The 141,175-nt window shown below is 44.6% G+C and overlaps 5 protein-coding genes and 3 long non-coding RNA genes across 19 annotated transcripts in view; 5 read left to right on the forward strand and 3 right to left on the reverse strand.

Annotated features, from left to right (window-relative positions):
* Window positions 1-10,414, forward strand: part of LOC115188858 (E3 ubiquitin-protein ligase SMURF1-like) — a 47,625-nt gene extending 37,211 nt beyond the window's left edge. For 2 of the 3 annotated variants that reach the window (XM_029747686.1, XM_029747687.1), the window contains 3 exons: window positions 8,082-8,283; window positions 8,770-8,854; window positions 9,934-10,414. In XM_029747686.1, coding sequence (XP_029603546.1) covers window positions 8,082-8,283; window positions 8,770-8,854; window positions 9,934-10,033 — 387 coding nt within the window. In that variant the 3' untranslated portion in view covers window positions 10,034-10,414. The remainder of the gene's footprint in view (window positions 1-8,081; window positions 8,284-8,769; window positions 8,855-9,933) is intronic. The other variant, XM_029747689.1, reaches the window with a different exon arrangement.
* A 3,127-nt stretch (window positions 10,415-13,541) lies between these two features.
* LOC115188937 (coiled-coil domain-containing protein 97) lies at window positions 13,542-24,957 on the forward strand. Of its 3 annotated transcripts, none has more exons than XM_029747768.1 (7): window positions 13,542-13,641; window positions 15,636-15,898; window positions 17,391-17,555; window positions 18,632-18,791; window positions 21,577-21,852; window positions 22,206-22,329; window positions 24,689-24,957. In XM_029747768.1, exons 1-7 carry the CDS (start codon window positions 13,632-13,634, stop codon window positions 24,825-24,827), a joined length of 1,137 nt encoding a protein of 378 aa, XP_029603628.1. In that variant the 5' UTR covers window positions 13,542-13,631; the 3' UTR covers window positions 24,828-24,957. The 3 variants fall into 3 exon arrangements, with proteins under 3 accessions (XP_029603628.1, XP_029603629.1, XP_029603630.1); XM_029747769.1 differs by having other exon boundaries at window positions 13,569-13,641; window positions 15,664-15,898; XM_029747770.1 differs by lacking the exon at window positions 13,542-13,641 and adding an exon at window positions 15,240-15,369 and having other exon boundaries at window positions 15,437-15,898.
* Window positions 24,958-27,671: 2,714 nt separating this feature from the next.
* Window positions 27,672-64,832, forward strand: LOC115188868 (E3 ubiquitin-protein ligase ZNF598). Its single transcript, XM_029747694.1, has 11 exons — window positions 27,672-28,321; window positions 32,723-32,835; window positions 33,908-34,037; window positions 39,042-39,253; window positions 43,503-43,720; window positions 43,816-43,924; window positions 45,097-45,540; window positions 49,205-50,076; window positions 57,914-58,082; window positions 60,298-60,442; window positions 64,115-64,832. The coding sequence occupies exons 1-11, from the start codon at window positions 28,151-28,153 to the stop codon at window positions 64,481-64,483; spliced, it is 2,952 nt and encodes a 983-aa protein (XP_029603554.1). The 5' UTR covers window positions 27,672-28,150; the 3' UTR covers window positions 64,484-64,832.
* A 7,238-nt stretch (window positions 64,833-72,070) lies between these two features.
* On the reverse strand, window positions 72,071-75,481 carry LOC115188944 (uncharacterized). The gene is made up of 2 exons (XR_003876643.1): window positions 73,055-75,481; window positions 72,071-72,958 (listed from the first exon to the last, which is right to left on the reverse strand). It is a non-coding gene; the product is annotated as an uncharacterized LOC115188944 (long non-coding RNA).
* Window positions 75,482-75,540: 59 nt separating this feature from the next.
* On the reverse strand, window positions 75,541-81,941 carry LOC115188938 (synaptogyrin-3). The gene is made up of 4 exons (XM_029747771.1): window positions 81,775-81,941; window positions 79,952-80,186; window positions 79,278-79,423; window positions 75,541-75,800 (listed from the first exon to the last, which is right to left on the reverse strand). Exons 1-4 carry the CDS (start codon window positions 81,874-81,876, stop codon window positions 75,603-75,605), a joined length of 681 nt encoding a protein of 226 aa, XP_029603631.1. The 5' UTR covers window positions 81,877-81,941; the 3' UTR covers window positions 75,541-75,602.
* Window positions 81,942-91,400: 9,459 nt separating this feature from the next.
* On the forward strand, window positions 91,401-93,263 carry LOC115188945 (uncharacterized). Of its 7 annotated transcripts, none has more exons than XR_003876645.1 (5): window positions 91,401-91,590; window positions 91,733-91,869; window positions 91,973-92,114; window positions 92,223-92,785; window positions 92,819-93,263. It is a non-coding gene; the product is annotated as an uncharacterized LOC115188945 (long non-coding RNA). The 7 variants fall into 7 exon arrangements; XR_003876646.1 differs by having other exon boundaries at window positions 92,223-92,657; window positions 92,691-93,263; XR_003876647.1 differs by having other exon boundaries at window positions 92,223-92,534; window positions 92,568-93,263.
* Window positions 93,264-97,121: 3,858 nt separating this feature from the next.
* On the reverse strand, window positions 97,122-101,427 carry LOC115188939 (FAD-linked sulfhydryl oxidase ALR). 2 transcript variants are annotated; one of them, XM_029747773.1, is made up of 4 exons: window positions 101,054-101,427; window positions 99,059-99,273; window positions 97,519-97,725; window positions 97,122-97,450 (listed from the first exon to the last, which is right to left on the reverse strand). In XM_029747773.1, exons 1-3 carry the CDS (start codon window positions 101,234-101,236, stop codon window positions 97,563-97,565), a joined length of 561 nt encoding a protein of 186 aa, XP_029603633.1. In that variant the 5' UTR covers window positions 101,237-101,427; the 3' UTR covers window positions 97,122-97,450; window positions 97,519-97,562. The 2 variants fall into 2 exon arrangements, with proteins under 2 accessions (XP_029603633.1, XP_029603632.1); XM_029747772.1 differs by having other exon boundaries at window positions 97,122-97,725.
* A 67-nt stretch (window positions 101,428-101,494) lies between these two features.
* LOC115188942 (uncharacterized) lies at window positions 101,495-113,524 on the forward strand. Its single transcript, XR_003876639.1, has 3 exons — window positions 101,495-101,616; window positions 102,915-103,019; window positions 113,472-113,524. It is a non-coding gene; the product is annotated as an uncharacterized LOC115188942 (long non-coding RNA).
* Window positions 113,525-141,175: the final 27,651 nt, after the last annotated feature.

Raw genomic sequence — 141,175 nt, forward strand, 5'->3', positions numbered from 1 at the left:
ACTACAGAAACCCTGACTCCTCTAAACCCTGTGAGTACACACAACAGATCAACCCTGTGAGTACACACACTACAGATCAACCCTGAGTCCTCTATCAACCCTGTGAGTACACACACTACAGATCAACCCTGTGAGTACACACACTACAGATCAACCCTGACTCCTCTATCAACCCTGTGAGTACACACACTACAGATCAACCCTGACTCCTCTATCAAGCCTGTGAGTACACACACTACAGATCAACCCTGACTCCTCTATCAAGCCTGTGAGTACACACACATTACAGATCAACCCTGACTCCTCTATCAACCCTGTGAGTACACACACTACAGATCAACCCTGACTCCTCTATCAACCCTGTGAGTACACACATTACAGATCAACCCTGTGAGTACACACACTACAGATCAACCCTGACTCCTCTATCAACCCTGTGAGTACACACACTAAGATCAACCCTGTGAGTACACACACACACTACAGATCAACCCGACTCCTCTATCAACCCTGTGAGTACACACATTACAGATCAACCCTGTGAGTACACACACTACAGATCAACCCTGACTCCTCTATCAACCCTTGATACACACACTACAGATCAACCCTGTGAGTACACACACTAAGCTAAAACCTGTGAGTACACACATTACAGATCAATCCTGTGAGTACACACATTACAGATCAACCTGTGAGTACACACACACATTACAGATCAACCCTGTGAGTACACACACACATTACAGATCAACCCTGTGAGTACACACACACATTACAGATCAACCCTGTGAGTACACACACACTTACAGATCAACCCTGTGAGTACACACACACTACAGATCAACCCTGTAGTACACACACACATATTACAGATCAACCCTTGAGTACACACACACATTACAGATCAACCCCTGTGAGTACACACACACTACAGATCAACCCTGTGAGTACACACACACTACAGATCAACCCTGTGCGTACACACACACTACAGATCAACCTGTGAGTACACACACACTACAGATCAACCCTGTGAGTACACACATATTACAGATCAACCCTGTGAGTACACACACATTACAGATCAACCCTGTGAGTACACACATTACAGATCAACCCTGTGAGTACACACACACACACATTACAGATCAACCCCTTGTGAGTACACACACACTACAGATCAAACCCTGTGAGTAACACCACACATTACAGATCAACCCTGTGAGTACACACTTACAGATCAACCCTGTGAGTACACACACTACAGATCAACCCTGTGAGTACTGATGATTGATGGTGGTGTGTGTATAGGACCACTGTCGTATTTCCACTTTGTGGGGTCGTGTGATGGGCCTGGCGTGTTCCATAGCCACTACATCAATGGAGGCTTCACCCTGCCCTCTACAAGCAGCTGCTGGGGAAACCTATAATGCTGCAAGACCTGGAGACCACTGATCCTGAACTACACAAGAGTCTGGTCTGGATACTGTGAGTACCACACCGCTAGCTTTACTGACCCTGGACTAGACAAGAGTCTGGTCTGGATACTGTGAGTACCACACACTAGCTTTACTGACCCTGGACTACACAAGAGTCTGGTCTGGATACTGTGGTACCACACACTAGTAATTACACTAGCTTACTGCCCTGGACTAGACAAGAGTCTGGTCTGGATACTGTGAGTACCACACACTAGTAATTACACTAGCTTTACTGACCCTGGCCTAGACAAGAGTCTGGTCTGGATACTGTGAGTACCACACACTAGTAATACACTAGCTTTACTGACCCTGGACTAGACAAGAGTCTGGTCTGGATACTGTGAGTACCCACACTAGTATTACACTAGCTTTACTGATCCTGGACTAGACAAGAGTCTGGATACTGTGAGTACCACACACTAGTAATTACACTAGCTTTACTGACCCTGGACTAGACAAGAGTCTGGATACTGTGAGTACCACACACTAGTAATTACACTAGATTTACTGATCCTGGACTAGACAAGAGTCTGGATACTGTGAGTACCACACACTAGTAATTACACTAGATTTACTGGTCCTGGTCTGAATACTGTGAGTACCACACACTAGCTTTACTGACCCTGGACTAGACAAGAGTCTGGTCTGGATACTGTGAGTACCACACACTAGTAATTACACTAGCTTTACTGATCCTGGACTAGGCAAGAGTCTGGATACTGTGAGTACCACACACTAGTAATTACACTAGCTTTACTGACCCTGGACTAGACAAGAGTCTGGATACTGTGAGTACCACACACTAGTAATTACACTAGCTTTACTGACCCTGGATTAGACAAGAGTCTGATCTGCATACTGTGAGTACCACACACTAGTAATTACATCGGTGTCTCTTTGTTTCTGGGTATTACTATGTTATCTCTGTGTGTGTGTGTGCCGTGCGTGCGTGTGTGTGTGCGTGCGTGCGCAGGGAGAACGACATCTCGTCGGTCTAGATCATACGTTCTGCGTGGAACACAGTGCCTTCGGGAAGTTCTTCAACACGAGCTGAAACCCACGGTCAAAACGTTCCGGTAACCGAGGACAACAAGAAGGAGTACGTCAAGCTCTACGTGACCTGGAGGTTCATGAGAGGCATCGAGGCTCAGTTCTTAGCTCTGCAGAAAGGATTCAGCCAACTGATTCCTCAACACCTCCTCAAACCGTTTGACCACAAGGAGCTGGAGGTACCTGTCTGCCTGCCTGTCTGTCTGCCTGCCTGTCTGTCTGTCTGTCTGTCTGTCTGTCTGTCTGTCTGTCTGTCTGTCTGTTATACCTGTTTACCTGGCTGTCTGTCTGTCTCTCGCCCTCCCTTCCCTCTCTCTCTCTCTCTCTCTCCTCTCTCTCTCTCTCTCTCTCTCTCTCTCCTCTCTCTCTCTCTCTCTCTCGCCTTCTCTCTCTCTCTCTCTCTCTCTCTCCTTCCTCCTCCTTCTCGACTTCCTGTCTCTCTTCGCTCCTATACTCTCTATAATCTCTCAATCTCTCTCTCTCTCTCTCTCTCTATCTCTCCTCTCTCTTGCCTTCCCTAACCTACCTCTCTCTCGCCTACCCCCTCCCTTCCTCTCTCTCTCTTCTCCCTTCCTCCTATCTCTCTCACTACTCTCTCTCTCTCTCTCTCTCTCTCTCTCTCTCTCTCTCTCTCTCTCTCTCTCTCTCTCTGTTATACCTGTCTGTCTGTCTGTCTGTCTGTCTGTCTGTCTGTCTGTCTGTCTGTCTGTCTGTCTGTTATACCTGTCTGCCTGTTTACCTGGCTGTCTGTCTGTTACAGTTGAAGTCAGAAGTGTAAATACACTGTCACAAGCGTCGTAGTGAGCAGACCAAGGCTCAGCGTGTAGAGTGCTCATTCTTAATTTATTATAGGAGAACACTATAATAAACACTTAAACAGCAAAATAACAACCGTTCCGTCAGGTAAAACAACTAAACGGAAAACAACCGTCCACAAAACCCAAAGGAAAAACAGGCTGCCGAAGTATGGCTCCCAATCAGAGACAACGAAAGACACCTGCCTCTGATTGGAAACCATACTCGGCCAAAACATAGAAAAACGAAACATAGAAATAGAAAACTAGAACACATTCCCCTAGAAACAAAAAACCCCAAAACACACAAAACAACCCCTTTTCACTGGTCAGGACGTGACATACACCGTCGCCAAATACATTTAAACTCAGTTTTTCACAATTCCTGACATTTAATCCTAGTAAAAATTCCCTGTTTTAGGTCAGTTAGGATCACCACTTTATTTTAAGAATGTGAAATGTCAGAATAATAGTAGAGAGAATGATTTATTTCAGCTTTTATTTCTTTCATCACATTCCCAGTGGGTCAGAAGTTTACATACACTCAATTAGTGTTTGGTAGCATTGCCTTTAAATTGTTTAACTTGGGTCAAACGTTTCGGGTAGCCTTCCACAAGCTTCCCACAATAAGTTGGGTGAATTTTGGCCCATTCCTCCTGACAGAGCTGGTGTAACTGAGTCAGGTTTGTAGGCCTCCTTGCTCGCACACACTTTTTCAGTTTGCCCACAAATTTTCTATAGGAGTGAGGTCAGGGCTTTGTGATGGCCACTCCAATACCTTGACTTTGTTGTCCTTAAGCCATTTTGCCACAATTTTGGAAGTATGCTTGGGGTCATTGTCCATTTGGACAATACTTGCGTACTATTGTTTGTACAGATGAACGTGGTACCTTCAGGCGTTTGGAAATTGCTTCCAAGGATTAACCAGACTTGTGGAGGTCTACAATTTTTTTTTCTGAGGTCTTGGCTGATTTCTTATGATTTTCCCATGATGTCAAGCAAAGAGGCACTGAGTTTGAAGGTTGGCCTTGAAAAATATCCACAGGTACACCTCCAATTGACTCAAATGATGTCAATTAGCCTATTAGAAGCTTCTAAAGCCATGATGTCATTTTCTGGAATGTTCCAAGCTGCTTAAAGGCACAGTCAACTTAGTGTATGTAAACTTCTTACCCACTGGAATTGTGATACAGTGAATTATAAGTGAAATAATCTGTCTGTAAACAATTGTTGGAAAAATTATTTGTGTCATGCACAAAGTAGAGGTCCTAACCGACTTGCCAAAATTATAATTTGTTAACAAGAAATTTGTGGAGTGGTTGAAAAACGAGTTTTAATGAATCCAACCTAAGAGTATGTAAACTTCTGACTTCAACTGTATATCTGTCTGTAATACCTGTCTGTCTGTCTGCCTTTCTGTCTGGCTGTTATACCTGTCTCTCCTCTCTAATTGATAATCTGAGGCCTGTCTAACTCTCTCCCCCTGTCTCTCTCTCTCTAGTGTATAATTGGAGGCCTGACCCTCTCTAGTGTATAATTGGAGGCCTGTCTTCCTGTCTCTCTCTAGTGTATAATTGGAGGCCTGTCTTCCTGTCTCTCTCTAGTGTATAATTGGAGGCCTGTCTCTCTGTCTCTCTCTAGTGTATAATTGGAGGCCTGTCTTCCTGTCTCTCTCTAGTGTATAATTGGAGGCCTGTCTCTCTGTCTCTCTCTAGTGTATAATTGGAGGCCTGTCTTCCTGTCTCTCTCTAGTGTATAATTGGAGGCCTGTCTCTCTCTAGTGTATAATTGGAGGCCTGTCTTCCTGTCTCTCTCTAGTGTATAATTGGAGGCCTGTCTTCCTGTCTCTCTCTAGTGTATAATTGGAGGCCTGTCTCTCTCTAGTGTATAATTGGAGGCCTATCTCTCTCTAGTGTATAATTGGAGGCCTGTCTTCCTGTCTCTCTCTAGTGTATAATTGGAGGCCTGTCTTCCTGTCTCTCTCTAGTGTATAATTGGAGGCCTGTCTTCCTGTCTCTCTCTAGTGTATAATTGGAGGCCTGTCTTCCTGTCTCTCTCTAGTGTATAATTGGGGGCCTGTCTCTCTCTAGTGTATAATTGGAGGCCTGTCTTCCTGTCTCTCTCTAGTGTATTATTGGAGGCCTGTCTTCCTGTCTCTCTCTAGTGTATAATCGGAGGCCTGTCTCTCTCTAGTGTATAATTGGAGGCCTGTCTTCCTGTCTCTCTCTAGTGTATAATTGGAGGCCTGTCTTCCTGTCTCTCTAGTGTATAATTGGAGACCTGTCTTCCTGTCTCTCTCTAGTGTATAATTGGAGGCCTGTCTTCCTGTCTCTCTCTAGTGTATAATTGGAGGCCTGTCTTCCTGTCTCTCTCTAGTGTATAATTGGAGGCCTGTCTTCCTGTCTCTCTCTAGTGTATAATTGGAGGCCTGTCTCTCTCTAGTGTATAATTGGAGGCCTGTCTTCCTGTCTCTCTCTACTGTATAATTGGAGGCCTGTCTCTCTGTCTCTCTCTAGTGTATAATTGGAGGCCTGTCTTCCTGTCTCTCTAGTGTATAATTGGAGACCTGTCTTCCTGTCTCTCTCTAGTGTATAATTGGAGGCCTGTCTCTCTCTAGTGTATAATTGGAGACCTGTCTTCCTGTCTCTCTAGTGTATAATTGGAGGCCTGTCTTCCTGTCTCTCTAGTGTATAATTGGAGGCCTGTCTTCCTGTCTCTCTCTAGTGTATAATTGGAGGCCTGTCTTCCTGTCTCTCTCTAGTGTATAATTGGAGGCCTGTCTTCCTGTCTCTCTCTAGTGTATAATTGGAGGCCTGTCTCTCTCTAGTGTATAATTGGAGGCCTGTCTTCCTGTCTCTCTCTAGTGTATAATTGGAGACCTGTCTTCCTGTCTCTCTCTAGTGTATAATCGGAGGCCTGTCTTCCTGTCTCTCTCTAGTGTATAATTGGAGGCCTGTCTTCCTGTCTCTCTGTGTATAATCGGAGGCCTGTCTTCCTGTCTCTCTCTAGTGTATAATCGGAGGCCTGTCTTCCTGTCTCTCTCTAGTGTATAATTGGAGGCCTGTCTTCCTGTCTCTCTAGTGTATAATTGGAGGCCTGTCTTCCTGTCTCTCTCTAGTGTATAATCGGAGACCTGTCTTCCTGTCTCTCTAGTGTATAATCGGAGGCCTGTCTTCCTGTCTCTCTCTAGTTGATAATCGGAGGCCTGTCTTCCTGTCTCTCTAGTGTATAATTGGAGGCCTGTCTTCCTGTCTCTCTCTAGTGTATAATTGGAGGCCTGTCTCTCTCTAGTGTATAATTGGAGGCCTGTCTCTCTCTAGTGTATAATTGGAGGCCTGTCTTCCTGTCTCTCTCTAGTGTATAATTGGAGGCCTGTCTTCCTGTCTCTCTCTAGTGTATAATTGGAGGCCTGTCTCTCTGTCTCTCTCTAGTGTATAATCGGAGGCCTGTCTTCCTGTCTCTCTCTAGTGTATAATTGGAGGCCTGTCTCTCTGTCTCTCTCTAGTGTATAATTGGAGGCCTGTCTCTCTCTAGTGTATAATTGGAGGCCTGTCTTCCTGTCTCTCTCTAGTGTATAATCGGAGGCCTGTCTCTCTCTAGTGTATAATTGGAGGCCTGTCTTCCTGTCTCTCTCTAGTGTATAATCGGAGGCCTGTCTCTCTCTAGTGTATAATTGGAGGCCTGTCTTCCTGTCTCTCTAGTGTATAATTGGAGGCCTGTCTTCCTGTCTCTCTCTAGTGTATAATTGGAGGCCTGTCTTCCTGTCTCTCTCTAGTTGATAATCGGAGGCCTGTCTTCCTGTCTCTCTAGTGTATAATCGGAGGCCTGTCTTCCTGTCTCTCTCTAGTTGATAATCGGAGGCCTGTCTTCCTGTCTCTCTCTGTGTATAATCGGAGGCCTGTCTTCCTGTCTCTCTAGTTGATAATCGGAGGCCTGTCTTCCTGTCTCTCTCTAGTTGATAATTGGAGGCCTGTCTTCCTGTCTCTCTCTAGTGTATAATTGGAGGCCTGTCTCTCTCTAGTGTATAATTGGAGGCCTGTCTCTCTCTAGTGTATAATTGGAGGCCTGTCTTCCTGTCTCTCTCTAGTGTATAATTGGAGGCCTGTCTTCCTGTCTCTCTCTAGTGTATAATTGGAGGCCTGTCTCTCTGTCTCTCTCTAGTGTATAATCGGAGGCCTGTCTTCCTGTCTCTCTCTAGTGTATAATTGGAGGCCTGTCTCTCTGTCTCTCTAGTGTATAATTGGAGGCCTGTCTCTCTCTAGTGTATAATTGGAGGCCTGTCTTCCTGTCTCTCTCTAGTGTATAATCGGAGGCCTGTCTCTCTCTAGTGTATAATTGGAGGCCTGTCTTCCTGTCTCTCTCTAGTGTATAATCGGAGGCCTGTCTCTCTCTAGTGTATAATTGGAGGCCTGTCTTCCTGTCTCTCTAGTGTATAATTGGAGGCCTGTCTTCCTGTCTCTCTCTAGTGTATAATTGGAGGCCTGTCTTCCTGTCTCTCTCTAGTGTATAATCGGAGGCCTGTCTTCCTGTCTCTCTAGTGTATAATCGGAGGCCTGTCTTCCTGTCTCTCTCTAGTTGATAATCGGAGGCCTGTCTTCCTGTCTCTCTCTGTGTATAATCGGAGGCCTGTCTTCCTGTCTCTCTAGTTGATAATCGGAGGCCTGTCTTCCTGTCTCTCTCTAGTTGATAATCGGAGGCCTGTCTTCCTGTCTCTCTAGTTGATAATCGGAGGCCTGTCTTCCTGTCTCTCTAGTTGATAATCGGAGGCCTGGGGAAGATAGACCTATCAGATTGGAAGTCTAACACCCGTTTGAAGCACTGTGCTGTGGACAGTAATGTGGTTTGCTGGTTCTGGGAGGCTGTGGAGAGCTTCAGTGAGGAGAGGAGAGGACGACTACTGCAGTTTGTTACTGGTTCTACCAGAGTTCCACTACAGGGATTCAAGGCACTACAGGGTGGGTCGCACGCACACCCCGCATCCTGCACTATGAACAAAGAACAGAGATAACTAGAATGTTCTAGAACAGCTATAACTACAATGTGTTGGTGTTCTAGAACAGTGTTAACTAGAATGTGTTCTAGAACAGTGATAACTAGAATGTGTGTGTGTTCTAGAACAGTGATAACTAGAATGTGTGTGTGTTCTAGAACAGTGATAACTAGAATGTGTGTGTGTTCTAGAACAGTGATAACTAGAATGTGTGTGTGTTCTGGAACAGTGATAACTAGAATGTGTGTGTGTTCTAGAACAGTGATAACTAGAATGTGTGTGTGTTCTAGAACAGTGATAACTAGAATGCGTGTGTGTTCTAGAACAGTGATAACTAGAATGTGTGTGTGTTCTAGAACAGTGATAACTAGAATGTGTGTGTTCTAGAACAGTGATAACTAGAATGTGTGTGTGTTCTAGAACAGTGATAACTAGAATGTGTGTGTGTAAGGTTCTACAGGTTCAGCAGGCCCAAGGCTGTTCACCATCCATCTGATAGAGGCCAACACAGACAACCTACCCAAGGCACACACATGGTAAGAACACACACACACACACCCACACACACACACACACACACACTCCCACGGATTCTCCTCTTCCTCTTTGCTGAAACCATCTCACCAGAGGAAGAAACCCATCCATCAGAGAGTATGACATGCAGTACCTTTTCTGTCCACACAGCATCAGATACCTGGTCTACACATACTGAGACAGAGAGATGCTGTTTCACTGTCCAGACAGCATCAGATACATGGTCTACACATACTGAGACAGAGAGATGCTGTTTCACTGTCCAGACAGCATCAGATACATGGTCTACACATACTGAGACAGAGAGATGCTGTTTCACTGTCTATTAAACTATGTAACTGTTTTAAAGTCACCATTGGCTTCATGGTGAAATCCCTGAGCAGTTTCCTTCCTCTCCGTTAACTGAGTTAGGAAGGACCCCTGTATCTTATTAGTGACTGGCTGTATTGATACACCATCCAAAGTGTAATTTAATAACTTCACTATGCTCAAAGGTTTGATTCTGTGTTTGAAATTCACTGTTCGACTGAGGGACCTTCCAGATAATTGTATGTGTGGGGTACAGAGATGAGGGAGTCATTCAACAACGATGTAAAACACTATATATACAGTATTATTGCACAGAGTGAGTCCATGTAACTTATTGTGTGACTTGTTCAGCACATTTCTACTCCTGAACTGATTTAGAACATAACAAAGGGGTATAATAGTTATCGACTCAAGACATTTCAGCTTTTAATTTTCAATTGTTTTGTAAAAACATAATTTCACTTTGACATTATGGGGTATTAGTGTGTCACTGGCCTTCACACAATCAGCATTTCATCCATTTTAAATTCAGGCTGCGACAGAACAAGGAGTGTGAATACTTTCTGGAGGTTCTGAATATCACTGGATATTAATCTCTCTCTCTCTCGCCCTCTCCCTCCCCTCCCTCTCGCCCTCCCTCCCTCCCTCCCTCCCCCCTCTCTCCCTCCCTCCCTCCCTCCCCCCCTCTCTCCCTCTCCCTCTCTTCCCTCTCCCTCTCCCTCTCCCTCTCCCTCTCTCTCTCTCTCCTCCTCTCTCTCTCTCTCTCCTTTAGTTTTAACAGAATAGATATCCCTCCCTACGAGTCGTACGAGAAACTTTATGAGAAACTGCTGACGGCCGTGGAGGAAACTTGCGGCTTCGCTGTGGAGTGATACACACACACACACACACACACACACGTCACCCTGCAATAACCCCGCCCCTACAGAACTACTATTGACCAATCACAGGACAATACCACCTAGCCCCTCCCATCCCGACCAGCCTGATCTCCAGGGGAACCGTCGTCGTGGGTCGCGGCCGGGTTTGTTACCATGGTTACCATGATCCGGGGACGTCGTGGCTTCCTGTATTTTAGAGGTTTTTCAGATTTTGAAGAAACGTTTTTTATCCTTCAGTTTTATCGAGCTATGATGTCACTCTTCAGAAACAACCAATGACTTTGATTCTGTCTCCAATCACACGCAGTCTCTGTACAGGATGAGCCAATAAGAGACGATCTGAGCTGAAAGCTGATTGATCGATTGATTAATGTTCATGCTTCATGTTTAACCACTGGTGTCTGTGTGTGTGTGTGTGTGTCTGTGTGTGTGTGTGTGTGTCTGTGTGTGTGTCTGCGTGCGTGTGTGCGTGCGGTGTGTGTATAGCGTGTGTGTATAGTGTGCGTGTGTCTGTGTTGTGTGTGTGTGTGTGTGTGGTGTGTGGTGTGTGTGGTGTGTGTGTGTGTGTGTGTGTGTGTGTGTGTGATGGTATTGAGTCTGTCTCTCTGATGATTATTTTATTTATTTACTGTGATGATGATGATACTGACCTGCTGCTACTCTACAGAGACGGACCCCCTCACCCCTCCTCTCATCCCTCCTTCTCTCCTCTCTCTTCTCAGACCCCTTATTAGCCCTTGGTTAACCCTCTCCTCCCCTCCCTCCCCCTCTCCCTCCCCCCTCTCCCTCTCTCCCCTCCCTCCCCCTCTCCCCTCCCTCCCCTCCCCCTCTCCCTCCCCCTCTCCCCCTCCCCCTCTCCCTCCCTCCCCCTCTCCCTCCCCCTCCCTCTCCCCTCCCTCCCCCCTCCTCCCTCTCTCCCTCCCCTCCCTCCCTCCCTCTCCCTCCCCCTCCCTCCCCTCTCCCTCCCTCCCTCCCCCTCTCCCTCCCTCCCTCCCCCTCTCCCTCTCTCCCTCCCTCCCTCTCCCTCCCCTCCCTCCCCTCCCTCCCCCTCTCCCTCCCCCTCCCTCCCTCCCCCTCTCCCTCCCTCTCTCCCTCCCTCTCTCCCCCTCCCTCCCTCCCTCTCTCCCCCTCTCTCCCTCTCTCCCTCTCTCTCTCCCTCTCTCCCTCTCCTGAACAGACATGAGGTTGTGGAATGGTTACTATGGTTGTGTTTCTGTTTCTCCCTGAATGAGTGAATCCCAACTGTCGTTAAACCTCCATAGAAACAAATGAAATCAAACTAAATGTTGAAGGTCAAAAAAGAAGATGAAGACTGGACGTTGGTGGACCGTAACAGAGGACTGCACTCGCATGATGAGTGACCTCTGACCTGAGACCTGATGCCTTGAGGCCTTTAGCTCAGTGGGCTACAGGACCACGACTCCCAGTACTGCAGTATGAGTGACCTCTGACCTGAGGCCTTTAGCTCAGTGGGCTACAGGACCAGGACTCCCAGTACTGCAGAATGAGTGACCTCTGACCTGAGGCCTTTAGCTCAGTGGGCTACAGGACCAGGACTCCCAGTACTGCAGTATGAGTGACCTCTGACCTGAGGCCTTTAGCTCAGTGGGCTACAGGACCGCGACTCCCAGTACTGCAGTATGAGTGTGTTGGTAACAGTGGAGAGGTTGTTCGTTGTGTAAAGATGGAAGCAGAGTATTGTAACTTCCTGGCTACTAAACATTAATGACAAAATACTGTGTAAATAAGATTCTATTAAAGAAACTAAATTGAAAATAAAGTCAAAAGTGTTCTGCCATGTCTTTATTCTGGAGAACAACTGGTGCAAATCAAAATGGAGGATTCATGAGAAAAGCCTTAACATTCACTACACACTGACATAGACCCATTATAAGGAGGGGTTATTAATACACACTGACATAGACCCATTATAAGGAGGGGTTATTAATACACACTGACATAGACCCATTATAAGGAGGGGTTATTAATACACATAGACCCATTATAAGGAGGGGTTATTAATACACACTGACATAGACCCATTATAAGGAGGGGTTATTAATACACACTGACATAGACCCATTATAAGGAGGGGTTATTAATACACATAGACCCATTATAAGGAGGGGTTATTAATACACACTGACATAGACCCATTATAAGGAGGGGTTATTAATACACATAGACCCATTATAAGGAGGGGTTATTAATACACATAGACCCATTATAAGGAGGGGTTATTAATACACATAGACCCATTATAAGGAGGGGTTATTACTACACATAGACCCATTATAAGGAGGGGTTATTAATACACATAGACCCATTATAAGGAGGGGTTATTAATACACATAGACCCATTATAAGGAGGGGTTATTAATACACACTGACATAGACCCATTATAAGGAGGGGTTATTAATACACATAGACCCATTATAAGGAGGGGTTATTAATACACACTGACATAGACCCATTATAAGGAGGGGTTATTAATACACACTGACATAGACCCATTATAAGGAGGGGTTATTAATACACATAGACCCATTATAAGGAGGGGTTATTAATACACACTGACATAGACCCATTATAAGGAGGGGTTATTAATACACACTGACATAGACCCATTATAAGGAGGGGTTATTAATACACATAGACCCATTATAAGGAGGGGTTATTAATACACACTGACATAGACCCATTATAAGGAGGGGTTATTAATACACATAGACCCATTATAAGGAGGGGTTATTAATACACATAGACCCATTATAAGGAGGGGTTATTAATACACATAGACCCATTATAAGGAGGGGTTATTACTACACATAGACCCATTATAAGGAGGGGTTATTAATACACATAGACCCATTATAAGGAGGGGTTATTAATACACATAGACCCATTATAAGGAGGGGTTATTAATACACACTGACATAGACCCATTATAAGGAGGGGTTATTAATACACATAGACCCATTATAAGGAGGGGTTATTAATACACACTGACATAGACCCATTATAAGGAGGGGTTATTACTACACATAGACCCATTATAAGGAGGGGTCATTAATACACATAGACCCATAATAAGGAGGGGTTATTAATACACATAGACCCATTATAAGGAGGGGTTATTAATACACATAGACCCATTATAAGGAGGGGTCATTAATACACATAGACATGTTGTTAAAAACAAACATTCCCTGAATCTCATTGCTGATATTACATCTATAACTGAATGTATAGTATACAGTATAATATGTATAACTGAATGTATAGTATACAGTATAATATGTATAACTGAATGTATAGTATACAGTATAATATCTGACGTTTGTTAAAATACATATTCTTAAACCTGTAATGTTTGGTTATGTTCTTTGTTAAATATGCATTTTAAATGTATCATTCAACTTCCGTATATGTTTTTGTATAATTGGAAAAGTTAAAAGAAAAAAAAAAATACAAAAACATAATGAACCGCAACGTTTTGTGGTAGGAACCTTGATCTATGTACCTTGGTAATCAGGGGACTGATAACAACGACGGACCAGGAAGCGACATTTTCGAAATAACGAAGAAATGCGAAAAGGTTTATAAACTTTTTTAAATGCAGTGAGAATTCTAATATTGTTTTCAACCAGTATTTATCAGATTAGTGTCGTTTCACAAGAAAGAGGGGACCTTCCGTCTGTAACTAGTGTTAGGGTTGAACTGGCTATTATGGTGATATTATCTATATGCATGCATCGGCAAACACATTAAAACCACTGGATGCTATTTACCATTGTGCACTCAGGTTTATCACGGGTGATAGTTACAAAACTCATCACTGTATCCTTTATCAACATGTGGGTTGGGCCTCTCTATCTGTGAGGCGAGAGCAACATGCTCTCTTGTTTATTTATAAAGCGCTTCTTTTAAAACTACCTCCATATATATCATCATTAATTTCCACTAGATATACAAATTTTAAAACCAGATCACATATGTGGATTACATTAGAGACTCCTGCGGTCTCCACAGAGTTGGGTAGGACTGCCTTTAGTTCCTTTGCGCCTTATTTATGGAACAAACTGCAGATCCAACTTAAGTTAGACACTCTGGTGTCCCTTGCCCATTTTAAAAATGTTATGGAGGATCAATATGATGTTATCTGTGATTGTTTCTGTTGAATTGTGTCTTTGTTTTGTATGTTTGAAATGTTCTTGTCTGTATGCCTAAAAGTGTATATGTCAACATGTTTACACAGGGCCCAGCGGTAGAAGAGATCCAGGTCTCAGTCTGTTTTCCCTGTTAAAATAATACTGGGGAAGCTACGCTAAGTCCATAAAATACTGGGGAAGCTACGCTAAGTACATAAAATACTGGGGAAGCTACGCTAAGTACATAAAATACTGGGGAAGCTACGCTAAGTCCATAAAATACTGGGGAAGCTACGCTAAGTCCATAAAATACTGGGGAAGCTACGCTAAGTACATAAAATACTGGGGAAGCTACGCTAAGTACATAAAATACTGGGGAAGCTACGCTAAGTCCATAAAATACTGGGGAAGCTACGCTAAGTACATCAAATACTGGGGAAGCTACGCTAAGTCCATAAAATACTGGGGAAGCTACGCTAAGTCCATAAAATACTGGGGAAGCTACGCTAAGTACATAAAATACTGGGGAAGCTACGCTAAGTACATAAAATACTGGGGAAGCTACGCTAAGTACATAAAATACTGGGGAAGCTACGCTAAGTACATAAAATACTGGGGAAGCTACGCTAAGTACATAAAATACTGGGGAAGCTACGCTAAGTACATAAAATACTGGGGAAGCTACGCTAAGTCCATAAAATACTGGGGAAGCTACGCTAAGTACATAATATACTGGGGAAGCTACGCTAAGTACATAAAATACTGGGGAAGCTACGCTAAGTCCATAAAATACGAGTAAGTCAACTGAAGAGAAGAAGAACTACAACCGGCAACAGGAAGTGGGATCAGCCTGCACGCCGACGACAGGAGGAGCACGTTTAAACCACGCTCCTCCTCCCTCGGACAGGCCGATCAGCCTGCACGCCGACGACAGGAGGAGCACGTTTAAACCACGCTCCTCCTCCCTCGGACAGGCCGATCAGCCTGCACGCCGACGACAGGAGGAGCAAGTTTAAACCACGCTCCTCCTCCCTCGGACAGGCCGATCAGCCTGCACGCCGACGACAGGAGGAGCAAGTTTAAACCACGCTCCTCCTCCCTCGGACAGGCCGATCAGCCTGCACGCCGACGACAGGAGGAGCAAGTTTAAACCACGCTCCTCCTCCCTCGGACAGGCCGATCAGCCTGCACGCCGACGACAGGAGGAGCAAGTTTAAACCACGCTCCTCCTCCCTCGGACAGGCCAGCATTGAGCAGGAAATATCTCTCAGTATAAAAGAGAGAACAATAGAATGTGACGCCTTCTTCTTCTGTTTTGCCCTGCGAGGTGTCACAGAGAGACCGTATACGAACGAAACATTTACCGTACACGTGTTTGCATTAATTAAAGTACAGCTAAATCAGAAGTTACTATGTGCTGACTATTTTGTTCTGTTACCAGAAACGAACTGTCGCAACTTTAACACTAGGAAGTTGGACCATAGAGGTGTCGTCGCTGTGCTGTCCGCCATGTGGGGGGAGATCGATGAACCAGTGAACTGCAGACAGACCGACCCCCGGGGACCACGGCCCGACCCCCGGCGACCACGGCCCGACCCCCGGAGACCACAGACCGACCCACAGCCCGGTCCCAGGGGAACCGAACCAGCTTCTAGCTGCTCTGCAACCGCCAACACCGAGGAGGACGAGCCGCAGGACAACCAGGTGAGAAGCAGCAACAAGGAGAGAGATGGTGACGTAAAAACCCAGATGTTACCAAAGATATTGATGACTGCCCTCCATTCATCTGTCATGTTAATGTGTGAACTAGTTAGCTACCAACCCGTGAAGGACAGAGAATTTTTACATTTTACATTTGAGTCATTTAGCAGACGCTCTTATCCAGAGCGACTTACAGTAGTGAATGCATACATTTCATACATTAAAAAAAAATAAAAAATAGTACAGGTCCCCCGTGGGAATCGAACCCACAACCCTGGCGTTGCAAACACCATGCTCTACCAACTGAGCCACGGAATTGGCGAAGACAAATGTGTGTGTGTTTCTTCACAGGCAGATCTCAGCGGTGTGTGTGTGTGTTTCTTCCCAGGCGGATCTCAGCGGTGTGTGTGTGTGTTTCTTCCCAGGCAGATCCCAGCGGTGTGTGTGTGTGTTTCTTCCCAGGCGGATCTCAGCGGTGTGTGTGTGTGTTTCTTCCCAGGCAGATCTCAGCGGTGTGTGTGTGTGTTTCCCCAGGTGGATCCCAGCGGTGTGTGTGTGTGTTTCCCCAGGCGGATCTCAGCGGTGTGTGTGTGTGTTTCCCCAGGCGGATCTCAGCGGTGTGTGTGTGTTTCCCCAGGCGGATCTCAGCGGTGTGTGTGTGTGTTTCCCCAGGCGGATCCCAGCGGTGTGTGTGTGTGTGTGTTTCCCCAGGCGGATCTCAGCGGTGTGTGTGTGTGTGTGTGTTTCCCCAGGCGGATCTCAGCTGTGTGTGTGTGTGTCCAGGCGGTTCTCAGCGGTGTGTGTGTGTGTGTGTTTCCCCAGGCGGATCTCAGCGGTGTGTGTGTGTTTCTTCCCAGGCGGATCTCAGCGGTGTGTGTGTGTGTGTTTCCCCAGGCGGATCTCAGCGGTGTGTGTGTGTGTGTTTCCCCAGGTGGATCCCAGCGGTGTGTGTGTGTGTGTGTTTCCCCAGGCGGATCTCAGTGGTGTGTGTGTGTTTCTTCCCAGGCGGATCTCAGCGGTGTGTGTGTGTTTCTTCCCAGGCGGATCTCAGTGGTGTGTGTGTGTTTCTTCCCAGGTGGATCTCAGCGGTGTGTGTGTGTTTCTTCCCAGGCGGATCTCAGCGGTGTGTGTGTGTGTGTCTCTTCCCAGGCGGATCTCAGTGGTGTGTGTGTGTGTTTCTTCCCAGGCAGATCCCAGCTGTGTGTGTGTGTGTGTTTCTTCGAAGGCGGATCTCAGTGGTGTGTGTGTGTGTTTCCCCAGGCGGATCCCAGCGGTGTGTGTGTGTCTCCTCCCAGGCGGATCTCAGCGGTGTGTGTGTCTCTTCCCAGGCAGATCTCAGCGGTGTGTGTGTGTTTCCCCAGGCGGATCCCAGCGGTGTGTGTGTGTGTTTCCCCAGGCGGATCCCAGCGGTGTGTGTGTGTCTCCTCCCAGGCGGATCTCAGCGGTGTGTGTGTCTCTTCCCAGGCAGATCTCAGCGGTGTGTGTGTTTCCCCAGGCGAATCTCAGCGGTGTGTGTGCCATGGTGGAGGTGGTGGCTGTGAGTGGTAGCCAGGTGAAGAGCCAGCAGGTAGGTGAGGCAGAGCTGACCTTAACCCAGCGGACAGACGAGCTGCTCGGACAGTACCGGACCAAGCCCCTGGTGTTTCTGGAGCGATACCAGGTACCTCTTTGGGCTCAGTTGGTCTCCCCCTGATTAAATAAAACCTTAGAAAGTTAAGTATGTTTGAAATAAAATTTTCTAGACACATTTTTTACACTTATTGGCCTCTAACCTCTAACCCTCTCCCCCAGGGCTTCTAACCCTCTCCCCCAGGGCCTCTAACCCTCTCCCCCAGGGCCTCTAACCCCTAACCCTCTCCCCCAGGGCCTCTAACCCCTAACCCTCTCCCCCAGGGCCTCTAACCCTCTCCCCCAGGGTCTCTAATCTCTAACCCTCTCCCCCAGGGCCTCTAACCCTCTCCCCCAGGGACCCTGATCTCTAACCCTCTCCCCTCTAACCCCTAACCCTCTCCCCCAGGGCCTCTAACCCTCTCCCCCAGGGTCTCTAACCCTCTCCCCCAGGGCCCCTGATCTCTAACCCTCTCCCCCAGGGCCTCTAACCTCTAACCCTCTCCCCCAGGGCCTCTAACTTCTAACCCTCTCCCTCAGGGCCTCTAACCCTCTCCCCCAGGGCCTCCAAACTCTAACCCTCTCCCCCAGGGCCTCTGACCCTCTCCCCCAGGGCCTCTAAACTCTAACCCTCTCCCCCAGGGCCTCTAACCCCTAACCCTCTCCCCCAGGGCCTCTAACCCTCTCCCCCAGGGTCTCTAATCTCTAACCCTCTCCCCCAGGGCCTCTAACCCTCTCCCCCAGGGACCCTGATCTCTAACCCTCTCCCCTCTAACCTCTAACCCTCTCCCCCAGGGCCTCTAACCCTCTCCCCCAGGGTCTCTAACCCTCTCCCCCAGGGCCCCTGATCTCTAACCCTCTCCCCCAGGGCCTCTAACCTCTAACCCTCTCCCCCAGGGCCTCTAACCTCTAACCCTCTCCCCCAGGGCCTCCAAACTCTAACCCTCTCCCCAGGGCCTCTGACCCTCTCCCCCAGGGCCTCTAACCCTCTCCCCCAGGGCATCTGGCCTCTAACCCTCTCCCCCAGGGCCTCTAACCTCTAACCCTCTCCCCCAGGGCCTCTAACCCTCTATCCCAGGGCCTCTAACCCTCTCCCCAGGGCCTCTAACCTCTACCCTTCTCCCCCAGGCCCACCTGAAGCCTCAGCATCTGTCAGCGTTCTGCCATCTGATTTCTGACCCCCGGGCGCAGTACTACTGCCGTGAGGTGAGACGGAGAGCAGCGGGACGCTCTAACAGGACCCGGGTTCGCAACCAACGCTACGCCGCCCTCAGGGAGCTGCAGAGGGGTGAGCCGAGCAACCAATCACAGACCCTGGTACTCAGCCTAGCAACCAATCACAGACCCTGGGACTCAGCCTAGCAACCAATCACAGACCCCCTGGTACTCAGCCTAGCAACCAATCACAGACACCCTGGTACTCAGCCTAGCAACCAATCACAGACACCCTGGTACTCAGTCTTCAGCACCAATCACAGACCCTGGTACTCAGTCTTCAGCAACCAATCACAGACCCTGGTACTCAGCCTAGCAACCAATCACAGACCCTGGTACTCAGTCTTCAGCACCAATCAGAGACCCTGGTACTCAGTCTTCAGCACCAATCAGAGACCCTGGTACTCAGTCTTCAGCACCAATCAGAGACCCTGGTACTCAGTCTTCAGCACCAATCAGAGACCCTGGTACTCAGTCTTCAGCACCAATCAGAGACCCTGGTACTCAGTCTTCAGCAACCAATCAGAGACCCTGGTACTCAATCTTCAGCACCAATCACAGACCCTGGTACTCAGTCTTCAGCACCAATCAGAGACGCTGGTACTCAGTCTTCAGCACCAATCACAGACCCTGGTACTCAGTCTTCAGTACCAATCACAGACCCTGGTACTCAGCCTAGCAACCAATCACAGACACCCTGATACTCAGTCTAGCAACCAATCACAGACCCTGATACTCAGTCTAGCAACCAATCACAGACCCTGATACTCAGCCTAGCAACCAATCAGAGACCCTGGTAATAAGGCAGTAGTGTCATACTTGAGTAAAAGTGAAGATACCTTAATAGAAAATGACTCAAGTGAAAGTCACCCAGTAAAAATACTACTTGAGTAAAAGTCTAAAAGTGTTTGGTTTTAAATAGACTAAAATATATTTTAACAATTGCGTTTACTTTTGATACTTGAGTATAAAAAAGTAAAAGTATAAATAATTTCAAATTCTTTATATTAAGCAAATCAGATGGCGCCAGGGGCACACGCCAACACTCAGATGACATTTACAAACAAAACGTGTGTTTAGTGAGTCCTCCAGATCAGAGGCAGTAGGGAGGACCAGGGATGTTCTCTGTTTAGTGAGTCCTCCAGATCAGAGGCAGTAGGGATGACCAGGGATGTTCTCTGTTTAGTGAGTCCTCCAGATCAGAGGCAGTAGGGATGACCAGGGATGTTCTCTGTTTAGTGAGTCCTCCAGATCAGAGGCAGTAGGGATGACCAGGGATGTTCTCTGTTTAGTGAGTCCTCCAGATCAGAGGCAGTAAGGATGACCAGGGATGTTCTCTGTTTAGTGAGTCCTCCAGATCAGAGGCAGTAGATGACCAGGGATGTTCTCTGTTTAGTGAGTCCTCCAGATCAGAGGCAGTAGGGATGACCAGGGATGTTCTCTGTTTAGTGAGTCCTCCAGATCAGAGGCAGTAGGGATGACCAGGGATGTTCTCTGTTTAGTGAGTCCTCCAGATCAGAGGCAGTAGAGATGACCAGGGATGTTCTCTGTTTAGTGAGTCCTCCAGATCAGAGGCAGTAGGGACGACCAGGGATGTTCTCTGTTTAGTGAGTCCTCCAGATCAGAGGCAGTAGGGATGACCAGGGATGTTCTCTGTTTAGTGAGTCCTCCAGATCAGAGGCAGTAGGGATGACCAGGGATGTTCTCTGTTTAGTGAGTCCTCCAGATCAGAGGCAGTAGGGATGACCAGGGATGTTCTCTGTTTAGTGAGTCCTCCAGATCAGAGGCAGTAGGGACGTTCTCTGTTTAGTGAGTCCTCCAGATCAGAGGCAGTAGGGAGGACCAGGGATGTTCTCTGTTTAGTGAGTCCTCCAGATCAGAGGCAGTAGGGAGGACCAGGGATGTTCTCTGTTTAGTGAGTCCTCCAGATCAGAGGCAGTAGGGAGGACCAGGGATGTTCTCTGTTTAGTGAGTCCTCCAGATCAGAGGCAGTAGGGATGACCAGGGATGTTCTCTGTTTAGTGAGTCCTCCAGATCAGAGGCAGTAGGGATGACCAGGGATGTTCTCTGTTTAGTGAGTCCTCCAGATCAGAGGCAGTAGGGATGTTCTCTGTTTAGTGAGTCCTCCAGATCAGAGGCAGTAGGGATCAAATCAAATTTCAAATAAAATGTATTTATATAGCCCTTCTTACATCAGTTGATATCTCAAAGTGCTGTACAGAAACCCAGGCTAAAACCCCAAACAGCAAGCAATGCAGGTGTAGAAGCACGGTGGCTAGGAAAAACTCCATAGAAAGGCCAAAACCTAGGAAGAAACCTAGAGAGGAACCAGGCTCTGAGGGGTGGCCAGTCCTCTTCTGGCTGTGCCGGGTGGAGATTATAACAGCACATGGCCTAGATGTTCAAATGTTCATAAATGACCAGCATGGTCAAATAATAATTATCATAGTAGTTGTCGAGGGTGCAACAAGTCAGTAACACAAGAGTAAGTGTCAGTTGCCTTTTTCATAGCCGATCTTTGAGAGTATCTCTACCGCTCCTGCTGTCTCTAGAGAGTTGAAAACAGCAGGTCTGGGACAGGTAGCACGTCCGGTGAACAGGTCAGGTTTCCAGCAGGTCTGGGACAGGTAGCACGTCCGGTGAACAGGTCAGGGTTCCATAGCCGCAGGCAGAACAGTTGGAACTGAAGCAGCAGCACGGCCAGGTGAACTGGGGACAGCAAGGAGTCATCAAGCCAGGTAGTCCTGAGGCATGGTCCTAGGGCTCAGGTCCTCCGAGAGAGAGAGAGAAAGAAAGAAAGAGAAAGAGAGAATTAGAGAGAGCATATTTAAATTCACACATGTCTCTAACCCCCCCAGAGGGCCAGTACTTCAGCGAGGACCAGATGAGAAGCCGGGAGCCCTTACTGTATGAGCAGTACATCGGCCAATACCTGACTGAGGAGCAGCTGTTACATCGCTCCCTCGAGGCCATGCAGGGAGGAGCAGGGGAGGAGCGGGGCCCGGGGGGAGCAGAGGGGGGACTGGCCCACCTCCTCCTCAACTCCTACCAGGAGAGACTGATCCAGAGCCGGATGCAGGAGGAGCAGGACATGGAGGAGAACGCACTGGAGGAGGAGGAGGGAGAGGAAGAGGGTAAGACACACAGCATCACCAGACGTGCTTTCAGCAAGGAAGTAATTTGACGACATTCACTACGGTTGGCTAACAGTTTGAGAAGGTAGTCTGCAGTGAAGGTAAGGGATTCACTACGGTTGGCTAACAGTTTGAGAAGGTAGTCTGCAGCGAAGGTAAGGGATTCACTACGGTTGGCTAACAGTTTGAGAAGGTAAGGGATTCACTACGGTTGGCTAACAGTTTGAGAAGGTAGTCTGCAGCGAAGGTAAGGGATTCTGATCACGTCTCTGTGTGTCTCACGGTACTGTGTGTGTGTGTGTGTGTGTGTGTGTGTGTGTGTGTGTGTGTGTGTGTGTGTGTGGTCCCTCCAGCTGGAGGGTTGGGAGCAGAGGGCTATGAACCAACACCCCAGGAGAAAGCACTGCTCAGGGACGAGTTCATCACTCTGATGTACCAACGCTTCCTGGACGGACACGACAAAGACTTTAACTACAGGTTAGTAGCTGGCTAACTAAATTACTAACTGGGTAGACTAACTAAATTACTAACTGGGTAGACTAACTAAATTACTAACTGGGTAGACTAACTAAATTACTAACTGGGTAGACTAACTGGGTAGACTAACTAAATTACTAACTGGGTAGACTAACTGGGTAGACTGACTAAATTACTAACTAAATTACTAACTGGGTAGACTAACTAAATTACTAACTGGGTAGACTAACTGGGTAGACTAACTAAATTACTAACTGGGTAGACTAACTGGGTAGACTGACTAAATTACTAACTAAATTACTAACTGGGTAGACTAACTAAATTACTAACTGGGTAGACTAACTAAATTACTAACTGGGTAGACTAACTGAATTACTAACTGGGTAGACTAACTGGGTAGACTGACTAAATTACTAACTGGGTAGACTAACTGGGTAGACTAACTGAATTACTAACTGGGTAGACTAACTGGGTAGACTAACTAAATTACTAACTGGGTAGACTAACTAAATTACTAACTGGGTAGACTAACTGGGTAGACTGACTAAATTACTAACTAAATTACTAACTGGGTAGACTGACTAAATTACTAACTGGGTAGACTAACTAAATTACTAACTGGGTAGACTGACTAAATTACTAACTGGGTAGACTAACTGGGTAGACTAACTAAATTACTAACTGGGTAGACTAACTGGGTAGACTGACTAAATTACTAACTAAATTACTAACTGGGTAGACTAACTAAATTACTAACTGGGTAGACTAACTGGGTAGACTAACTAAATTACTAACTGGGTAGACTAACTGGGTAGACTGACTAAATTACTAACTGGGTAGACTAACTGGGTAGACTGACTAAATTACTAACTAAATTACTAACTGGGTAGACTAACTAAATTACTAACTGGGTAGACTAACTGGGTAGACTAACTAAATTACTAACTGGGTAGACTAACTGGGTAGACTGACTAAATTACTAACTAAATTACTAACTGGGTAGACTAACTAAATTACTAACTGGGTAGACTAACTAAATTACTAACTGGGTAGACTAACTGAATTACTAACTGGGTAGACTAACTGGGTAGACTGACTAAATTACTAACTGGGTAGACTAACTGGGTAGACTAACTGAATTACTAACTGGGTAGACTAACTGGGTAGACTAACTAAATTACTAACTGGGTAGACTAACTAAATTACTAACTGGGTAGACTAACTGGGTAGACTGACTAAATTACTAACTAAATTACTAACTGGGTAGACTGACTAAATTACTAACTGGGTAGACTAACTAAATTACTAACTGGGTAGACTGACTAAATTACTAACTGGGTAGACTAACTGGGTAGACTAACTAAATTACTAACTGGGTAGACTGACTAAATTACTAACTGGGTAGACTGACTAAATTACTAACAGGGTTGACTAACTGAATGAATGACTGACGAAACAACTACTTTACCAGCTGTGTTGCAGTGGACAGACTGAACTACTTTACCAGCTGTGTTGCAGTGGACAGACTGAACTACTTTACCAGCTGTGTTGTGTTGCAGTGGACAGACTGAACTACTTTACCAGCTGTGTTGTGTTGCAGTGGACAGACTGAACTACTTTACCAGCTGTGTTGTGTTGCAGTGGACAGACTGAACTACTTTACCAGCTGTGTTGTGTTGCAGTGGAGAGACTGAACTACTTTACCAGCTGTGTTGTGTTGCAGTGGACAGACTGAACTACTTTACCAGCTGTGTTGTGTTGCAGTGGACAGACTGAACTACTTTACCAGCTGTGTTGTGTTGCAGTGGACAGACTGAACTACTTTACCAGCTGTGTTGTGTTGCAGTGGACAGCCTGAACTACTTTACCAGCTGTGTTGTGTTGCAGTGGACAGACTGAACTACTTTACCAGCTGTGTTGTGTTGCAGTGGACAGACTGAACTACTTTACCAGCTGTGTTGCAGTGGACAGACTGAACTATTTTACCAGCTGTGTTGTGTTGCAGTGGACAGACTGAACTACTTTACCAGCTGTGTTGTGTTGCAGTGGACAGACTGAACTATTTTACCAGCTGTGTTGTGTTGCAGTGGAGAGACTGAACTACTTTACCAGCTGTGCTGTGTTGCAGTGGACAGACTGAACTACTTTACCAGCTGTGTTGTGTTGCAGTGGACAGACTGAACTACTTTACCAGCTGTGTTGTGTTGCAGTAGACAGACTGAACTACTTTACCAGCTGTGTTGCAGTGGACAGACTGAACTACTTTACCAGCTGTGTTGCAGTGGACAGACTGAACTACTTTACCAGCTGTGTTGCAGTGGACAGACTGAACTACTTTACCAGCTGTGTTGTGTTGCAGTGAAGTGGATGGGAACCCCGACTACGACAACCTGGACATCGTCAACAGAGATGCAGAGGAGAAGTACTTCGATGATGATGAAGAGGAGGAGGAGGAAGAGGAGGAGGAGGAGGAGATGACTGTAGTTATGATGTCATGACAGCAGCTGTCATTTGGACTGTAAATGCGATAGCTTCTGTAATAACTAAACTATGTTCCTACTCTGTTCTCATCACATTCATGTAATATTCAGTTTGTATGGATGGCAATAAATCATGTATGTTTACCTACGTTGTTAGTCAGTTTAACTAGTTCCTAGTTCTTGTTTGGACCCTGCTGACAACACTGGCCACTGAAGTATTTCTGAATGAGGCAGAGAGCTGATAGTAACTGAGTCAGCGACTCAATGAAGAGTTAGTATTTCTGATTGAGGCAGAGAGCTGATTGTAACTGAGTCAGCGACTCAATGAAGAGTTAGTATTTCTGAATGAGTCAGAGAGCTGATTGTAACTGAGTCAGAGAGCTGATTGTAACTGAGTCAGCGACTCAATGAAGAGTTAGTATTTCTGAATGAGGCAGAGAGCTGATTTGTAACTGAGTCAGCGACTCAATGAAGAGTTAGTATCTCTGAATGAGGCAGAGAGCTGATTTGTAGTATTTCAAAGGGCTGAAAACAGGTGGAAATTGTGTTCCAGGAGTGAAATTGGTTCCATTTTTATTTAGGAGGGATTTTTTCCGTTTCCATTAATGGCGGAAAACACGTTCAGGGATTGAAATTCAACTCGCAAATGAATCCTATAAATGAACAGTGCTCATGATTTCCCCGCCGCGTAATACCGCTCATTATGGTTCGCCAGACCAGTCTTCTATTCAACCAATAAGGCACGAGGGGGTGTGATATATGGCCAAAATACCACGGCTAAGGGTTGTTCTTAGGCACGACGCAACTGCGGAGTGCCTGGACACATCCCTTAGCCGTGGTATATTGGCCATATATCACAAACCCTCCGAGGTGCCTTGTTGCTTTTATTAACTGGTTATCAATGTAAATTAGAACAGTACAAATAAATGTGTTGTCATACCTGTGGTATACCACGGCTTTCAGCCAATCAGCATCCAGGAGCCAAACTAGCCGGTTTATAATGGGCATATTCGATGCTGCTGAGGTAAAGGCCCATCACGCCATCAGGTGAAAGCAGGGAGGGAGAAGCACCCTTCTCAAATCAAACCGTAATCTGTGCTGCTCTGTCATTTTGTCAACGATGCAGCATTGTCCAGAAACATCTCTTTCCCATTAAATTAATGTTTGAATCAAAAAATGACTGGAATGAATTTTAAAAAATCACTGAAGCTGGAGTTTGGGCTTAGTGGGACTATAATGTCTTTAACAACAGGACAATGACCCAACACACTTCCAGGCTGTTTAAGGGCTATTTGACCAAGAAGGAGAGTGATGGAGTGCTGCATCAGATGACCTGGTCTCCACAATCCCCCGATCTCAACCAATTCAGATGGTTTGGGATGACCACAGAGTGAAGGAAAAGCAGCCAACAAGTGCTCAGCATATGTGGGAACAGCTTTATTTAACTAGGTGGCCAGTTGAGAACAAGTTCTCATTTACAACTGCGACCTGGCCAAGATAAAGCAACATTACTCGTCCTAACCTTTATTTATTTAATATATATATATTCTAAATTCCATTCTGTTACTTCTGGATTTGTGTGTATTGTTGTGTATTGTTAGATATTACTGCACTGTTGGAGCTAGAAACACAAGCATTTTGCAACACCAGCAATAACATCTGTTAAACACGTGTATGTGACAAATAAAAATGTATTTTATTTAAAAAATGAGAATAAAGCGGCAATAGTACAGTTTGTCCATTTTGAGAGGCTGTAGCCAAAATAATCAAGATAGCTCAATAAATCTGTTGTTCATTTTGACATTTTTGTCTTAGAGATCTTAGTTGTGCAATTTTACATCTAACTAAGATATTTGGTAAAGTATTTTTAAATAAAACATTTGCATGGAAACAAGTCGTCTCTCAGTTGAATTACAGACTTTATTGAAGAATCCCCACTGTTGACCAATCACCGATGAAGGGGCTTCGGCTCCGAACTCTGGCTTGCATCTGGAGTAATGTGTACCCTCTGGCTTGCCTCTAGAGTAATGTGTACCCTCTGGCTTGCCTCTAGAGTAATGTGTACCCTCTGGCTTGCCTCTAGAGTAATGTGTACCCTTTGGCTTGCCTCTAGAGTAATGTGTACCCTTTGGCTTGCCTCTCGAGTAATGTGTACCCTTTGGCTGTCATCTAGAGTAATGTGTACCCTCTGGCTAGCCTCTAGAGTAATGTGTACCCTTTGGCTGTCATCTAGAGTAATGTGTACCCTTTGGCTTGCCTCTAGAGTAATGTGTACCCTTTGGCTTGCCTCTAGAGTAATGTGTACCCTTTGGCTGTCATCTAGAGTAATGTGTACCCTTTGGCTGTCATCTAGAGTAATGTGTACCCTTTGGCTGTCATCTAGAGTAATGTGTGCCCTTCGGCTTGCCTCTAGAGTAATGTGTACCCTTTGGCTTGCCTCTAGAGTAATGTGTACCCTCTGGCTTGCCTCTAGAGTAATGTGTACCCTCTGGCTGTCATCTAGAGTAATGTGTACCCTCTGGCTTGCCTCTAGAGTAATGTGTGCCCTCTGGCTTGCCTCTAGAGTAATGTATTCCCTCTGGCTTGCCTCTAGAGTAATGTGTACCCTCTGGCTTGCCTCTAGAGTAATGTGTACCCTCTGGCTTGCCTCTAGAGTAATGTGTACCCTTTGGCTGTCATCTAGAGTAATGTGGGCCCGAACAGCTGGAAAACTCACACCAAAATCCAAAACGAAACAAAATGTCTTCATAATATATGCACGAACTCTACAGGCTGGGTAGCATGTGGACTCCTTAACCCTTTTAGCAAAATTAAAATAATTAAAATAATGAATCTCTAATCTAGCTAACGTTAGCCACAACAAATTGTAATTCGTAACATATGAAATGGATGATGGACACCCCACAAATCAATACATACCATCCTAAATGTAATGCGTCTCGGATTTGACATAAAGAATAATAGGAAAAATGTTCCGAGTCCCTGAGAGGCATGTGGAGATGTGAAGAGGACCAGCCTGTGTCTCGGTAGAGGGATAGGCGAAGCACACTGTCATGTGGAGATGTGAAGAGGACCAGCCTGTGCCTCGGTAGAGGGATAGGCGAAGCACACTGTCATTGAAATACAGACAAGCCGTGAAACAGTCTATCCTTATAGCTTATACACCAGTAAACCTCAGCATTGACGAGTGACTTTAGGACTTCCGTCTCATTACACAAACAAGACCTGCTTCTTTTAAAACTTAACAGCCGCTGTTAAGCCACCCAGCTACTTCCTAACGTCTACGATTTCAGCCGGAAAAAAACACAAAATATAAATCCCGTTTTTATTTAAAACTTACCATGGAGTCAACATCTAACAACTACGAGAGGAACTGTGTTCTGTGTTGTCAGGAGCTGGATATTTTTGCTCTGGGAAAATGCGACCACCCGGTGTGCTACCGCTGCTCCACCAAAATGAGGGTGTTGTGCGACCAGAAGTACTGCGCCGTCTGCCGGGAGGAGCTCGACAAGGTACGGCCTGCCGGACTACTCTACACCGGGGATGCGCTGTGACAGTACAGGCCGTGTTAGCATGGGCAGCTTGTTAGACAGCTACTTGTTTATATATTATCTCTCACTGACTCGCTAACTAGCTAAGTTAGTCATCGTTTTTTTGTACAAATTTAGTTAGATAGATAGTTATTCGTGAAAGTTAAGACATATTTTGTAGTTTTTGTAAGTGGTAATAGGCCGGCACTAGCTAAATTAGCTAGCTAGCTAACGTAATGACTAACGTTAGCTTTGAGTGTGTTTATCACCAATACATCCAATGAGGTTAGTTATAAAACAAATCTTTGGTGTTATTGTCACCAGGTAACTAGTTTTTCTATTTATGTAGGTAACTAATAAGTATGTAACAGTTTGCTATAAGGCCATGTAAGGTTATATATGAGAGAGAGAGAGCTGTCAGGTTTCATGATGGGTGGTGGTTATGTAATGGTTTTTAATTTACTACCCTCCTCCTCCTCCATGGACCGGGCCCACAGATGATCCATTATATTGACCCGGTTTCCCGATGGCATTTTGGTTTGAGTGTTTTTTAATAACTATCCTATCCATCTTTCCTATTCCTGATGTTAACATGTGTTTCCCAAAACACCGCAGAGAGAGAGACAGACAGACAGACAGACAGACAGACAGAGACAGACAGAGACAGACAGACAGACAGACAGAGACAGACAGACAGACAGACAGACAGACAGACAGAGAGACAGACAGACAGACAGAGAGACAGACAGACAGACAGACAGAGAGAGAGACAGACAGAGAGAGACAGACAGACACAGACAGACACAGACAGACAGACACAGACAGACAGACACAGACAGACACAGACAGACACAGACAGACACAGACAGACACAGACAGACACAGACAGACAGACAGACAGACAGACACAGACAGACAGACAGACAGACAGACACAGACAGACAGACAGACAGACAGACAGAGAGAGAGACAGACAGACAGACAGACAGACAGACAGACAGACAGACAGACAGACAGACAGAGAGCGAGATCTGATTAGATCGGAAGAAAAAGGGATCACTGCTTTTGGATCAGTTTTCTCCATTGAAATATGACCTTTAAAATTATAATTATTTCACAATGCTGACGACGGATCAGCTCCTAGAGAGAGACATTAGGTCTTACCACCTGCCTACGGCTGCAAATATCGATGTGGTTTATTCTAATGATTATTCAATTATTAAAATGCACTAAATCACAGATCTGGCACTTCATTGCTCGGGTGTTAGGCTACACATTGATATATTTTTAACAAATTACAGACAGTTGTGAAAAGTACAAGTAGAAAAATAGAAGTTGGTTGATTGAACATGAAATGTATTTCAATAAGCTTGAAATGGGCCTATAGCCTAATGTTTTACATTTTAACGCATTCATCTCATTTGTTTTCATTTGAAATAGATTCACATCAAAGACATTGAAAACTTTGTATTCGTTGTCAACTTTGTTCTGAAGTTATCGGTGTTCACAGAGAGACTGATAAAGCCTTGTGATTCTACGTTTATCTCTGTTAGCAAGTCGGTCATTTCCTAGTTTCTGAAGTTATCGGTGTTCACAGAGAGACTGATAAAGCCTTGTGATTCTACGTTTATCTCTGTTAGCAAGTCGGTCATTTCCTAGTTTCTGAAGTTATCGGTTCACAGAGAGACTGATAAAGCCTTGTGATTCTACGTTTATCTCTGTTAGCAAGTCATTTCCTAGTTTCTGAAGTTATCGGTTCACAGAGAGACTGATAAAGCCTTGTGATTCTACGTTTATCTCTGTTAGCAAGTCATTTCCTAGTTTCTGAAGTTATCGGTTCACAGAGAGACTGATAAAGCCTTGTGATTCTACGTTTATCTCTGTTAGCAAGTCATTTCCTAGTTTCTGAAGTTATCGGTTCACAGAGAGACTGATAAAGCCTTGTGATTCTACGTTTGTCTCTGTTAGCAAGTCATTTCCTAGTTTCTGAAGTTATCGGTGTTCACAGAGAGACTGATAAAGCCTTGTGATTCTACGTTTATCTCTAGCAAGTCATTTCCTAGTTTCTGAAGTTATCGGTTCACAGAGAGACTAATAAAGCCTTGTGATTCTACGTTTATCTCTGTTAGCAAGTCGGTCATTTCCTAGTTTCTGAAGTTATCGGCGTTCACAGAGAGACTGATAAAGCCTTGTGATTCTACGTTTATCTCTGTTAGCAAGTCGGCATTTCCTAGTTTCTGAAGTTATCGGTGTTCACAGAGAGACTGATAAAGCCTTGTGATTCTACGTTTATCTCTGTTAGCAAGTCATTTCCTAGTTTCCTAGTTCTGACTAGCACGTGAACGCGGCATGAGGCAGGTGGTCATGCCCCGTTTACATCGTGATGTACACTACATGATCCAAAAGTTTCCACTTCACAATAACAGCGCTTACAGTTGACCGGGGAAGCTCTGGCAGGGTATGACGGTGCCACGTTGAAAGTCACTGAGCGCTTCAGTAAGGCCGATGTTTGTCTATGGAGATCGCATGGCTGTGTGCTCGATTTTTATACACCTGTCAGCATCACGTGTGACTGAAATAGCCGAATCCACTAATTTGAAAGGGTGTCCACATACTGCTGTGTAAATACAGTGTATCTCTATTTAACTACGCTGCACATCTTCATGCAAAGCTCCTTCCGCTACGGGACGGCGAGGTTACCGTGGTTCCCTTACTGGACGGCGGGGGTTGCCGTGGTTCCCTTACTGGACGGCGGGGTTGCCGTGGTTCCCTTACTGGACGGCGGGGTTGCCGTGGTTACCTTACTGGACGGCGGGGTTGCCGTGGTTACCTTACTGGACGGCGGGGTTGCCGTGGTTACCTTACTGGACGGCGGGGTTGCCGTGGTTACCTTACTAGACGGCGGGGTTGTCGTGGTTACCTTACTGGACGGCGGGGGTTGCCATGTGCGCGGTTATCCTGAAATTTAGCTACTTTTGAAATCAATGTGAAAATGTATTGATGTTTCCAACGGGAACAAAGTAGTCATAGTGGGCAGAAGAAGCAAGGAGGAAGGAGGCAGAGCAAAGCACGAGCTGGCAAGATCCTATTCGCTCATTTTAGCGTGTATTTGCATATTTCCATTAGGGAACGCCTACTCTGAAGTGCGGGTGTGAAAAACTAAATTCGCCTTTCCACTTTTTGGAAACATTGGAAAATGGTAAAGTCAACTAAACTTAGTCTGTTCAAAACTGATTTTAGTTTTGGGAACAGAAAACTGTATTGAGATCAAATGTTTAAATCGACGAGAACATTTGCAGAATGTTGGGCCAAAATCCATCTCGTTCCATCTTCTCCCGCTGGACTTCCTCTCGTCACCATATTTGGTAGTGAGTGGACACGCCCACCGGATGCTTCACGTTTATACATCTGGTGAAATATCTGGCTCATTGTTCTATCTGTGGTCAGGCAGTGAGGCCAGCTGTTGCTGAGTGAGAGGTGGGGAAGGGGAGGGCCGTAGGTGGGTGTCAGAGTTTCAAAACCTGTCTGGGTGACTTCCTGTCCATCTTCGTACTGTCTTTGGGTGACTTCCTGCCCATCTTCATACTGTCTTTGGGTGACTTCCTGCCCGTCTTCATACTGTCTTTGGGTGACTTCCTGCCCATCTTCGTACTGTCTTTGGGTGACTTCCTGCCCATCTTCATACTGTCTTTGGGTGACTTCCTGCCCGTCTTCATACTGTCTTTGGGTGACTTCCTGCCCATCTTCGTACTGTCTTTGGGTGACTTCCTGCCCATCTTCATACTGTCTTTGGGTGACTTCCTGCCCATCTTCATACTGTCTTTGGGTGACTTCCTGTCCATCTTCATACTGTCTTTGGGTGACTTCCTGTCCGTCTTCATACTGTCTTTGGGTGACTTCCTGTCCATCTTCGTGCTGTCTTTGGGTGAGTGGCCCTCTCTTCCTCCTGGCCCTCTCTCCTCTCTTCCTCCTGGCCCTCTCTCCTCTCTTCCTCCTGGCCCTCTCTCCTCTTCTCTCTTCCTCCTGGCCCTCTCTCCTCTCCTCTCTTCCTCCTGGCCCTCTCTCCTCTCTTCCTCCTGGCCCTCTCTCCTCTCCTCTCTTCCTCCTGGCCCTCTCTCCTCTCCTCTCTTCCTCCTGGCCCTCTCTCCTCTCTTCCTCCTGGCCCTCTCTCCTCTCTTCCTCCTGGCCCTCTCTCCTCTCTTCCTCCTGGCCCTCTCTCCTCTCTTCCTCCTGGCCCTCTCTCCTCTCTTCCTCCTGGCCCTCTCTCCTCTCCTGGCCCTCTCACCTCTCCTCTCTTCCTCCTGGCCCTCTCTCCTCTCTTCCTCCTGGCCCTCTCTCCTCTCTTCCTCCTGGCCCTCCCGTTAACAGTGTGTTTGTGTCTAGGTGCTGTTTGTGCAGAAGTTGGTGGCCTTCTCCTCTCTGCCCCTCCAGACGCTGCAGGTGGAAAGGAAACATGACATCTACTTTACTGACTCCAAGATATACGCTCAGTTCAGGTACGCTGCTCTCCTCTCTCCTATCCTTCTCTCCTATCCCTCTCTCCTACTCCTATCCCTCTCTCCTACTCCTATCCCTCTCTCCTCTCTTCCTCCTCCTATCCCTCTCTCCTGGCCCTCCTCTTCTCTCCTATCCCTCTCTCCTGGCCCTCCTCTCCTACTCCTATCCCTCTCTCCTGGCCCTCTCTCCTACTTCTATCCCTCTCTCCTGGCCCTCTCTCCTACTCCTATCCCTCTCTCCTGGCCCTCTCTTCTCTCCTATCCCTCTCTCCTATCCCTCTCTCCTGGCCCTCCTCCTCTCTCCTATCCCTCTCTCATGGCCCTCCTCCTCTCTCCTATCCCTCTCTCCTGGCCCTCTCTCCTATCCCTCTCTCCTGGCCCTCCTCCTCTCTCCTATCCCTCTCTCCTGGCCCTCTCTTCTCTTCTCTCCTATCCCTCTCTCCTATCCCTCTCTCCTGGCCCTCTCTTCTCTTCTCTCCTATCCCTCTCTCCTATCCCTCTCTCCTGGCCCTCTCTTCTATCCCTCTCTCCTGGCCCTCCTCCTCTCTCCTATCCCTCTCTCCTGGCCCTCCTCCTCTCTCCTATCCCTCTCTCCTGGCCCTCTCTCCTATCCCTCTCTCCTGGCCCTCTCTTCTCTTCTCTCCTATCCCTCTCTCCTATCCCTCTCTCCTGGCCCTCTCTTCTCTTCTCTCCTGTCCTCCTCCTGGCCCTCCTCTTCTCTCCTATCCCTCTCTCCTGGCCCTCCTCTTCTCTCCTATCCCTCTCTCCTATCCCTCTCTCCTGGCCCTCTCTTCTCTCCTATCCCTCTCTCCTGGCCCTCTCTTCTCTTCTCTCCTGGCCCTCTCTTCTCTCCTATCCCTCTCTTCTCTTCTCTTCTCTCCTGTCCTCCTCCTGGCCCTCCTCTTCTCTCCTATCCCTCTCTCCTATCCCTCTCTTCTCTTCTCTTCTCTCCTGGCCCGCTCTTCTCTCCTCTCCTCTTCCTCCTGGACCTCTCCTCTTCCTCCTCTTGGCCCTCTCTATCTCCTATCAGTCTGTCTCTCTTCCTCATGTTTCTCTATGTCTCTGCCTGTAGGACACTGCTGCTGTCTAAGTGTCCTGTCTGTCCAGAGTCTAAAGTCTTCTCAAAGTTTGAGGAGTTGGAGCAGCACATGAGGAAACAACATGAACTCTTCTGTTGTAAACTCTGTACCAAACACCTGCAGGTAGGTTACCTGTCTTTACTGGTATACCTGGCTGTTATACCTGTCTGGCTGGCTGTTATACCTGTCTGCCTGTCTTTACTGTTATACCTGTCTGTCTGCCTGTTATACCTGGCTGCCTGTTATACCTGGCTGCCTGTTATACCTGGCTGCCTGTTATACCTGGCTGCCTGTTATACCTGGCTGGCTGTTATACCTGGCTGCCTGTTATACCTGTCTTTACTGGTATACCTGTCTGTCTGTCTGTTATACCTGGCTGCCTGTTATACCTGGCTGCCTGTTATACCTGTCTTTACTGTTATACCTGTCTGTCTGCCTGTTATACCTGGCTGCCTGTTATACCTGGCTGCCTGTTATACCTGGCTGCCTGTTATACCTGGCTGCCTGTTATACCTGGCTGGCTGTTATACCTGACTGTCTGTTATACCTGTCTTTACTGTATATCGATATAGAGCGGGGGAGAGATTCTATATGTCGATATAGAGCGGGGGAGAGATTCTATATGTCGATATAGAGCGGGGGAAAGATTATATATGTCGATATAGAGCGGGGGAGAGATTCTATATGTCGATATAGAGCGGGGGAGAGATTCTATATGTCGATATAGAGCGGGGGAGAGATTCTATATGTCGATATAGAGCGGGGGAGAGATTCTATGTCGATATAGAGCGGGGGAGAGATTCTATGTCGATATAGAGCGGGGGAGAGATTCTATGTCGATATAGAGCGGGGGAGAGATTCTATATGTCGATATAGAGCGGGGGAGAGATTCTATATGTCGATATAGAGCGGGAGAGAGATTCTATATGTCGATATAGAGCGGGGGAGAGATTCTATATGTCGATATAGAGCGGGGGAGAGATTCTATATGTCGATATAGAGCGGGGGAGAGATTCTATGTCGATATAGAGCGGGGGAGAGATTCTATGTCGATATAGAGCGGGGGAGAGATTCTATATGTCGATATAGAGCGGGGGAGAGATTCTATATGTCGATATAGAGCGGGAGAGAGATTCTATATGTCGATATAGAGCGGGAGAGAGATTATATATGTCGATATAGAGCGGGAGAGAGATTCTATATGTCGATATAGAGCGGGGGAGAGATTCTATATGTCGATATAGAGCGGGGGAGAGATTCTATATGTCGATATAGAGCGGGGGAGAGATTCTATATGTCGATATAGAGCGGGGGAAAGATTCTATATGTCGATATAGAGCGGGGGAGAGATTCTATATGTCGATATAGAGCGGGGGAGAGATTCTATATGTCGATATAGAGCGGGGGAAAGATTATATATGTCGATATAGAGCGGGGGAGAGATTCTATATGTCGATATAGAGCGGGGGAGAGATTCTATATGTCGATATAGAGCGGGGGAGAGATTCTATATGTCGATATAGAGCGGGGGAGAGATTCTATGTCGATAGAGCGGGGGAGAGATTCTATGTCGATATAGAGCGGGGGAGAGATTCTATGTCGATATAGAGCGGGGGAGAGATTCTATGTCGATATAGAGCGGGGGAGAGATTCTATGTCGATATAGAGCGGGGGAGAGATTCTATATGTCGATATAGAGCGGGGGAGAGATTCTATATGTCGATATAGAGCGGGAGAGAGATTCTATATGTCGATATAGAGCGGGAGAGAGATTCTATATGTCGATATAGAGCGGGGGAGAGATTCTATATGTCGATATAGAGCGGGGGAGAGATTCTATATGTCGATATAGAGCGGGGGAGAGATTCTATATGTCGATATAGAGCGGGGGAGAGATTCTATGTGTCGATTTAGAGCGGGGGAGAGATTCTATGTGTCGATTTAGAGCGGGGGAGAGATTCTATGTGTCGATTTAGAGCGGGGGAGAGATTCTATGTGTCGATTTAGAGCGGGGGAGAGATTCTATATGTCGATATAGAGCGGGTGAGAGATTCTATGTGTCGATATAGAGCGGGGCAGAGATTCTATGTGTCGATATAGAGCGGGGGAGAGATTCTATGTGTCGATATAGAGCGGGGGAGAGATTCTATATCGATATAGAGCGGGGGAGAGATTCTATATATCGATATAGAGCGGGGGAGAGATTCTATGTGTCGATATAGAGCGGGGGAGAGATTCTATGTGTCGATATAGAGCGGGGGAGAGATTCTATGTGTCGATATAGAGCGGGGGAGAGATTCTATATCGATATAGAGCGGGGGAGAGATTCTATATGTCGATATAGAGCGGGGGAGAGATTCTATGTCGATATAGAGCGGGGGAGAGATTCTATATCGATATAGAGCGGGAGAGAGATTCTATATGTCGATATAGAGCGGGGGAGAGATTCTATATATCGATATAGAGCGGGGGAGAGATTCTATGTCGATATAGAGCGGGGGAGAGATTCTATATGTCGATATAGAGCGGGGGAGAGATTCTATATGTCGATATAGAGCGGGGGAGAGATTCTATATATCGATATAGAGCGGGGGAGAGATTCTATATATCGATATAGAGCGGGGGAGAGATTCTATATGTCGATATAGAGCGGGGGGGAGATTCTATATATCGATATAGAGCGGGGGAGAGATTCTATATATCGATATAGAGCGGGGGAGAGATTCTATATATCGATATAGAGCGGGGGAGAGATTCTATATATCGATATAGAGCGGGGGAGAGATTCTATATCGATATAGAGCGGGGGAGAGATTCTATATATCGATATAGAGCGGGGGAGAGATTCTATATCGATATAGAGCGGGGGAGAGATTCTATATATCGATATAGAGCGGGAGAGAGATTCTATATCGATATAGAGCGGGGGAGAGATTCTATATATCGATATAGAGCGGGGGAGAGATTCTATATGTCGATATAGAGCGGGGGAGAGATTCTATATATCGATATAGAGCGGGGGAGAGATTCTATATATCGATATAGAGCGGGGGAGAGATTCTATATATCGATATAGAGCGGGGGAGAGATTCTATATGTCGATATAGAGCGGGGGAGAGATTCTATATGTCGATATAGAGCGGGAGAGAGATTCTATATGTCGATATAGAGCGGGGGGGAAACAGCCGTGCATTTGGATCATTATTAGACACTGCAGTAAATAAAACCCACCGGAAAAACAACTCCTGTCGAGGACTGGAGTCTAGGCTGGCCCCGTTACGCCGTAGCCAATCAGAGCTCCAGTTACACCCGTCCGTCTAAACCAACTATCCTGTCGAGGACTGGAGTCTACGCTGGCCCCGTTACGCCGTAGCCAATCAGAGCTCCAGTTACACCCGTCCGTCTAAAACAACTATCCTGTCGAGGACTGGAGTCTACGCTGGCCCCGTTACGCCGTAGCCAATCAGAGCTCCAGTTACACCCGTCCGTCTAAACCAACTATCCTGTCGAGGACTGGAGTCTACGCTGGCCCCGTTACGCCGTAGCCAATCAGAGCTCCAGTTACACCCGTCCGTCTAAACCAACTATCCTGTCGAGGACTGGAGTCTACGCTGGCCCCGTTACGCCGTAGCCAATCAGAGCTCCAGTTACACCCGTCCGTCTAAACCAACTATCCTGTCGAGGACTGGAGTCTAGGCTGCCCCGTTACGCCGTAGCCAATCAGAGCTCCAGTTACACCCGTCCGTCTAAACCAACTATCCTGTCGAGGACTGGAGTCTACGCTGGCCCCGTTACGCCGTAGCCAATCAGAGCTCCAGTTACACCCGTCCGTCTAAAACAACTATCCTGTCGAGGACTGGAGTCTACGCTGGCCCCGTTACGCCGTAGCCAATCAGAGCTCCAGTTACACCCGTCCGTCTAAAACAACTCCTGTCGAGGACTGGAGTCTACGCTGGCCCCGTTACGCCGTAGCCAATCAGAGCTCCAGTTACACCCGTCCGTCTAAAACAACTCCTGTCGAGGACTGGAGTCTACGCTGGCCCCGTTACGCCGTAGCCAATCAGAGCTCCAGTTACACCCGTCCGTCTAAAACAACTATCCTGTCGAGGACTGGAGTCTACGCTGGCCCCGTTACGCCGTAGCCAATCAGAGCTCCAGTTACACCCGTCCGTCTAAAACAACTATCCTGTCGAGGACTGGAGTCTAGGCTGGCCCCGTTACGCCGTAGCCAATCAGAGCTCCAGTTACACCCGTCCGTCTAAACCAACTATCCTGTCGAGGACTGGAGTCTACGCTGGCCCCGTTACGCCGTAGCCAATCAGAGCTCCAGTTACACCCGTCCGTCTAAAACAACTCCTGTCGAGGACTGGAGTCTACGCTGGCCCCGTTACGCCGTAGCCAATCAGAGCTCCAGTTACACCCGTCCGTCTAAAACAACTCCTGTCGAGGACTGGAGTCTACGCTGGCCCCGTTACGCCGTAGCCAATCAGAGCTCCAGTTACACCCGTCCGTCTAAAACAACTATCCTGTCGAGGACTGGAGTCTACGCTGGCCCCGTTACGCCGTAGCCAATCAGAGCTCCAGTTACACCCGTCCGTCTAAAACAACTATCCTGTCGAGGACTGGAGTCTACGCTGGCCCCGTTACGCCGTAGCCAATCAGAGCTCCAGTTACACCCGTCCGTCTAAACCAACTATCCTGTCGAGGACTGGAGTCTACGCTGGCCCCGTTACGCCGTAGCCAATCAGAGCTCCAGTTACACCCGTCCGTCTAAAACAACTATCCTGTCGAGGACTGGAGTCTAGGCTGGCCCCGTTACGCCGTAGCCAATCAGAGCTCCAGTTACACCCGTCCGTCTAAACCAACTATCCTGTCGAGGACTGGAGTCTACGCTGGCCCGTTACGCTGTAGCCAATCAGAGCTCCAGTTACACCCGTCCGTCGAAACCAACTATCCTGTCGAGGACTGGAGTCTAGGCTGGCCCGTTACGCTGTAGCCAATCAGAGCTCCAGTTACACCCGTCCGTCGAAACCAACTATCCTGTCGAGGACTGGAGTCTACGCTGGCCCCGTTACGCCGTAGCCAATCAGAGTCCATCTAACGTGTATGTAACCCGTTTCCCACCAGATCTTCTCCCATGAGAGGAAGTGGTATAACAGGAAGGACCTGGCGCGTCACCGTTCCCACGGCGACCCGGAGGACACGTCTCACCGCGGACACCCGCTCTGCAAGTTCTGTGACGACCGTTACCTCGACAACGACGAGCTGCTGAAACACCTCCGAAGGGACCATTACTTCTGTCACTTCTGCGACGCCGACGGAGCCCAGGAGTACTACAGGTACACACACACACACACACACACACAACCAGTCACACACAACCAGTCACACACACACCCACACAACCAGTCACACACACACACACACACACACACACACACAACCAGTCACACACAACCAGTCACACACACACCCACACAACCAGTCACACACACACACACACACACACCACACACAACCAGTCACACACACACACACACACACCACACACACACACCACACACAACCAGTCACACACACACACACACACACCACACACACACACACCACACACACAACCAGTCACACACACACACACACACACACCACACACACAACCAGTCACACACACACACACACACACCACACACAACCAGTCACACACACACACACACACACACACACACACACACACACACACACACAACCAGTCACACACACACACACACACACCACACACAACCAGTCACACACACACACACACACATACACAACCAGTCACACACACACACAGAGACACACACACAACCAGTCACACACACATACACAACCAGTCACACACACACACACAACCAGTCACACACATACACAACCAGTCACACACACATACACAACCAGTCACACACACACACACACACACACACACACACACACACACACACACACACAACCAGTCACACACACACACACACACACACACACACACAACCAGTCACACACACCCACAACCAGTCACTAGTTTGGTCACACCTACTCATTCCAGGGTTTTTCTTTATTTGTACTATGTGGTATACAGAAGATAGCCCTATCTGGTAAAAGACCAAGTCAATATTATGGCAAGAACAGCTCAAATAAGCAAAGAGAAACAACAGTCCATCATTACTTTAAGACATGAAGGTCAGTCAATCCGGAAAATGTCAAGAATTTTCAATGCAGTCGCAAAAACCATCATGAAGAAACTGGCTCTCATGAGGACCGCCACAGGAAAGGAAGACCCAGAGTTCCCTCTGCTGCAGAGGATAAGTTCATTAGAGTTACCAGCCTCATGAGGACCGCCACAGGAAAGGAAGACCCAGAGTTCCCTCTGCTGCAGAGGATAAGTTCATTAGAGTTACCAGCCTCATGAGGACCGCCACAGGAAAGACCCAGAGTTACCAGCCTCATGAGGACCGCCACAGGAAAGACCCAGAGTTACCAGCCTCATGAGGACCGCCACAGGAAAGACCCAGAGTTACCAGCCTCATGAGGACCGCCACAGGAAAGACCCAGAGTTACCAGCCTCATGAGGACCGCCACAGGAAAGACCCAGAGTTACCAGCCTCATGAGGACCGCCACAGGAAAGACCCAGTGTTACCAGCCTCATGAGGACCGCCACAGGACAGGAAGACCCAGAGTTACCAGCCTCATGAGGACCGTCACAGGAAAGACCCAGAGTTACCAGCCTCATGAGGACCGCCACAGGAAAGACCCAGAGTTACCAGCCTCATGAGGACCGCCACAGGACAGGAAGACCCAGAGTTACCTCTGCTGCAGAGGATAAGTTTATTAGTTAAATGCACCTGTTCAGAGGAGACTGTGTGAATCAGGCCTTCATGGCTGAATCGCTGCCAGGAAACCACTACTAAAGGACACCAGTAAGAAGAGACTTGCTTGGGCCAAGAAACACGAACAATGGACATTAGACCGGTGGAAATCTGTCCTTTGGTCTGATGAGTCCAAATGTGCGATTTTTGGTTCCAACCGCCGTGTCTTTGTGGTTCCCACCGTGAAGCATGGAGGAGGAGGTGTGATGGTGTGGGGATGCTTTGCTGGTGACGCTGTCTGTGATTTATTTTGAATTCAAGGCACACTTAACCAGCATTCTGCAGCGATATCCCATCTGTTTTGGGCTTAGTGGGACTATGACCCAACACACTTCCAGGCTGTGTAAGGGCTATTTGACCAAGAAGGAGAGTGATGGAGCGCTGCATCAGATGACCTGGCCTCCACAATCACCCGACATCAACCCAATTGAGATGGTTTGGGATGATTTGGACCGCAGAGTGAAGGAAAAGCAGCCAATAAGTGCTCAGCATATGTGGGAACTGTTGGAAAAGCATTCCAGGTGAAGCTGGTTGAGAGAATGCCAAGAGTGTGCAAAGGGTGTCAGCTTTGAAGCATATAAACTCTGTAAAAACAGAAACGTCCTCTCACTGTCAACTGCGTTTTATTTTCAGCAAACTTTGTGTAAATATTTGTATGAACATAAGATTCAACAACTGAGACATAAACTGAACAAGTTCCACAGACATGTGACTAACAGAAATGGAATAATGTGTCCCTAAACAAATGGGGGTCAAAATCAAAAGTAACAGTCAGTATCTGATGTGGCCACCAGCTGCATTAAGTACTGCAGTGCATCTCCTCCTCATGGACTGCACCAGATTTGACAGTTCTTGCTGTGAGATGTTACCCCACTCTTCCACCAAGACATTTCTGGGGAGAATGGCCCTCACCCTCTGAATGGCCCTCACCCTCTGAATGGCCCTCACCCTCTGAATGGCCCTCACCCTCTGAACGGCCCTCACCCTCTGAATGGCCCTCACCCTCTGAATGGCCCTCACCCTCTGAATGGCCCTCACCCTCTGAATGGCCCTCACCCTCTGAATGGCCCTCACCCTCTGAATGGCCCTCACCCTCTGAATGGCCCTAGCCCTCTGAATGGCCCTCACCCTCTGAATGGCCCTCACCCTCTGAATGTCACCCTCTGAATGGCCCTCACCCTCTGAATGGCCTCACCCTCTGAATGGCCTCACCCTCTGAATGGCCCTCACCCTCTGAATGGCCCTCACCCTCTGAATGGCCCTCACCCTCTGAATGGCCCTCACCCTCTGAATGGCCCTCACCCTCTGAATGGCCCTCACCCTCTGAATGGCCCTCACCCTCTGATCCAACAGGTCCCAGACGTGCTCAATGGGATTGAGATCCGGGCTCTTCGCTGGCCATGGCGGAACACTGACATTCCTGTCTTGCAGGAAATCACGCACAGAGCGAGCAGTATGGCTGGTGGGTATTGTCATGCTGGAGGGTCATGTCAGGATGAGCCTGCAGGAAGGGTACCACATGAGGGAGGAGGATGTCTTCCCTGTAACGCACAGCGTTGAGATTGCCTGCAATGACAACAAGCTCAGTCCGATGATGCTGTGACACACCGCCCCAGACCATGACGGACCCTCCACCTCCAAATCGATCCCGCTCCAGAGTACAGGCCTCGGTGTAACGCTCATTCCTTCAACGATAAACGCGAATCCGACCATCACCCCTGGTGAGACAAAACCGAGACTTGTCAGTGAAGAGCACTTTTTGCCAGTCCTGTCTGGTCCAGCAACGGTGGGTTTGTGCCCATAGGCGACGTTGTTGCCGGTGATGTCTGGTGACGACCTGCCTTACAACAGGCCTACAAGCCCTCAGTCCAGCCTCTCTCAGCCTATTGCAGACAGTCTGAGCACTGATGGAGGGATTGTGCGTTCCTGGTGTAACTCGGGCAGTTGTTGTTGCCATCCTGTACCTGCCCCGCAGGTGTGATGTTCGGATGTACCGATCCTGTGTAGGTGTTGTTACACGTGGTCTGCCACTGAGAGGACGATCAGCTGTCTGTCCTGTCTCCCTGTAGCGCTGTCTTAGGCATCTCACAGTACGGACAATGCAATTTATTGCCCTGGCCACATCTGCAGTCCTCATGCCTCCTTGCAGCATGCCTAAGGCACGTTCACGCAGATGATCAGGGATCCTGGGCATCTTTATTTTGGTGTTTTTCAGAGTCAGTAGAAAGGCCTCTTTAGTGTCCTAAGTTTTCATAACTGTGACCTTAATTGCCCACCGTCTGTAAGCTGTTAGTGTCTTAACAACCGTTCCACAGGTGCATGTTCATTAATTTTTTATGGTTCATTGAACAAGCATGGGGAAACAGTGTTTAAACCCTTTACAATGAAGATCTGTGAAGATATTTGGATTTTTACGAATTATCTTTGAAAGACAGGGTCCTGAAAAAGGAACGTTTCTTTTGTTGCTGAGTTTATTTTGATTTAATACTTTTTTTGGTTACTACATGATTCCATATGTGTTATTTCATAGTTTTGATGTCTTCACTATTATTCTACCAAGTAGAAAATAGTAAAAATAAAGAAACTTTTGAATGACTAGGTGTGTACACACACACACACAGTCTCTCACTCACAACCCTGTATCTACCCTAAGCATGTTGTAATCCCCCCACCTTCTCTCCACAGTGACTACCAGTACCTGAGCGAGCACTTCCGGGAGGCCCACTACCTGTGCGAGGAAGGCCGCTGTGCTACAGAGCAATTCACCCACGCCTTCAGGAGCCAGATCGACTACAAGGCCCACAAGGCCTCGGCGCACAGCAAGAACCGGGCCGAAGCACGACAGAACCGACACATAGACCTGCAGTTCAGCTATGCACCGCGGCAGACCCGACGCAACGATGGTGAGACTGGATACTGTGCGCTGTTTCTGTTTCGAAAAACAAACAAAAACTGGATTTCAGGCCTGCTTGGTAACAAACATGTGTGTTCCTTCAAGGAGGCATGGTGTCTGGAGAGGACTATGAGGAAGTGAGGTCGGGTCGAGGAGGAAGAGAAAGGAACCAAGGGAACCAACAGAACACCAGAGGTAGCTGGAGGTACAACCGGTCAGTATGACGTCATCACTATGAGACCAATTGTGACACATTTCACGCTAATCAACTTTTTAAGTAACGTCAAACCAGTTGATTTCAGTTCCATTTGTCCAAAACATTTGCTTGGGGGCTGCTCCCCCCCATTTACTCTCATTGATTTCTAGCTAGCGGTGGCTAAAGTTAACTGATCACTCTCAAGACATGCTAACCTCTCACCATTACAATAACAGGGGAGGTTAACATTTTATATCATAACCCCAAGACATGCTAACCTCTCACCATTACAATAACAGGGGAGGTTAGCATACCTCCAAGACATGCTCACCATTATAATAACAGGGGAGGTTAGCATTTTATATCATACCTCCAAGACATGCTAACCTCTCACCATTACAATAACAGGGGAGGTTAGCATTTTATATCATACCTCCAAGACATGCTAACCTCTCACCATTACAATAACAGGGGCGGTTAGCATTTTATATCACATCCCCAAGTACTTGAAGTAGGCTACCCACCTCTCACCCACAGACGCAAACAAACACTATCATGAACACGTATGCTAACTTCACCATCTAAGTTAGCTAGCTAGTTCACTAGCAAGCTAGACTGTTGGTTTATAAAAACCTAAACAAGTTATGAATGTATCATGCATTTAAATGGCTAGACAAATAGACTGCTGATGTAGCCAGCTAGCCAGGCTAATGTTGCTAACTAGCTAACCATGAGCTAGCTAGCTAGCTAGGTAACAGGCGTTTTTCAATTAAAAACTTGCTCAAGACAGTTCACAGACTTTTTTTTAAACAACTTTTAGCCAATTTTAATAATTACTACGTTTAGCTAACATGAGTTAATCCAGAGATTCTTACCTTTGCCTGAATTCAGCAGTCTGGTCCAGGTCATCGCGGCCCTGGTGAGTGACGTGAAACTTGAGACGTGGTATTTGTAGTTCTGTATGATAGCAGCTAATTAGCATTTTCATTTTTTGGGGGGTTGTAAATACAGGCGACTATATTTGATAAAAGTCACCTTGTCTTAGAGAGATTTACACGGTTATCAAAACGTCACGCCGGGGTAAACCTACATCGAAACCTTTAATTTGAACCGTTTGCGTGTTTCACCAGTGGTTTCTGGGTATTATATGACTCTGTGATAGACTTTTAACAATGCTGTGTTGTTGGTAGTGAGGAGGAGGACAGGGAGTTGGCAGTAGCAGTCAGAGCCTCCATGATGCAACAGAGGAGACAGGAGGACAGAGGACGAGACACCCAGGACAGGAGTGGAGCGCCCAAACACCGCAAAGAGGAGATGCCGGAGAGGACGGGGAGGCCGGAGAGGACGGGGAGGCCTGAGAGGCCTGAGAGGCCGGAGAGGCCGGAGAGGACGGAGAGGCCGGAGAGGCCGGAGAGGCCGGAGAGGACGGAGAGGCCTGAGAGGACGGAGAGGACGGAGAGGATGGAGAGGATGGAGACTGAGGAGAGGATGGAGAGGATGGAGCCTGAGGAGAGACACAGGAGTGTTCCTATCAAACCTCCGGCAGAAACTCCCCCAGTGAGGACCATGAAGAGCAACCCTCTGACAGGAGACGACTTCCCAGCTCTCCTGGGGGCTGCAGCGCCCACACTGAGGTACACACACACACACACACACTGAGGTGTACACACACACACACACTGAGGTACACACACACACACACACACTGAGGTACACACACACACACACACTGAGGTACACACACACACACACACACACTGAGGTACACACACACACACACACTGAGGTACACACACACACACACACACACACACACTGAGGTACACACACACCCACACTGAGGTACACACACACCCACACTGAGGTACACACACACACCCACACTGAGGTACACACACACACACACACACACACACTGAGGTACACACACACACACTGAGGTACACACACACACACACACCCACACTGAGGTACACACACACACACACACACACACACTGAGGTACACACACACACCCACACTGAGGTACACACACACACACACACACACACACACACACACACACTGAGGTACACACCCTGAGGTGAATGTGTATACCAGCTGTGTTATCATTCATGTGTATATTACACTGTAAAGCCTCTCTCTCACCGGCCATCCTGTCCCTGACCCAGGTCTCTTTGTAGTGATGTACAGGACCAGTCAACAGTTTGGACAAACCTGCTCATTACAGGGTTTTTCTTTATTTGTACTATTTTCTACGTTGTAGAATAATAGTGAAGACGTCAAAAAACTATGAAATTACACAATACGGAATCATGTAGTAACCAAAAAAGGGTTAAACAAATCAAAATATATTTGAGATTCTTCAATGTAGCCTTAATGACAGCAGCTTTGCACACTCTTGGCATTCTCTCAACCATCTTCATGAGGTAGTCACCTGGAATGCATTTCAATTAACAGGTGTGCCTTGTTAATTTGTGGAATTTCTTTCCTTCTTAATGCGTTTGAGCCAATCAGTTGTGTTGTGGCAAGGTAGGGGTGGTATACAGAAGATAGCCCTATTTGGTAAAAGACCAAGTCCATATTATGGCAAGAACAGCTCAAATAAGCAAAGAGAAACAGTCCATCATTACTTTAAGACATGAAGGTCAGTCAATCTGGAAAATGTCAAGAATTTTCAATGCAGTCGCAAAAACCATCATGAAGAAACTGGCTCTCATGAGGACCGCCACAGGAAAGGAAGACCCAGAGTTCCCTCTGCTGCAGAGGATCAGTTCATTACAGTTAACTGCACTTCAGATTGGAGCCCAAATAAATGCTTCACAGAGTTCATTTAACAGACACATCTCAACATCAACTGTTCAGAGGAGACTGTGTGAATCAGGTCTTCATGGCTGAATTGCTGCATAGAAACCACTACTAAAGGACACCAATAATAAGAAGAGACTTGCTTGGGCCAAGAAACACGAGCAATGGACATTAGACCAGTGGAAATCTGTTCTTTGAGATTTTTGGTTCCAACCGCCGTGTCTTTGTGAGACGCAGAGTAGGTGAAAGGATGATCTCCGAATGTGTGGTTCCCACCGTGAAGCATGGAGGAGGAGGTGTGATGGTGTGGGGATGCTTTGCTGGTGACACTGTCTGTGATTTATTTAGAATTCAAGGCACACTTCACCAGCATGGCTACCGCAGCATTCTGCAGTGATACGCCATCCCATCTGGTTTGTGCTTAGTGGGACTATCATTTGTTTTTCAACAGGACAATGACCCAAAACACCTCCAGGCTGTCCCACCTGCGGGACACACTCCCAACAGCCAGTGAAATAGCAGGGCGGCAAATTCAAAACGACCAAAATCTCATAATTCAAATTTCTCAAACATACGACTATTTTACACCATTTTAAAGATACACTTCTCCTTAATGTAACCACATTGTCCGATTTCAAAAAGGCTTTACGGCGAAAGCAAAACATTAGATTATGTTAGGACACCACCTAAACAAGAAAAGCCACACAGCCATTTTCCAAGCATGGAGAGGCGTCACAAAAACCAGAAATACAGCTAAAATTAATCACTAACCTTTGATGATCTTCATCAGATGACACTCATAGGACTTCATGTTACACAATACATGTATGTTTTGTTCGATCAAGTTCATATTTATATCCAAAAACAGCATTTTACATTGGCGTGGGATGTTCAGAAAATGTTTGCCTCCCAAAACTTCCGGTGAATGTGCACATTAATTTACAGAAATACTCATCATAAACGTTGACAAAATATATAACAATTATTTAAAGAATTATAGATATACTACTTCTTAATGCAACCGCTGTGTCAGATTTTAAAATAGCTTTATGGAGAAAGCACATTGTTCAATATTCTGAGTTCAGAGTTCAGCCATCAATGCTAAGCTATACAGTTACCCGCCAAGTTCTGGCATCAACAAAACTCTAAATTAGTGTTATAAATCTTTCCTTACCTTTGCTGATCCTCGGCGGAATGCATTCGCAGGACTCCCACTTCCACAAGAAATTTTAATTTGTTCGATAAAGTCCATCATTTATGTCCAAATACCTCCGTTTTGTTGGTGCGTCCAGAACACTATTCCAATGATGCGGGAGCACAAATCAATAGACGAAAAGCTCAGAAGTTCCATTACCGTTTGTAGAAACATGTCAAACGATGTTTACAATCAATCCTTAGGGTGTTTTTAACATAAATAATCGATCATATTCCAACCGGACGATAGCGGATTCATTACAGAAGAAAAATAAATAAATGCTATCCATGCGTGAACGCGCATGAAGTAACAACATGACCTCAGACAGTCCACTGCTTGAACCGGCTGTTATTCCCTCAATATTCACCATAACCTCAAACAACTTTCTAAAGACTGTTGACATCTAGTGGAAGCCTTAGGAAGTGCAAAATTACCCCTAAGTCACTGTAGTTTGGAAAGGGAATTAATTTTTTTTAAACTACAGCCTCTGATTTTCAACTTCCTGGTTGGATTTTTCTCAGGGTTTTTGCCTGCCATATGAGTTCTATTATACTCAGACATCATTCAAACAGTTTTAGAAACTTCAGTGTTTTCTATCCAAATCTACTAATAATATGCAAATTCTAGTTTCTGGGCCCGAGTAGTAGGCAGTTTAATTTGGGTACGGTTTTCATCCGGCCGTGAAAATACTGCCCCCTACCCAAGAGAGGTTAAGGGATATTTGACCAAGAAGGAGAGTGATGGAGTGCTGCATCAGATGACCTGGTCTCCACAATCCCCAAATCTCAACCCAATTGAGATGGTTTGGGATGAGTTGGACCGCAGAGTGAAGGAAAAGCAGCCAAATAAGTGCTCAGCATATGTGGGAACTGTTGGAAAAGCATTCCTCATGAAGCTGGTTGAGAGAATGCCAAGAGTGTGCAAAGCTGTCATCAAGGCAAAGGGTGGCTACTGTTGAAGAATTTAAACATACAATATATTTTGATTAAACAATATATTTTTGTTTTTGTTGGTTACTACATGATTCCATATGTGTTATTTCATAGTTTTGATGTCTTCACTATTATTAAATAGTAAAAAATAAAGAAAAACTCTTGAATGAGTAGGTGTGTCCAAACTTTTTACTGGTATTGTATGTTATAGATATAGATATATTAATGTGTGTGTTAGTCTAAAGCTTCCCCAGGTCTCTGATGTATTTTATAGATATATATATTAATGTGTGTGTTACAGTGTTAAGGCCCCCCAGGTCTCTGATGTATTTTATAGATATATATTAATGTGTGTGTTACAGTGTTAAGGCCCCCCCAGCCCTGAAGACTCCGGCCCAGGTCCCTCTGAAGGAGGATGACTTCCCCAGTCTATCTGCTGCCACGGTTACGACCCCCATGAACCCCGCCTACTCCGCCCAACCCAGGAAGCACTCCTCCTTCCAAGAGGAAGATTTCCCCGCCCTGGTCTCTAAGATCCGCCCTCCCAGACCAGCGGGCGGAGCGACCTCAGCCTGGAGCCAAGCCAGCAGCAGCAGCTCCAAGACGGTCATCCTTCCCTCCTCTTCCTCTAGACCTTCCTCTAACAACCCTCCTCTTCCTCTCCCCGCCGGCCCCCAGCTCCTCTCTTCCTCTTCCTCTCGGAGGAAAAAGCTCTCCGCCCGTCGCCCATCCCCGCCCTCTGATGATGACAATTGCGTTGCCAAGACGATGCAGGAGCACCGAGCAATTCCGACCATGTTGGATATCTCCTCTCTTCTCATCGTCAAAGGACCCTCTAAGCCCCTCCCACCGACCTCTAAGCCCCTCCCGCCGACCTCTAAGCCCTCCCCCGTAACGTCTAACCCCGCCCCGAGCCCCACATCCAAGTCGGCCAAGAAGAAGAAACAGGTCACGCCCCCTCCACCATTTGGGAATCAAGTTCATGTCCCCACGGAAACGGTCTCCAGGGTACAGAAGGAGAACGTTCCGGAGAGCCGCGCCTCCAAACCGCTGGTTGCTGTGATGACGGCGGCGCTTAAAACCGCTGTAAAAGCAACGGTTAAAACAAGTGGATTGGCTAACGGCCACCTGGATAAACCAGTCACGGTGGCCCCCCTCCCCAAAGCCCAGCCTGACCCCCCCCTGGAGGTGGAGGAGGAGTTCCCTGCCCTCATCTCCAAGAAACCCCCCCCAGGTACAGAACTATCCCTATTGGCTCTACACATTACAACACACCAGACAGTAACGTCCCAGCAGTAACACCACACCAGACAGTAACGTCCCAGCAGTAACACCACACCAGACAGTAACGTCCCAGCAGTAACACCACACCAGACAGTAACGTCCCAGCAGTGAGTAACACCACACCAGACAGTAACGTCCCAGCAGTGAGTAACACCACACCAGACAGTAACGTCCCAGCAGTGAGTAACACCACACCAGACAGTAACGTCCCAGCAGTGAGTAACACCACACCAGACAGTAACGTCCCAGCAGTGAGTAACACCACACCAGACAGTAACGTCCCAGCAGTGAGTAACACCACACCAGACAGTAACGTCCCAGCAGTGAGTAACACCACACCAGACAGTAACGTCCCAGCAGTAACACCACACCAGACAGTAACGTCCCAGCAGTAACACCCAACCAGACAGTAACGTCCCAGCAGTGAGTAACACCACACCATACAGTAACGTCCCAGCAGTACCACCACACCAGACAGTAACGTCCCAGCAGTGAGTAACACCACACCAGACAGTAACGTCCCAGCAGTAACACCACACCAGACAGTAACGTCCCAGCAGTGAGTAACACCACACCAGACAGTAACGTCCCAGCAGTGAGTAACAACACACCAGACAGTAACGTCCCAGCAGTAACACCACACCAGACAGTAACGTCCCAGCAGTGAGTAACACCACACCAGACAGTAACGTCCCAGCAGTGAGTAACACCACACCAGACAGTAACGTCCCAGCAGTGACACCACACCAGACAGTAACGTCCCAGCAGTAACACCACCCAGACAGTAACGTCCAGCAGTAGTACACCACACCAGACAGTAACGTCCCAGCAGTGAGTAACACCACACCAGACAGTAACGTCCCAGCAGTGAGAACACCACACCAGACAGTAACGTCCCAGCAGTAACACCACACCAGACAGTAACGTCCCAGCAGTGAGTAACACCACACCAGACAGTAACGTCCCAGCAGTGAGTAACACCACACCAGACAGTAACGTCCCAGCAGTGAGTAACACCACACCAGACAGTAACGTCCCAGCAGTGAGTAACACCACACCAGACAGTAACGTCCCAGCAGTGAGTAACACCACACCAGACAGTAACGTCCCAGCAGTGAGTAACACCACACCAGACAGTAACGTCCCAGCAGTGAGTAACACCACACCAGACAGTAACGTCCCAGCAGTGAGTAACACCACACCAGACAGTAACGTCCCAGCAGTGAGTAACACCACACCAGACAGTAACGTCCCAGCAGTGAGTAACACCACACCAGACAGTAACGTCCCAGCAGTGAGTAACACCACACCAGACAGTAACGTCCCAGCAGTGAGTAACACCACACCAGACAGTAACGTCCCAGCAGTGAGTAACACCACACCAGACAGTAACGTCCCAGCAGTGAGTAACACCACACCAGACAGTAACGTCCCAGCAGTGAGTAACACCACACCAGACAGTAACGTCCCAGCAGTGAGTAACACCACACCAGACAGTAACGTCCCAGCAGTGAGTAACACCACACCAGACAGTAACGTCCCAGCAGTGAGTAACACCACACCAGACAGTAACGTCCCAGCAGTGAGTAACACCACACCAGACAGTAACGTCCCAGCAGTAACACCACACCAGACAGTAACGTCCCAGCAGTGAGTAACACCACACCAGACAGTAACGTCCCAGCAGTGAGTAACACCACACCAGACAGTAACGTCCCAGCAGTGAGTAACACCACACCAGACAGTAACGTCCCAGCAGTGAGTAACACCACACCAGACAGTAACGTCCCAGCAGTGAGTAACACCACACCAGACAGTAACGTCCCAGCAGTAACACCACACCAGACAGTAACGTCCCAGCAGTGAGTAACACCACACCAGACAGTAACGTCCCAGCAGTGAGTAACACCACACCAGACAGTAACGTCCCAGCAGTGAGTAACACCACACCAGACAGTAACGTCCCAGCAGTGAGTAACACCACACCAGACAGTAACGTCCCAGCAGTGAGTAACACCACACCAGACAGTAACGTCCCAGCAGTGACACCACACCAGACAGTAACGTCCCAGCAGTAACACCACACCAGACAGTAACGTCCCAGCAGTGAGTAACACCACACCAGACAGTAACGTCCCAGCAGTAACACCACACCAGACAGTAAGGTCCCAGCAGTGAGTAACACCACACCAGACAGTAACGTCCCAGCAGTGAGTAACAACACACCAGACAGTAACGTCCCAGCAGTGAGTAACACCACACCAGACAGTAACGTCCCAGCAGTGAGTAACACCACACCAGACAGTAACGTCCCAGCAGTGAGTAACACCACACCAGACAGTAACGTCCCAGCAGTGAGTAACACCACACCAGACAGTAACGTCCCAGCAGTGAGTAACACCACACCAGACAGTAACGTCCCAGCAGTGAGTAACACCACACCAGACAGTAACGTCCCAGCAGTGAGTAACACCACACCAGACAGTAACGTCCCAGCAGTGAGTAACACCACACCAGACAGTAACGTCCCAGCAGTGAGTAACACCACACCAGACAGTAACGTCCCAGCAGTGGTAACACCACACCAGACAGTAACGTCCCAGCAGTGAGTAACACCACACCAGACAGTAACGTCCCAGCAGTGAGTAACACCACACCAGACAGTAACGTCCCAGCAGTGAGTAACACCACACCAGACAGTAACGTCCCAGCAGTGAGTAACACCACACCAGACAGTAACGTCCCAGCAGTGAGTAACACCACACCAGACAGTAACGTCCCAGCAGTGAGTAACACCACACCAGACAGTAACGTCCCAGCAGTGAGTAACACCACACCAGACAGTAACGTCCCAGCAGTGAGTAACACCACACCAGACAGTAACGTCCCAGCAGTGAGTAACACCACACCAGACAGTAACGTCCCAGCAGTGAGTAACACCACACCAGACAGTAACGTCCCAGCAGTGAGTAACACCACACCAGACAGTAACGTCCCAGCAGTGAGTAACACCACACCAGACAGTAACGTCCCAGCAGTGAGTAACACCACACCAGACAGTAACGTCCCAGCAGTGAGTAACACCACACCAGACAGTAACGTCCCAGCAGTGAGTAACACCACACCAGACAGTAACGTCCCAGCAGTGAGTAACACCACACCAGACAGTAACGTCCCAGCAGTGAGTAACACCACACCAGACAGTAACGTCCCAGCAGTGAGTAACACCACACCAGACAGTAACGTCCCAGCAGTGAGTAACACCACACCAGACAGTAACGTCCCAGCAGTAACACCACACCAGACAGTAACGTCCCAGCAGTGAGTAACACCACACCAGACAGTAACGTCCCAGCAGTAACAACACACCAGACAGTAACGTCCCAGCAGTGAGTAACACCACACCAGACAGTAACGTCCCAGCAGTGAGTAACACCACACCAGACAGTAACGTCCCAGCAGTGAGTAACACCACACCAGACAGTAACGTCCCAGCAGTGAGTAACACCACACCAGACAGTAACGTCCCAGCAGTGAGTAACACCACACCAGACAGTAACGTCCCAGCAGTAACACCACACCAGACAGTAACGTCCCAGCAGTGAGTAACACCACACCAGACAGTAACGTCCCAGCAGTGAGTAACACCACACCAGACAGTAACGTCCCAGCAGTGAGTAACAACACACCAGACAGTAACGTCCCAGCAGTAACAACACACCAGACAGTATTGTCCCAGCAGTGAGTAACAACACACCAGACAGTAACGTCCCAGCAGTGAGTAACACCACACCAGACAGTAACGTCCCAGCAGTGAGTAACACCACACCAGACAGTAACGTCCCAGCAGTGAGTAACACCACACCAGACAGTAACGTCCCAGCAGTAACACCACACCAGACAGTAACGTCCCAGCAGTGAGTAACACCACACCAGACAGTAACGTCCCAGCAGTAACACCACACCAGACAGTAACGTCCCAGCAGTAACAACACACCAGACAGTAACGTCCCAGCAGTGAGTAACACCACACCAGACAGTAACGTCCCAGCAGTAACACCACACCAGACAGTAACGTCCCAGCAGTGAGTAACACCACACCAGACAGTAACGTCCCAGCAGTAACACCACACCAGACAGTAACGTCCCAGCAGTAACAACACACCAGACAGTAACGTCCCAGCAGTGAGTAACACCACACCAGACAGTAACGTCCCAGCAGTGAGTAACACCACACCAGACAGTAACGTCCCAGCAGTGAGTAACACCACACCAGACAGTAACGTCCCAGCAGTAGTACACCACACCAGACAGTAACGTCCCAGCAGTGAGTAACACCACACCAGACAGTAACGTCCCAGCAGTAACACCACACCAGACAGTAACGTCCCAGCAGTAACACCACACCAGACAGTAACGTCCCAGCAGTGAGTAACACCACACCAGACAGTAACGTCCCAGCAGTGAGTAACACCACACCAGACAGTAACGTCCCAGCAGTGAGTAACACCACACCAGACAGTAACGTCCCAGCAGTAACACCACACCAGACAGTAACGTCCCAGCAGTGAGTAACACCACACCAGACAGTAACGTCCCAGCAGTGAGTAACACCACACCAGACAGTAACGTCCCAGCAGTGAGTAACACCACACCAGACAGTAACGTCCCAGCAGTGAGTAACACCACACCAGACAGTAACGTCCCAGCAGTGAGTAACACCACACCAGACAGTAACGTCCCAGCAGTGAGTAACACCACACCAGACAGTAACTGTCCCAGCAGTGAGTAACACCACACCAGACAGTAACGTCCAGCAGTAACACCACACCAGACAGTAACGTCCCTAGCAGTGAGTAACACCACACACCAGACAGTAACGTCCCAGCAGTGAGTAACACCACCACCAGACAGTAACGTCCCAGCAGTGAGTAACACCACACCAGACAGTAACGTCCCAGCAGTGAGTAACACCACACCAGACAGTAACGTCCCAGCAGTGAGTAACACCACACCAGACAGTAACGTCCCAGCAGTGAGTAACACCACACCAGACAGTAACTGTCCCAGCAGTGAGTAACACCACACCAGACAGTAACGTCCCAGCAGGAGTAAACACCACACCAGACAGTAACGTCCCAGCAGTGAGTAACACCACACCAGACAGTAACGTCCCAGCAGGAGTAACACCCACACCAGACAGTAACGTCCCAGCAGTGCGTAACACCACACCAGACAGTAACGTCCCAGCAGTGAGTAACACCACACCAGACAGTAACGTCCCAGCAGTGAGTAACACCACACCAGACAGTAACGTCCCCAGCAGTGAGTAACACCACACAGACAGTAACGTCCCAGCAGTGAGTAACACCACACCCAGACAGTAACGTCCCAGCAGTGAGTAACACCACACCAGACAGTAACGTCCCAGCAGTGAGTAACACCACACCAGACAGTAACGTCCCCAGCAGTGAGTAACACCACACCAGACAGTAACGTCCCAGCAGTGAGTAACACCACACCAGACAGTAACGTCCCAGCAGTGAGTAACACCACACCAGACAGTAACGTCCCAGCAGTGAGTAACACCACACCAGACAGTAACGTCCCAGCAGTGAGTAACACACACCAGACAGTAACGTCCCAGCAGTGAGTAACACCACACCAGACAGTAACGTCCCAGCAGTGAGTAACACCACACCAGACAGTAACGTCCCAGCAGTGAGTAACACCACACCAGACAGTAACGTCCCAGCAGTGAGTAACACCACACCAGACAGTAACGTCCCAGCAGTGAGTAACACCACACCAGACAGTAACGTCCCAGCAGTGAGTAACACCACACCAGACAGTAACGTCCCAGCAGGAGTAACACCACACCAGACAGTCAGTAGGTAACACCACACCAGACAGTAACGTCCCAGCAGTGAGTAACACCACACCAGACAGTAACGTCCCAGCAGTGAGTAACACCACACCAGACAGTAACGTCCCAGCAGTGAGTAACACCACACCAGACAGTAACGTCCCAGCAGTGAGTAACACCACACCAGACAGTAACGTCCCAGCAGTGAGTAACACCACACCAGACAGTAACGTCCCAGCAGTAACACCACACCAGACAGTAAGTCCCAGCAGTAACACCACACCAGACAGTAACGTCCCAGCAGTAACAGCACACCAGACAGTAACGTCCCAGCAGTAGTAACACCACACCAGACAGTAACGTCCCAGCAGTGAGTAACACCACACCAGACAGTAACGTCCCAGCAGTGAGTAACACCACACCAGACAGTAACGTCCCAGCAGTGAGTAACACCACACCAGACAGTAACGTCCCAGCAGTGAGTAACACCACACCAGACAGTAACGTCCCAGCAGTGAGTAACACCACACCAGACAGTAACGTCCCAGCAGTGAGTAACACCACACCAGACAGTAACGTCCCAGCAGTGAGTAACAACACACCAGACAGTAACGTCCCAGCAGTAACAACACACCAGACAGTAACGTCCCAGCAGTGAGTAACACCACACCAGACAGTAACGTCCCAGCAGTGAGTAACACCACACCAGACAGTAACGTCCCAGCAGTGAGTAACAACACACCAGACAGTAACGTCCCAGCAGTGAGTAACACCACACCAGACAGTAACGTCCCAGCAGTGAGTAACACCACACCAGACAGTAACGTCCCAGCAGTGAGTAACACCACACCAGACAGTAACGTCCCAGCAGTGAGTAACACCACACCAGACAGTAACGTCCCAGCAGTGAGTAACACCACACCAGACAGTAACGTCCCAGCAGTAACACCACACCAGACAGTAACGTCCCAGCAGTAACAACACACCAGACAGTAACGTCCCAGCAGTGAGTAACACCACACCAGACAGTAACGTCCCAGCAGTAACACCACACCAGACAGTAATGTCCCAGCAGTGAGTAACACCACACCAGACAGTAACGTCCCAGCAGTAACAACACACCAGACAGTAACGTCCCAGCAGTGAGTAACACCACACCAGACAGTAACGTCCCAGCAGTGAGTAACACCACACCAGACAGTAACGTCCCAGCAGTAACACCACACCAGACAGTAACGTCCCAGCAGTAACAACACACCAGACAGTAACGTCCCAGCAGTGAGTAACACCACACCAGACAGTAACGTCCCAGCAGTGAGTAACACCACACCAGACAGTAACGTCCCAGCAGTGAGTAACACCACACCAGACAGTAACGTCCCAGCAGTAACACCACACCAGACAGTAACGTCCCAGCAGTGAGTAACACCACACCAGACAGTAACGTCCCAGCAGTAACACCACACCAGACAGTAACGTCCACTGGTTTTTCCATCATTGAATAAGAAGCATCATTTTTTCAATAGATTTTTTTTTTTCTTCTCCTGAACAATTTGGACGGCAGCAATTTTATTTATTGACATTTTTAAGTATTCATTTTTTAGCCCATTGCATAGAGAATCATTGTACTATCGAATCCGCTGTGAAATATATATTCAATAACCCAAAATATTGTATTTTCATTTGTTTTGATGCTGGTGTAGACAACCAAAAGTTAGACACAAGAACTAAACATAAGAACAGGGAGCATAGAAATACCTTACATAGAAAGAGATCTACCGCTTCTTAGACTTGCTGTCTATGAGAGTGACAGCTCTATAACACACATTTCTATGTGAATTTAGTTGCAGCTTTAAGTTGTTATGGATGGAAGTAACATCGATAATGTTGTGATGTTGACCGTGTTGTTTTTCTCCTCCAGGCTTTAAAAGTTCCTTCGTCCTGAAGAGTTCTGCCCCCCCCAACGTCCTGTCCCCGTCTCCCCCCGGCCTGGGCGGCGCCCCCCCGCCCAGTAAGCCCCCCCCGGGGTTTACCGGCATCCCCCTCAACAGCAACGTGGTGGAGCCGGCCCCCCCTGCATCCAGCCCCCGGTGAGACAGACAGACCATCACATCACCTTTACAGACCATCACATCACCTTTACAGACCATCACATCACCTTTACAGACCATCACATCACCTTTACAGACCATCACATCACCTTTACAGACCATCACATCACCTTTACAGACAGACCATCACATCACCTTTACAGACAGACCATCACATCACCTTTACAGACCGACCATCACATCACCTTTAGACCGACCATCACATCACCTTTACAGACCATCACATCACCTTTACAGACCGACCATCACATCACCTTTACAGACCATCACATCACCTTTACAGACCGACCATCACATCGCCTTAACAGACCGACCATCACATCACCTTTACAGTCCAGACATCACATCACCTTTACAGACCAACCATCACATCACCTTTACAGACCGACCATCACATCACCTTTAGACCGACCATCACATCACCTTTACAGAACATCACATCACCTTTACAGACTGACCATCACATCACCTTTACAGACCGACCGTCACATCACCTTTACAGACTGACCGTCACATCACCTTTACAGACTAGACATCACATCACCTTTACAGACTAGACCATCACATCACCTTTACAGACCGACCATCACATCACCTTTACAGACTGACCATCACATCACCTTTACAGACTGACCATCACATCACCTTTACAGACTGACCATCACATCACCTTTACAGACCGACCATCACATCACCTTTACAGACCGACCATCACATCAGCTTTTCAGACCAACCATCACATCACCTTTACAGACCAGACCATCACCTTTACAGACTGACCATCACATCACCTTTACAGACTAGACATCACATCATCTTTACAGACTAGACATCACCTTTACAGACCGACCATCACATCACCTTTACAGACCGACCATCACATCACCTTTACAGACCGACCATCACATTACCTTTACAGACCATCACATCACCTTTACAGACCGACCATCACATCACCTTTACAGACCAACCATCACCTTTACAGACCAACCATCACATCACCTTTACAGACCGACCATCACATCACCTTTACAGACCGACCATCCCATCACCTTTACAGACCGACCATCCCATCACCTTTACTGACCAACCATCACATCACCTTTACAGACCAGACCATCACCTTTACAGACCAGACCATCACCTTTACAGACCAGACCATCACATCACCTTTACAGACCGACCATCACATCACCTTTACAGACCGACCATCACATCACCTTTACAGACCGACCATCACATCACCTTTACAGACCGACCATCACATCACCTTTACAGACCGACCATCACATCACCTTTACAGACCGACCATCACATCACCTTTACAGACCGACCATCACATCACCTTTACAGACCGACCATCACATCACCTTTACAGACCGACCATCACATCACCTTTACAGACCAGACATCACATCACCTTTACAGACCAACCATCACATCACCTTTACAGACCAGACCATCACCTTTACAGACCAGACCATCACATCACCTTTACAGACCGACCATCACATCACCTTTACAGACTAGACATCACATCACCTTTACAGACTAGACATCACATCACCTTTACAGACTCCAGACAGACCAGACACCAGACAGACCACCACCTTTACAGACACCAGACAGACCACCACCTTTACAGACACCAGACAGACCACCACCTTTACAGACACCAGACAGACCAGACACCAGACAGACCACCACCTTTACAGACACCAGACAGACCAGACACCAGACAGACCACCACCTTTACAGACACCAGACAGACCAGACACCAGACAGACCACCACCTTTACAGACTCCAGACAGACCACCACCTTTACAGACTCCAGACAGACCACCACCTTTACAGACTCCAGACAGACCACCACCTTTACAGACACCAGACAGACCACCACCTTTACAGACTCCAGACAGACCGCCACCGTTACAGACTCCAGACAGACCGCCACCGTTACAGACTCCAGACAGACCGCCACCGTTACAGACTCCAGACAGACCACCACCTTTACAGACACCAGACAGACCACCACCTTTACAGACACCAGACAGACCAGACACCAGACAGACCACCACTTTTACAGACACCAGACAGACCAGACACCAGACAGACCACCTCCTTTACACAACAACACATATTTGATTGAAACTCAGTGTGTCATCTAAATGACTCCATATGGGGGGTGTTCAGCTCTCCCCAGTCTCCGGGGGTGTACCTGGCTCCAGAGAACTTCCAGCAACGGAACATGGAACTGATCCAGTCCATTAAGAACCTCCTGCAGAACGACCAGTCACGATTCAACCAGTTCAAGGACTACTCTGGACGGTTCAGACAGGTAAGCCCTGACTCCTAACCTTAACCCCCCTAACCCTAACCTTAACCCCCCCTAACCATAACCTTAACCCCCCCTAACCCTGACCTTAACCCCCCTAACCCTGACCTTAACCCCCCTAATCCTGACCTTAACCCCCTAACCCTAAACTTAACCCCCCCTAACCCTGACCTTAACCCCCCTAACCCCCCTAACCCTGACCTTAACCCCCCTAACCCTAACCTTAACCCCCCTAACCCTAACCTTAACCCCCCTAACCTTAACCCCCCTAACCCTAACCTTAACCCTAATCTTAACCCTCCTAACCCTGACCCTAAGAACGACTCTGGACGGTTCAGACAGGTAAGCCCAGACTCCTAACCCTAACCTTAACCCCCCCTAACCTTAACCCCCCTAACCCTGACCCTAAGAACGACTCTGGACGGTTCAGACAGGTAAGCCCAGACTCCTAACCCTAACCTTAACCCCCCCTAACCTTAACCCCCCTAACCCTGACCCTAAGAACGACTCTGGACGGTTCAGACAGGTATGCCCTGACTCCTATCCCTAAGACGACTCTGGACAGTTCAGACAGGTAAGCCCAGACTCCTAACCCTAACCATAACCCCCCCTAACCCTAATCTTAACCCTCCTAACCCTAACCCCCCTAACCCTAACCTTAACCCCCCCTAACCTTGACCCTAAGAACTACTCTGGACGGTTCAGGCAGGATTTTATGTGGATGGTGCTGCACCATCAGAGCTATAAGACTGTTGGGGCTGAACTATCCTCTATGTCTCTAACCTGTAGTTACATACAGTCGTGGCCAAAGGTTTTAGAGAATGACACAAATATACATTTTTATAAAGTTTATAAAGTGTCAAAGGCTTTTATTGACAATTACATGAAGTTGATGCAAAGAGTCAGTATTTGCAGTGTTGACCCTTCTTTTTCAAGACCTCTGCAATCCCCCCTGGCATGCTGTCAATTAACTTCTGGGCCACATCCTGACTGATGGCAGCCCATTCTTGCATAGTCAATGCTTGGAGTTTGTCAGAATTTGTGGGTTTTTGTTTGTCCAGCTGCCTCTTGAGGATTGACCACAAGTTCTCAATGGGATTAAGGTCCGGGGAGTTTCCTGGCCATGGACCCAAAATATCGATGTTTTGTTCCCCGAGCCACTGAGTTATCACTTTTGCCTTATGGCAAGGTGCTCCATCATGCTGGAAAAGGCATTGTTCATCACCAAACTGTTCCTGGATGGTTGGGAGAAGTTGCTCTCGGAGGATGTGTTGGTACCATTCTTTATTCATGGCTGTGTTCTTAGGCAAAATTGTGAGTGAGTCCACTCCCTTGGCTGAGAAGCAACCCCACACATGAATGGTCTCAGGATGCTTCACTGTTGGCATGACACAGGACTGATGGTAGCGCTCACCTTGTCTTCTCCGGACAAGCTTTTTTCCGGATGCCCCAAACAATCAGAAAGGGGATTCATCATACCCCAGTCCTCAGCAGTCCAATCCCTGTACCTTTTGCAGAATATCAGTCTGTCCCTGATGTTTTTCCTGGAGAGAAGGGGCTTCTTTGCTGCCCTTCTTGACACCAGGACATCCTCCGAAAGTCTTCGCCTCACTGTGCGTGCAGATGCTCTCACACCTGCCTGCTGCCATTCTTGAGCAAGCTCTGTACTGGTGGTTCCCCGATCCCACAGCTGAATCAACTTTAGGAGACGGTCCTGGCGTTTGCTGGACTTTCTTGGGCGCCCTGAAGCCTTCTTCTCAACAATTGAACCGCTCTCCTTGAAGTTCTTGATGATCCAATAAATGGTTGATTTAGGTGCAATCTTACTGGCAGCAATATCCTTGCCTGTGAAGCCCTTTTTGTGCAAAGCAATGATGATGGCACGTGTTTCCTTGCAGGTAACCATGGCTGACAGAGGAAGAACAATGATTCCAAGCACCACCCTCCTTTTGAAGCTTCCAGTCTGTTATTCAAACTCAATCAGCATGACAGAGGGATCTCCAGCCTTGTCCTCGTCAACACTCACACCTGTGTTAACGAGAGAATCACTGACATGATGTCAGCTGGTCCTTTTGTGGCAGGGCTGAAATGCAGTGGAAATGTTTTTGGGGGATTCGGTTCATTTGCATGGCAAAGAGGGACTTCGCAATTAATTGCAATTCATCTGATCACTCTTCATAACATTTTGGAGTTTATGCAAATTGCCATCATACAAACTGAGGCAGCAGACTTTGTGAAAAATGTATATTTGTCTCATTCTCAAAACGTTTGGCCACGACTGTACACTACATGGACAAAAGTATGTGGGCACCTGCTCATCCAAAATCTCATTCCAAAATCAAGGCCAGCAGGCTAATGTTCCTATCCACCCAGTAAGGCCAGCAGGCTAATGTTCCTATCCACCCAGTAAGGCCAGCAGGCTAATGTTCCTATCCACCCAGTAAGGCCAGCAGGCTAATGTTCCTATCCACCCAGTAAGGCCAGCAGGCTAATGTTCCTATCCACCCAGTAAGGCCAGCAGGCTAATGTTCCTATCCACCCAGTAAGGCCAGCAGGCTAATGTTCCTATCCACCCAGTAAGGCCAGCAGGCTAATGTTCCTATCCACCCAGTAAGGCCAGCAGGCTAATGTTCCTATCCACCCAGTAAGGCCAGCAGGCTAATGTTCCTATAGACCCAGTAAGGCCAGCAGGCTAATGTTCCTATAGACCCAGTAAGGCCAGCAGGCTAATGTTCCTATCCACCCAGTAAGGCCAGCAGGCTAATGTTCCTATCCACCCAGTAAGGCCAGCAGGCTAATGTTCCTATCCACCCAGTAAGGCCAGCAGGCTAATGTTCCTATCCACCCAGTAAGGCCAGCAGGCTAATGTTCCTATCCACCCAGTAAGGCCAGCAGGCTAATGTTCCTATCCACCCAGTAAGGCCAGCAGGCTAATGTTCCTATCCACCCAGTAAGGCCAGCAGGCTAATGTTCCTATCCACCCAGTAAGGCCAGCAGGCTAATGTTCCTATCCACCCAGTAAGGCCAGCAGGCTAATGTTCCTATCCACCCAGTAAGGCCAGCAGGCTAATGTTCCTATCCACCCAGTAAGGCCAGCAGGCTAATGTTCCTATCCACCCAGTAAGGCCAACAGGCTAATGTTCCTATAGACCCAGTAAGGCCAGCAGGCTAATGTTCCTATAGACCCAGTAAGGCCAGCAGGCTAATGTTCCTATCCACCCAGTAAGGCCAGCAGGCTGATGTTCCTATCCACCCAGTAAGGCCAGCAGGCTAATGTTCCTATCCACCCAGTAAGGCCAGCAGGCTAATGTTCCTATCCACCCAGTAAGGCCAGCAGGCTAATGTTCCTATCCACCCAGTAAGGCCAGCAGGCTAATGTTCCTATCCACCCAGTAAGGCCAGCAGGCTAATGTTCCTATCCACCCAGTAAGGCCAGCAGGCTAATGTTCCTATCCACCCAGTAAGGCCAGCAGGCTAATGTTCCTATCCACCCAGTAAGGCCAGCAGGCTAATGTTCCTATCCACCCAGTAAGGCCAGCAGGCTAATGTTCCTATCCACCCAGTAAGGCCAGCAGGCTAATGTTCCTATCCACCCAGTAAGGCCAGCAGGCTAATGTTCCTATCCACCCAGTAAGGCCAGTAACAGTAACATCTCTCTCTCTCTCTCTCTAACAGGGTCTGATGTCTGCCGTGCTGTACCACCGCAGCTGTAAGACTCTGTTAGGGGACAACTTTGTTGGCGTCTTCAATGAGCTGCTGGTGTTACTTCCTGACACGGGGAAACAGCAGGAGCTGCTGACGGCCCACGCAGACGACCAGGCCACGGAAAGACCGGGAGGCGGCGGGGCCAGGAAGAACAAGAAGAAGAGTGCCTGGCAGACCCCATCCAGCGCTATCTCTAATGCAGCCGCGCTGGACTGCCAGGTATGCCCCACCTGCTGCCAAGTGCTGGACCCTAAAGACTTCAACTCCCATAAGACCTTGCACCTGGGGGACAACGAGGACTTTCCCTCCCTGCAGGCCATCAGCCGTATCATCAGCTAGCCCTGGCCCGGGACAAGACATGAACACTGCCCAATCACAGCCTTGCCTGTTGCCATTCAGGGGGGAGCCCGTTTCCATGGTGACCCCGGCCAGAGAGGACGTTGGGTAGTGTATATTTGAGTGGCGAGGCTGGGGCCAGCAGGAGGTTGAACTGAATTCTGGTTGCCAGATATTGACCTGACTCCCGGTGTGATTCCTGGCTGGACCTGGACCCGACCCTGGAAAGGCCCTACAAGTACCACATGTTGTGTATTAATAAGAAGAATGATTGTATATATTTAATTTTTCTCTCTCCCCCTCTCTCTCTTCTGATCACATTTCCATGAGGTTGATAAAGTGTTGAACGAGTGACGCATTGGTTCTTTTATCAGGTTTGATGACTGAGGAAAGAGTGTTTATTAAGTCAGACCCTCTACTACTCCCTCAGAGCGGAGACAGTCAGACCCTCTACTACTCCCTCGGAGACAGTCAGACCCTCTACTGCTCCCTCGGAGACAGTCAGACCCTCTACTACTCCCTCGGAGACAGTCAGACCCTCTACTACTCCCTCGGAGACAGTCAGACCCTCTACCTCTCCCTCGGAGACAGTCAGGCCCTCTACTACTCCCTCGGAGACAGTCAGACCCTCTACTACTCCCTCGGAGACAGTCAGACCCTCTACTACTCCCTCGGAGACAGTCAGACCCTCTACCTCTCCCTCGGAGACAGTCAGACCCTCTACTACTCCCTCGGAGCGGAGACAGTCAGGCCCTCTACTACTCCCTCGGAGACAGTCAGACCCTCTACCTCTCCCTCGGAGACAGTCAGACCCTCTACTACTCCCTCGGAGCGGAGACAGTCAGACCCTCTACTACTCCCTCGGAGCGGAGACAGTCAGACCCTCTACTCCTCCCTCGGAGACAGTCAGACCCTCTACCTCTCCCTCGGAGACAGTCAGGCCCTCTACTACTCCCTCGGAGACAGTCAGACCCTCTACTACTCCCTCGGAGACAGTCAGACCCTCTACTACTCCCTCGGAGACAGTCAGACCCTCTACCTCTCCCTCGGAGACAGTCAGGCCCTCTACTACTCCCTCGGAGACAGTCAGGCCCTCTACTACTCCCTCGGAGACAGTCAGACCCTCTACTACTCCCTCGGAGCGGAGACAGTCAGGCCCTCTACTACTCCCTCGGAGACAGTCAGACCCTCTACCTCTCCCTCGGAGACAGTCAGACCCTGTACTACTCCCTCGGAGCGGAGACAGTCAGACCCTCTACTACTCCCTCGGAGCGGAGACAGTCAGACCCTCTACTACTCCCTCGGAGCGGAGACAGTCAGACCCTCTACTCCTCCCTCGGAGACAGTCAGACCCTCTACCTCTGCCTCGGAGACAGTCAGGCCCTCTACTACTCCCTCGGAGCGGAGACAGTCAGACCCTCTACCTCTCCCTCGGAGACAGTCAGGCCCTCTACTACTCCCTCGGAGACAGTCAGACCCTCTACCTCTCCCTCGGAGACAGTCAGGCCCTCTACTACTCAGCTCCCTCAGGGTGGTAAAGGAACCTGGTTAAAAGGTAGATGTTCTCTCAGGGCTGTGGAAGGTAATCAGATAGTTGGAGTCTGGAGGGAGTCTGGAGGGAGTCTGGAGGGAGTCAGACTGTTTAGGACGGGAGTCTGGAGGGAGTCTGGAGGGAGTCAGACTGTTTAACAACCAGTCTGTCAACCCCCCACAACATTATAAAACCAGAATATTTCTGTTTGCCCTAATTTGATTAAACATCTATCTTGCTTTGGTCCGTTCTATTTGTCCTTGTCCAAGTATTGTTGCAGCTGAGGAGAGGAGGTCCTAGTCTGTCTTCACCTTACTGCTCTCTCCGTTCTTTATATCTGAAAGGTATTGCTGGCGGAAAAAAGCCTGTACTTTTCTTTCTGCAAAGCGACCTAGTCATGATTGGGATAATGTATATTATAAAAGTCCCGCCAAACACTCAGTATGAACATTTGTATTAATTTATTTTTATTTCACCTTTATTTAACCAGGTAGGCCAGGGCCATTTACAACTGCCACCTGGCCAAGATAAAGCAAAGCAGTTCGACAACATACAACAACACAGAGTTACACATGGAGTAAAACAAAACATACAGTCAATAATACAGTAGAAAAATACGTCTATATACATTGTAAGCAAATGAGGTGAGATAAGGGAGGTAAAGGCAAAAAAGGCCATGGTGGCAAAGTAAATACAATATAGCAAGTAAAACACTGGAATGGTAGATTTGTAATTTGAAGAAAGTTCAAAGTTAAAATATATATAATATGGTGCAAAGGAGCAAAATAAATAAATACAGTAGGGGAAGAGGTAGTTGTTTGGGCTAAATTATAGATGGGCTATGTACAGGTGCAGTGATCTGGGAGCTGCTCTGACAGCTGGTGCTTAAAGCTAGTGAGGGAGATAAGTGTTTCCAGTTTCAGAGATTTTTGTAGTTCGTTCCAGTCATTGGCAGCAGAGAACTGGAAGGAGAGACGACCAAAGGAGGAGTTGGCTTTAGGGGTGACCAGAGAGATATACCTGCTGGAGCGCGTGCTACAGGTGGGTGCTGCTATGGTGACCAGAGAGATATACCTGCTGGAGCGCGTGCTACAGGTGGGTGCTGCTATGGTGACTAGAGAGATATACCTGCTGGAGCGCGTGCTACAGGTGGGTGCTGCTATGGTGACCAATGAGATATACCTGCTGGAGCGTGCTACAGGTGGGTGCTGCTATGGTGACTAGAGAGATATACCTGCTGGAGCGCGTGCTATAGGTGGGTGCTGCTCTGGTGACCAGAGAGATATACCTGCTGGAGCGCGTGCTACAGGTGGGTGCTGCTATGGTGACCAGAGAGATATACCAGCTGGAGCGCGTGCTACAGGTGGGTGCTGCTATGGTGACCAGAGAGATATACCTGCTGGAGCGCGTGCTACAGGTGGGTGCTGCTATGGTGACCAGTGAGCGGAGATAAGGGGGGACTTTACCTAGCAGGGTCTTGTAGATGACCTGGAGCCAATGGGATCATCTTAACCTTACGTCTTATTGTCTTTGGTATCGTGTTTTAGTCATGCAACGTTCTATTGTTGTTGTCCAACATCAAACTTGTCCTTGTCATTATGGAAAAAGTATAAACACAAAAATGGCAGTCTGTATTGACATCTCATCAGTCTGGTCCATCAGTCTGTATTGACATCTCATCAGTCTGTATTAACATCTCATCAGCCTGGTCCATCAGTCTGTATTGACATCTCATCAGTCTGTATTAACATCTCATCAGCCTGGTCCATCAGTCTGTATTGACATCTCATCAGTCTGGTCCATCAGTCTGTATTGACATCTCATCAGTCTGGTCCATCAGTCTGTATTGACATCTCATCAGTCTGTATTGACATCTCATCAGTCTGTATTGACATCTCATCAGCCTGTATGGACATCTCATCAGTCTGTATTGACATCTCATCAGTCTGTATTGACATCTCATCAGTCTGTATTGACATCTCATCAGTCTGGTCCATCAGTCTGTATTGACATCTCATCAGTCTGTATTGACATCTCATCAGTCTGTATTGACATCCCATCAGTCTGTATTGACATCTCATCAGTCTGGTCCATCAGTCTGTATTGACATCTCATCAGTCTGTATTGACATCTCATCAGTCTGTATTGACATCCCATCAGTCTGTTTTGACATCTCATCAGTCTGTATTAACATCTAATCAGTCTGGTCCATCAGTCTGTATTGACATCTCATCAGCCTGGTCCATCAGTCTGTATTGACATCCCATCAGTCTGTATTGACATCTCATCAGTCTGGTCCATCAGTCTGTATTAACATCTCATCAGTCTGGTCCATCAGTCTGTATTGACATCTCATCAGTCTGGTCCATCAGTCTGTATTGACATCTCATCAGTCTGGTCCATCAGTCTGTATTGACATCTCATCAGTCTGTATTGACATCTCATCAGTCTGGTCCATCAGTCTGTATTGACATCTCATCAGCCTGGTCCATCAGTCTGTACTGACATCTCATCAGTCTGGTCCATCAGTCTGTATTGACATCTCATCAGCCTGGTCCATCAGTCTGTATTGACATCTCATCAGTCTGGTCCATCAGTCTGTATTGACATCTCATCAGTCTGGTCCATCAGTCTGTATTGACATCTCATCAGTCTGGTCCATCAGTCTGTATTGACATCTCATCAGTCTGTATTGACATCTCATCAGTCTGGTCCATCAGTCTGTATTGACATCTCATCAGCCTGGTCCATCAGTCTGTACTGACATCTCATCAGTCTGGTCCATCAGTCTGTATTGACATCTCATCAGCCTGGTCCATCAGTCTGTATTGACATCTCATCAGCCTGGTCCATCAGTCTGTACTGACATCTCATCAGTCTGGTCCATCAGTCTGTATTAACATCTCATCAGCCTGGTCCATCAGTCTGTATTGACATCTCATCAGTCTGTACTGACATCTCATCAGCCTGGTCCATCAGTCTGTATTGACATCTCATCAGTCTGGTCCATCAGTCTGTATTGACATCTCATCAGCCTGGTCCATCAGTCTGTATTGACATCTCATCAGTCTGTATTGACATCTCATCAGTCTGGTCCATCAGTCTGTATTGACATCTCATCAGTCTGTATTAATATCTCATCAGTCTGTATTAACATCTCATCAGTCTGGTCCATCAGTCTGTATTGACATCTCATCAGTCTGTACTGACATCTCATCAGCCTGGTCCATCAGTCTGTATTGACATCTCATCAGTCTGGTCCATCAGTCTGTATTGACATCTCATCAGCCTGGTCCATCAGTCTGTATTGACATCTCATCAGTCTGTATTGACATCTCATCAGTCTGGTCCATCAGTCTGTATTGACATCTCATCAGTCTGTATTAATATCTCATCAGTCTGTATTAACATCTCATCAGTCTGGTCCATCAGTCTGTATTGACATCTCATCAGTCTGTATTGAACTTTACCTGTTCTATATTTTGCACCAAAAAAACATTAGTTTTTAAAAATGTAATTACACATGGTGGGGAGGATAAGGGCTCTGGCTGGGCCACTCAAGGACATTCAGAGACTTGTCCCGAATCCACTCCTGCTTTGTCTTGGCTGTGTGCTTAAGGTCGTTGTCCTGTTGGAAGGTGAACCTTCGCCCCAGTCTGAGGTCCTGAGCGCTCTGGAGCAGGTTTTCATTAAGGATCTCTCTGTACTTTGCTCCGTTCATCTTTGCCTCGATTCTGACTAGTCTCCCAGTTCCTGCTGCTGAAAAACATCCCCACAGTATGATGCCGCCACCACCGTGCTTCACCGTAGGGATGGAGCCAGGTTTCCTCCAGACGTGACGCTTGGCATTAAAGCCAAAGAGTTTAATCTTGGACCAGAGAATCTTGTTTCTCATGGTCTCAGAGTCCTTTAGGTGCCTTTTTGTCAAACTCCAAGTGGGCTGTTGTGCCTTTTTACTGAGGCGTGGCTTCCATCTGGCCACTCTACCATAAAGGCCTGATTGGGGGAGTGCTGCAGATATGGTTGTCCTTCTGGAAGGTTCTCCCATCTCCACAGAGGAATTCTGGAGCTCTGTCAGAGTGACCATCGGGTTCTTGGTCACCTCCCTGACCAAGGCCCTTCTCCCCTGATTGTTCAGTTTGGCCGGGCGGCCAGCTCTAGGAAGAGTCTTGGTGGTTACAAACTTCTTCCATTTAAGAATGATGGAGACCACTGTGTTCTTGGGGACCTTCAATGCTGGATACATTTTTTGGTACCCTTCCCCAGATCTGTGTGCCTCGACACAATCCTGTCTCGGGGCTCTACGGACAGTTCCTTTGACCTCATGGCTTGGTTTTTGCTCTGACATGCACTGCTTTGGCAGCAGCTAATGGGGATCCATAATAAATACAAACTGTGGGACCTTTATATAAACAGGTGTGAGCCTTTCCAAATCGTGTCCAATCAATTGAATTTACCACAGGTGGACTCCAATCAAGTTGTAGAAACATCTCAATGATGATCAATGGAAACAGGAAGCACCTGAGCTCAGTTTACAGTCTCTCATAGCAAAGGGTCTAAATACTTAAGTACATTTTTAATACATTTGTAAAATGTTCTAAAAACCTATTTTCGCTTTGTCATTGTGTGTTATTGTGTGTAGATTGAGGGATTTTTTTTCTTTAATCTATTTTAGAATAAGGCTGTAAAGTAATTGTGTTGAGGGAAAAAGTCAAGGGGTCTGAATACTTAACGAGTAACACTATATCTGGCGTGTGTCTGCAAGGTAGATTACTGTGTAGTGTGTGATTGGACGTGACACAACAGAAGGGGGACCTTTATGGACGTGACACACCTCAATCACCACCTTCCGGAGACACCTGAAACCCCACCTCTTTAAGGAATACCTGGGATAGGATAAAGTAATCCTCCTATCCCCCCTCCCTAAAAGATTTAGATGCACTATTGTAAAGTGGTTGTTCCACTGGATATCATAAGGTGAACGCACCAATCTGTAAATCGCTCTGGATAAGAGCGTCTGCTAAATGACTTAAATGTAATGTAAATGACACAACAGATGTAACACAACAGAGACCAGTCATCCAAAATGTTCAGCTTTATTTCACTGAGGTGATGTGACAGCAGTCAGACATTCAGAGAGAGAACAACGGACAGCTGGAAGGACCTCTGGATTAACATTACCGCGTGTCATCTGCATGAAAATGAGCGAATTGACATTAAAACGGGCAGTAATTCCCTCCAAACTGCGTTTCGACAAGAGCGCACAACGTTTCTACCGAGACGGAGACGGACTGCGACGCGCGTTTACAGCAGTGGACGCATCAATTCAGGCTACAAGCCGAATGGTTACGAATGACAATCACTGAATATCATTACACTTTTAGTTTTTAGTTTAGTTTAGTTTTGTGTGACAGATCTCTTTCCATTTCATGAAATGGCAGGTGGACAAACATGGCTGTCCGACAGGAGCGCCTTTAGGGAAGGGATTGTTAGACAATCAGCTGAAAACAGGACTGGTTCTGTTTTATGCCACATTAAAGGGAATAATAATAATAATTTTAAAAAGTTATTTGACTAATCTTTTAATATGTCTATTAAACCCAGAGGACATTCTATATTAATAGGGGTTGTGTCATAGTTTTGATGTCTTCACTATTATTCTACAATGTAAAAAAAATAATAATAAATAAAAATCCTGGAATGAGTAGGTGTGTCCAACATTTTGACTGGTCCTGTATATCGTCCATCCTTGAGTTGCCCGTCCCTGATCTGCATCCTGAAACCTCCCCTTTATCTGAACATTAAGGAAACCTCCCCTTTATCTGAACATAAAGGAAACCTCCCCTTTATCTGAACATAAAGGAAACCTCCCCTTTATCTGAACATAAAGGAAACCTCCCCTTTATCTGAACATAAAGGAAACCTCCCCTTTATCTGAACATAAAGGAAACCTCCCCTTTATCTGAACATAAAGGAAACCTCCCCTTTATCTGAACATAAAGACCTACAGTATAACAGAACTGAGTTTTATCTGTCATTCTATTCATCCTTTCAGTATGTTTTAGGGGTAATCAACTTTTTTATTTCTCCATCTCAATTCAGATCAAATGAATTTTACAAATCAAAACGGCTCTTTAAATCAAAATTCATAATTACACAGAATTCAACAGAACATTTTACCACACAATATTACAGTTGTCACTTTTAAACTTATTTTAAAGGCCCAGGGCAGTCAAAATCTTTCCTGTGATCGATATATTTCCACGCTATGAGGTTGAAATAATACTGTGAAATTGATAATGCCATTTTAGTGTAAGAGTTATTTGAAAAGACTGCCTGAAATTTCAAGCCTGTTTTGGTGGGATGGAGTTTTGGCCTGCCTGGTGACATCACCAGGCAGTTAATTAGTTAATAGACCAATAAGAGAGTTCGAAATCTCTCTGCCAATAACAGCTAGTTTCCCCCTCACCAATCAGACCGCTCTGACAGTCCGAGCTAAATTCTTGCTTGAGATATCACTCTTTGCTAAGAAGCCATTTTTTGTTGTTGTTGTTGTTGTTGTTTTTCAATTAAAATGGTCATAAAAAGAAATCACAGAAATGTACTAATTTGTTAGTCAGAAATGATTTGATATTAAGGTAAAAAGAGCTGCATTGGCCCTTTAAAAGCTCTATTTCCTCGGCTGCTAGAGGGCGCTGTTACACCGCTAAAAGGAGCAGATGGCACCACAGACGAGGCTTTCTGGAGGTCAGTTTTATATTCAGCATTTATATTCAGCTGTTTGACCTTTTTATATCAACAAACACCAAAACCTCTTGGATTGTAAATATAATATGTAATATGACTGTCAATACAGACAGTGACATGTAAATGTCTAGACTTCACCTAGAGACGCTGTACAAGATGGCGAGACAGACTGGTTCTAGAACACCTCTGTTCCAGAACACCTCTGTTCCAGAACATCTCTGTTCTAGAACACCTATGTTCCAGAACACCTATGTTCCAGAACACCTCTGTTCCAGAACACCTATGTTCCAGAACACCTCTGTTCCAGAACACCTCTGTTCCAGAACACCTCTGTTCCAGAACACCTCTGTTCTAGAACACCTCTGTTCCAGAACACCTCTGTTCCAGAACACCTATGTTCCAGAACACCACCAACAGAAGAATGCTTTACTTGTCTTTCTTTTTCTTCAGACCTGAAACAACAAATACCACACACACCAGACACACACACACAAACACTGGGCAGTGAGGTTCGCTAGTGAGTGTGTGTGTGGGTGTGTTGTCACCATGGTAACAACGAGCAGGGTTTGTATTCCACAGAGCAGATTTAGAGAGACCCAGGGTATATACAGTAATAAACAGACATCATGGTATGTCTAGTAACAACGAGCAGGGTTTGTATTCCACAGAGCAGATTTAGAGAGACCCAGGGTATATACAGTAATAAACAGACATCATGGTATGTCTAGTAACAACGAGCAGGGTTTGTATTCCACAGAGCAGATTTAGAGAGACCCAGGGTATATACAGTAATAAACAGACATCATGGTATGTCTAGTAACAACGAGCAGGGTTTGTATTCCACAGAGCAGATTTAGAGAGACCCAGGGTATATACAGTAATAAACAGACATCATGGTATGTCTAGTAACAACGAGCAGGGTTTGTATTCCACAGAGCAGATTTAGAGAGACCCAGGGTATATACAGTAATAAACAGACATCATGGTATGTCTAGTAACAACGAGCAGGGTTTGTATTCCACAGAGCAGATTTAGAGAGACCCAGGGTATATACAGTAATAAACAGACATCATGGTATGTCTAGTTTATCTCTGGGTAGCTGACTGACTGATGCTCTGTGAAGGAAGACAACTAGCAGGGCAGTTTGGCAGCTTCCAGAATGGAGAAGAAACAGCTTCTAGAAAAGAAACATAAAAAGATTCTAGAACGTAAACAAACAGCTTCTAGAAAGTAAACAAACAGCTTCTAGAAAGTAAACAAACAGCTTCTAGAAAGTAAACAAACAGCTTCTAGAAAGTAAACAAACAGGTTCTAGAAAATAAACAAACAGCTTCTAGAAAGTAAACAAACACCTTCTAGAAAGTAAACATAAAAATATTCTAGAACGTAAACAAACAGCTTCTAGAAAGTAAACATAAAAAGATTCTAGAACGTAAACAAACAGCTTCTAGAACGTAAACAAACAGCTTCTAGAACGTAAACAAACAGCTTCTAGAATGTAAACAAACAGCTTCTAGAAAAGAAACAAACAGCTTCTAGAACGTAAACAAACAGCTTCTAAAACGTAAACAAACAGCTTCTAGAAAGTAAACAAACAGCTTCTAGAAAGTAAACATAAAAATATTCTAGAACGTAAACAAACAGCTTCTAGAACGTAAACAAACAGCTTCTAGAACGTAAACAAACAGCTTCTAGAATGTAAACAAACAGCTTCTAGAAAAGAAACAAACAGCTTCTAGAACGTAAACAAACAGCTTCTAAAACGTAAACAAACAGCTTCTAGAAAGTAAACAAACTGCTTCTAGAAAGTAAACATAAGATTCTAGAACGTAAACAAACAGCTTCTAGAAAGTAAACATAAAAAGATTCTAGAACGTAAACAAACAGCTTCTAGAACGTAAACAAACAGCTTCTAGAAAGTAAACAAAGAGCTTTTAGACCGTAAACAAACAGATTCTAGAACGTAAACAAACAGATTCTAGAACGTAAACAAACAGATTCTAGAAAGTAAACAAACAGCTTCTACAAAGTAAACAGCTTTTAGAACGAAAACAAACAGCTTCTAAATGTCAACAAACCACTACTAGAACGTAAACAAACAGCTTCTAGAACATAAATAAATAATTTCTAAATGTAAACAAACCACTTCTAGAACGTAAACAAACCACTTCTAAATGTAAACAAACAGCTTCTAGAATGTAAACATAAACAAGCCATAATCTTCTGTGATGTTTGTACACATTAGTTAGGGCACAATCTGAAACCACTAGTACCCTACAAAGTGCACCGGTGGTAAGGCTCAGCTGGCCAGCAGTAGTGCACTACATAGGGAATAGTGTGTGACTGGTCTGCAGAGTGGCTACTGGACGGAGGTATTGCACTTGGTCACGTTTAACATCGGACACACGGGAGAGTTTGGCACTTAGTCCGTCTCACAGAACATGCAGATATGAACACCTAAACCCAAGGACTGAACATCTCCTTCAAAACAGGACTGAACATCTCCTTCAAAACATTACCAGGGAGGGACTAGTAGGACAGGGTGGAGGGGACAAGGAGGAGGGGACAGGGAGGGACTAGTAGGACAGGGAGGGACTAGTATGAACACCTAAACCCAAGGACTGAACGTCTCCTTCAAAACATTACCAGGGAGGGACTAGTAGGACAGGGAGGAGGGGACAGGGAGGAGGGGACAGGGAGGGACTAGTAGGACAGGTAGGAGGGGACAGGGAGGAGGGGACAGGGAGGGACTAGTAGGACAGGTAGGAGGGGACAGGGAGGAGGGGACAGGGAGGAGGGGACAGGGAGGGACTAGTAGGACAGGGAGGAGGGGACAGGGAGGGACTAGTATATGGGGACCTGGTATGTGGGGGCTGGTGCTTCCAGCCCCTCTGTGAACGGGGGGCTCTGGTAGTTGTCGCTGGGCTCGGTGGCGGAGGGGTATGGCGTTACCGGGGCGACTCCGTCCAGATGGTCGGTGGTGAAGAGGGTCATGTCTGTTCCCAGGAGATATTTCTGGACGGCACGCACCGTCAGACCAGCCTGGAGGGAGAAGGAGGAGGAGGAGAAGAAGGAGGAGGGAAGAAGAATGAGGAGGAGGAGGAGGAGGAGGAAGTGGAGGAGGAAGTGGAGGAGGAGGAAGTGGAGGAGAAGGAGTTGAAGAAGAACGAGAAGTACAATGCCACAGTGCAGCTATAGGGGGTGTGTATGTATCCAGGTGAGTGTGTGTATGTATCCAGGTGAGTGTGTGTATGTATCCAGGTGAGTGTGTGTATGTATCCAGGTGAGGGTGTGTATGTATCCAGGGTGAGGGTGTGTATGTATCCAGGTGAGTGTGTGTATGTATCCAGGTGAGTGTGTGTATGTATCCAGGTGAGGGTGTGTATGTATCCAGGTGAGTGTGTGTATGTATCCAGGTGAGGGTGTGTATGTATCCAGGTGAGGGTGTGTATGTATCCCAGGTGAGTGTGTGTATGTATCCAGGTGAGTGTGTGTATGTATCCAGGTGAGTGTGTGTATGTATCCAGGTGAGTGTGTGTATGTATCCAGGTGAGTGTGTGTATGTATCCAGGTGAGTGTGTGTATGTATCCAGGTGAGTGTGTGTATGTATCCAGGTGAGGGTGTGTATGTATCAGGTGAGGGTGTGTATGTATCCAGGTGAGTGTGTGTATGTATCCAGGTGAAGGTGTGTATGTATCCAGGTGAGTGTGTGTATGTATCCAGGTGAGTGTGTGTATGTATCCAGGTGAGTGGTGTGTATGTATCCAGGTGAGGGGTGTGTATGTATCCAGGTGAGGGTGTGTATGTATCCAGGTGAGGGTGTGTATGTATCCAGGTGAGGGTGTGTATGTATCCAGGTGAGGGTGTGTATGTATCCAGGTGAGTGTGTGTATGTATCCAGGTGAGTGTGTGTATGTATCCAGGTGAGTGTGTGTATGTATCCAGGTGAGGGTGTGTATGTATCCAGGTGAGGGTGTGTATGTATCCAGGTGAGTGTGTGTATGTATCCAGGTGAGTGTGTGTATGTATCCAGGTGAGTGTGTGTATGTATCCAGGTGAGTGTGTGTATGTATCCAGGTGAGTGTGTGTATGTATCCAGGTGAGTGTGTGTATGTATCCAGGTGAGGGTGTGTATGTATCCAGGTGAGGGTGTGTATGTATCCAGGTGAGTGTGTGTATGTATCCAGGTGAGGGTGTGTATGTATCCAGGTGAGTGTGTGTATGTATCCAGGTGAGTGTGTGTATGTATCCAGGTGAGTGTGTGTATGTATCCAGGTGAGGGTGTGTATGTATCCAGGTGAGTGTGTGTATGTATCCAGGTGGTGTGTATGTAATCCAGGGTGAGTGTGTGTATGTATCCAGGTGAGTGTGTGTATGTATCCAGGTGAGTGTGTGTATGTATCCAGGTGAGTGTGTGTATGTATCCAGGTGAGTGTGTGTATGTATCCAGGTGAGTGTGTGTATGTATCCAGGTGAGTGTGTGTATGTATCCAGGTGAGTGTGTGTATGTATCCAGGTGAGTGTGTGTATGTATCCAGGTGAGTGTGTGTATGTATCCAGGTGAGGGTGTGTATGTATCCAGGTGAGTGTGTGTATGTATCCAGGTGAGGGTGTGTATGTATCCAGGTGAGGGTGTGTATGTATCCAGGTGAGTGTGTGTATGTATCCAGGTGAGTGTGTGTATGTATCCAGGTGAGTGTGTGTATGTATCCAGGTGAGTGTGTGTATGTATCCAGGTGAGTGTGTGTATGTATCCAGGTGAGTGTGTGTATGTATCCAGGTGAGGGTGTGTATGTATCCAGGTGAGTGTGTGTATGTATCCAGGTGAGGGTGTGTATGTATCCAGGTGAGTGTGTGTATGTATCCAGGTGAGTGTGTGTATGTACCCAGGTGAGTGTGTGTATCCAGGTGAGGGTGTGTATGTATCCAGATGAGGGTGTGTATGTATCCAGGTGAGTGTGTGTATGTATCCAGGTGAGGGTGTGTATGTATCCAGGTGAGGGTGTGTATGTATCCAGGTGAGTGTGTGTATGTATCCAGGTGAGGGTGTGTATGTATCCAGGTGAGGGTGTGTATGTATCCAGGTGAGTGTGTGTATGTATCAAGGTGAGTGTGTGTATGTACCCAGGTGAGGGTGTGTATGTATCCAGGTGAGTGTGTGTATGTATCCAGGTGAGTGTGTGTATGTATCCAGGTGAGTGTGTGTATGTATCCAGGTGAGTGTGTGTATGTATCCAGGTGAGTGTGTGTGTGTGTATGTATCCAGGTGAGTGTGTGTGTATGTATCCAGGTGAGTGTGTGTATGTATCCAGGTGAGTGTGTGTATATATCCAGGTGAGGGTGTGTATGTATCCAGGTGAGTGTGTGTATGTACCCAGGTGAGGGTGTGTATGTATCCAGGTGAGTGTGTGTATGTATCCAGGTGAGGGTGTGTATGTATCCAGGTGAGTGTGTGTATGTATCCAGGTGAGAGTGTGTATGTATCCAGGTGAGAGTGTGTATGTATCCAGGTGAGTGTGTGTATGTATCCAGGTGAGTGTGTGTATCAAGGTGAGTGTGTCTATGTATCCAGGTGAGTTTGTGTATGTACACAGGTGAGGGTGTGTATGTATCCAGGTGAGTGTGTGTATGTATCCAGGTGAGGGTGTGTATGTATCCAGGTGAGTGTGTGTATGTATCCAGGTGAGTGTGTGTATGTATCCAGGTGAGTGTGTGTGTATGTATCCAGGTGAGTGTGTGTGTGTATCCAGGTGAATGTGTGTATGTATCCAGGTGAGTGTGTGTATGTATCCAGGTGAGTGTGTGTATGTATCCAGGTGAGTGTGTGTATGTATCCAGGTGAGTGTGTGTATGTATCCAGGTGAGTGTGTGTATGTATCCAGGTGAGTGTGTGTATCCAGGTGAGGGTGTGCATGTATCCAGATGAGTGTGTGTATGTATCCAGGTGAGTGTGTGTATGTATCCAGGTGAGTGTGTGTATGTATCCAGGTGAGTGTGTGTATCCAGGTGAGTGTGTGTATGTATCCAGGTGAGTGTGTGTATGTATCCAGGTGAGTATGTGTATGTATCCAGGTGAGTGTGTGTATGTACCCAGGTGAGTGTGTGTATGTATCCAGGTGAGTGTGTGTATGTATCCAGGTGAGTGTGTGTATGTATCCAGGTGAGTGTGTGTATGTATCCAGGTGAGGGTGTGTATGTATCCAGGTGAGTGTGTGTGTATGTATCCAGGTGAGTGTGTGTATGTATCCAGGTGAGTGTGTGTATGTACCCAGGTGAGTGTGTGTAAGTACCCAGGTGAGTGTGTGTGTATCCAGGTGAGTGTGTGTATGTATCCAGGTGAGTGTGTGTATGTATCCAGGTGAGTGTGTGTATGTATCCAGGTGAGTGTGTGTATGTATCCAGGTGAGTGTGTGTATGTATCCAGGTGAGTGTGTATGTATCCAGGTGAGTGTGTGTGTGTGTATCCAGGTGAGTGTATGTATCCAGGTGAGTGTATGTATCCAGGTGAGTGTATGTACCCAGGTGAGGATGGAGAAGAACGAGAAGGCGATAGAGGCCCTGGCTGCGTCGGCCCCCTGGTTGAGTGGCAGGTCCTCGGGGGCGGTCCTAGACCACTGATTGGCCAGGAAACAGAAACTCACAAACCACAGGAACGTCCAGAAACCTGAAAACCACCAATCACAACACACAGTCAGAGGACAGCCAACCAATCACAACACACAGTCAGAGGACAGCCAACCAATCACAGCACACAGTCAGAGGACAGCCAACCAATCACAGCACACAGTCAGAGGACAGCCAACCAATCACAACACACAGTCAAGAGGACAGCCAACCAATCACAGCACACAGTCAGAGGACAGCCAACCAATCACAGCACACAGTCAGAGGACAGCCAACCAATCACAGCACACAGTCAGAGGACAGCCAACCAATCACAACACACAGTCAGAGGACAGCCAACCAATCACAACACACAGTCAGAGGACAGCCAACCAATCACAACACACAGAGGACAGCCAACCAATCATAGCATACACATTGAAATAGTGTGTGTGTGTGTGTGTGTTTACTACCTGGTCTCTCTCCTTCTCCAGCTGTGTGTGTATGTGTGTGTGTGTGTGTGTGTGTGTGTGTGTGTGTGTGTGTGTGTGTGTGTGTGTGTGTGTGTGTGTGTGTGTGTTCAGCCTACCTGAAGCCCCAACCTCCAGCATCACAGCCTTCTTCCTGTCCTTTATAGAGCTGATCTGTTGGAACTTGACGTCCAGCAGGAAGAAGAAAGAGCAGAGCAACAAGCCGACCAGACCGCAGAACACTCCATAGTTACACGCATCAGCGTTCTTATTGAACACGCAGTGAAGACGCTCACTGCCCAGGTTCACATAGCCCTCGTTCACTATAGAGGCAAACACCACCAGGGAGAATACCTGGAGAGGAGAGGAGAGGAGAGGAGAGGAGAGGAGAGGAGAGGGGAGAGGGGGAGGAGGAAGGAGGAGAGGAGAGAAGAGGAGAGGGGAGGAGGAGAGAGGAGGGAGGAGAGATGTTCACTACCCAGGTTCACATAGCCCTCGTTCACTATAGAGGCAAACACCACCAGGGAGAATACCTGGAGAGGAGAGGAGAGGAGAGGAGAGGAGAGGAGAGGAGAGGAGAGGGGAGGAGAGGAAAGGAGAGGAGAGGAAAGGAGAAGAGAGGAGAGGGGAGGAGGAGGGAGGAGAAGAGGGGAGGAGAGGGGGGAGGAGGAGGGAGGAGAAGAGAAGAGGAGAGAGGAGGAGAGGAGGAGGAGAAGGAGAGGGGGAGGAGGAAGGAGAGGAGAGAGGGGAGGAGAGAGGAGGAGAGGAGAGTGGGGGGAGGAGAGGAGGGGGAGGAGGGGAGAAGAGAGGAGGAGAGGGGGGAGGAGAGGAGGACGAAGGAGGAGAGAGGGGGAAGGAGGAGAGGAGAGAGGGGGGGAGGAGGAAAGAGGAGAGGAGAGAGGGGGAAGGAGGAGAGGAGAGAGGGGGAAGGAGGAGAGGAGAGAGGGGGGAGAGGAGGGAGGAGAGGAGAGGAGGAGGAGGAGAGGGGACAGAAATACACCTGAGTGAACCAAAAGTACTTATTTCATGTATTAATTAAATAAAATACGTATAACATGTATTTGTAAACTCAGGTTCCCCTTTCATCTAATATCAGGTTTTGGTTGAATATCTGATAACATTCAGTTTCAAAAAACATACACAAATAGAGAAAATCAGAAAAGGGTCAAAATCATTTTCCAAGTCACAGTAGATCACACACATATATCATCTCGTCCCTCTGTAGTAGAACTATCCGGTCACTATAACGAGAGAGACAGAGAGAGAGAGACAGAGAGAGAGAGAGAGACAGAGACAGAGAGAGACACAGAGACAGAGAGAGACAGAGAGAGAGAGAGAGAGAGAGAGAGAGAGAGAGAGAGAGAGAGAGATAAAGCATATGAATGACATGCATTCATTTTACACACACACACACACACACACACACACACACACACACACACACACACACACAGAGAAAAAGACACAGAGAGAGAGAGAGAGAGAGAGAGAGAGCTCCCCCCTCGCAAGGAGGGGCGGTGGAATGTTCCATATCACAAACACACAGCCTTTAATAATATTATGATGAAGGCCTGCTTAATAAGGCCCACAGATAGACAGAATAAAGATTTCTCTAAACGCAACAGTCTAGTTATTATCTGTAGCCCAGCTACCTAATTACATACATTTTATTAAGGCCACGTTCTTTTGTTACATTCTTTCAAATCTGTTTTTAGAAAACGACCAGAGGTGTAAAACATGGCCCGTATCTTGAACAGGATGGACCGTTATTCGACAGCCTCCTCTCTCCCCCTTGGACCCCGTCCATCTATAAACCTACTGCCGTTTTCTAGCCTCTTTTATCTGCGGCGCTCTACGGAGCGATCAACTCGCCACCGAGCGGCAGGACGAGGGAGGACGCCCGACGGGGAATCCCCTCCCGGTTCTTCTGTCGGTCTCTTACCCAGGACAGGATCCTGAGGATGGTGGTCGGCTGCTTGATGAAGGAAACCGGATTGAAGGCAGCACCCGCCAAGCCCGCTCCGAACGATCCCACTCCGTCCATCTTCTCTCTCTCTCTCTCCGTCTCTCTCTCTCCGTCTCTCTCTCTCCGTCTCTCTCTCTCTCCGTCTCTCTCTCTCTCTGTCTCTCTCTCTCTCTGTCTCTCTCTCTCTCTCTCTCTCTCTCTCTCTCTCTCTCTCTCTCTCTCTCTCTCTCTGTCTCTGTTCTCTGTCTCTCTCTCTCTCTCTCCCTCTCTGTCTGTTCTCTGGCTGCGCTACCTTGCGTCAGGCTCCAGGCGCGGTTTGGTATGACCGTCTTGTAGTGGAGGGAACGGTCCTGCGCGCGCACGATGTGCACGCTGGCTACTGGGCGGGGGGCGTGCTCGAAGAACGAGGAAACTGTGGCATCAAAACAGCAGGAGCAGCTACTGATGAGGAGCTATAGGAGGAATATAGGATATAGATCACACTACTATATTAATCACACTACTATATAGATCACACTACTATATAGATCACACACTACTATATAGATCACACTACTATATAGATCACACTACTATATAGATCACACTACTATATAGATCACACACTACTATATAGATCACACACTACTATATAGATCACACTACTATATAGATAACACTACTATATAGATCACATTACTATATAGATCACACTACTATATAGATCACACACTACTATATAGATCACACACTACATAGATCACACACTACTATATAGATCACACACTACTATATAGATCACACTACTATATAGATCACACTACTATATAGATCACACTACTATATAGATCACACTACTATATAGATCACACACTACTATATAGATCACACTACTATATAGATCACACACTACTATATAGATCACACTACTATATAGATCACACTACTATATAGATCACACACTACTATATAGATCACACTACTATATAGATCACACACTACTATATAGATCACACACTACTATATAGATCACACTACTATATAGATCACACTACTATATAGATCACACTACTATATAGATCACACTACTATATAGATCACACACTACTATATAGATCACACTACTATATAGATCACACTACTATATAGATCACACTACTATATAGATCACACTACTATATAGATCACACACTACATAGATCACACTACTATATAGATCACACTACTATATAGATCACACACTATATAGATCACACACTACTATATAGATCACACTACTATATAGATCACACTACTATATAGATCACACTACTATATAGATCACACTACTATATAGATCACACTACTGTATAGATCACACTACTATATTGATCACACACTACTATATAGATCACACACTACTATATAGATCACACTACTTTATAGATCACACACTACTATAGATCACACTACTATATAGATCACACTACTATATAGATCACACACTACTATATAGATCACACACTACTATATAGATCACACTACTATATAGATCACACTACTATATAGATCACACACTACTATATAGATCACACACTACTATATAGATCACACACTACTATATAGATCACACTACTATATAGATCACCTACGACTATATAGATATCACCACTACTATATAGATCACACCTACTATAAGATCACAACTACTATATAGATCACACTACTATATAGATTCAACCACTACTATAGATCACACTACTATATAGATCACACTACTATATAGATCACACACTACTATATAGATCACACTACTATATAGATCACACTACTATATAGATCACACACTATATAGATCACACTACTATATAGATCACACTACTATATAGATCACACACTACTATATAGATCACACTACTATATAGATCACACTACTATATAGATCACACTACTATATAGATCACACTACTATATAGATCACACTACTAGATAGATCACACTGCTATATAGATCACACTAATATATAGATCAAACTACTATATAGATCACACACTACTATATAGATCACACTACTATATAGATCACACTACTATAGATCACACACTACTATATAGATCACACACTACTATATAGATCACACACTACTATATAGATCACACTATATAGATCACACACTATATAGATCACACTACTATATAGATCACACACTACTATATAGATCACACACTACTATATAGATCACACACTACTATATAGATCACACTACTATATAGATCACACTACTATATAGATCACACTACTATATAGATCACACTACTATATAGATCACACTACTATATAGATCACACACTACTATATAGATCACAATACTCTATAGATCACACTACTATATAGATCACACTACTATATAGATCACACTACTATATAGATCACACACTACTATATAGATCACACTACTATATAGATCACACACTACTATATAGATCACACTACTATATAGATCACACCTACTCTAAGATCACACTATATATAGATCACAACTACTATATAGATCACACACTACTATATAGATCACACTACTATATAGATCACACTCTATATAGATCACACCCACTATATAGATCACACACTACTATATAGATCACACTACTATATAGATCACACTACTATATAGATCACACTACTATATAGATCACACTACTATATAGATCACACACTACTATATAGATCACACTCACTACTATATAGATCACACACTACTATATATGATCACACTAACTATATAGATCACACTACTATATAGATCACACACTACTATATAGATCACACACTACTATATAGATCACACTACTATATAGATCACACACTACTATATAGATCACACACTACTATATAGATCACACTACTATATAGATCACACACTACTATATAGATCACACTACTATATAGATCACAACTACCTATATAGATCACACACTACTATATAGATCACACACTACTATATAGATCACACTACTATATAGATCACACAATACTATATAGATCACACACTACTATATAGATCACACTACTATATAGATCACACTACTATATAGATCACACTACTATATAGATCACACACTACTATATAGATCACACACTACTATATAGATCACACCACTAATAGATCAACATACATATAGATCACCACTACTATATAGATCACCACTACTATATAGATCACACTACTATAGATCACACTACTATATAGACACACTACTATAATAGATCACACCTACTATATAGATCACACCACTACTATATAGATCACCACTACTATATAGATCACAACTACTTTATAGATCACACACTACTATATAGATCACACTACTATATAGATCACAACTACTATATAGATCCACACTACTATATAGATACACACTACTATATAGATCACACCACTACATAGACAACACTACTATATAGATCACACTACTATATAGATCACACTACTATATAGATCACACACTACTATATAGATCACACTACTATATAGATCACACTACTATATAGATCACACTACTATATAGATCACACACTACTATATAGATCACACACTACTATAGATCACACTACTATATAAATCACACTACTATATAGATCACACTACTATATAGATCACACACTACTATATAGATCACACTACTATATAGATCACACTACTATATAGATCACACTACTATATAGATCACACACTACTATATAGATCACACTACTATATAGATCACACACTACTATATAGATCACACACTACTATATAGATCACACTACTATAGATCACCACTACTATATAGATCACACTACTATATAGATCACACTACTATATAGATCACACTACTATATAGATCACACTACTATATAGATCACACACTACTATATAGATCACACACTACTATATAGATCACACACTACTATATAGATCACACACTACTATATAGATCACACTATAGATCACACTACTATATAGATCACACACTACTATATAGATCACACACTACTATATAGATCACACTACTATATAGATCACACACTACTATATAGATCACACTACTATATAGATCACACACTACTATATAGATCACACTACTATATAGATCACACTACTATATAGATCACACACTACTATATAGATCACACTACTATATAGATCACACACTACTATATAGATCACACACTACTATATAGATCACACTACTATATAGATCACACACTACTATATAGATCACACACTATATAGATCACACTACTATATAGATCACACACTACTATATAGATCACACACTACTATATAGATCACACTACTATATAGATCACACTACTATATAGATCACACACTACTATATAGATCACACACTATATAGATCACACTACTATATAGATCACACACTACTATATAGATCACACACTACTATATAGATCACACACTACTATATAGATCACACACTACTATATAGATCACACACTATATAGATCACACTACTATATAGATCACACTACTATATAGATCACACTACTATATAGATCACACACTACTATATAGATCACACACTATATATAGATCACACTACTATATAGATCACACACTACTATATAGATCACACTACTATATAGATCACACACTACTATATAGATCACACTACTATATAGATCACACACTACTATATAGATCACACTACTATATAGATCACACACTACTATATAGATCACACTACTATATAGATCACACACTATATAGATCACACACTACTATATAGATCACACACTACTATATAGATCACACACTACTATATAGATCACACTACTATATAGATCACACTACTATATAGATCACACTACTATATAGATCACACTACTATATAGATCACACTACTATATAGTCACACTACTATATAGAATCACACTACTATATAGATCACACACTACTATATAGATCACACTACTATATAGATCACACTACTATATAGATCACACTACTATATAGATCACACTACTATATAGATCACACTACTATATAGATCACACACTACTATATAGATCACACTACTATATAGATCACACTACTATATAGATCACACTACTATATAGATCACACACTACTATATAGATCACACACTACTATATAGATCACACACTACTATATAGATCACACACTACTATATAGATCACACACTACTATATAGATCACACTACTATATAGATCACACTACTATATAGATCACACACTACTATATAGATCACACACTACTATATAGATCACACACTACTATATAGATCACACTACTATATAGATCACACACTACTATATAGATCACACACTCACACACTACTATATAGATCACACTACTATATAGAACACACACTACTATATAGATCACACTACTATATAGATCACACTACTATATAGATCACACTACTATATAGATCACACTAATATATAGATCACACACTACTATATAGATCACACTACTATATAGATCACACTACTATATAGATCACACTACTATATAGATCACACTACTATATAGATCACACAACTATATAGATCACACACTACTATATAGATCACACTACTATATAGATCACACACTACTATATAGATCACACTACTATATAGATCACACTACTATATAGATCACACACTACTATATAGATCACACACTACTATATAGATCACACTACTATATAGATCACACTACTATATAGATCACACTACTATATAGATCACACTACTATATAGATCACACTACTATATAGATCACACACTACTATATAGATCACACTACTATATATTGATCACACACTACTATATAGATCACACACTACTATATAGATCACACTACTATATAGATCACACTACTATATAGATCACACTACTATATAGATCACACACTACTATATAGATCACACTACTATATAGATCACACTACTATATAGATCACACACTACTATATAGATCACACACTACTATATAGATCACACTACTATATAGATCACACACTACTATATAGATCACACTACTATATAGATCACACACTACTATATAGATCACACTACTATATAGATCACACACTACTATATAGATCACACACTACTATATAGATCACACACTACTATATAGATCACACACTACTATATAGATCACACTACTATATAGATCACACACTACTATATAGATCACACTACTATATAGATCACACACTACTATATAGATCACACACTACTATATAGATCACACACTACTATATAGATCACACACTACTATATAGATCACACTACTATATAGATCACACACTACTATATAGATCACACTACTATATAGATCACACACTACTATATAGATCACACACTACTATATAGATCACACTACTATATAGATCACACACTACTATATAGATCACACTACTATATAGATCACACACTACTATATAGATCACACTACTATATAGATCACACACTACTATATAGATCACACACTACTATATAGATCACACACTACTCTATAGATCACACTACTATATAGATCACACTACTATATAGATCACACTACTATATAGATCACACTACTATATAGATCTACTATATAGATCACACACTACTATATAGATCACACTACTATATAGATCACACTACTATATAGATCACACACTACTATATAGACCACACTACTATATAGATCACACTACTATATAGATCACACACTACTATATAGATCACACACTACTATATAGATCACACACTACAATATAGATCACACACTACTATATAGATCACACTACTATATAGATCACACACTACTATATAGATCACACTACTATATAGATCACACTACTATATAGATCACACACTACTATATAGATCACACACTACTATATAGATCACACTACTATATAGATCACACACTACTATATAGATCACACACTATATAGATCACACTACTATATAGATCACACACTACTATATAGATCACACTACTATATAGATCACACTACTATATAGAACACACACTACTATATAGATCACACTACTATATAGATCACACTACTATATAGATCACACTACTATATAGATCACACTACTATATAGATCACACACTATATAGATCACACACTACTATATAGATCACACTACTATATAGATCACACTACTATATAGATCACACTACTATATAGATCACACTACTATATAGATCACACACTATATAGATCACACTACTATATAGATCACACTACTATATAGATCACCACTACTATTAGATCACACTACTATATAGATCACACTACTATATAGATCACACACTACTATATAGATCACACACTACTATATAGATCACACTACTATATAGATCACACACTACTATATAGATCACACACTACTATATAGATCACACACTACTATATAGATCACACTACTATATAGATCACACTACTATATAGATCACACTACTATATAGATCACACACTACAATATAGATCACACACTACTATATAGATCACACACTACTATATAGATCACACTACTATATAGATCACACTACTATATAGATCACACTACTATATAGATCACACACTACTATATAGATCACACTACTATATAGATCACACTACTATATAGATCACACTACTATATAGATCACACTACTATATAGATCACACACTACTATATAGATCACACACTACTATATAGATCACACACTACTATATAGATCACACTACTATATAGATCACACACTACTATATAGATCACACACTACTATATAGATCACACTACTATATAGATCACACTACTATATAGATCACACTACTATAAAGATCACACACTACTATATAGATCACACACTACTATATTGATCACACTACTATATAGATCACACTACTATATAGATCACACTACTATATAGATCACACTACTATATAGAACACACACTACTATATAGATCACACTACTATATAGATCACACTACTATATAGATCACACTACTATATAGATCACACTAATATATAGATCACACACTACTATATAGATCACACACTATATAGATCACACTACTATATAGATCACACTACTATATAGATCACACTACTATATAGATCACACAACTATATAGATCACACACTACTATATAGATCACACTACTATATAGATCACACACTACTATATAGATCACACACTACTATATAGATCACACTACTATATAGATCACACTACTATATAGATCACACACTACTATATAGATCACACACTATATAGATCACACACTACTATATAGATCACACACTACTATATAGATCACACTACTATATAGATCACACTACTATATAGATCACACACTACTATATAGATCACACTACTATATAGATCACACACTACTATATAGATCACACTACTATATAGATCACACTAATATATAGATCACACAATACTATATAGATCACACGCTATATAGATCACACACTACTATATAGATCACACAATACTATATAGATCACACACTATATAGATCACACACTACTATATAGATCACACTACTATATAGATCACACACTACTATATAGATCACACTACTATATAGATCACACTACTATATAGATCACACACTACTATATAGATCAGACTACTATATAGATCACACACTCCTATATAGATCACACTACTATATAGATCACACACTACTATATAGATCACACTACTATATAGATCACACACTACTATATAGATCACACACTACTATATAGATCACACTACTATATAGATCACACACTCCTATATAGATCACACTACTATATAGATCACACACTACTATATACATCACACACTACTATATAGATCACACTACTATATAGATCACACTACTATATAGATCACACTACTATAGATCACACTACTATATAGATCACACTACTATATAGATCACACTACTATATAGATCACACACTACTATATAGATCACACTACTATATAGATCACACTACTATATAGATCACACTACTATATAGATCACACTACTCTATAGATCACACTACTATATAGATCACACTACTATATAGATCACACTACTATATAGATCACACTACTATATAGATCTACTATATAGATCACACACTACTATATAGATCACACTACTATATAGATCACACACTACTATATAGATCACACTACTATATAGATCACACTACTATATAGATCACACACTACTATATATAGACCACACTACTATATAGACCACACTACTATATAGATCACACTACTATATAGATCACACACTACTATATAGATCACACACTACTATATAGATCACACTACTATATAGATCACACTACTATATAGATCACACTACTATATAGATCACACTACTATAGATCACACTACTATATAGATCACACTACTATATAGATCACACTACTATATAGATCCACATATATATAGATCACACTACTATATAGATCACACACTACTATATAGATCACACTACTATATAGATCACACACTACTATATAGATCACACACTACTATATAGATCACACACTAACATCTACTGTTGAGGAGATATAGGAGGAATATAGGATATAGATCACACACTAACATCTACTATATAGATCATACACTATAGATCGTAAGGTAGTTCAGGTACACCAGGAGCTCTGTAGTAAGGTAAGGTAGTTCAGGTACACCAGGAGCTCTGTAGTAAGGTAGTTCAGGTACACCAGGAGCTCTGTAGTAAGGTAGTTCAGGTACACCAGGAGCTCTGTAGTAAGGTAAGGTAGTTCAGGTACACCAGGAGCTCTGTAGTAAGGTAAGGTAGTTCAGGTACACCAAGAGCTCTGTAGTAAGGTAGTTCAGGTACACCAGGAGCTCTGTAGTAAGGTAAGGTAGTTCAGGTACACCAGGAGCTCTGTAGTAAGGTAAGGTAGTTCAGGTACACCAGGAGCTCTGTAGTAAGGTAGTTCAGGTACACCAGGAGCTCTGTAGTAAGGTAGTTCAGGTACACCAGGAGCTCTGTAGTAAGGTAGTTCAGGTACACCAGGAGCTCTGTAGTAAGGTAGTTCAGGTACACCAGGAGCTCTGTAGTAAGGTAAGGTAGTTCAGGTACACCAGGAGCTCTGTAGTAAGGTAGTTCAGGTACACCAGGAGCTCTGTAGTAAGGTAAGTAGTTCAGGTACACCAGGAGCTCTCTAGTAAGGTAGTTCAGGTACACCAGGAGCTCTGTAGTAAGGTAGTTCAGGTACACCAGGAGCTCTGTAGTAAGGTAAGGTAGTTCAGGTACACCAGGAGCTCTGTAGTAAGGTAGTTCAGGTACACCAGGAGCTCTGTAGTAAGGTAAGGTAGTTCAGGTACACCAGGAGCTCTGTAGTAAGGTAAGGTAGTTCAGGTACACCAGGAGCTCTGTAGTAAGGTAGGTAGTTCAGGTACACCAGGAGCTCTGTAGTAAGGTAGTTCAGGTACACCAGGAGCTCTGTAGTAAGGTAGTTCAGGTACACCAGGAGCTCTGTAGTAAGGTAGTTCAGGTACACCAGGAGCTCTGTAGTAAGGTAGTTCAGGTACACCAGGAGCTCTGTAGTAAGGTAAGGTAGTTCAGGTACACCAGGAGCTCTGTAGTAAGGTAAGGTAGTTCAGGTACACCAGGAGCTCTGTAGTAAGGTAGTTCAGGTACACCAGGAGCTCTGTAGTAAGGTAAGGTAGTTCAGGTACACCAGGAGCTCTGTAGTAAGGTAGTTCAGGTACACCAGGAGCTCTGTAGTAAGGTAGTTCAGGTACACCAGGAGCTCTGTAGTAAGGTAAGGTAGTTCAGGTACACCAGGAGCTCTGTAGTAAAGTAAGGTAGTTCAGGTACACCAGGAGCTCTGTAGTAAGGTAAGGTAGTTCAGGTACACCAGGAGCTCTGTAGTAAGGTAGGTCAGGTACACCAGGAGCTCTGTAGTAAGGTAAGGTAGTTCAGGTACACCAGGAGCTCTGTAGTAAGGTAGTTCAGGTACACCAGGAGCTCTGTAGTAAGGTAGGTCAGGTACACCAGGAGCTCTGTAGTAAGGTAAGGTAGTTCAGGTACACCAGGAGCTCTGTAGTAAGGTAAGGTAGTTCAGGTACACCAGGAGCTCTGTAGTAAGGTAGTTCAGGTACACCAGGAGCTCTGTAGTAAGGTAAGGTAGTTCAGGTACACCAGGAGCTCTGTAGTCAGGTAAGGTAGTTCAGGTACACCAGGAGCTCTGTAGTAAGCTAAGGTAGTTCAGGTACACCAGGAGCTCTGTAGTAAGGTAAGGTAGTTCAGGTACACCAGGAGCTCTGTAGTAAGGTAGTTCAGTATTGTTATTGTTTGTTTAACTAGGCCCAGTAACAGGTAGAACACAGCTACCAGAACAATAACAACAAACGGATCATCAGATAATCAATTATCACAAATAAATATCATCACTGTAAATTCAACGGGATTTTCCCCAAGGAAAATATGTGCTGGTATGTATATATATATATTACCTCAACTAACCAGCCCTGCCCATTGACTCTGTACCAGTACCCCCTGTATACAGCCTCCACATTGACTCTGTACCGGTACCCCCTGTATACAGCCTCCACATTGACTCTGTACCGGTACCCCCTGTATATAGCCTCCACATTGACTCTGTACCGATACCCCCTGTATATAGCCTCCACATTGACTCTGTACCAGTACCCCCTGTAAACAGCCTCCACATTGACTCTGTACCGGTACCCCCTGTATATAGCCTCCACATTGACTCTGTACCCCCCTGTATATAGCCTCCATATTGACTCTGTACCGTAATACCCTGTATATAGCCTCCACATTGACTCTGTACCGTAACACCCTGTATATAGCCTCCACATTGACTCTGTACCGGTACCCCCTGTATATAGCCTCCACATTGACTCTGTACCGTAACACCCTGTATATAGCCTCCACATTGACTCTGTACCGTAACACCCTGTATATAGCCTCCACATTGACTCTGTACCGTAACACACTGTATATAGCCTCCACATTGACTCTGTACCGTAACACCCTGTATATAGCCTCCACATTGACTCTGTACCGTAACACCCTGTATATAGCCTCCACATTGACTCTGTACCGTAACACCCTGTATATAGCCTCCACATTGACTCTGTACCGTAACACCCTGTATATAGCCTCCACATTGACTCTGTACCGTAACACCCTGTATATAGCCTCCACATTGACTCTGTACCGTAATACCCTGTATATAGCCTCCACATTGACTCTGTACCGTAATACCCTGTATATAGCCTTGTTATTTTACTGCTGTTCTTTAATTATTTGTTACTTTTATTTCTTATTTTTTACTTAACATGTCTACTACACCTGTTGTATTCAGCATTTCACTGTGAGGTCTACTACACCTGTTGTATTCAGCATTTCACTGTGAGGTCTACTACACCTGTTGTATTCAGCATTTCACTGTGAGGTCTACTACACCTGTTGTATTCAGCATTTCACTGTGAGGTCTACTACACCTGTTGTATTCAGCATTTCACTGTAAGGTCTACTACACCTGTTGTATTCAGCATTTCACTGTGAGGTCTACTACACCTGTTGTATTCAGCATTTCACTGTGAGGTCTACTACACCTGTTGTATTCAGCATTTCACTGTGAGGTCTACTACACCTGTTGTATTCAGCATTTCACTGTGAGGTCTACTACACCTGTTGTATTCAGCATTTCACTGTAAGGTCTACTACACCTGTTGTATTCAGCATTTCACTGTGAGGTCTACTACACCTGTTGTATTCAGCATTTCACTGTGAGGTCTACTACACCTGTTGTATTCAGCATTTCACTGTGAGGTCTACTACACCTGTTGTATTCAGCATTTCACTGTGAGGTCTACTACACCTGTTGTATTCAGCATTTCACTGTAAGGTCTACTACACCTGTTGTATTCAGCATTTCACTGTGAGGTCTACTACACCTGTTGTATTCAGCATTTCACTGTGAGGTCTACACCTGTTCTATTCAGCATTTCACCGTGAGGTCTACTACACCTGTTGTATTCAGCATTTCACCGTGAGGTCTACTACACCTGTTGTATTCAGCATTTCACTGTGAGGTCTACTACACCTGTTGTATTCAGCATTTCACTGTGAGGTCTACTACACCTGTTGTATTCAGCATTTCACCGTGAGGTCTACTACACCTGTTGTATTCAGCATTTCACCGTGAGGTCTACTACACCTGTTGTATTCAGCATTTCACCGTGAGGTCTACTACACCTGTTGTATTCAGCATTTCACCGTGAGGTCTACTACACCTGTTGTATTCAGCATTTCACCGTGAGGTCTACCTACACCTGTTGTATTCAGCATTTCCCCGTGAGGTCTACTACACCTGTTGTATTCAGCATTTCACCGTGAGGTCTACTACACCTGTTGTATTCAGCATTTCACCGTGAGGTCTACTACACCTGTTGTATTCAGCATTTCACCGTGAGGTCTACTACACCTGTTGTATTCAGCATTTCACCGTGAGGTCTACTACACCTGTTGTATTCAGCATTTCACCGTGAGGTCTACTACACCTGTTGTATTCAGCATTTCACCGTGAGGTCTACTACACCTGTTGTATTCAGCATTTCACCGTGAGGTCTACTACACCTGTTGTATTCAGCATTTCACCGTGAGGTTCTACACCTGTTGTATTCAGCATTTCACTGTGAGGTCTACTACACCTGTTGTATTCAGCATTTCACTGTGAGGTCTACTACACCTGTTGTATTCAGCATTTCACTGTGAGGTCTACTACACCTGTTGTATTCAGCATTTCACTGTGAGGTCTACTACACCTGTTGTATTTGGCCACGTGACAAATAACATTTTATTAGATTAAACCCCTTTGTTATGTTCTAAATCAGTTCAGGAGTAGAAATGTACTGAACAAGTCACACAATAAGTTACATGGACTCACTCTGTCTGCAATAATACTGTATATATAGTGTTTTACATCATTGTTGAATGACTCCCTCATCTCTGTACCCCACACATACAATTATCTGTGAGGTCCCTCCAGTTGAGCAGTGAATTTCAAACACAGAATCAAACCTTTAAGCATAGTGAAGTTATTAATTACACTTTGGATAGTGTATCAATACAGCCAGTCACTAATAAGATACAGGGGTCCTTCCTAACTCAGTTGCCGGAGAGGAAGGAAACCGCTCAGAGTTTTCACCATGAGGCCAATGGCGACTTCAAAACAGTTACAAGAATGTAATGTCTGTGATCATATGAGAAAAATTAGGATGGATCAACAACATTGTAGTTACTCCACAATACTAACCTAAATGACAGAGTGAAAAGAAGGAAGCCTGTACAGAATACAAATATTCCAAAACATGCATCCTGTTTGCAATAAGGCATTAAAGTAATACTTCAAAAAAATGTGGCAAAGAAATTAACTTCATGTCCTGAATACAAAGTGTTCTGTTTGGGGCAAATCCAACACAACATCACAGAGTACCACTCTTCAAGGATGGGGTGGCTGCATCATATTATGGGTATGCTTGTCATTGGCAAGGACTAAGGAGCTTTTTAGGATAAAAAGAAACAGAACAGAGCGAAGCACAGACAAAATCCGAGAGGAAAACCTGGTTCAGTCTGCTTCCCACCAGATACTGGGAGTATTCCAAAGACATGCAAAAAATATAAATGTACACAAATTGTGCAATCCAGGTGTGCAAAGTTCTTAGAGATTTACCCAGAAAGAATCACAGCTGTAATCGCTGCCAAAGGTGATTCTAACATGTATTGACTCAGGGGTGTGAATACTTATGTAAAATTAGATATTTCTGTATTTCATTTTCAATACATTTGATTTAAAAAAATTAAACCTGTTTTCACTTTTGTCATTATGGGGTATTGTGATGTCATGATGGGATATTGTGATGTCATGATGGGATATTGTGATGTCATGATGGGATATTGTGATGTCATGATGGGATATTGTGATGTCATGATGGGGGTATTGTGATGTCATGATGGGATATTGTGATGTCATGATGGGATATTGTGATGTCATGATGGGGGTATTGTGTGTAGATGGGTGAGGAAGAAAAAAACAAGAAAAAAAACAATGTAATCCATTTTGAATTCAGGCAGTAACACAAACAAAATGTAGAATAAGTCCAGGGGTCTGAATACTGTCTGAAGGCTCTGGACAACAGATTGACAGTGAGCCCTCATGCAGATCTGGGCAGAGCAGAGAGATCCGTAGCCAATCGGAACATAGAACAGAGTCTCTGTCGCCAAAACGGCACTATAAAGGGAAACAGGATGTCGATGGACGTGTCCTGTATCTCTTAGTTCCCAGGTATAGTAATCAATCAGGTCAATGGATCGATCAGTCAATAGACGTGTCCTGTATCTCTTAGTTCCCAGGTATAGTAATCGATCAGGTCAATGGATCGATCAGTCAATAGACGTGTCCTGTATCTCTTAGTTCCCAGGTATAGTAATCGATCAGGTCAATGGATCGATCAGTCAATAGACGTGTCCTGTATCTCTTAGTTCCCAGATATAGTAATTGATCAGGTCAATGGATCGATCAGTCAATAGACGTGTCCTGTATCTCTTAGTCCCCAGGTATAGTAATCGATCAGGTCAATGGATCGATCAGTCAATAGACGTGTCCTGTATCTCTTAGTTCCCAGGTATAGTAATCGATCAGGTCAATGGATCGATCAGTCAATAGACGTGTCCTGTATCTCTTAGTTCCCAGGTATAGTAATCGATCAGGTCAATGGATCGATCAGTCACAGCTGCCGTCTTTCCACCCGTCCCTCCACCTCTCATCCACGCGGGAACAGTCAAACCGCTGCTTCCCCAGCCGAGCGTTCACATCGTTATGGACGCCGCACAGCCACTGGGAGAGGGCACGGCGACTGCTAGCGTCAGGCTGATTGGTCTTCAGCCTGAGGAAACAGGAAGTGATGTCATTAGTTAATAAACACTAGCGGTGCTAGCAGTTCCCCGCTGCCCGACTACATTGCAGACGTCTTGACAGATCTTACGACGCCTGGATAGGTATTTAACAGATCGGATAACCACATATAACCAATAATACAACTCCTGGTTATCTAGTTGGACAGGAAGTGGATCTGTATCTACTGCCAGTGATCTGTTACCTTAACCCACTAGAACCAATAATACAACTCCTGGTTATCTAGTTGGGCAGGAAGTGGATCTGTATCTACTGCCAGTGATCTGTTACCTTAACCCACTAGAACCAATAATACAACTCCTGGTTATCTAGTTGGGCAGGAAGTGGATCTGTATCTACTGCCAGTCATCTGTTACCTTAACCCACTAGAACCAATAATACAACTCCTGGTTATCTAGTTGGGCAGGAAGTGGATCTGTATCTACTGCCAGTGATCTGTTACCTTAACCCACTAGAACCAATAATACAACTCCTGGGTATCTAGTTGGGCAGGAAGTGGATCTGTATCTACTGCCAGTCATCTGTTACCTTAACCCACTAGAACCAATAATACAACTCCTGGGTATCTAGTTGGACAGGAAGTGGATCTGTATCTACTGCCAGTGATCTGTTACCTTAACCCACTAGAACCAATAATACAACTCCTGGGTATCTAGTTGGGCAGGAAGTGGATCTGTATCTACTGCCAGTCATCTGTTACCTTAACCCACTAGAACCAATAATACAACTCCTGGGTGTCTAGTTTGAGGACAGGAAGTGGATCTGTATCTACTGCCAGTCATCTGTTACCTTAACCCACTAGAACCAATAATACAACTCCTGGGTATCTAGTTGGACAGGAAGTGGATCTGTATCTACTGCCAGTCATCTGTTACCTTAACCCACTAGAACCAATAATACAACTCCTGGTTATCTAGTTGGACAGGAAGTGGATCTGTATCTACTGCCAGTGATCTGTTACCTTAACCCACTAGAACCAATAATACAACTCCTGGGTATCTAGTTGGACAGGAAGTGGATCTGTATCTACTGCCAGTCATCTGTTACCTTAACCCACTAGAACCAATAATACAACTCTCAACACCAGCCAACGTAACACACATTAACATAACCCCTGACCTTTAACCCCTGACCTCTGTGTCGATAGACATAGTTCTGACCCTAGATGTCCAGCTAGCAGACCAAGGCCCCTCTAACCCCTGACCTTTAACCCCTGACCTCTGTGTCTATAGACATAGTACTGACCCTAGATGTCCAGCTAGCAGACCAAGGCCACCTCTAACCCCTGACCTTTAACCCCTGACCTTGTCCGCAGGTCCTCAGCACACTCCTCGCAGGGGAAGACCTTAGAGAAGAGGTTGATGAACTGTCCCATGTCTGTCTGCTGTCTGAGAGAGGGCTGGTCTGGGTAGTAAGCTGCCATGGTGTGCAGGAAGGACCAGGTGTTACGCCCTAACTCTTCCCTGTCCAGCGGACATTCCGACCGCCGCTGGGTCTCCACATGCTCAGCCTGGGCCGCCTGGACACACAGACAGACAGACAGACAGACAGACAGACAGACAGACAGACAGACAGACAGACAGACAGACAGACAGACAGACAGACAGACAGACAGACAGACAGACAGACAGACATTCTCCGTGACTGAATTGTCTAATGGGCATTACCAAGTCATCATTACTCAACATGATGAAACGCATGTAGAGTTAGTAGGCTTTCCACACTGACATCATTCAGGTTAACTAAAATCTAGACAGGACTTCTATTAGATAACAGTACAGTCGTGGCCAAAAGTTGAGAGAATGAGCACAAATATTAATTTTTCACAAAGTCTGCTGCCTCAGTTTGTATGATGGTAATTTGCATAAACTCCAGAATGTTATGAAGAGTGATCAGATGAATTGTAATTAATTGCAAAGTCCCTCGTTGCCATGCAAATGAACTGAATCCCCCCAAAAACATTTCCACTGCATTTCAGCCCTGCCACAAAAGGACCAGCTGACATCATGTCAGTGATTCTCTCGTTAACACAGGTGTGAGTGTTGATGAGGACAAGGCTGGAGATCACTCTGTCATGCTGATTGAGTTTGAATAACAGACTGGAAGCTTCAAAAGGAGGGTGGTGCTTGGAATCATTGTTCTTCCTCTGCCAACCATGGTTACCTGCAAGGAAACACATGCCGTCATCATTGCTTTGCACAAAAAGGGCTTCACAGGCAAGGATATTGCTGCCAGTAAGATTGCACCTAAAATCAACCATTTATCGGATCATCAAGAACTTCAAGGAGAGCGGTTCAATCGTTGTGAAGAAGGCATCAGGGCGCCCAAGAAAGTCCAGCAAGCGCCAGGACCGTCTCCTAAAGTAAAAACGCCCATAAAGCTAGCTAGCTAGCTAGCTGGCTAATGTTAGCTAGTCAGCTAGCTAGCTAAATAGTGATTTTCCTAAACTAACTTCATGAAGATGGGAAACGCTTAACTCTCCGCTCCTCGCCGTTTTCCTTCCATTGAACCGGAACGTGGTGTTTCGCCGCGCCGGACCGCCCGCTAGTGAACACCGGCCGTCGTTCACTTCACATTACAAAACACCTCCACTTCTCTCACCTCTACGACAGTCAATGCTGGGAAAGTCAGCTGATAAAGGGCTTAGAAAAATAGACTGTTTGTTCATTGTTACGTCTGGAATCGTGACATGTATAGTTAAAGAAAGGATATATTTAGTTGTTGATGAGTTTAGCTGCCAGTACCAATATAATATATATAATATATATATGAAAAACAATAACTTTAATCCGATCTTTGTTGATTTGGAGAACACAGGGATGTACCCCAGGCAGGCGGCTGGGGAAAGTCCAGAGAGACCAGCTAAATCATTTATAAACTGATCGTGTGTATTAACTACACCTTTCCTCGTGTTTATGAGCTAATATAAACAGGAGACGCTACCGGGAAACTCCCGTATCCGTCTGACATATGGCGAGTCTAAAGGAAAACACACAACGATAGTTCACAAGGACAACAGAGCAAATACAACTGTTTACTATGGGTCGTCATTAGAGTGAAGTTGGTGAAGGACAACAGAGTAAATACAACTGTTTTACTATGGGTCGTCATTAGAGTGAAGTTGGTGAAGGACAACAGAGTAAATACAACTGTTTTACTATGGGTCGTCATTAGAGTGAAGTTGGTGAAGGACAACAGAGTAAATACAACTGTTTACTATGGGTCGTCATTAGAGTTAAATTGAATTAACGGTCTGTATTCCGCGGTCTGTCTGGCTGCTGCCTGTGAACACAGCTCACCTGTGGCGTTTTCTGGACCTTCATCCACGACTTGAAGTCGGTACAAGCCCTGCACGGCTTTTTCTTCGGTTCTCCGGTCTGCTCCGGGACCTTACCGGGGCTGTCCTCCTGGGGCCTGCCGGTTATGATGGGGAACCCCTGGATGCCCGCGGTGGATGATGGTCCTCCGGTGGACGCGGCCATGTTACCGTGGGAAGGATCTGTCGTCGGACCTGAACCGAAGGACGCTTCCGTTATAACGCTTTATAACTCTTCCTCCATGTGTTATGACACCCGGTCTCTGTGTTCACCAACTACACATGTCTGAATGAACTCTAAACATGTAGGGCAGTAAATCCACTCGAACAGTGTCCTGTAAACTATTACAGAATTCACTAGGAACAATTTTTTCCCCCAGGTAGTTAACGTTAGATGTTTTTGTTCCCCACCGGAGTGAAAAGAGAACGGAACCCCTCCACTTCCGGTTTGTGATGTCATTTTATCTATGCATGCAGTTGAGTCGAACACCTTTTAAAAGTGTATTTTTTCCTAGATATTACTACAGGCTGATCAGTTTTGTGTTTGTACGTTCACTTCTTTGGTTTATAGTTTAAATGTGTAGTTTTCATTTGATTGACCAGTTATAGTCGCGGTCTTCTAACAACAGGAAGCTAACGGCTAGTTAGCCTGCTAGGCTATTGTGGAGTAGCGATGTTGATACGTTTCAGTCACAGGAGGTTGGTGGGACCTTGATTCGGGAGGATGGACTCGTGGTGATGGTTGGAGTGGAATGGTATCAAACACATGGTTTCCATTCGCTCCGTTCCAGCCGTTATTATGAGACGTCCTCCCCTCACCAGCCTCCTCTGGTACCAGTCTGTCTGTCTCTCTCCAGGCAGTAACCAGTCTGATGTGTCTGTCTCTCTCTCCAGGCAGTAACCAGTCTGATGTGTCTGTCTCTCTCCAGGCAGTAACCAGTCTGATGTGTCTGTCTCTCTCTCCAGGCAGTAACCAGTCTGATGTGTCTGTCTCTCTCCAGGCAGTAACCAGTCTGATGTGTCTGTCTCTCTCTCCAGGTAGTAACCAGTCTGATGTGTCTGTCTCTCTCTCCAGGCAGTAACCAGTCTGATGTGTCTGTCTCTCTCCAGGCAGTAACCAGTCTGATGTGTCTGTCTCTCTCTCCAGGCAGTAACCAGTCTGATGTCGGTCTCTCTCTCCAGGCAGTAACCAGTCTGATGTGTCTGTCTCTCTCCAGGCAGTAACCAGTCTGATGTGTCTGTCTCTCTCTCCAGGCAGTAACCAGTCTGATGTGTCTCTCTCCAGGCAGTAACCAGTCTGATGTCTGTCTCTCTCCAGGCAGTAACCAGTCTGATGTCTGTCTCTCTCCAGGCAGTAACCAGTCTGATGTCTGTCTCTCTCTCCAGGCAGTAACCAGTCTGATGTTTCTCTCTCCAGGCAGTAACCAGTCTGATGTGTCTCTCTCCAGGCAGTAACCAGTCTGATGTCTGTCTCTCTCCAGGCAGTAACCAGTCTGATGTCTGTCTCTCTCTCCAGGCAGTAACCAGTCTGATGTCTGTCTCTCTCTCCAGGCAGTAACCAGTCTGATGTGTCTGTCTCTCTCCAGGCAGTAACCAGTCTGATGTCTGTCTCTCTCCAGGCAGTAACCAGTCTGATGTGTCTGTCTCTCTCCAGGCAGTAACCAGTCTGATGTCTGTCTCTCTCCAGGCAGTAACCAGTCTGATGTTTCTCTCTCCAGGCAGTAACCAGTCTGATGTTTCTCTCTCCAGGCAGTAACCAGTCTGATGTGTCTCTCTCCAGGCAGTAACCAGTCTGATGTCTGTCTCTCTCCAGGCAGTAACCAGTCTGATGTTTCTCTCTCCAGGCAGTAACCAGTCCAGAAGTGTAACCTTCCCGCTGCGACAACATGGGTATCCTGGAGAAGATCGGAGAGATAGAGAGAGAGATCTCTCGAACACAGAAAACAAAGGTAAGACAGAGAGGTTCACTTAACGTCACAGTGAGAGTGTGGATGGATCCCCCAAAAGCAGCTACTCTTCCTGGGGGTCCAGCAAAATTATGTCAGTTCCAAACATTAAACTACATTCATTGCAGAATTCACAAAACACTGTGTTTTCCCTCAGGGCCTCTACTCCACTACCACATATCTACAGTACAGAATCCATGTGTACGTGTGTCTATAGTGTGTACGTTATCGTGTGTGTGTGTGTGTGTGTGTGTGTATGTTATTGTGTGTGTGTATGCAGGTGTCTGTGCCTGTGTGTGTGTGTGTGTGTGTGTGTGTGTGTGTCTTCACAGTCTCCGCTGTTCCATAAGGTGTATTTTTATTCTGTGTTTTTAAATCTGATTCTACTGCTGCATCAGTTACCTGATGTGGAATAGAGTTCCATGTAGTCATGGCTCTATGTAGTACTGTGCTCCTCCCATAGTCTGTTCTGGACTTGGGGACTGTGAAGAGACCTCTGGTGGCATGTCTTGTGGGTTATGGATGGGTGTCTGAGCTGTGTGCCAGTAGTTTAAACAGACCTCTGGTGGCATGTCTTGTAGGGTATGTATGGGTATCAGAGCTGTGTGCCAGTAGTTTAGACAGACCTCTGGTGGCATGTCTTGTGGGGTATGGATGGGTGTCTGAGCTGTGTGCCAGTAGTTTAAACAGACCTCTGGTGGCATGTCTTGTGGGGTATGGATGGGTGTCTGAGCTGTGTGCCAGTAGTTTAAACAGACCTCTGGTGGCATGTCTTGAGGGGTATGGATGGGTGTCTGAGCTGTGTGCCAGTAGTTTAAACAGACCTCTGGTGGCATGTCTTGAGGGGTATGGATGGGTGTCTGAGCTGTGTGCCAGTAGTTTAAACAGACCTCTGGTGGCATGTCTTGTGGGGTATGGATGGGTGTCTGAGCTGTGTGCCAGTAGTTTAAACAGACCTCTGGTGGACATGTCTAGTGGGGTATGGATGGATGTCTGAGCTGTGTGCCAGTAGTTTAAACAGACCTCTGGTGGCATGTCTTGTTGGGTATGGATGGGTGTCTGAGCTGTGTACCAGTAGTTTAAACAGACCTCTGGTGGCATGTCTTGTGGGGTATGGATGGGTGTCTGAGCTGTGTGCCAGTAGTTTAAACAGACCTCTGGTGGCATGTCTTGTGGGGTATGGATGGATGTCTGAGTTGTGTACCAGTAGTTTAAACAGACCTCTGGTGGCATGTCTTGTGGGGTATGGATGGGTGTCTGAGCTGTGTGCTAGTAGTTTAAACAGACCTCTGGTGGCATGTCTTGTGGGGTATGGATGGGGGTCTGAGCTGTGTGCCAGTAGTTTAAACAAACCTCTGGTGGCATGTCTTGTGGGGTATGGATGGGTGTCTGGGCTGTGTGCCGGTAGTTTAAACAGACCTCTGGTGGCATGTCTTGTGGGGTATGGATGGGTGTCTGAGCTGTGTGCCAGTAGTTTAAACAGACCTCTGGTGGCATGTCTTGTGGGGTATGGATGGGTGTCTGAGCTGTGTGCCAGTAGTTTAAACAGACCTCTGGTGGCATGTCTTGTGGGGTATGGATGGGTGTCATCTCGGTCCATTCAACATGTCAACACTTCTCGCAAATACAAGTAGTGATGAAGTTAATCTCTCTTCCACTTTGACCCAGGAGAGATTTACATGCATGTTATTAATATTAGCTCTCTGTGTACATTTAAAGGGCCAGCCGTGCTGCCTTGTTCTGGGACAACTCTAATTTTCCCCAAGTCCCTCTTTGTGGCACCTGACCACATTACTGAACAGGCTGCCTGCCTGGTCTCAAATCAAATGTTATTGGTCACATACACGTGTTTAGCAGATGTTATTGCTGGTGTAGCGAAATGCTTGTGTTCCTAGCTCCAACAGTGCAGTAATATCTAACAGTAATATCTAACAATTTCACAACAATACACACAAATCTAGAAGTAACAGAATGGAATTAAGAATATATATAAATATTGGGTGAGCAATGACAGAGGGTCAAAGACTAAGATACAGTAGAATAGAATACAGTATATACATATGAGATAAGTAATACATAGACAGATACAGTAGAATAGGATAGAATACAGTATATACATATGAGATGAGTAATACATAGACTAAGATACAGTAGAATAGGATAGAATACAGTATATACATATGAGATGAGTAATACATAGACTAAGATACAGTAGAATAGGATAGAATACAGTATATACATATGAGATGAGTAATACATAGACAGATACAGTAGAATAGAATAGAATACAGTATATACATATGAGATGAGTAATACATAGACAGATACAGTAGAATAGGATAGAATACAGTATATACATATGAGATGAGTAATACATAGACAGATACAGTAGAATAGAATACAGTATATACATATGAGATGAGTAATACATAGACAGATACAGTAGAATAGAATACAGTATATACATATGAGATGAGTAATACATAGACTAAGATACAGTAGAATAGGATAGAATACAGTATATACATATGAGATGAGTAATACATAGACTAAGATACAGTAGAATAGGATAGAATACAGTATATACATATGAGATGAGTAATACATAGACAGATACAGTAGAATAGTATACAGTATATACATATGAGATGAGTAATACATAGACAGATACAGTAGAATAGGATAGAATACAGTATATACATATGAGATGAGTAATACATAGACAGATACAGTAGAATAGTATAGAATACAGTATATACATATGAGATGAGTAATACATAGACAGATACAGTATAATAGAATACAGTATATACATATGAGATAAGTAATACATAGACAGATACAGTAGAATAGGATAGAATACAGTATATACATATGAGATTAGTAATACATAGACAGATACAGTAGAATAGAATACAGTATATACATATGAGATGAGTAATACATAGACAGATACAGTAGAATAGGATAGAATACAGTATATACATATGAGATAAGTAATGCATAGACAGATACAGTAGAATAGGATAGAATACAGTATATACATATGAGATGAGTAATACATAGACAGATACAGTATAATAGGATAGAATACAGTATATACATATGAGATGAGTAATACATAGACAGATACAGTAGAATAGTATAGAATACAGTATATACATATGAGATGAGTAATACATAGACTAAGATACAGTAGAATATAATACAGTATATACATATGAGATGAGTAATACATAGACTAAGATACAGTAGAATATAATACAGTATATACATATGAGATGAGTAATACATAGACAGATACAGTAGAATAGTATAGAATACAGTATATACATATGAGATGAGTAATACATAGACAGATACAGTATAATAGAATACAGTATATACATATGAGATGAGTAATACATAGACAGATACAGTAGAATAGAATACAGTATATACATATGAGATGAGTAATACATAGACAGATACAGTAGAATAGGATAGAATACAGTATATACATATGAGATGAGTAATACATAGACAGATACAGTAGAATAGTATAGAATACAGTATATACAAATGAGATGAGTAATACATAGACAGATACAGTAGTATAGTGTAGAATACAGTATATACATATGAGATGAGTAATACATAGACAGATACAGTAGAATAGGATAGAATACAGTATATACATATGAGATGAGTAATACATAGACTAAGATACAGTAGAATAGTATAGAATACAGTATATACATATGAGATGAGTAATACATAGACAGATACAGTAGAATAGGATAGAACCTAGTCTGTTCATTATATACATCTACATGATGTATTGTTACACCATGTAGGAGCAGTATAGACCTAGTCTGTTCATTATATACATCTACATGATGTATTGTTACACCATGTAGGAGCAGTATAGACCTAGTCTGTTCATTATATACATCTACATGATGTATTGTTACACCATGTAGCAGCAGTATAGACCTAGTCTGTTCATTATATACATCTACATGATGTATTGTTACACCATGTAGCAGCAGTATAGAGCTACAGTAGCTAGCTACTTATTTAGATGTTGTTTGACTGAATGAAACTGCCTTAAATGTGCTGTAGTAAACATTTTTTATTCGCACTAATCAATCAACACATTCATGTCTTTGTATGTCTCAATATAATAGTATTATTTAATTAAATCCATGTAAAATAATCTTAGTCTGAATATAAAATGTGATCCTCAACTGCGTTTCCCTCCAGTCAGCAGACGGCGATGTGCGTCTTTCAGGCGATGCTGCAGCGTGACGTATAATCTAGTGGACGGTTCTTCATAAACAGCTCGTCAACCACCTCGGTAGCTTGCTAGCCAACATAGCCCAAAGATTCAAGCTATTTATACGCTTTCGGTGTATATTACCTACTGTGTTTTAGACACACGTCTGTCGTATCTACTTGTTAACCTATTTAATTTAATATTACGTTGTTTTTTATTAGTCAGCTATAGTAGCTGGCTGGTTAAGTTAGCATTAGCCTAGTCGCTAATGATAGCTAGCTAGCTAACATCCCCGAACATGAGCTCCCTAAACTACTCCCGTCCTGTTAAAGAAGAGGAGGTCTGCTGGACGGAGAAAGAAGCTCTGGGGCTGAACATTGTCGTGAAAGAGGAGAAGGAAGAGGAGGATGTTACAGTAAAACAAGAAGTAGAGGGTGAGGCTGTTACAGTGAAAGATGAAGTGAAAGACGTTTCAGTTAAACAAGAGGAAGAAGAGGATGATGCTGTTTTTGGAGTGAAGAAGGAAGGAGAGATTACTGTCACATTGGAAGATGAAGAGGAGGAGACAGGAGATCTGATTAACACCAGTAAGTACCGCCTTCAATTAGTTTTTAACTTTGGATATTCGGAGTTGGCTCGTCAATACCTCTTCAACGGAGGGCCCTGGGATGATGACTGATATGTCTAGAATCAGACGACGTAGAGAACAAGCTGCCCCTTGTTTTCTCCGTTCCGTTATTTGAGGAGGGTCTATCTGCTGACCGCAGACTGGGGGGACACGGCATGTAGGGATGAATATGCATAGCGATCTGGAGACAACTCCTATAGTGTTTTATCAAAGTTGTCGGTATGTCACGTGTCCACATAACAACTTAATCATTACGAAACTTCTGTTGGATCAAGTAAACCTCACGTAGCAAATAAGCCATTCATTATGTTGTTGACCAAATTCAACACTTTCCACATTGGGTTGATAATTGTTTCCACTTGGATACAACCAACTGTAACCTACTGGCATGACCTAGAGAGATACAACCATCTGTAACCTACTGGCATGACCTAGAGAGATACAACCAACTGTAACCTATTGGCATGACCTAGAGAGATACAACCTACTGTAACCTACTGGCATGACCTAGAGAGATACAACCTACTGTAACCTACTGGCATGACCTAGAGAGATACAACCTACTGTAACCTACTGGCATGACCTAGAGAGATACAACCTACTGTAACCTACTGGCATGACCTAGAGAGATACAACCTACTGTAACCTACTGGCATGACCTAGAGAGTTACAACCTACTGTAGCCTACTGGCATGACCTAGAGAGTTACAACCTACTGTAACCTACTGGCATGACCTAGAGAGATACAACCTACTGTAACCTACTGGCATGACCTAGAGAGATACAACCTACTGTAACCTACTGGCATGACCTAGAGAGTTACAACCTACTGTAACCTACTGGCAGGACCTAGAGAGATACAACCTACTGTAACCTACTGGCAGGACCTAGAGAGATACAACCTACTGTAACCTACTGGCATGACCTAGAGAGATACAACCTACTGTAACCTACTGGCATGACCTAGAGAGATACAACCTACTGTAACCTACTGGCATGACCTAGAGAGATACAACCTACTGTAACCTACTGGCATGACCTAGAGAGATACAACCTACTGTAACCTACTGGCATGACCTAGAGAGTTACAACCTACTGTAACCTACTGGCATGACCTAGAGAGATACAACCTACTGTAACCTACTGGCATGACCTAGAGAGATACAACCTACTGTAACCTACTGGCATGACCTAGAGAGATACAACCTACTGTAACCTACTGGCATGACCTAGAGAGATACAACCTACTGTAACCTACTGGCATGACCTAGAGAGATACAACCTACTGTAACCTACTGGCATGTCCTAGAGAGATACAACCTACTGTAACCTACTGGCATGTCCTAGAGAGATACAACCTACTGTAACCTACTGGCATGACCTAGAGAGATACAACCTACTGTAGCCTACTGGTATGACCTAGAGAGTTACAACCTACTGTAACCTACTGGCATGACCTAGAGAGATACAACCTACTGGCATGACCTAGAGAGATACAACCCACTGTAACCTACTGGCATGACCTAGAGAGTTACAACCTACTGGCATGACCTAGAGAGATACAACCTACTGTAACCTACTGGCATGACCTAGAGAGATACAACCTACTGTAACCTACTGGCATGACCTAGAGAGTTACAATTTACTGTAACCTACTGGCATGACCTAGAGAGTTACAACCTACTGGCATGACCTAGAGAGATACAACCTACTGTAACCTACTGGCATGACCTAGAGAGATACAACCTACTGTAACCTACTGGCATGACCTAGAGAGATACAACCTACTGTAGCCTACTGGCATGACCTAGAGAGTTACAACCTACTGTAACCTACTGGCATGACCTAGAGAGATACAACCTACTGGCATGACCTAGAGAGATACAACCTACTGTAACCTACTGGCATGACCTAGAGAGTTACAACCTACTGGCATGACCTAGAGAGATACAACCTACTGTAACCTACTGGCATGACCTAGAGAGATACAACCTACTGTAACCTACTGGCATGACCTAGAGAGTTACAATTTACTGTAACCTACTGGCATGACCTAGAGAGTTACAACCTACTGGCATGACCTAGAGAGATACAACCTACTGTAACCTACTGGCATGACCTAGAGAGATACAACCTACTGTAACCTACTGGCATGACCTAGAGAGTTACAACCTACTGTAACCTACTGGCATGACCTAGAGAGATACAACCTACTGGCATGACCTAGAGAGATACAACCTACTGTAACCTACTGGCATGACCTAGAGAGTTACAACCTACTGGCATGACCTAGAGAGATACAACCTACTGTAACCTACTGGCATGACCTAGAGAGATACAACCTACTGTAACCTACTGGCATGACCTAGAGAGATACAATCTACTGTAACCTACTGGCAGGACCTAGAGAGATACAACCTACTGTAACCTACTGGCATGACCTAGAGAGATACAACCTACTGTAACCTACTGGCATGACCTAGAGAGATACAACCTACTGTAACCTACTGGCATGACCTAGAGAGTTACAACCTACTGTAACCTACTGGCATGACCTAGAGAGATACAACCTACTGTAACCTACTGGCATGACCTAGAGAGATACAACCTACTGGCATGACCTAGAGAGTTACAACCTACTGTAGCCTACTGGCATGACCTAGAGAGATACAACCTACTGTAACCTACTGGCATGACCTAGAGAGATACAACCTACTGTAACCTACTGGCATGACCTAGAGAGATACAACCTACTGTAACCTACTGGCATGACCTAGAGAGTTACAACCTACTGTAACCTACTGGCATGACCTAGAGAGATACAACCTACTGTAACCTACTGGCATGACCTAGAGAGATACAACCTACTGTAACCTACTGGCATGACCTAGAGAGATACAACCTACTGTAACCTACTGGCATGACCTAGAGAGTTACAACCTACTGTAACCTACTGGCATGACCTAGAGAGATACAACCTACTGTAACCTACTGGCATGACCTAGAGAGATACAACCTACTGTAACCTACTGGCATGTCCTAGAGAGATACAACCTACTGTAACCTACTGGCATGACCTAGAGAGATACAACCTACTGTAACCTACTGGCATGTCCTAGAGAGATACAACCTACTGTATCCTACTGGCATGACCTAGAGAGTTACAACCTACTGGTAATTCTAAACTTTCTCTCACTTTTATGGGGTATTGTGATGTCATTATGGGGTATTGTGATGTCATTATGAGGTATTGTCTGAAGATCATTTAAAAAAAAATGTTTCCATTGTAGAATAAGGTTGTAACGTAATGTAACAAAATGCTTAAAAGGGGTCTGAATGAGAGCATGTTGTATGTTCTAGGGCAGATTAAAAAATACATATTTTCTTTCTACTGATTGATTGGTTGAAATGTTATGACGTGTATTTGTTAATATAGACACACCCCATGTGTTTAATAAAATCAACTGTATGTGCAGAACTTGAAATGTACTGATGCTTCAAGTGTTAGTCCGTGTTAGTTTGTTTGTGTAGAGAACTGTTCCTTGATGGACAGGCTATTGTACAACACACAGAGATATTTTCCTTTATTCAGGACATTTAGAATGACAACACATTACAGAGTAGCCTAGTGGGATTATTCACAAAATTATCTGGTGATCAGGTTATGAAATGTCATGACAAAGACATTTTAGTTTCCTTGTTTCACCTGAAATATGAAATGATTTATAGTCCTAGGTCTATGTTGTTGTTAGGTGAAGTTATGGGTCCTACAGTAGGTCTATGTTGTTAGGTGAAGTTATGGGTCCTACAGTAGGTCTATGTTGTTGTTAGGTGAAGTTATGGGTCCTACAGTAGGTCTATGTTATTGTTAGGTGAAGTTATGGGCCAATTTGTTAAACACTTAGTGTACAAACCCTTATTGTCAGGCTGATGGCAAAGCTAGCCAAAGAGCATGTTACTGGTTGAAGTGTTTTTTTAAGTATAAAGCAGTTGATTTGCGACAATAACACAAACATATTAAGCAGGTGATTCAAGCGAGCCTTACAATTATAATCTTAAAGTAGTGGGAAATACACTCATAATCAACCTGTAAATGGAGACTGTTTTTGCTATCAGCCTATGAGAACTCCCCTGAGTTTTCCCCACGGTGGTGAATTAGTGAATAGACACAGAGCTTAATGTGAGTTTCCTTGAGCAGCACTCCTGATCTTGCGTTGTAATATTCAGAATACATTGTGAAAAACTAAAATCTTTTCTCACCATTTTTGCTCCATGCAGATATAGTACATCCATAACTAGTGGTTTCCTCATTACCAGATATACGACATCCATAACTAGTGGTTTCCTCATTACCAGATATACTACATCCATAACTAGTGGTTTCCTCATTACCAGATATACTACATCCATAACTAGTGGTTTCCTCATTACCAGATATACTACATCCATAACTAGTGGTTTCCTCATTACCAGATATACTACATCCATAACTAGTGGTTTCCTCATTACCAGATATACTACATCCATAACTAGTGGTTTCCTCATTACCAGATATACTACATCCATAACTAGTGGTTTCCTCATTACCAGATATACTACATCCATAACTAGTGGTTTCCTCATTACCAGATATACTACATCCATAACTAGTGGTTTCCTCATTACCAGATATACTACATCCATAACTAGTGGTTTCCTTTCCTCATTACCAGATATACTACATCCATAACTAGTGGTTTCCTCATTACCAGATATACTACATCCATAACTAGTGGTTTCCTCATTACCAGATATACTACATCCATAACTAGTGGTTTCCTCATTACCAGATATACTACATCCATAACTAGTGGTTTCCTCATTACCAGATATACTACATCCATAACTAGTGGTTTCCTCAATACCAGATATACTACATCCATAACTAGTGGTTTCCTCATTACCAGATATACTACATCCATAACTAGTGGTTTCCTCATTACCAGATATACTACATCCATAACTAGTGGTTTCCTCATTACCAGATATACTACATCCATAACTAGTGGTTTCCTCATTACCAGATATACTACATCCATAACTAGTGGTTTCCTCATTACCAGATATACTACATCCATAACTAGTGGTTTCCTCATTACCAGATATACTACATCCATAACTAGTGGTTTCCTCATTACCAGATATACTACATCCATAACTAGTGGTTTCCTTATTAGCGGGGAGGTGTTTCTGCAATCAAATTGCGTGTGCATCGCCCTCGTGCCGCAGTTTTATTAAACACAGAAAGGGGCCTATATTGGAGACCAAAAGTCGTCTGCCACACTGCTTAGGATTTCAACAACTTTAACTTATTTCTAGCCTACAATCATCGATTTCACTACTAATGTGAAAACAAGACTAAATATGACTATTGTTGCTCATTTTAAGACAGTTGTCAAATAATTTTAACATTCATTACAGACATCAATTGTTGTACAACATCATGGCTACGCTGTTGGCATCACCTTTTACAGTGGATTACTGCTGTTGTGGGCCTTTAACCATCTGTCTGACTTTGTTGTTCACACAGGAGAGATATGGGACTATCGTGGATCCTCTGGGGAGCCTCAACAACCTCATGATGCTGAAGAGGCAGAGAAGAGTCGCTCCAGATCAAAACACCTCAAGAAACACCTGCAGAGACCCACAGGGAAGAGAACTCTCTGCTGCTCTGACTGTGGGAAGAGGTTCACCTCATCAGGCATTAAAATTCATCAGAAAATCCACACAGGAGAGAAATCTTATAGCTGTGATCACTGTGGGAGGAGTTTTACTACATCTGGCCATCTGGCAGTACACCAGAGAATACACACAGGAGAGAAACCTTATAGCTGTGATCAATGTGGGAAGCGTTTTTGTCAATCTGGACAGCTGACAGTGCACCAGAGAACACACACAGGAGAGAAATCTTATAGCTGTGATCAATGTGGGAAGAGTTTTGGTCGATCTTGCAATCTGGTATCACACCAGAGAACACACACAGGAGAGAAATCTTGTAGCTGTGGTCAATGTGGGAAGAGGTTTGCTGCATCTAGCACTCTGACTCTACAACAGAGAACACACACAGGAGAGAAATTGCATCGCTGTGGTCAATGTGGGAAGAGGTTTGTTTCATCTAGTTATCTGACAATGCACCAGAGAACGCACACAGGAGAGAAATCTTATAGCTGTGACCAGAGATAATCTGATAAAAGACTTCTGATCAAATATCAGAAAATACATACATGAAGGAGTTGTTTCATGATATCAATGAATTAATGTCACAATGTAGAATGTTTTTAACATTGTAGTTGGAGTATTTTAATGATGTCACAATGTAGAACCCTAAACGTTTGTCCCCTGTTCTATTGATTTCAACATGATATGGATATTAGCCTCAGGGGGAAAATCCAGGCTCTGAAATGGAAGAGTTACTATTTATGAGATTTAACAAAAAGTGACTAACACAAAAAGAGTTGTTACACTTACCATGTTGGTGACCCACTGGAATCAAAATGCAACACTTCAAAATGTAGCTAGCTTTTTACCACAAGTTGTCCTCTAACCAGTGATGTACACATTATTCCCTCCTCTCACAAATGATTTTAGCATGATATTGATGAGTGATGACAAATAAGTGTTGCGTTCCTTTGTTTAGCGACCCCTACATTTAAATGTATCACTCCAAAATGTAGCTGACTATCTTCTGCAGGTTGTCCTCTAATCAGTGAGGAAAAATATATCCACATTTCCATGTGTTTTGTTTAGTTGTGTTAGTTTCAACAGCACATACAACCTGATTTCCCCCCTAATCGATATCAGTGATTTATTGCTACTTGTCAAAACAACAGCGTTTTTGGTGCTTGTGCAGTTTATAAGCTGCTTGTTTAAAAAAATACAAGTAATATGATTATTGTGGCAGATGTTTGTGTATATAGCACATTTTATGTTTATGTTTTCAATTTATCCCAAACTGTTTCTGCATATTGGTTTTTGATTTGGGAACGTTAAAACTGTGTTTTGACATTGGGGATATCCCACCTAGCAAAATGTAATTGAAAAGACGTTGAAAATAAGGCATGCAATCAAATATTTCATATTTACATTTCATGTAACATTTAGTCATGAAAATTATTCATGCAACCAACTGACCATTTTTTTGGTACAATAATATTGACGTTGTTGCCCTGCTTTTAGAATATCAGGGTTCATTCTCAGATGTGCCAACCCAAATGTACTAGAGCATGACATTGGGGACTGGGCCCAGATCCAACAACATGCCTATCTAGTGAACCCTGAAAAGAGAGAGAAGCTCCACAGTGAGGTGGAAAGTTACTACGGATATTGCAGGAGTTTCCTCTTGAAATCAGACATGTCTGAGGTAAGGACAACTTGGTTGCTGATTGTCTCAAGGGTGGGCAGTAAAAATGCTTTGTGTTTAGCCAGTGAGTTGCCATGGATCACAATTTATTTTGACTGCACGTTTTTCCGTATTGGAGATGAGTTTTGTTTGGGCTCGTTCCAAGGGGATGAGAGTTCTAGAAGCTAGTGAGCTTTTTTTAAATTAAGATTGTAGAAAAATATATGTATTTAGAAATGTGTTTTTTCCTGTTATTAATTGTTGAAAGCCAGTAGACACCATGTTTATATTGGTGAAGGTGAAGCTTTGTAGATGATTATAATGTGAAATGGAAGTTGTTTTCTGTTGATGGTGAGCAAACTTGTCCAACAAAAATATAGGATATTTTATTTATGTTTTGAGGTTGGACTTTAGCACGTCTAGCTCGTTAGCACGTCTAGCTCGTTAGCACGTCTAGCTCGTTAGCACGTCTAGCTCGTTAGCACGTAGGACGCACTGATTGGTGTCACCTCGTTAGTCAGTGTGTGTTGCACCTGTGCTGGCTTGTCCATCTCGTTAGTGGGAAGGTGTTTCACCTGAGCTGGTCCAGGTTCTATTTAAGAGTGTCTGGCCCAGTGCTCCAGTTGTCTTGATACATGTGGAGAGTCAACACCTTTAGTTGCTCCACCTTTTTGGTTTGCTACCTGTCTTTAAGTTTGTTGTGGGTTTTTCTTTTGTTTGCCTCTTCTTGGGCAGATTTAGTGGGTCTCATGGTGGGTGTCTTTTAGGTCCCAGTTGTTGTTACTAGTCGATTTTCAGTGGACACTGTAAAGAGCAAAACTGCAAGATTATGTTATAATACTTTTATTGCATCAAATGGTTGTTTTATGCAACAGAATAGAGGGTTCTTATAACTATTGTGTCTGTGTGTTCTACTGAGGATGGGCCTCTGGGAGAAAACACTGACAGGATATTTACAATGTCTTTTGGGTGATAAAACCTAAAGAGACCGCATTCCAGAGCATGAGTTAATGTTTATGTTCTATATGGTACCAGGGAGAGATGACCCCAGGGCCAGACCCTGGTCTCTACACAAAGAGTACTGTTTTTACAGCAGATGCTGTCTGCTGAGAATAATAAGTATTTTTCATACAAATCTTAACCTTGTGACCCGTTCTATACATCTGTTGTTCGTCATGTAGGTTGAAAGGGGTATATCTTGGCTGTAAAAGACCTTTGTACTTTTGTCCCGTGGGTCCACCAGCCATCATTATCGTAGAGCACTCAATTCATTCACTTTATATGTGTACGTTATATTGACCTGCTCCCTTATAAGTGAATAAAGATTTAGTTTAAGAATAACTCTGACTTGTGTGATAAGTTTGTATCTCCGCATTTGATATTAAAGAAATTAACAACCAGATTTGGGGATGTGAATCTTGACTTGGTGACTGCTCCTGACGACCTGGGTAAATGGTGCATGAGGGATCCCTCTAACTTGGGATCTCAGGGTGACCACACTTCAGGAACGGAGCAGATGGACCCACCTTTGATCTGAGAGGCAGCGAGCCAAGTGGATACCATCAGAATAGTATATACATCAGTACATCTCCAGAGGCAGCGAGCTGAGTGGATACCATCAGAATAGTATATACATCAGTACATCTCCAGAGGCAGCGAGCCGAGTGGATACCATCAGAATAGTATATACATCAGTACATCTCCAGAGGCAGCGAGCCGAGTGGATACCATCAGAATAGTATATACATCAGTACATCTCCAGAGGCAGCGAGCTGAGTGGATACCATCAGAATAGTATATACATCAGTACATCTCCAGAGGCAGCGAGCCGAGTGGATACCATCAGAATAGTATATACATCAGTACATCTCCAGAGGCAGCGAGCCGAGTGGATACCACATCTCGAACGTAGTTTTAAAAAAAAAGAGGTGAGCGACACACACAAAGTGGAGTTTTTAGAAAAGCCCCGTTGGCTCTGAGTGTGTTCCTGTGTGGAGGTGTAAACAGGGCCCAGTCAGGAGGCTCTGAGTGTGTATTCCTGTGTGGAGGTGTAAACAGGGCCCAGTCAGGAGGCTCTGAGTGTGTATTCCTGTGTGGAGGTGTAAACAGGGCCCAGTCAGGAGGCTCTGAGTGTGTATTCCTGTGTGGAGGTGTAAACAGGGCCCAGTCAGGAGGCTCTGAGTGTGTATTCCTGTGTGGAGGTGTAAACAGGGCCCAGTCAGGAGGCTCTGAGTGTGTATTCCTGTGTGGAGGTGAAAACAGGGCCCAGTCAGGAGGCTCTGAGTGTGTATTCCTGTGTGGAGGTGTAAACAGGGCCCAGTCAGGAGGCTCTGAGTGTGTATTCCTGTGTGGAGGTGAAAACAGGGCCCAGTCAGGAGGCTCTGAGTGTGTATTCCTGTGTGGAGGTGAAAACAGGGCCCAGTCAGGAGGCTCTGAGTGTGTATTCCTGTGTGGAGGTGTAAACAGGGCCCAGTCAGGAGGCTCTGAGTGTGTATTCCTGTGTGGAGGTGTAAACAGGGCCCAGTCAGGAGGCTCTGAGTGTGTATTCCTGTGTGGAGGTGTAAACAGGGCCCAGTCAGGAGGCTCTGAGTGTGTATTCCTGTGTGGAGGTGAAAACAGGGCCCAGTCAGGAGGCTCTGAGTGTGTATTCCTGTGTGGAGGTGTAAACAGGGCCCAGTCAGGAGGCTCTGAGTGTGTATTCCTGTGTGGAGGTGAAAACAGGGCCCAGTCAGGAGGCTCTGAGTGTGTATTCCTGTGTGGAGGTGAAAACAGGGCCCAGTCAGGAGGCTCTGAGTGTGTATTCCTGTGTGGAGGTGTAAACAGGGCCCAGTCAGGAGGCTCTGAGTGTGTATTCCTGTGTGGAGGTGAAAACAGGGCCCAGTCAGGAGGCTCTGAGTGTGTATTCCTGTGTGGAGGTGTAAACAGGGCCCAGTCAGGAGGCTCTGAGTGTGTATTCCTGTGTGGAGGTGTAAACAGGGCCCAGTCAGGAGGCTCTGAGTGTGTATTCCTGTGTGGAGGTGTAAACAGGGCCCAATCAGGAGAATCTGAGGCTGAGTCAGCTATCTGTGTGAACTGGATGAAAACTAGAATCTGTGTTTACTAGTTAAGACCTTTTGTGATATAGTATAAGATAGTAAGGTGCACCTGTAATTGTTTTAAACCTGTAATTATTTTAAACCTGTACCCCATTTTAGAAGTATTGACAGATGTAAATGTATGAGTTACATTATCCTAGGAACTAACCATGAGATTGAAATGTGAAAATATTCCTGCAGGTTAAAATATTTTTGAAAAACAACAAATTGATTAGGTATGTTTGGGAATAGTTTGAGCCTATTCCTGGAAACATTGAACCACTGTAGTTTACATCAATTATAATTTCTAAAGTGGAAGATGGAAAAGTTATATTTGAGTGTTTCAGTGAATGGTTAGAGAGGGAGGCCCTGCGCTCTCGCTTCCCCAGTTAAGTTAATTTTCATTCCAATCTCCTTTGCATTAGCGTAGCCTCTCCTGTAGTCTGTCAACTATGTGTCTGTCTATCCCTGTTCTCTCCTCTCTGCACAGGCCATACAAACGCTTCACACCGCGTGGCCGCTGCCACTCTAACCTGGTGGTCCCAGCGCGCACGACCCACGTGGAGTTCCAGGTCTCCGGCAGCCTCTGGAACTGCCGGTCTGCGCCCAACAAGGCAGAGTTCATGTCAGCCTATGCTACCCTCCAGTCCCTAGACTTCCTGGCGCTGACGGAAACATGGATTACCACAGATAACACTGCTACTCCTACTGCTCTCTCCTCGTCTGACCACGTGTTCTCGCATACCCCGAGTGCATCGAGCCAGCGGGGTGGTGGCACTGGAATCCTCATCTCTCCCAAGTGGACATTCTCTCTTTCTCCCCTGACCCATCTGTCTACCTCCTCATTTGAATTCCATGCTGTCACAGTTACCAGCCCATTCAAGCTTAACATCCTTATCATTTATCGCCCTCCAGGTTCCCTTGGAGAGTTCATCAATGAGCTTGATGCCTTGATAAGTTCCTTTCCTGAGGATGGCTCACCCCTCACAGTTCTGGGTGACTTTAACCTCCCCACGTCTACCTTTGACTCATTCCTCTCTGCCTCCTTCTTTTCACTCCTCTCCTCTTTTGACCTCACCCTCTCACCATCCCCCCTACTCACAAGACAGGCCATACGCTTGACCTCATCTTTACAAGATGCTGTTCTTCTACTAATCTCACTGCAACTCCCCTCCAAGTCTCCGACCACTACCTTATATCCTTTTCCCTCTCGCTCTCCTCCAACACTACTCACTCTGCCCCTACTCGGATGGTATTGCGCCGTCGCAACCTTCGCTCTCTCTCTCCTGCTACTCTCTCCTCTTCCATCCTATCATCTCTTCCCTCTGCTCAATCCTTTTCCAACCAATTTTCAGATTCTGCTTCCTCAACCCTCCTCTCCTCCCTTTCTGCATCCTTTGACTCTCTATGTCCCCTATCCTCCCTGCCGGCTCGGTCCTCCCCTCCTGCTCCGTGGCTTGACGACTCATTGCGAGCTCACAGAACAGGGCTCCGGGCAGCTGAGCGGAAATGGAGGAAAACTAGCCTCATTGCGGACCTGGCATCTTTTCACTCCCTGCTCTCTACATTTTCTTCCTTTAAAGCCACTTTCTACCACTCTAAATTCCAAGCATCTGCCTCTAACCCTAGGAAGCTCTTTGCCACCTTCTCCTCCCTCCTGAATCCTCCTCCCCCTCCCCCCCTCCTCCCTCTCTGCGGATGACTTTGTCAACCATTTTGAAAAGAAGGTTGACGACATTCGATCCTCTTTTGTTAAGACAAATGACACCGCTGGTCCTGCTCATGTTGCCCTACCCTATGCTTTGACCTCTTTCTCCCCTCTCTCTCCAGATGAAACCTTGCGGCTTGTGACAGCCGGCCGCCCAACAACCTGCCCGCTTGACCCTATCCCCTTCTCTCTTCTCCAGACCATTTCCGGAGACCTTCTCACCTTGCTCATCAACTAATCCTTGACCGCTGGCTACGTCCCTTCCATCTTCAAGAGTGCGAGAGTTGCACCCCTTCTGAAAAAACCTACACTCGATCCCTCTGATGTCAACAACTACAGACCAGCATCCCTTCTTTCTTTTCTCTCCAAAACTCTTGAGCGTGCCGTCCTTGGCCAGCTCTCTTGCTATCTCTCTCAGAATGACCTTCTTGATCCTAATCAGTCAGGTTTCAAGACTGGTCATTCAACTGAGACTGCTCTTCTCTGTGTCACAGAGGCTCTCCGCACTGCTAAAGCTAACTCTCTCTCCTCTGCTCTCATCCTTCTAGACCTATCTGCTGCCTTTGATACTGTGAACCATCAGATCCTCCTCTCCACCCTCTCCGAGTTGGGCATCTCTGGCGTGGCTCGCTCTTGGATTGCGTCCTACCTGACAGGTCGCTCCTACCAGGTGGCGTGGCGAGAATCCGTCTCCGCACCACGTGCTCTCACCACTGGTGTCCCCCAGGGCTCAGTTCTAGGCCCTCTCCTATTCTCGCTATACACCAAGTCACTTGGCTCTGTCATATCCTCACACGGTCTCTCCTATCATTGCTATGCAGATGACACACAATTAATCTTCTCCTTTCCCCCTTCTGATAACCAGGTGGCGAATCGCATCTCTGCATGTCTGGCAGACATATCAGTGTGGATGACGGATCACCACCTCAAGCTGAACCTCGGCAAGACGGAGCTGCTCTTCCTCCCGGGGAAGGACTGCCCGTTCCATGATCTCGCCATCACGGTTGACAACTCCATTGTGTCCTCCTCCCAGAGTGCTAAGAGCCTTGGCGTGACCCTGGACAACACCCTGTCGTTCTCCGCTAAGATCAGGGCTGTAACCCTATCCTGTAGGTTCATCCTCTACAACATTTGCAGAGTACGACCCTGCCTTACACAGGAAGCGGCGCAGGTCCTAATCCAGGCACTTGTCATCTCCCGTCTTTAAACCCCTACAACATTAAACCCCTACAACTCATCCAGAATGCCGCAGCCCGTCTGGTGTTCAACCTTCCCAAGTTCTCTCACGTCACCCCGCTCCTCCGCACACTCCACTGGCTTCCAGTTGAAGCTCGCATCCGCTACAAGACCATGGTGCTTGCCTACGGAGCTGTGAGGGGAACGGCACCTCCATACCTTCAGGCTCTGATCAGGCCCTACACCCAAACAAGGGCACTGCGTTCATCCACCTCTGGTCTGCTCGCCTCCCTACCTCTGCGGAAGCACAGTTCCTGCTCAGCCCAGTCAAAACTGTTCGCTGCTCTGGCACCCCAATTGTGGAACAAGCTCCCTCGCGACGCCAGGACAGCGGAGTCAATCACCACCTTCCGGAGACACCTGAAACCCCACCTCTTTAAGGAATACCTGGGATAGGATAAAGTAATCCCCCCCCCCCAAAAAAAGATATAGATGTACTATTGTAAAGTGGTTGTTCCACTGGATATCATAAGGTGATTGCACCAATTTGTAAGTCGCTTTGGATAAGAGCGTCTGCTAAATGACGTAAATGTAAATTAATAGCATTGTGTGACTGTGATATGAGAGTTGTGTGACTGTGATATGAGAGTTGTGTGACTGTGATATGGGAGTTGTGACTGTGATATGAGAGTTGTGTGACTGTGATATGAGAGTTGTGGAAAGGAGTCTTAATCTGTCGTCTGGATAGTAACATATAGAAGTATTCTTAATCAGATGATTGAAATGTGGATAATAAGCGGGATGATATTTTAGAAAGCAGCAGAAGGTCTATAGTTCCTGGAAGGCTTGATTTTGCCGTGGTCTCTGGGAGGTTAGAGAACCGTTGAGGATCCCATGGTCATTGTTCATTGTGGATAAGAGCGTCTGCTAAATGACGTAAATGTAAAATTGTCCGGGAAACAAACATATTTTTTTGGTTCCGTTAATCAGATGAAACCTGCCCCTACAAGCGACTTCCCCTACAAACCAACGACTCCCTTTGAAAACGGGCGATGCGGCATCAGAAACATTTATTATAGTGTAAAAATTTACTAAAGTGTAGCTAAACAGAATAACTTTGGTCATACCCACTCAGCACGTGACGTCAAAGGACATTGAATTATGGGCGATATCAGGTATGTCTGTGGCCTCTATTTCGCCCTAAAATATTCATCCCAAATTGGGCTGTGTATAACTATGTAAATGTCTCTCGGACAAGGTGACTTTTATCAATATACACTCTAAAAAGTAAAGGTTCCTGGAGTATCCTGTAGGGGTTCTTCAAATTGGAACTGTGGGGGAACCCCTTATCATGGTTCCTCAAAGAACCTTTTGGGGTTCATTTTTTAAACTCCCTGTCCACCCTCCCTCCTTATAAAAAATATATTTTAATAACAATATTGACAATATTGATTTAAATAATTCATTGTTTATTTTTAGTGGCACCACAAATGTAAATTAATATTTACAAAACCATTTACCAAACAAAACACATTACAAAATTGCAACATTTCTGCAGACATGTCAGACCATAATAAATAATACATTTACGTTGTATAGTGATTTTCATGACATTTAGAATTTATAAAATAATGATGTACAATAAAAACAACATTGAAAATGAATCACAGGTCAACTAACAACATTGTAGACTTGATGCTAAATACAGATTGTTCAGCTTTAGTGTGTATATCGTATCCACTTAGTTATGTTAGGAAGTTCTCCATCTTTATGACCGGCCCTGGTAACTTCACCCCAACTTCTCTTATCCCCAGAACACAGTAACTTAACAACAAGTGTTTTTCTGACATTTTGGGGAAATTGAAGGGAAAATAAAAGTACAGCCGTAGCAGAGCCCCAAGTCCCATGGGGACGTCCTCGAGGGCCTGGATGCTCTCCCCATCAAAGGCCAGCGGGATTTCACTCTCATGGGGACGTCCTCGAGGGCCTGGATGTTCTCCCCATCAAAGGCCAGCGGGATTTCACTCTCATGGGGACGTCCTCTAGGGCCTGGATGTTCTCCCCATCAAAGGCCAGCGGGATTTCACTCTCATGGTGAAATGGATTTCCACCGATGTGCAGTAAAGGAGTGAAGAGCGGTGAAATCTGTGTCAACAAAAGTAAGAAAATATTAATACACATACAAAGAACAGAACAAATGTTCAGCTGTAGTTTTATATAAGCATGCACACCTATGTTTATGAAGAAACAGATGGTTGGTGTATAGACATACCTTGTCATGGACATAAAGGCCACTCGGGTCCTCATTGAAGAGGTGGGACAAGAGCAGAATCGCTGCTGTGGTCTCCAGTCCTAGTAAAGTAAAGCAATGATCTTACTACACTTGCTAATTTTATTACAAAATACATTAGAGAAAGGGAAGGAATAAGAGCTGTTGTTGGCTTTATGGAAACGATATACAATATATGGGAAAGAATATAGTTGAGGAAATAATCCAAACCTAGTTGTGCCTAGTTAGGACATAACGTTAACTAGCTAGCTAACGGTACTGTACTGTAGCTCATACAACGCCGACGGTCAAACCCGGCTTTCTAATATTTACCTTCATTAACTATAGTAACGTTATGGAAGATATTCACAGAAAACCATCATTGTCTTCGTTATTCATTATTAGTATGTTATATTATTATTATAAATGATTTCGAGACATATTCAGAGCCAAACATCAACCCAACTTAACCTTTTTAACTGTTGTCGCATCCAAACTTGTCACCATCGTTTTCAGTTGTAATTGCGATGTTCCCGGAAGAAGTCCAGCAACAACGGAGGTTCCTCGATGAACCCACCTTCTAACAAGTTCTTTGAAGAACCTTTTGGGGCTGTTTTTCATTGACCAAGAACCCTACGGTTCTTAGTGGATCTGAGAACAACTCCAGTTGAACCCTTCATTTTTAGAGTGTAGTCGGCTCTATTTACTCTCAGATTCAAACATGATGATTAGCATCAACGATCAAGTCAGTTGCTGCTGCTCCAATACAGTATGAGGTGAGACGGTGAACTGATGTTGAACCGGGCAGTCAGCTGCTGCTGCTCCAATACAGTATGAGGTGAGACGGTGAACTGATGTTGAACTGGGCAGTCAGCTGCTGCTGCTCCAATACAGTATGAGGTGAGACGGTGAACTGATGTTGAACCGGGCAGTCAGCTGCTGCTGCTCCAATACAGTATGAGGTGAGACGGTGAACTGATGTTGAACCGGGCAGTCAGCTGCTGCTGCTCCAATACAGTATGAGGTGAGACGGTGAACTGATGTTGAACCGGGCAGTCAGCTGCTGCTGCTCCAATACAGTATGAGGTGAGACGGTGAACTGATGTTGAACCGGGCAGTCAGCTGCTGCTGCTCCAATACAGTATGAGGTGAGACGGAGAACTGATGTTGAACCGGGCAGTCAGCTGCTGCTGCTCCAATACAGTATGAGGTGAGACGGTGAACTGATGTTGAACTGGGCAGTCAGCTGCTGCTGCTCCAATACAGTATGAGGTGAGACGGTGAACTGATGTTGAACCGGGCAGTCAGCTGCTGCTGCTCCAATACAGTATGAGGTGAGACGGTGAACTGATGTTGAACCGGGCAGTCAGCTGCTGCTGCTCCAATACAGTATGAGGTGAGACGGTGAACTGATGTTGAATCATAATGATTAAGTTAATTAAAATGTGAAATTTGTGAAACGGTAAAAAAATAGTATATGGCATATTAAAAATATTACTGTATTGTTATCATATAGAAACATCATGGAATATTGTACATCATATTAAATATATTACTGTATTGTTATCATATAGAAACATCATGGAATATTGTACATCATATTAGCATCAACATACATTATTGTTTCATTCAATTTCACATAATAAGGATATTTAATATTTTCAAGTTCAGAAGTCAGAACTCATCACCTGCTATGTTGCACAATGGTCAATGCTATCTGGGATCCTTGGGACATCTCTACCCTAAACCCTAACCCCTACCTTAACCATTTTAAATGTCAACTTCAACGGGCTAGGGACGTCCCAAGGATGTATCTACCTGAAAATACATGATCTAAGTGATTGATAGTTGGTATTCAGCAGTCATAAAGCCTTATTTACTTTAATGAACTACTAAAATAGTGATTTTGTCAGACAGCATAAACAGCAGCTCTACACTTTATTGACTGACTGATCCATTCATCCTTCCATCCCTCCTCAGCCTTCCTCTCCTCTGAAGACCCAGTGAGGGTGGAACTCAGTCAGAGAGCTGTTGAGGGACTGGTTAGGAAGAACACTTCTACAGCCAGAGAGGTGAGAGGTCACACATGGTTTAGATGGTAAATATTTATGTCCCCTTAGTGGTTCATCACGTCAGCAAAAGGGAATATATTCCATCATCTATGTTTATTTACATTAGTGCAAATTGTCCACTGATATTGGTGTAATTTCTCACCCCTTTTGGCTGTATGAAAGTGAATTTCCCCTCAGACACACACATTTGTTCTTTGATATTATGAAGGTCATTTGTGTCAAATGTACCTTTCCCCACTCATTCACCCCATCTCTTTACATTGCTGATGCATATTTGGTGGCCTGACTGCATCCAGACGATGTCAAAGGCCCATCCTGGTAGATCTGAACCTAATGCAATTTAGAGTGATCAGATGACAGAAGTCACATTTAGGTGCCAGGTGTAACTGAGGCCATAGATGCTCCATATCCATTACTTTGAGTGTTATATATAATATGACTAAATGTGTTTCTGTGTTGCAGGGACAGTCAAGAAATGGAACAGCAAGGCCACAGAACATGACATAAGCAGAGCTGTGGGAGACCACCTCGAGCCCCTGGTAGAGCCGGGGGTGGTGTTTACCACTCCACCACGCCTTCAGCAGGCTGGAAAAGTGGGATTGATCTGGTTGATCCATTTGTTTGTTTCGGTTTGCAGTAGTTGAATCCTTTGACGTATTGTTGAATTAAACATTTATCTTCAACAAATGCACTGGGTTGGTTGAAAAGTGATACTAAACGTACATACCAGCACTATTTTGACATAGTGGGAGATCTACTGAATTTATACTTTTTTCATAATAAGATGGACCAAGATACGTATTGGTTTTGCAAGAGTCTGTTGATTGTCAGTCTTTGGGTTAATTTCTTTTGCAATATTTTCAAATCAAATCAAGCTTTATTTATACAGCACATTTCAGACATTCACAGGAAAAAAAATAAAACAGAAATATTTACCACAACAAACATAAGATTAACAACTGAAAGACGAATTAGCATTCTAAGGAAAATCCATTGATTAAAATATTAATTGGATGCAACATCCAACCCAAAATATAAGCATGTTTTTAGGAGGGGCTCTGAAAGACACTATGGGGGTGTCCACTGAAAGTTGACTAGTAACAACAACTGGGACCTAAAAGACACCCACCATGAGACCCACTAAATCTGCCCAAGAAGAGACAAACAAAAGAAAAACCCACACCAAACTTAAAGACAGGAAGCAAACCAAAAAGGTGGAGCAACTAAAGGTGTTGACTCTCCACATGTATCAAGACAACTGGAGCACTGGGCCAGACACTCTTAAATAGAACCTGGACCAGCTCAGGTGAAACACCTTCCCACTAACGAGATGGACAAGCCAGCACAGGTGTAACACATACTGACTAACGAGGTGACACCAATCAGTGCGTCCTACGTGCTAACGAGCTAGACGTGCTAACGAGCTAGACGTGCTAACTAGCTAGACGTGCTAACGGGCTAGACGTGCTAACGAGCTAGACGTGCTAACGGGCTAGACGTGCTAACGGGCTAACGAGCTAGACGTGCTAACGGGCTAGACGTGCTAACGGGCTAGACGTGCTAACGAGCTAGACGTGCTAACGGGCTAGACGTGCTAACGAGCTAGACGTGCTAACGGGCTAGACGTGCTAACGAGCTAGACGTGCTAACGAGCTATATGGGCTAAAGTCCAAACTCAAAACATAAAGGGAAAAAACAAAGACAGTAACACCTTAAGATAATTTTTGTTGGACAAGTTTGCTCACCACCAACAGAAAGCTTCGATTTGACATTATAATCAACTACAATGCTTCACCTCCTACAATATAAACATGGTGTCTACTGGCTGTCAACAATTAAAAACAGGAAAAAACATATTTCTAAATATATATTTTTCTACAACCTTATTTTTTGAAAAACTCACTAGCTTCTAGAACTCTCATCACCCCAATCAGGAACCAAGTCGTCCAAAAAAGGAAAACACAAAACCTTTTGACTGCCCACCCTTGAGACAATCAGCAACCAAGTTGTCCTTACCACGGACATGTCTGATTTCAAGAGGAAACTCCTGCAATATCCGTAGTAACTTTCCACCTCACTGCAGAGCTTCTCTCTCTTTTCAGGGTTCACTAGATAGGCATGTTGTTGGATCAGGGCCCAGTCCCCAATGTCATGCTCTAGTACATTTGGGTTGGCACATCTGAGAATGAACCCTGATATTCTAAAAGCAGGGCAACAACGTCAATATAATAGTCAGTTGGTTACAAAAATAATTATTACTAAATGTTACATGAAATGTAAATATGAAATATTTGATTGTCTTATTTTCAATGACATGTTGCTAGGTGGGATATCCCCAATGCCAAACACAGTTTTAACGTGTCCAAATCAATAACCAATATGCAGAAACAGTTTGTGATATATTGAAAACATAAAATGTGCTATATACACAAACATCTGCCACAATAATCATATTACTTGTATTTTTTTTAAACAAGCAGCTTATAAACTGCACAAGCACCAGAAACGCTGTTGTTTTGACAAGTAGCAATAAATCACTGATATCGATTAGGGGGGAAATCAGGTTGTATGTGCTGTTGAAACTAACACAACTAAAAAAAACACATGGAAATGGGAGATATATTTTTCCTCACTGATTAGAGGACAATCTGCAGAAGATAGTCAGCTACATTTTGGAGTGATGCATTTAAATTTAGGGGTCACTAAACAAAGGAACACAACACTTATTTCATAACTCATCGATATCATGTTGAAATCAATTGTGTGAGAGGAGGGAGATGAGGTTGCACGTCCTGTTAAAACTAACAGCTCAAAAACCACACGGAATCTGGGAATAATGTGTACATCCCTGGTTAGAGGACAACTTGGAGAAAACAGCCAGATACATTTTGAAGTGTTGCATTTTGATTCCAGTGGGTCACCAACATGGTAAGTGTAACAACTCTTTTTGTGTTAGTCACTTTTTGTTAAATCTCATAAATAGTAACTCTTCCATTTCAGAGCCTGGATTTTCCCCCTGAGGCTAATATCCATATCATGTTGAAATCAATAGAACAGGGGACAAACGTTTAGGGTTCTACATTGTGACATCATTAAAATACTCCTTCTACAATGTTAAAACATTCTACATTGTGACATTAATTCATTGATATCATTAAACAACTCCTTCATGTATTTTCTGATATTTGATCTGAGATCTTTTATACGATTCTCTCTCTGGTCACAGCTAAGAGGTTTCTCTCCTGTGTGTGTTCTCTGGTGTTGTACCAGGCTGTTTGACTGAGTAAAACTCTTCCCACATCAATTAGAGCTATACGATTTCTATTCTGTGTGTGTTCTCTGGTGTACTGTCAGAAGGCTAGATGTAACAAAATTCTTCCCACATTGATCACAGCTAAAATACTTCTCTCCTGTGTGTGTTCTCTGGTGTAGAGTCAGATCACCAGATTGAACAAAACTCTTCCCACATTGAGTATAGCAAAAAGGTTTCTCTCCTGTGTGTGTTCTCAGGTGTATCTTCAGATGGCTAGATTGAACAAAACTCTTCCCACATTGATCACAGCTATAGGGTTTCTCTCCTGTGTGTGTTCTCTGGTGTGATATCAGGTTGCTTAGCTGAGTAAAACTCTTCCCACATTGAGTACAGCTAAAAGGTTTCTCTCCTGTGTGTATTCTCTGGTGTAGAGTCAGATTTCTAAATGCAGTAAAACTCTTCCCACATTCATCACAGCTATACGGTTTCTCTCCTGTGTGTGTTCTCTGGTGTGATATCAGGATGCTTAGCTGAGTAAAACTCTTCCCACATTGAGTACAGCTATAAGGTTTCTCGCCTGTGTGTGTTCTCTGGTGTGATATCAGGCTGCTTAGCTGAGTAAAACTCTTCCCACATTGATCACAGCTATATGGTTTCTCTCCTGTGTGTGTTCTCTGGTGTGATATCAGGCTGGTTGAATGACCAAAACTCTTCCCACATTGATCACAGCTAAAAGGTTTCTCTCCTGTGTGTGTTCTCTGGTGTATCTTCAGATGGCTATATTGAACAAAACTCTTCCCACATTGATCACAGCTGTAAGGTTTCTCTCCTGTGTGTGTTCTCTGATGAATTTTAATGCCTGATGAGGTGAATCTCTTCCCACAGTCAGAGCAGGAGTGAGTTCTCTTCCCTGTGGGTTTCTGCAGGTGTTTATTGAGGTGTTCAGATCTGGAGCGACTCTTCTCTGCCTCTTCAGCATCATGAGGTTGTTGAGGCTCCCCAGAGGATCCACAACTGTCCCGTCTCTCTCCTGTGTGAACAACAAAGTCAGACAGATGGTTAAAGGCCCACAACAGCAGTAATCCACTGTAAAAGGTGATGCCAACAGCGTAGCCATGATGTTGTAAAACAATTGACGTCTAATGAATGTTAAAATTATTTGACAATTGTCTTAAAATGAGCAAGAATAGTCATATTTAGTCTTGTTTTCACATTAGTAGTGAAATCGATGATTGTAGGCTAGAAATAAGTTAAAGTTGCTGAAACCCTAAGCAGTGTGCCAGACGACGTCTGGTCTCCAATATAGGCCACTTTCTGTGTTTGCTAAAATTGCGGCATCAGGGCGATGCACATACAATCTGGTTGTAGAAACTCCTCCCTGCTGATGAGGAAACCACTAGTTATGGATGTAGTATATCTGGTAATGAGGAAACCACTAGTTATGGATGTAGTATATCTGGTATTGAGGAAACCACTAGTTATGGATGTAGTATATCTGGTAATGAGGAAACCACTAGTTATGGATGTAGTATATCTGGTAATGAGGAAACCACTAGTTATGGATGTAGTATATCTGGTAATGAGGAAACCACTAGTTATGGATGTAGTATATCTGGTAATGAGGAAACCACTAGTTATGGATGTAGTATATCTGGTAATGAGGAAACCACTAGTTATGGATGTAGTATATCTGGTAATGAGGAAACCACTAGTTATGGATGTAGTATATCTGCTAATGAGGAAACCACTAGTTATGGATGTAGTATATCTGGTAATGAGGAAACCACTAGTTATGGATGTAGTATATCTGGTAATGAGGAAACCACTAGTTATGGATGTAGTATATCTGGTAATGAGGAAACCACTAGTTATGGATGTACTATATCTGCATGGAGCAAAAATGGTGAGCAAAGATTTTAGTTTTTCACAATGTATTCTGAATATTACAGCACAAGATCAGGAGTGCTACTCAAGGAAACTCACATTAAGCTCTGTGTCTATTCACTAATTCACCACCGTGGTGGAAAACTCAGGGGAGTTCTCATAGGCTGATAGCAAAAACAGTCTCCATTTCCAGGTTGCTTATGAGTGCATTTCACATTACTTTGGATTATAATTGTAAGGCTCGCTTGAATCTCCTGCTTAATATGTTTGTGTTATTGTCGCAAATCAACTAATTTATAGTTAAACACTTCAACCAGTAAAATGCACTTTGGCAAGTTTTTCCATCAGCCTGACAATGAGGGTTTGTACACCAAGTGTATGCCAAATTGGCCCATAACTTCCCCTAACAACAACATAGACCTACTGTAGGACCCATAACTTCACCTAACAACAACATAGACCTACTGTAGGACGCATAACTTCACCTAACAACAACACAGACCTACTGTAGGACCCATAACTTCACCTAACAACAACATAATCCTACTGTAGGACCCATAACTTCACCTAACAACAACATAGACCTACTGTAGGACCCATAACTTCACCTAACAACAACATAGACCTACTGTAGGACCCATAACTTCACCTAACAATTACATAGACCTACTGTAGGACCCATAACTTCACCTAACAATTACATAGACCTAGGACTATATACACTGCTCAAAAAAATAAAGGGAACACTTAAACAACACAATGTAACTCCAAGTCAATCACACTTCTGTGAAATCAAACTGTCCACTTAGGAAGCAACACTGATTGACAATACATTTCACATGCTGTTGTGCAAATGGAATAGACAACAGGTGGAAATTATAGGTAATTAGCAAGACACCCCCAATAAAGGAGTGGTTCTGCAGGTGGTAACCACAGACCACTTCTCAGTTCCTATGCTTCCTAGCTGATGTTTTGGTCACTTTTGAATGCTGGCGGTGCTTTCACTCTAGTGGTAGCATGAGACGGAGTCTACAACCCACACAAGTGGCTCAGGTAGTGCAGCTCATCCAGGATGGCACATCAATGCAAGTTGTGGCAAGAAGGTTTGCTGTGTCTGTCAGCGAAATGTCCAGAGCATGGAAGCGCTACCAGGAGACAGGCCAGTACATCAGGAGACGTGGAGGAGGCCGTAGGAGGGCAACAACCCAGCAGCAGGACCACTACCTCCGCCTTTGTGCAAGGAGGAGCAGGAGAAGCACTGCCAGAGCCCTGCAAAATGACCTCCAGCAGGCTACAAATGTGCATGTGTCTGCTCAAACGGTCAGAAACAGACTCCATGAGGGTGCTATGAGGGCCCGACGTCCACAGGTGGGGGTTGTGCTTACAGCCCAACACCATGCAGGACATTTGGCATTTGCCAGAGAACACCAAGATTGGCAAATTCGCCACTGGCGCCCTGTGCTCTTCACAGATGAAAGCAGGTTCACACTGAGCACGTGACAGACGTGACAGAGTCTGGAGACGCCATGGAGAACGTTCTGCTGCCTGCAACATCCTCCAGCATGACCGGTTTGGCGGTGGGTCAGTCATGGTGTGGGGTGGCATTTCTTTGGGGGGCCGCACAGCCCTCCATGTGCTCGCCAGAGGTAGCCTGACTGCCATTAGGTACCGAGATGAGATCCTCAGACCCCTTGTGAGACCATATGCTGGTGCGGTTGGCCCTGGGTTCCTCCTAATGCAAGACAATGCTAGACCTCATGTGGCTGGAGTGTGTCAGCAGTTCCTACAAGAGGAAGGCATTGATGCTATGGACTGGCCCGCCCGTTCCCCAGACCTGAATCCAATTGAGCACATCTGGGACATCATGTCTCGCTCCATCCACCAACGCCACGTTGCACCACAGACTGTCCAGAAGTTGGCGGATGCTTTAGTCCAGGTCTGGGAGGAGATCCCTCAGGAGACCATCCGCCACCTCATCAGGAGCATGCCCAGGCGTTGTAGGGAGGTCATACAGGCACGTGGAGGCCACACACACTACTGAGCCTCATTTTGACTTGTTTTAAGGACATTACATCAAATTTAGATCAGCCTGTAGTGTGGTTTTCCACTTTAATATTGAGTGTGACTCCAAATCCAGACCTCCATGGTTTGATAAATTGGATTTCCATTGATTATTTTTGTGTGATTTTGTTGTCAGCACATTCAACTATGTAAAGAAAAAAGTATTTAATAAGATTATTTCTTTCATTCAGATCTAGGATGTGTTGTTTAAGTGTTCCCTTTATTTTTTTGAGCAGTGTATTTAATATTTCAGGTGAAACATGGAAACTAAAATGTATTTGTCATGACATTTCATAACCTGATCACCAGATAATTTAGTGAATAATCCCACTAGGCTACTCTGTAATGTGTTGTCATTCTATGTGGAGAACGGCATAACTGTCTTTACCAGAGTAATGAATGAAGAAGCACTTTGGTTGTTGTTGCATGTCGTGATGTTGGTCATGTGACTGTCATTCAGAAAATGATTTCCTGGATCAGCTGATGATAGTTGAACATGTGACTGTAACTAAACAGCTACAGTATTAAGAATTATGTGTAATTATTGAAGAACCACATTAATGTATCTATTTGGGTGTCAATAAAGTTAAAGTGACTCTTGGTTAGAACCACTGGATTTAGCAAACTGAAATGATTTAGGATTTATTTATTTTCCTTCAGGGAACAGTAATTATAGTCATAAAGTTACTCCCTTTCAGTTGGTCAACTTCGGTACAACATACTATGGGACAATACAATCATTCTCCATGCCGACCCAAACGGATACTAAAAGAAACGGCCCCTGGCAGACCACCCAGACCTGACCTCTTCGAGACGTGTCAGTTTTGTCAATTTATTAATTGTCTTTTGTTTGAAACACTCCTGTCAATGTTGAGTAAGGATGCACACCTGATTACCTATATAGAAGTAGGACTAGTCTACCTGGCCTGTGTGCCATAAATGTAGGCCTATAAATGTGCCCGTTTGGGGATGTCTGATAGTATTTCTGATTGTCTTAATGCACCACCACTAATGAGTTGTGGAGCTTTGCACAAATAGCCTACAGCTGCGTCTGTCCCAAACTCACTGGAGCAGGAAACTGAGGGCCCAGAATATTTAGTAAAAAGATTTTGTAAAAAAAAATATCAAGTAAAAAAATCACACATTAGTTCAACAACTGCAGAGTTTGTGTCCCTGTTTTATTAGATAGTACTCACTGTATTTACTGGTGTTAATCAGATCAATGTCCCTGTTTTATTAGATAGTACTCACTGTATTTACTGGTGTTAATCAGATCAATGTCCCTGTTTTATTAGATAGTACTCACTGTATTTACTGGTGTTAATCAGATCAATGTCCCTGTTTTATTAGATAGTACTCACTGTATTTACTGGTGTTAATCAGATCAATGTCCCTGTTTTATTAGATAGTACTCACTGTATTTACTGGTGTTAACCAGATCAATGTCCCTGTTTTATTAGATAGTACTCACTGTATTTACTGGTGTTAATCAGATCAATGTCCCTGTTTTATTAGATAGTACTCACTGTATTTACTGGTGTTAATCAGATCAATGTCCCTGTTTTATTAGATAGTACTCACGGTATTTACTGGTGTTAATCAGATCAATGTCCCTGTTTTATTAGATAGTACTCACTGTATTTACTGGTGTTAATCAGATCAATGTCCCTGTTTTATTAGATAGTACTCACTGTATTTACTGGTGTTAATCAGATCAATGTCCCTGTTTTATTAGATAGTACTCACTGTATTTACTGGTGTTAATCAGATCAATGTCCCTGTTTTATAAGATAGTACTCACTGTATTTACTGGTGTTAATCAGATCAATGTCCCTGTTTTATTATATAGTACTCACTGTATTTACTGGTGTTAATCAGATCAATGTCCCTGTTTTATCAGATAGTACTCACTGTATTTACTGGTGTTAATCAGATCAATGTCCCTGTTTTATTAGATAGTACTCACTGTATTTACTGGTGTTAATCAGATCAATGTCCCTGTTTTATAAGATAGTACTCACTGTATTTACTGGTGTTAATCAGATCAATGTCCCTGTTTTATAAGATAGTACTCACTGTATTTACTGGTGTTAATCAGATCAATGTCCCTGTTTTATTAGATAGTACTCACTGTATTTACTGGTGTTAATCAGATCAATGTCCCTGTTTTATTAGATAGTACTCACTGTATTTACTGGTGTTAATCAGATCAATGTCCCTGTTTTATTAGATAGTACTCACTGTATTTACTGGTGTTAATCAGATCAATGTCCCTGTTTTATTAGATAGTACTCACTGTATTTACTGGTGTTAATCAGATCAATGTCCCTGTTTTATTAGATAGTACTCACTGTATTTACTGGTGTTAATCAGATCAATGTCCCTGTTTTATTAGATAGTACTCACTGTATTTACTGGTGTTAATCAGATCAATGTCCCTGTTTTATTAGATAGTACTCACTGTATTTACTGGTGTTAATCAGATCAATGTCCCTGTTTTATTAGATAGTACTCACTGTATTTACTGGTGTTAATCAGATCAATGTCCCTGTTTTATTAGATAGTACTCACTGTATTTACTGGTGTTAATCAGATCAATGTCCCTGTTTTATTAGATAGTACTCACGGTATTTACTGGTGTTAATCAGATCAATGTCCCTGTTTTATTAGATAGTACTCACTGTATTTACTGGTGTTAATCAGATCAATGTCCCTGTTTTATTAGATAGTACTCACTGTATTTACTGGTGTTAATCAGATCAATGTCCCTGTTTTATTAGATAGTACTCACTGTATTTACTGGTGTTAATCAGATCAATGTCCCTGTTTATAAGATAGTACTCACTGTATTTACTGGTGTTAATCAGATCAATGTCCCTGTTTTATTATATAGTACTCACTGTATTTACTGGTGTTAATCAGATCAATGTCCCTGTTTTATCAGATAGTACTCACTGTATTTACTGGTGTTAATCAGATCAATGTCCCTGTTTTATTAGATAGTACTCACTGTATTTACTGGTGTTAATCAGATCAATGTCCCTGTTTTATAAGATAGTACTCACTGTATTTACTGGTGTTAATCAGATCAATGTCCCTGTTTTATAAGATAGTACTCACTGTATTTACTGGTGTTAATCAGATCAATGTCCCTGTTTTATTAGATAGTACTCACTGTATTTACTGGTGTTAATCAGATCAATGTCCCTGTTTTATTAGATAGTACTCACTGTATTTACTGGTGTTAATCAGATCAATGTCCCTGTTTTATTAGATAGTACTCACTGTATTTACTGGTGTTAATCAGATCAATGTCCCTGTTTTATCAGATAGTACTCACTGTATTTACTGGTGTTAATCAGATCAATGTCCCTGTTTTATCAGATAGTACTCACTGTATTTACTGGTGTTAATCAGATCAATGTCCCTGTTTTATAAGATAGTACTCACTGTATTTACTGGTGTTAATCAGATCAATGTCCCTGTTTTATTAGATAGTACTCACTGTATTTACTGGTGTTAATCAGATCAATGTCCCTGTTTTATTAGATAGTACTCACTGTATTTACTGGTGTTAATCAGATCAATGTCCCTGTTTTATCAGATAGTACTCACTGTATTTACTGGTGTTAATCAGATCAATGTCCCTGTTTTATCAGATAGTACTCACTGTATTTACTGGTGTTAATCAGATCAATGTCCCTGTTTTATCAGATAGTACTCACTGTATTTACTGGTGTTAATCAGATCAATGTCCCTGTTTTATCAGATAGTACTCACTGTATTTACTGGTGTTAATCAGATCAATGTCCCTGTTTTATTAGATAGTACTCACTGTATTTACTGGTGTTAACCAGATCAATGTCCCTGTTTTATTAGATAGTACTCACTGTATTTACTGGTGTTAATCAGATCAATGTCCCTGTTTTATTAGATAGTACTCACTGTATTTACTGGTGTTAATCAGATCAATGTCCCTGTTTTATTAGATAGTACTCACTGTATTTACTGGTGTTAATCAGATCAATGTCCCTGTTTTATTAGATAGTACTCACTGTATTTACTGGTGTTAATCGGATCAATGTCCCTGTTTTATTAGATAGTACTCACTGTATTTACTGGTGTTAACCAGATCAATGTCCCTGTTTTATTAGATAGTACTCACTGTATTTACTGGTGTTAATCAGATCAATGTCCCTGTTTTATTATATAGTACTCACTGTATTTACTGGTGTTAACCAGATCAATGTCCCTGTTTTATTAGATAGTACTCACTGTATTTACTGGTGTTAATCAGATCAATGTCCCTGTTTTATTAGATAGTACTCACTGTATTTACTGGTGTTAATCAGATCAATGTCCCTGTTTTATTAGATAGTACTCACTGTATTTACTGGTGTTAATCAGATCAATGTCCCTGTTTTATTAGATAGTACTCACTGTATTTACTGGTGTTAATCAGATCAATGTCCCTGTTTTATTAGATAGTACTCACTGTATTTACTGGTGTTAATCGGATCAATGTCCCTGTTTTATTAGATAGTACTCACTGTATTTACTGGTGTTAACCAGATCAATGTCCCTGTTTTATTAGATAGTACTCACTGTATTTACTGGTGTTAATCAGATCAATGTCCCTGTTTTATTATATAGTACTCACTGTATTTACTGGTGTTAACCAGATCAATGTCCCTGTTTTATTAGATAGTACTCACTGTATTTACTGGTGTTAATCAGATCAATGTCCCTGTTTTATTAGATAGTACTCACTGTATTTACTGGTGTTAATCAGATCAATGTCCCTGTTTTATTAGATAGTACTCACTGTATTTACTGGTGTTAATCAGATCTCCAGTCTTCTCTTCTTCGTCCTCCTCTAATGTGACAGTAATCTCCCCCTCTTCATCCTTCATTCCAAAAACGTCTTCATCTTCTTTCACTTCATCCTCCACTCCAAAAACGGCATCTTCCTCCCCTTCTTTTACTGTAACATCCTCCTCGTCTTTCACTCTGAACGCGTCTTCCTCTTCTTTCACTGTAACGTCTTTCTCTTCTTCTTTCACGGTAACAGCTTCACCCTCTACTTGTTTTTGTATTGTAACAGCCTCCTCTTCCTCCTCCTCTTTCACCAGACCTTCTTTCCCCGTCCAGCAGACATCTTCTTCTTTAACAGAAGGAGAGTAGCTTAGTGAGCGCATGGTCGGGGATGTTAGCTAGCTAGGCTAATGTTAGCTAGTTAGCATTAGCGACTAGACTAGTGCTAACTTAACCAGCCAGATAGTTGACTTACAACGTAAATATTATATTTAATGGGGTAGCTAGTTGTTTACACATAAGTATGTTTAAATCATAGTAGAAAATAAACCACGAAATTGTCTAAAGAGCTTGAATGTTCAGACTTTGTTGGCTAGCGAGCTACCGAGGTGGCTGCAGTTGTTGAAGAAGCGTTCCGTCCACTAGATTATACGTCACACTAGAAACATCGCCTGAAAGACACATATCGCCATCTGCTGTCTGGAGGGAGGAAACGCAGTTGAGGAGGGAAAACTATTTTCTTCTTCATTGAATTATAATATTATAAAGCAGTTTAGGGAAACGGTTTTTTCTCTCCATGAAATATGAATATTATATCAACACGTATAAAGAGCAACAAGTGTTGTTTGATTAGTTCAGTTTTTTTGTGAGAATTTAAAACAAACTCTACATCTACTCCACATCTGTATTTCTGATTCAGTCAAATAACTAGATATCAAAATAAGCACCTAGTTATTGATACCCTTGATAAAGATTAGCAAAAATTACTGTATGAAATAAATACATAAACTTTACCCACTACCAGGATATTTTAGCCCAAAACCTGGTTACCTCTCTGCTAGGAGGCTGAATCTTGGCCATAAGTGGATCTTCCAGCAAGACACATCAACATCCACAAAGAAATGGTTAATTGGGCACAAAATCAACATTTTCAATGGCCATCTCAGTCTTCAGACTTGAACTCCATTGAAAACATGTGGTTTGAATTGAACAGGGCAGTCCACAAGCGCAGACTAAAGAAATCAAGGACCTGGAGAGATTCTGTTTGGAGGAATGGTCTAAGATCCCTTCCAATGTGTTCTCTAATCTCAAAACATTTCAGTGTCGTTATCCTCCCAAGGGGAGGGTGTTGGAGTATTGAAAACAAGGGTGGCAATAATTCAGACCCCTACCTTTTGAGAATTACATGTTAAACTATATCTCTTTCTCTGAGCAATTGTATTAGTATAAAATATAACTTCCCCCCCAAATTTCTTTTTATACAATATAGCTCATTATTTTAATTCTTGATTTTATTAGAGTCGTTTTTGCTCATCTTTATCAAGTGTGTCAACAATTTTGTCCCCCACTGACCTCCATACTGCTGCTACATGGTGTAACAATACATCATGTAGATGTATATAATGAACAGACTAGGTCTATACTGCTGCTACATGGTGTAACAATACATCATGTAGATGTATATAATGAACAGACTAGGTCTATACTGCTCCTACATGGTGTAACAATACATCATGTAGATGTATATAATGAACAGACTAGGTCTATACTGCTGCTACATGGTGTAACAATACATCATGTAGATGTATATAATGTGTCTGGTGTGTGTGTAGTGTGTGTGTGTGTGTGTGTGTGTAGTGTGTGTCTAGGTAACATGCGTTGGTCAGTGTGTTTTAGCGAGAGAAACAGATGGCAGAGTCTCTGACGTCACACACACACACACACACACACACTGCCATCACCATCAATCTCACACACACACACACACACACACACACACACACACACACACACACACACACACACACACACACACACACACACACTGCCATCACCATCAATCTCACACACACACACACACACACACACACACACACACACCAGATGGCAGGGTAGTCTAGTGGTTAGAGCGTTGGACTAGTAACCCAAAGGTTGCAAGATCAAATCCCCGAGCTGATAAGGTACAAATCTGTCGTTCTGCCTCCTGAACGAGGCAGTTAACGAGGCAGTTGGTGGTGTCTGACCCGTTGGTGGTGTCTGACCCGTTGGTGGTGTCTGACCTGGTCCACTCTGCTGACCCGTTGGTGGTGTCTGACCCGTTGGTGGTGTCTGACCCGTTGGTGGTGTCTGACCTGGTCCACTCTGCTGACCCGTTGGTGGTGTCTGACCCGTTGGTGGTGTCTGACCTGGTCCACTCTGCTGACCCGTTGGTGGTGTCTGACCCGTTGGTGGTGTCGTTGGTGGTGTCTGACCCGTTGGTGGTGTCTGACCCGTTGGTGGTGTCTGACCCGGTGGTGGTGTCTGACCTGGTCCACTCTGCTGACCCGTTGGTGGTGTCTGACCCGTTGGTGGTGTCTGACCCGTTGGTGGTGTCTGACCTGGTCCACTCTGCTGACCCGTTGGTGGTGTCTGACCCGTTGGTGGTGTCTGACCCGTTGGTGGTGTCTGACCTGGTCCACTCTGCTGACCCGTTGGTGGTGTCTGACCTGGTGGTGGTGTCTGACCTGGTCCACTCTGCTGACCCGTTGGTGGTGTCTGACCTGGTCCACTCTGCTGACCCGTTGGTGGTGTCTGACCCGTTGGTGGTGTCTGACCTGGTCCACTCTGCTGACCCGTTGGTGGTGTCTGACCCGTTGGTGGTGTCTGACCTGGTCCACTCTGCTGACCCGTTGGTGGTGTCTGACCTGGTGGTGGTGTCTGACCTGGTCCACTCTGCTGACCCGTTGGTGGTGTCTGACCTGGTCCACTCTGCTGACCCGTTGGTGGTGTCTGACCCGTTGGTGGTGTCTGACCCGTTGGTGGTGTCTGACCTGGTGCACTCTGTTGACACGAGCTTCCTGCGTGGCCTCCAACACTCCATTACCTCCCAGCAGGTAGTGAGTCAGCGGGTTTCTCTGAGCACATTAGCAGAGAGGTTTAATCATCTATTGACACAAAGACCCCAGATCTCTCTCTCTCTCTCTCTCTCTCCCTCTCTCTCTGTCTATCTCTCTGTCTCTGTCTCTGTCTCTGTCTCTGTCTCTCTCTCTCTCTCTCTCTCTCTCTGTCTCTCTCTCTCTCAATTCAATTCAATTCAATTCGCTTTATTGGCATGACGTAACAATGTACATATTGCCAAAGCTTACTTTGGATATTTACAATATAAAAAATAAATAAAAATGAGAATCAAAAATTGTCAACGGGACAACAGTAACAACAATAACCAACGGTCAATATAACCATACATTCAACAATAACAATAATCATACAGTTGAGGACATGTGCAGGTTTATTGGTCTGTCAGACACTGTCCCCTCTGTCTCTCTCTCTCTCTGTCCATCTCTCTCTCTGTCTCTCTCTCTCTCTCTCTCTGTCTCTCTCTCTC

Source organism: Salmo trutta, unplaced genomic scaffold (assembly GCF_901001165.1).
Source record: "Salmo trutta unplaced genomic scaffold, fSalTru1.1, whole genome shotgun sequence".
NCBI lineage: Eukaryota > Metazoa > Chordata > Actinopteri > Salmoniformes > Salmonidae > Salmo > Salmo trutta.

What these genes read in the sequence shown, in the direction of transcription:
- LOC115188937 (XM_029747768.1), top strand. An exon ending in CCTCAGGGAGCTGCAGAGGG is followed by an intron (nt 18,792 to 21,576) that starts GTGAGCCGAGCA and finishes TAACCCCCCCAG; the next exon opens with AGGGCCAGTACTTCAGCGAG. An exon ending in GGAGGAGGGAGAGGAAGAGG is followed by an intron (nt 21,853 to 22,205) that starts GTAAGACACACA and finishes TGGTCCCTCCAG; the next exon opens with CTGGAGGGTTGGGAGCAGAG.
- LOC115188868 (XM_029747694.1), top strand. Translation starts at nt 28,151, where the DNA reads ATGGAGTCAACATCTAACAACTACGAGAGGAACTGTGTTCTGTGTTGT. An exon ending in AAGATATACGCTCAGTTCAG is followed by an intron (nt 32,836 to 33,907) that starts GTACGCTGCTCT and finishes CTCTGCCTGTAG; the next exon opens with GACACTGCTGCTGTCTAAGT. An exon ending in GGTAGCTGGAGGTACAACCG is followed by an intron (nt 43,925 to 45,096) that starts GTCAGTATGACG and finishes TGTTGTTGGTAG; the next exon opens with TGAGGAGGAGGACAGGGAGT.
- LOC115188938 (XM_029747771.1), bottom strand. Translation starts at nt 81,876, where the DNA reads ATGGACGGAGTGGGATCGTTCGGAGCGGGCTTGGCGGGTGCTGCCTTC. An exon ending in TCCTCAGGATCCTGTCCTGG is followed by an intron (nt 80,187 to 81,774) that starts GTAAGAGACCGA and finishes TCTCCTCTCCAG; the next exon opens with GTATTCTCCCTGGTGGTGTT. An exon ending in TCTTCTCCATCCTCACCTGG is followed by an intron (nt 75,801 to 79,277) that starts GTACATACACTC and finishes TTCTCCCTCCAG; the next exon opens with GCTGGTCTGACGGTGCGTGC.
- LOC115188939 (XM_029747773.1), bottom strand. Translation starts at nt 101,236, where the DNA reads ATGGCCGCGTCCACCGGAGGACCATCATCCACCGCGGGCATCCAGGGG. An exon ending in AGGTCCAGAAAACGCCACAG is followed by an intron (nt 99,274 to 101,053) that starts GTGAGCTGTGTT and finishes CTGTGTGTCCAG; the next exon opens with GCGGCCCAGGCTGAGCATGT. An exon ending in GCTGAGGACCTGCGGACAAG is followed by an intron (nt 97,726 to 99,058) that starts GTCAGGGGTTAA and finishes CTGTTTCCTCAG; the next exon opens with GCTGAAGACCAATCAGCCTG.